We start from the raw sequence: 121,896 nt of genomic DNA on the forward strand, positions 1-121,896 counted from the left end.
TGTGACCTCTTTCTTTTTCTCTCTCTATTTCTCCTCTCACCTTTTGCCCATGTACTTCCTCATTGAGAGAGGCAACAAATGGGGGAGAAAGCAAGAAAACAGACAGAAACTTAACTTAACCCCAGGCAAGAACGTCAATATTGGAAAATTCTGATTCTTGATTGATATTCTTCTTGATATCTGTGCAGGGCAATTACGGTATGGAGGTTATGGAAAGATTGTTGAAATGGCAAATAAAATACAGTTAAGGTATGGTGAGGGCTATGCAACTATAACACTTTGATGGAGGAAAGATGGCATTTATGGTTAATTAAATGCAGATCTGTGACAGGGTTGTGAATTCCATTGCCCATCCATTGCCCTGACATACACACTTATTTTCTGCCTCAATACATACAGGATATGTTCATTCCTGGTTTGATACTAAATGTTGGTTTTGGTTGTAAATCTTTAGGTGCAGAATCAGCTAACATGAATGTCACGTAACCTTCTCAGAGCCCTTGAGCCTCACTCAAACATGACTTGAGTCAGTTCCGTCTGTAAATAAAGTTGTGCTCTATACTAATGCAGCCATTGTTTTTGCCTGTGGAAAAAAATCTATGGAAAAAAATGGCAGTTTTTAACAATCTTATGATTATATATTGGCAAAACTGCTCACCATGAGTATGCAGTCAGAAAGGACATCTAATTATGGTGGCCCATTTAAGATTTTTTCTCTGTCAGAAATTAAAGAAATTATGGACAGCCTCATTATATTTTTACTGCCTTATGACATAAAAAAGAAGCCTCAGAGCAGGAGGAATCATGCCAGAACTACAAACTCTCTGTTGACACCTCTTCTGCTGGCCTCTGCTTGACTGCACTGGGGAATCACAGCCTCATAGAACAGCTTGCCATATGTTTCACTCAGCAGACATGAGCAATCTGTACTTAAAATGAGCCTTAGGTATTCTGATTTGAAAACTGTGACTGACTCCATTTACATAAGTGCTCTTAATTAGGTGCTAAACTGAGGAAAGCTGCGGCTGTCAAGCTTTTGCGCGTGGTAGTAATTAGCGCAGGAAATACAGCCTTAAATCCCTCTAAATGCTCTGGATAAATGTGTCATCTAAATGGCTAAAATTTAAAGATGTCATTTCATGCATCATGCAAACAAATAAAATTCCACCTTGTTTTGAAAACCATTCTCATCTTTCATTGAGGATGTCACAGAGGACAATTTGCAGCCTTTGGGAGTTGCAAAGGCTTTTTCACCAGTCTCTCATCTTCAGCAAGTCTGTTGTGTTCCAGTGTTTACCACAAAACAAATGTCAACAGAAAGTTTTGAAATTTCAAAGTAGTTTGATTTACATTAAACTTCACTCTGTCATTTTTGCAGAATTGCTTTGAATCCTTCGAAAAAGTACCCCCATTTCCCATGTTCGACATTTTTGTGGTGATGCTACTTCTTTGTTGGTGCAGTTAAACAGCCTCAATAAAAATGTCCACATTGATTCAGCAGACGGGTCTCAGCGCCTCAGCCTTCGGTATCAGAGAGCTTGCTTGCGTAGGCCTGTGTGGGTGGTCCAGCTGTTCTGTCATAGAGGCTGACTTGTTCTGCAGGGGTGACGATGTCATCACGGGTGCGTCTGCGTCGAGTCTACACACACATCACACACTCTTAAGGGCTGAAGGTTAGGATGCAGGTGGGGGGGTGATTTATGAACACTTTCAATCTGTTCCAGAGAAGTTTTTCTCTCAAAGTTTTTCACAGTGAAAAGCATCAGTCCAACCGCCATCAGTGACCGTCGTGCAGTCAAGCTTGCGATGCACATTATTCATCTTTCACTCTGTGTTCATGAGAAAGAGGAGCACCAAACCAGAACTTAACCACAGGGCTCTTTGGTCGGACTTTAAATTGAGCAGAAGATTCTGTTATGCAAATATTTTGTGATGCTGAAGTGAAGCTTTAACGAGAAGCCTGCAGAGCTTTGCTTTGCCTGGCTGTGTGTTGTCTCCGAGGCTAAAAACAGAGTCAGGGAGGATGGGAGAAATCAAGACGACAGCAGATGTGGCCGAGCATCCCTGTAGGAGGGTTGGTTGCACAGAACATGACTGGATAGATTGGGCATTCCCGCTAAAATCAATATTTTCAAGCTGTCATTGGGAGAACGGTAACTGACGAATATTTGATTACGTTGTTGAGAGTTAGTGAGGGGAAACGCCAGGAAAGGATTCTAGCAGCTGCTGAACTTTCAAACTTTCTAAGTGTCCTGAATAAGGAACAGCCTGGTCTCATGACATTTGGAGAAATGAGTAAAGGGTTTTAAAATGCAAACAACAAGCTCCCAGCATGTTTTCCCGGTTACAGGGAACGAGGAATAAGAAACACTGTTAGTGTAAGTTTGTCAGTACAAGTGAAAAGTAAAGGTGAGAAAGTGACAGTGTGCAGATAGAGAGACATTTACCTTCGGATGACCTGGGTGCATTGAACAGTTCATGATAAAGTTTCCATGGGGAGGAAAGTTATCCGGCCTGGTTTCCAGAACCAACTGCAGAACTACAGGTTACACATTTTGTCAACAACATAATTTTATGCCACAACATATCGTTCAATATTAAAGCAACCACAAATCAAGAAAAGTCTGAATCACATCCAGAAAAAATGAAAAAAAAACAGAATTTTTATTTTATGAGTGTTAATGCAATGTCTAATGAACTGAGAAAAATCACCAGATTCAGCTTATTCCTAGTTAAATTATAAGATTCTACTGGTGATTGCATTTTGTTTCCATTATCATGTTTTTGTTTCCATTGAATCAGACGTATTTAGCCACCAAATTGACGTAGAATTGCCACGTAGTTTTTTAATAGACTGTATAATAAATTGTGGATTGACTGTAACGTCACCCATTGGTTTGTGGACTCCAAAAGGGACCATATTTGGATGAGAGGGTGGAGCTGGGGAGGATACGCATTGCCACACCTCTCTCCTGATTGGATCTGACTAAGAACTAAGGACCTGCTGTGGTAGCAACAGTCAAGTAGATTCGCCCTAAAGCCTACACCGCTTTATTGTCTGCTTTACTCTAAATGGGACCATCATTTACTAAATTAACATTTTGCTATATTAATGAAGACTTGAAACTAGCGACTGAACCATTAGGACATTTTTGTGCTGAGGTAACAAATCAAGTGAGAAGTAGAGTCATTAGACCCCAAAGCTCCATCCACTTTTTATGTTTTCTATGATTTTTATCCTGTTCTATCTACTTCTCTGGTCCATTTTGTGGCTGTAATGCTAAATATAGTTTTTATCTTATCTTGACTCAATTTAGAGTGGTTTATGTCACACTTGTTTTGTGGCCCATGTACTTTATCTATGGTGGAAGAGTGTAATTTTGGCAGACAGACTGTAAAACAACAACTTCTTATCAAGTCACTTGTGTCTGTAATTTAGTCCTTGAAGAATATTTTGATCCTGCCAGTTTTGCTTAAATTCAAGTTTCATTTTTCTTGGTTTTAGTGCACCGAGCTCCCTTTTTCTCTTCTTTTTTAAGGCGCAGACAATATTTCTTAACATAACTTCTTACTTGTCATGACTTGATATGATGGATAGTTTTTGCAATTCAGCAGACGTGTTCATCTGCACTGAATCTGGTTACCATTTATTAAATGACCCGTCTGGTTGTTTTAAATTCTACAGTGGTGCGGCAGTAGCAGTGGGGTGAATCCAGTAAAGTGGAGCCAGTGTTTTGGTCGGAGGTTACGGTAAGAAGCTCTCTGAATTGCTGTCCAGTTATAGCTCAGCAAACCAGAATAACATGCTGCCCAAATACTCCAACACACACACACACACACACACACACACACACACACACATATACATACATAGAAAACACATGGTTAGCATCCTGAATAACAGCTATATACTTTTACACAAGAACCAATGCAGCTTTTTTACTCTCCCATTTTGGGGAACGGCAGCTGTGCCGTGGGCATCTTCACCACAGGGCGGTTGTTTGCAGAGACCAGTTTAGGCCTGTTTGTATCCCAGTCATCCCTCTGGGCCCCCGAATGGAATAACTCCCCGTCCTATTAATGTTCAACCTCACGAAACCTGGTCCGAGGTGCTCAATCCTGCCTCCTTTGAAAATAAAACTGAGAAGAAAAACAAACCTCGGAGATGAAAGTCTTTGATATTTCACTTTGAAATCATTGGTGAAGGCTCAGGCTGAGAGTTTCATTTAAGTTTTAGGGGGTAAATGATTTGAATCTGGTTTCATTCTGGCTATTTGTCCCCAACTCACAGACTTACTAACTGTACCTGAGAGCTGACTGTTAGAGAAGGAATCTATACAGGATTATTTTTAAGCTTAAATTCACCAGCAAATTTCCGTTGCCCAGCTGTAAAACTCGCAATTATACTCAGCTCTGTCCAACGGGGCATTCAAGGGTACACTTTTGTTTCAGCAAGTCCACAGAGAGGACTTTATTTGAGCATCTGAATTCACACATGTGCACATTTCTCTGAATTACAAAACATGCTCAGGCCTCTGAGTCCTCCCTCTGTTTTTTATTTTTATAGATATAAATACACACCCAGTTAGTCTGCAGTAAACCAGCTTTTATTGGGACATAAAACTTTTTTCCATCAACACCACGCAACTGCTGCTGCTGCACACAGGGCCATTTAGGAGGTTTATACTAAAATACCTCCACTCTGGCTCCAGAGGAATTTGTTCATCACAAATTCACTAGAATCACAGAATCACAATCTTCTCATTGTTTTCCTGACTTGCCGCTCTGTGCTTAAACTCTCCTGGAGCTCTCGCCTCACTTTCCCTGCACAGATTACGTATTTAACCTCTGAGAAGTGTGTCCTGAAGGAAAAGACTTGGAAAAAAAACAGAAGCTTGGCAAAGAATCAAGGCCTGTCAAACAAACAGTGGCATTGCTGAAGGCAAAACAAGGTGCGGCAATACCGGTGTTGGATTAGGATGAAATATAAATAGATCCAAGTTTAGATCTGATTGCTAAAAGTGGATCACATGGGAAAATGCCAAAAACATCTCACAATAGAAAACAGTAAAGAGGTTGTTTTATTTCCTCCAAGCAATAAATCTGCTGTAAGTCATGACCTCTAACTGACAATTCAAGGGTGTTTATTGGGGTTAGATTGGGAAACAGTTGCAAGAACATGTTATCGTTGTGATTAGTGGTGTAGTGCAGGGTATACACAGGTATATGGAGTATATCCACTTATTATTTCAGTCAGCACTGGGTATACCTACTTCTAAATCCCCTCTGATGTGCATCATTCAGTAGTGTTCTGCGAGGTTGAATTTATTTTCCTAGGAAAGCAAAGGCATGACATAGTTGTCCACTTTTCATACGTGGATAAGGAATACTTCACTCAAAACACAAATGTAGTTGTGTCACCCTGTAGCTTCTGAGCCAGCATTGATTCTTCTGTGGCTAATGTTAATTCCATAATGATTCTCACTGCCTGAAGTCAAGCAGCAGCTCAGTGACAATGTGCAAATAATTCTGGCCTATTTTTGGGAGAGCTGAATATGCAAGAGTGGGGTGTTTATCATTTGTTAGACGGGATGCTTTAAAAAAAAAAAAAAAAACCTGTACCCACTTCTTCAGGCACCTCTACACCGCTGGTTGTGATCATTTACTCATCATGGGGGGGGGGTTACTAAGGCAGTGAAAACAGTTGTATTATGTCTTCTGTGGTTCTGGAAGAGTTTTATCAGTATGTACAAATATATAACACACATCCTGATTTACCAACAGACACAGTGGACTTTAAAAGACTTAAGATTACCATGAAGGGAGGAGCTACTGAAAAGACTGGGAAGTGTAGGATCCAGTGTCTTTTTGAGCTTGACACAAGTACAAGTCAGGATATCTCAACCTCTGCTGCATCACTCTTTTTTAAACCCTGTTTGAAACCTGTTGGGTTTGGTTCAAATGAAATCTGGTGCGTTTGCCCGTTTGGCTTGTTTTATTAGGCTGATGTGTGGGTCATTTGAGTTCATTTGAACCATTTGGAACTGACCAAGGGAAAAAATTATACATTATTGGCTTTTGGTTCTGGTCCAGTTCATGTTCACTCTGGCTTTTTACAACCAAGAGGAGTAAAGTTGAAGTCATATGGACTGACAGGTAACTCAGTGACTGACCAGTTTTGGCTACTGTCATCTTTCATCATCAGTGTCATGCAGGCCTGTCCAATGAATGAGCAGTCAGTTAGTCAGTCAGTCTTTTCTGTTTGTTTGTAAAAGGTCAGTGTGAATGTGAGACAGACCTGAACTAAACTACTGTATCATAGTTTCCTTGGTCCCGACCAAATTAACTGAAATACTGATGTGAAAGCACACTAAATCAGCTACAAGGGTTTCCAAAATGCTTTGCAGTATATAAAAAAGGCTAAATCAGTCAATACTACGTAGCCTAAGGATGATTCCATTTGAAAAAATATTTATGCCTGTAAGGCCTAGAGTGTAGTGAGTAGGTGCCACTTTTTTCACATGATGGATAAAAACATTTCATAAGTATGCACTAAGTAGTTAATGTAATGTAATAACCAGTGGTTAGTGGTCATCATGAGCATGTAATGACCAAAAGATCAGGAGATCTTTGCAGAAATGGATCTAAAACACGCTATATAAATATTCTACACAGGCAAGTGGGTGTTTTTCCATTTTCCATTACGGATATTTTCAGACATTTAGCTGTCGCTCTTGATTTTCATTGACCGCTGAAGAAAAATAAACTTCCATTCTTACAGTAGCAGAAGCTGGTATTGCTAAGGAGGTCAGAATTCCCAACAATAACCCTCTGATCTTTAGGATAACAGCTAACAAATACTCCTGTGTTTCTACATTGATAATGGACTACGTAAGTGTTTTCAGCAGTCTGAAGAGCGGTTTGTAGTAGACGGTACTATAGTGTTACCACTGAATTGTTCATTTGGCACCATTAGTGAGGATCTGCATTATGAGTCACACAGTGTGTGAATCATGTTTGCCATTTCGAGGGATTATCTAAGATTGGTACATGAAATGTTGTGTTTCTCACTTCTTTTCTGCCTCTGTCCTTTGTTTTGTTCTTTCCTTCACTCCCCCTCCCCTTTTCTAGATTGCTTTTTTTCCCCTTTTGTTTCCTTGTAACTCTCCTCCCCCTTTCTATACGCCCTATATTCCCCTTGCTTCCTTCTTCTCATCTCGCCTTTTTCCTCACCCTACTCTCCCACTCTTTTCCTCACCCCTCCTTTCCCTCTCTTTCACGTCTCCCAAGTCCTCCTCTCCCCTCCCATCTTCCTCCACCATCCTGCTGTGGCAGCTTTTGGGGATGAGGAGGTGAGGGGGAGATATTTTTTGCAGTGCCAGACAGACATAATAAAAAATAAAACCGGAGGGGTGGGAAGGAAAATCTATTAAAGGGACTTATTCACATCTAATGTTGCAAATATTGCTTTTGGGATCCCTGAATAACATCGTCATAATCCAGGAACAAAACATCGGCCAAAGACACAAAGTTTAGCGAGCAGGAAACAAGAGGAGGCATTTTTACTGCTGAGGCTCATCCACAGTTTCAATGAGTTTGCTGTCTGAAATAAGGAATAAACAGTTGATTTATGCATGCAAAATCCCCAAATAAAAAACATTTAAAGTATACCATCATTATGTGTCTGGTGGTATTTCTTGTATTGCCTTGGACGTAAAATCACCTCCAGCTTAAAATTACAGGTTTGTTCTGGAATAGGCATCACCTTAATACTTTCAAGTTATTTGTACACTTAACAGAAATAAAAACATAAAAGTAAATGCTTATGTACTTAAACTGAAATCTCAAAATAAACATTAACAGAATATATTAATGAATAAATTGGAATAAAGGAAAACAATAAAAAAAAGTATATATATATATATATATATATAAAACACTATAAGAAAACAGCCATGCTAGCAGCTCTGTCATACTCTACTTAGGCACATCAGTATAATTCATCCTGAATGTGTGCACAAAATATCATGCAAATTCACCCAATAGTTGTTGAGACATTTGACTCAGAACCAAGAGGCACACTACAAGCATGGCTAAGAATAGTTATAAAACGAGTAAATAGTATGATCATGTACAGGGAGCTTTCTTTTATCTATTTTATCTCTCTTGTCACATCATGTATCTTGTTTTTCTGTTGTCATTGAGATTTTTTTATTTAAGGCAGCTGTTTTTGCTGTAGGTATTTTGTGATTAATTTTAGCGATGACATGTTTCATCATCACCTGGGGGTGGGTCTACTGATTAAATATCTTTTTATGTGTGTTTTTTTTAGCATTGCACTTGCTGTAACATATGACTCCACATGTGCCTTCATTTTACATTTTACCTTGAGTACAGTGTATTAAGCTCTTTGTATTCCCCTGGCTGTGTGAAGGCGGTGACAGTGCCGGTGGTGGCCACCGAGGTGACAGGATTTTACTTTGTCTCGCTCAGCCTACTGTCTGGCACCGTGTGTTAATCGCCTAGACGCCACTCTAATGGTTTAACAATAATAACGGACCTGTTTAATAGAAATGAATTACCGTCATTATACAGTGAGGACCTGCCACTGACTCAGACGGAGGGGGTAAGCAGAACGCTGGAGCTCTCACTTCTCACTTCTCGCCTCTGCAGTAAAGTGATAAGTGAGGCTGTCAGAAGACCTGCCTCCAAAGACAGGCAGCTGTCAGGTAAAAAAAGCATGTAAGTGTAAGTTGCTGTTATGCCACTTTTCCACTTATTTACCAGGCCGATCTGTGCACCAATCAAAATGTTAGTTATATGTTCTGATAAGTAAAGTTACCATTGAGTCACTAATGGGGAAGTTGTCTCCAGTTCAGAACAGGGCATTAAGTTAACATCACTTTATCAATAGAAACGAAATATTACTTTTACGAGCTGCATACAAAAACACTTTAAGTCTGATTTTCAGCATATCTAACTCTGCATACTTATACAGGACCATTAGGTGGTTACTTAAAAGTTTCCGTTGTTCATAACGGACAAAGTCAGCCATTTTACTGCGGATGCCCTGGGTGGGAAAACATCCTATAACTTAAAGGAACAGCTTGACATTTTGGGTCATGTGTATGTTAATTAATTCCTTTTTGCCAAGAGCTGGTCAGAAGATTAATATGCTCATATCTGTACGATACAAAATCTACCCTCTAAAGGTCATTAAAGGTTAAATCTCATTTGTATAGAAATAAGTGGTATCAATCTTCACATCTAACTAAGAAAGTGAATGAACATTTTTCCAAATAAACTATTACTTAAAATGCATCCGGTCGATAATCACACCTTTCCCACTTTTGATTGTCTGAACATAAAGGAAGGTAGAATTAACGCTAATAAAATGGTAGAAATGATATGATTAAAGGGTAAGTTGTGCAAGTTGTAAACAAAGGGCAAAATTATACAAATGAAAATCACAAAAATAAAATTAGACTCCAGTTAAAAGACTACAACTCTGCACTTGAATCCTGTGAAACCCAAGCCACCAGGAAGAGCACATCGGTTAAACCACTAGCATGATTTAGCTTCACATTTCAAATTATCCAGAATATTTTAAGTTAGAAAAGCTTCAGTTCAGGCAGAAGTTATGTAATTACAGTATTAAAACCTTAGATCTACCAACCGACCAACTATAACAAAGCTATAAGCAGAAATGTTTAAATCAGAACGAGTCAAAAAGAAAAAAGCACTTTATTCATTCTTAAAAAAGAAGCACTTTAGCAGGTAAATGTTGTAGTCTGACAGCAGCGTGCTACTGACGGATGGTTAACAATGACTGGAAACTCTCCAGTTCTTTCCTCTAAGAAGCAGTAAGCGGGTTCGCATGCCTGCCTGTTTATGGCATGCCACCCAGCCAAAGAGGCATTGTTTTATTGTTGCTTTACACAATGTGAGTTGTTAAGCCTGAAAATGAACTCAGATTGTATCAACAGCATCTGGTTTTGGTTCACTTTCTGAGATTGCTTCTAATGGGGAAGAATGCATCTACCAGTCTCAACAGACTACCACTGAAGAGCTTAAAATGTGTCTGCAGAAGAGCTGCGGTTAAATCTGTTCATGAGAGTCTTTTTTTAAGTTGGATATATGCAAGACATTTAGAGGAAAATATTCTTCAGATTCCAGTTTGAAAAATTCTCAACATATTTTTACCATACCATATTTTATGGTCAGTTTGTGCTTGCAGTTCTTTTTTAATTTGTTTATATTTAATAAAGCTCCTCACATCCACCTACTTACACTTGTATTAAGCATTCAGCCAAAAGCACTCTGGGCCTGCTGATGTCTGAAAAACAAGAGGATCAAATTTCGCCATACATGTCATTTGAGTAAAACTAAGATGATCTGAGCTGTAATGTAGTCATTGTTGTGTTCATATACTCCCACACATCTCTAAAATACTTTCTCTTGTCAAAAGCTGAAAGCAGATGGAAACACACTGTAAACGACTGATTCAAACCCATCGCTTTCTCTGCTTTAAATCCGAGACTTGTCTGATGTGATAAAGTTATATATGTGAACAAGATTCTATGCAGCCGAGCCTCTTTAAGTAACAGGGTTGACTGATTTTATTTTTTGTCATCTCTCAGGTATGTATCTAGGTTGTCGGAACAGGTTTGTGCTCTAGTGCTTGGCAGCTCGGCTCTCTCCACTCAGCTGCTGGAGATTAATGAGCTGTCAGCGGCGAGGGAGGCATTAAAAGACAGCCTTCCCCTGGTCAGAAAAGATAATTACTGTTGATCACTAGTGCTGTAAGAGTAATAACTGTCTGCCTGTCTCTCTGCTCATCTGTCTCTGTCTACCTGACTACGTGCTTGCCAACATTTCTCCCTACCTGTGCCTGTTTAGCTGTCTACCTGCCTGGATGCATGCAGGAATGTTAATGGATAGACCTTATTAAAATCCATTATTTCTGATTTCCCCATCATTTATGATTATGCGTAACACAACTTCACTGATAGTTTTCACTTAGAGGAAACATGATCTCACACGGTTTATTCCTAGAGATAGGTGGAAATGTACTGCAAAGTATCAAAATTGTATCAAAACAACAAGTACAAACACTGGGATGTTTCAGTTATATGCAAATAATTAAAGGAAATTAATCAATACACAAACATAAATCTTGTAACTCAGTAAACAGAGACAGAAAGGCAGTTTCAGACTCAGGCTTAGGTTCACGCTCAGGCTTAGACAGGTTCAGACTCAGGCTTAGACAGAGAGAAATGTGAAGTTCAGGATTAGACAGCGAGACAGATTCAAGCTCAGGTTAAGAGAGTCAGGTTGAAGCTCAGGCAGCAGAGCCGTTTCAAGCTCTGACAGGAGAGAGACACAGACTCAGGTTCAGACAGAGACAGTTTCAGGCTCGGGCTCAGGCTCAGGCTTGGGCAGAGGGACAAGTTTTGAGTTTAGGCTCAGACAGAGAGGCAAGCTCATGCTCAGACAAAATGACTTGGTTCTGGCTTAGATTCAATTGGAGTAACAGGTTGAAGCTTAAGCTCAAAGAAAGATTCAGGATGAGGCTCTGGCAATGATAGCTCTAGACTTAGACTAAGATAGAGAGAAAGAATCAGGCTCAAGAACAGAACACGATTACAGGTGGCCACAGAGGCAGGTACATCAAATCAAGCAAACAAATCCAGAGGGTCTTGTTGGCAAAAAGAAGTCCAAAAGGTAACAGGTAAACAGGTACAGATAATGACTGGAACACTGCAGCAGTTTGTCAAAATAGACAGCGCCCACTGGACTTTTCACCACAGCTAACGGTGAACAACATGATCAATAAAGGTCGGAAATGTGTGTTGAAAAGTTTACAATGCATAAAAATATCTCCAGTCTTAGAAAGCTTTCCGGTGTATTGCAAGTTATATAATAAGGACGTCTACAGAGCACTGCGGCTCTGCCATTTATCAAAGCTGAGTTTGCACAAAAGCAACAGAGAGCCTGTTTAAACCTTCAGGAAGCCTTCAGTCACAAAGACTTTGTTCACAATCTAAAGCTTCTCAGGAGAAAAACACGCTCAGAGCTCCCACACTGTTCTGCAACACTGGTGCTGTATATTATCTGATGTAGCCTAAGAGCTGTATTCATTACTGATCCATACTGTAAACCACAGTGTGACAACACCCGCTGCAGACAAATTGGTTGCTTATTGAAAGTGTCAAGTCATCTATCTTAAAACTGGCTTCAGTTAGGACTGAAAAATTCTCCTTCCTAAGTGTTCAGGTCTTTGTTTAATGCGGGTCAGTGAAATAAGGACGGTTTCATTTGGAGTAGTTCCTGACTGTCCTGGTTTGATCTTTGGCTTTTTCTGTTCATGTCTTTCCTCTCAGGTAATGGCAGTGTGTTCCCTGTTCTGCTCAGAAATATCAATGTAACAAGTACACGATAGAAAGACTGAAAGAGCTTATGTGGGAGCTGTATTCATTTTCTGAACAATTGATATGTCAGGCCGGCACGTCAAAATGTGAAGCGATAAATACAGCTTTTTTTTCTTGAGCTCTTGTAAGTCTCTAGATAGCACAAAATCTTATTTGTTCATATCGTTTGTAAAACTAGACCTGTGCAGGACTCTGATATCAGTATTTCCTTCTATTCTGGCCCGTCCACAGTACATACAGTAACTTTACTGTCGGCTCTGCTACATTAGAACTGTTACTTTCCATATATTAACCCATATGAATCATAGCACTGACGGTGAAATTAAGGCCTCAGAGTAATGACTTCCCTTCATGTGGCTCCTTTAGAGCCGGCCCTTGGTGCACACACAGATGCAGTTACTTCAATAGTCACATACTTTTCATGTGGTGCAAGCTTCCTCGGTTTGATTTTCTTCATCTTTCAATTGGACTGTTATGAATGCCTTAAAAATGAAGTTTGTGTGGCCGCTGACCTCAAGGACTTTCTGTTGATACAAAGAAATTATTTTATGTGATAAAATGTGGATCACAACCAGACAAAGCCCTCCAGGCTTGACAATAGCCCTGATTACATTCATTATGTTGATATGAATAGGTGGCCTTAGCTAAAATGTCAATGTATTGTTGGAAAAACAGCAAAGTAACAGCAAAGCTTTACCTGCTGTGAAGGCTGTGCGATTCTGATCCAAATACATCATGAATAAACATGAAATGAAGCAAAATCTCCATTTTATGTTGCGTCCTTTTCCCTCACTGAGGCTGCCTTCCCAATCCCCTCGTCCTCCTCTTGTAAGGATGCACAACGCATAGAAGTGTCAACTCTATATTCAAAGCTCCTTTAATGATTCGCTACATTTTCAAAACGTGAGAGTGACAGATGGAGGACGTGAGCTGAAGACATACCTCTGCTGGCATCTGTTTTTTTTTTCTTCTATTTACATTGTAGTGCTACGATTCACTGCACACCTGACATGCCTTATTGATATTATATTGTCTGAAAAGAGATCATGACAAAGACTTTTTAGAGTGACGTGCTTTGAACTTTTAAGAGTGTTTTTATTGCACAGTCTACAGGCTTTAGTTTTCAGCAGGTACCTGCTACCTGCTCTATGGACAAAGGAACAATTTAATAACAGAAAACAGAACAATTTTAAATTTAAATGTCAAAAAATCTGAACCAGTAGAAGGGCTTCAAGGCAATCAGGTGTTCTTTTTTTTATAGCAACTCATAATAAAAGAAAATTTACAGTATTGCATTTATGATTAAGTTAAAGCAACTTATGTTGGGTAGGAACAATGGTCATTAATACGCACATAACTGCCAGGGGCATGGACAGGTTTCAGTCTGTTTAGTATTTACACAAGCTAAAAATTTAGCATTATTATCACACAGTATATTGAGGAATGTTTTCAGAGCAATGCATTCTGTATTCCATCTTCTTCGTATGTTGTGCAATTTTTTCACATTCATATTTCCAGCACTGTTTTCCCAGTATGCTATCTATCACCTGAAATGAATTGCAGCAAACCTCCCAGGTGTAGCTGTAACAAGGTGAGGAGCATTCGTGTTTACATTGAAGCAACCCATCAAAATTTCCTGTCAGGATCTTAAGTGGACAACAGTTGCCAAACATCACGTAAAGTCAAAATGACAGAAATCTAGAAACCTTCAGTATGTACCAGGAACATTTTTTCATCCCACTCTCTCTGTGACCTCACAGTATTTCTTTTGAACAGCAGGTCATCAGTTCAACACATGCCTCTGAAATTGGCTGCCGGCACCATCCTGCATTATTAACTTTGTGGTTGGAAGCAATATGCCGCCTCGCCAGGAGAAGCCGTGGCTGACTGGGAGATCCTCAGCTGCTGGAGTCATATACAAACATTAGTTCCTCTAATTAAGGGTGGCAACGAAAGTGCAGAGTAATTAGTCACCGGGAGGGTCTGGGAGAGGCGTTTATGCAGCTACTCCCCGGGCCAACAAAGATGGGAAAGATCTGAAGCTGCAGAGCTCCAGAAAGGCACAGTTACTTCAGAGCAATATTTGCTCCATATCGTCTTCCATAAATGCCAATATATGCTTTGTGAATTAAACATTTTCCCTCCCCCCACTTCTTTGTTTTGGCAATTAAATTAGTTCAAGTCTTGGAAATGAAAACTAATTACCCACAGTGATTAATCTGAGCACAGAATCAAAGAGCATCAGAGAATCGTTTGCCTGCCAACAACAAACACAAACAGGGGTTCTATTGATTTCTGATGACTTAAAGGCTCTTGACCCACCTCAGATTTCTGAAGTTGATAATAGCTCACCAGCAGAACCAGATATTTTAGGGAGCCTCTGCTACTGGTGCTGCTGCCGCCAACTCCTCATGCATGTGCAAGCAACAAATTTGGCTTCTTGAAATTCTCCCAGAGAAATTACTTGTTGCAGGCGTTTGCAGCAATGAGACGTGGGTATGTGTGGCTTACAGGGTGTTGTCTGGGTGTGTATATGAGTGGCAGCGACGTGCAGTTTCACTACTACTTCTGTAGTGTTATATTGTTTGGGGTTTAAAAAAAAAAGAAACAGCCACTGCCGAAGGACTTGGCGTCCCATTGCTTTTAAGTGCAACAGGCACGGACTTGCAGAGTATGTAATTACTAATGTCAACTCTCTTAACAGCAAGCATTTTATTTAAGTGTTTTTTTGTCTAATGTGGTTCTGATTAGTGCTCAAAATGGGTGTAAAGGGGTTTTGGGATACCAGGATTTACAGACGCAATTAAAAATAAGTGATCTGTGATGGGATTTGCTCACCTGAAAGGCCCTAATACAGCTGTCAGCCAACACCCTTCTCCCTCCTTCATTTTCACATTCACATTCCAACCTGTTTAATAAAACAAGGTACAGTTAAATCTGATCCAGTGTTCTGGGAATTACAGACCGTTTCATACCCAAATAAGGCTTCCAGTAAAAAGTATGACTGACTGCACACACAAACCTGTGAACGTAGTTCTGTAAGGATCCTCAAAATGAGCAGAGCTGATCCACTAACTTTCTAAAACCTGAATGACCAAAATGTTTTTCAAAAAAGAAATGAAGCCAAATATTCATACAAATAGATCCTGCATGCACTTTAGGGCAGTCATGTTTTACAAAAATCAAGTTAAAAAAATGGCTGCCTTGCTCGGGTGGCACACTAACGTTAGTCTGCAGATTCATCTCGTGGTCTTTCTTAGCGGACTGAGTTTGCTCAGTTGTCACGGAGATTAGTTTTCATTAGATGGCCTATGGTCATATATGAAACCATGTACAACAAATACAAACAGTAGCTGTGGTCATACGTGTAAAGGTTTAGCTTTAAAAGAGGAAATTAGTCAGGTTCAAGACTCGTGCCTTTCAAAGCAAACATACTTTTACCTGATGGAGAAGGTCAACAAAGATCAGAGATTAGTCAGTGCTTATTTTAGAAATTCCAAACTAAACTGAACTAAAGTCAGCATAACTAAACTATGGAGCCAGTGGACAGAGAGTCTTAAACACCACCGCTACATGTGCAGAAAACCCATCAGAGGTTACCGCGCTTCACTGCTCTGTTAATTATTTCTCACTGGTGGTATTTCACACCTGCCGGGGAATGTCGGCGCAGGCCCGGCAGCCAGCAGCTGAGCCGGAGCATGATTGATATGTGTGGTTATTTCACTCTGTCCCTTCGCCCAAAGGCGTGGCTACACAATGAGTTTCTTCTTCTTCTGCTGTCTCCCTCGTGTGTTGCTGCTATTCTTCTCCGCGATCATGCCGGCACACCTTGAATGCAGGGAGGGAAGGTGGATCGGTGGATTGATGTATGTTTGAGTGTGTGCTTGCATGATTCAGCGGCGCACTACATGCACACACACAAGCCGCAGATGACCCAGCTGACACATACTCACAGTGTTATTGATTTTACCTCTTAAGTCCACTTCAGTCTTGAATGGGGGTGCAGGTGAAGACGAGGAGGCTAGTTAAACAACGATTATTAATCTATGAGACGAATCAGCCAGAATGTAGCCCAGGAACGCTGGCTCCAACCCAATATGTGGCTCAGAGCCAACATTAGGATCATATTCTTGATGTTTTGTCTTGTTTAAAGCCGACTAGCGGCAGCCTTGTAGGGAAAAAACTGTATTTAAAAATAAATGTACTTGTCTGCAAAGAAAAACTGTGATAAAACCTCTGTATGTCTCAGATGTTTTGGAACTTGTTGAAGGATTCTAAAGTCTGAATACTAACGATGGAAAAGCTCTTGAACTCTTGATATCTTTGTCAGCTGTTTCTCGTTAACACTAATGCCCTGCATGGCAAGTATTGTCATGAAATGCTGGGAGAGAGTTGGTAGAAATCAAGCAGACCATTCAAGTCTGATAACAAAAAGGCCAAGACGAAAGCAGTACAAAACAAAGGGAGCATAGTGGCAGATATGAGGCTGGCAAGTGTTAATAACGTGTTAAAAATTGTGTGCAAATGAAACTGTATAGTAAAGTGCATGAAAACAAGGGGAACAATTTCTATATATTATCTATTATATATTTCATATACACATTATATGCATCTTAATATAAAATATGCATGTGAAATATATATATATTACACAAACTGGATCAAAAACCTCTTGCTGCAGTATAAAGAGATGAGAAGCAATGTAAAGAACATTAAGTTACATATCTACCCATGCAAGGTCAGGTACAGATACTTTCTTTTCCAATGGCCTATTCAACATATGTTTGTTTTCCATCCCAATATAACAGTTACAGAGGGTTGGCTTTGCCACAATAGCTTTAAGGGGATTACATCACATGAAAAAGTGATGTCACCACATTACCTCTATTGTATGTTGTGGCCTTGCAATATACTATAAATTGTACTTTTCTGCAGCCACTCCTAGTCTTTGTGATCTTTATACTACTAACCTGCTCCCTTGTCTGCACAATAACCCACAACACAGTGATCTATTCAGTAAGCTATATTGTGAAGTGCTTGGGGCACAAATATCCCGAGCAGGTTAGACAAGCATTATATTGAACACGTTCAGACTGCAGGCAAAAGTGGCCCAAATCCACTTCCATACGTGGACCAAGGTCTGATTTTTTTCAATGCAGCCGCAGTGTGAACAACCAAAGCGGATTTGATGCTACTTTTACGTCAATCTACATCGACATTTGTCACAATTATGTGCCAGCGAGTTAATAATAAGTTAATAATAATAAGTAATTTGCAGCCATAACCCCGCAAAAGGCCAAAATAGCCAATTTGGCTCTCTTTCTCTTCATTCTTCTCCTCCTCAGCACCTGCTCATTAATGTTACAGCTGCCATTAGACAAACATTTTGAAATAAAACCAAAATGCTTACTTCCTTCATAATCTCCCTAACTCCCTAACTAGTGCAACAGTGTGCTGCGTCTGATGTCATTGTTATTGTTCTTTTGCATGCGGGTCAGTTTGAAACCGCAAACAGTTCACACTGGAATCTGATATAGGCCACTTTTTAAAAGGTAATGTGGACAGCCAAACAAAAAAGCAAATCTGAGCAAAAAATCCAAATTGAGCATTAAGACTTGCGGTGTGAACGTGGTCTCTGTGACCTCAAGGAGAACGTCTGACAGAGAAAGGTGAGTAATGCAACTCTACTGCCAACTGCTTTTGATTAAGGCTTGTTAGCACCTAAACAGCAGAGGCTGGTTGTGCTGAGCAGATACCAGAGCTCTTGTTCCGTTTCATACTAAATAGAACATAGTATGCACAATTTACTGCTCTGTATAATGTAGAAATTAATACATATTTGCTATCAAGAAATGATCCAAGATATAAATCTCTATGAATGTTAATCAAACTCCGCTTCTGAACACTACTGCCAACTAATCAAACAGAAAGTAAAATGTTTGTCCACAGATTTTAAAGTAAACATTTTGGGAAACACACTTATTTGCTTTAAATTCTGACATTGATAGGAAAACATTTGATTAAACAAATGAGATACAATATGCTGGTATAAATTGTGTTTATAGGTGAGTTTTTTAACATTGGCATAAGTCAAGCTAGCTGTTTTTAATTTCTATGCTAAGCTAGGCTAATCACCTCTTGGTGCCAGCTCCATACAAAGATCGATTGTTTAATTAAAACAAACGATAAATCAGAAATAGAATCAATAATTAATTGCATGCTTCTCCAAATCCTGTTAGAGTAGGTACGTGTGGAAATGGGACACAGCTCAAGTGTGAATGTGCATTAAGTGGATGAATATGAAGCAGTTTGTTTCGGAAAAGGAGCGTGCATGCCCAGCACCCCCTGCCTGGATGAATGCTGGGTAAATAAAGGTAGAGGAGAAGAAAGACAGGTTAAAGATGAAGCACAGCTTCAGATTCAGACCGGGGTCTATCTTTGAACAGCAGTAGTCAAACGGTCTGATAAATCCACCAGGATTGAAACATAATACTTGTGGGGTTTAGAGGGGAATGGACTGACTGACATTAACACCCCTTCCTCAAAGATCCTTTTTGTCTTAAGCGTTCAGTGGTGGACAGGGCAGAGCTAACAGGCTGCTCCTAGTGCTTAGCCAAGCAGTTGTGAAAACACACGGACCCCGGCGCCAGGGATCTCGCTGCGCCTTTTTGACCAAAACCGAGAAGCTCTGGCTGAGACGGAGGGGCTCGGAGGGGGCAGTGGGGAGACGAGAGTGAAGATGAGGGGGTGGAAATGGAGGAAGATTATTGTCCAAGGCTTTAATCGGGTTTCTGAGGCAAGGCTCAGCGCATTTAAAGGGGGAGGTCTGGAGTCAAGTAATACTCGGCTCGTCTGGAGTGTGGAACTCCTGTCAAAACAAACTATCGTGAGAATGCAAGGCCCGGCTATTGGAGGGTACAGGGGAGGGGGAAAAAGGCAACCCACAAGACCAGCAGAGGTAGTTTATATGAAATAACAGCTCACTGGAGAATTCATTTGAAATGGTCAGTTTTGGCCAGATTAAAACATGTGGAGTTATACTCTAAAATAACCTATTACTCAGGATGGAAATGTATGGAAAAGTACATAATCTACATCTACAGTGCCAATAAAACGTATCCATCCCTGCTTGAAAGTTTTTTATACTTCAATAGATAAAGAACCTTGAATGTGAAAGTCACAGACATTAGCCTAAGAAGTGATCTGATATTTATTCCAAATAAGAAATACTTGTTTGTACTGTTTGCATTAGTCAGTATTTAGATGCATCTTTGGCAGCAGTAACAACCTTGAGTCTGTGGATGTGTCTCTATCATATGTGGATACTGCAAAGCTGCTCAAGCTTTAACTTTATATATCCTTTTGTACAGTACAGTATTGGATTTAAAATTATTGCCAAGTTACTGCTGCTCAATTTGGTGATTTCTTTCTTTTTTTTTTTTTGGTTGATTTGTTTTTTAGCTGGATTTTATCAAAAACATGACTGATCCCAAGTTGGGCTGAAAAAATGTATGATTTCTTTTCAAATGTTTGCTATTTTCTCATGAACTAATGTACTCTCTCTCTTGAATTGTAAAAACACGCCCATGTATCCCACGATTCTCTCAGATCACTATGTGTATTTTGATGCAGATCCATATCCAGCTGCTGATTAAGAAAAACTTTTCAAAACACTCTCCTTTATTAAAAAAAAGCAAGATTAGAGGATTGGACTGTCTTAGTGGAGGTATGCGCTCTCTGAGTGCTTTTTAGATTCTGTTGTTTTACAGGTGTATTATGTGTGAATGAGATTTATACAGGCTGCTGTTAGTGTTACCAGATGTTTATATGAAATATTAGTTTACAGAATTAAATAAGGCAAACTAAGAGAAACAGGAGGCTTTTATATCAGAATTTGTTCTGTATCTAAAGCACTCTGCAGCTAGTGTTGTTCATGCTGAAGTGCTCTCAAAGCTCTTTCTATTACTGTGGGTTATTTGCGGTCTTCTATTTTGGATGCGACCTATTTAAGAGTGATGTGTGTGTTTATGCAGCCCTTTCGCCCCCACAGAAACACTCAGGTTACTATGCTGCAGTAATTACGCTCCCTGCTTTTAGCTGTCATAACACAAAATGTTTAGGCTCGGGGAAAACAGGCTAGGTTGTCACACTGTACAAAACCGCTAACCAGACATAGTAACCCGTGTTTAACTGCAGCGGCCGGCTGGGCTGCAATATAGCTGCGCTGACAGCAGGAGGGAGCATAAAAGTGGGCAAACGTCCACTCATGCCTGACAATAAAAGGAGAGAAAGGGGAGGAAGGTTATATATATATATATATATATATATACGGAGACGGAAAAGATGGAGGAAGAGAAGGAGGGGTGGACTGACTGACTTTGAACTTGCTCTCAAAGAATGCTTTTGAACATTGTTTATCACTTTTTAGATTTTTAGAGGCAGAGAAAGGCAGTCAGACTCAAAAGCAGATAAAGATGAGTAGACACCCAGACTAAAGGAGACAGAGACAGAAGAAAGAAGAGAGAACTACCAGGAGCAAGCTGAGAAGCACCAGTCCTGATCACTGTGAGCTCCTGTCCAGCTGCAGCCTCCTTTATCCAGCTCTTACAAGCCAGGTCCACTGAGGTGTTATTACTTTGTCGGGCTGTTTGCAGATGATGGATGATCCTCGGGACGTTGTTGGTTCTGACCTAGCTTTAAATCAATTTTGTGTCCCTTCTGTGCACAAATAAATCTTTAAATATACAACAAAAATGGAAATGCAGTGAGTTTCTTAACTTAGACTTTATTGAAAAATACAAATCAATTTCTACTTTGTTAAAAAGGTTTTGAGAGGCAGGTTCAGACAAGAAGAGATTTTAGGCTACAATTTGAACTTCCTTCTGTACATTTTCCAGGCATACAACCTCTTTAACGTCGTGTTTTAGAAACAAAGGCGGAAGTGGCATGATGTTGTCAGACCACATAAGCTCATAACCCATGATGGGTCAGCAAAGTAGCGAACTTGATGTGGGAGAACACTGTTCATGCACTGTCCTTGTCTCCAACCAACATGAACTGGGGAGTATTTATTTTTTGAAAGAAGAGCAAAGAATGGCACTGAAGGCTTTTTCTCAATGGAAAAGATACTTTTTCTCTTTGACTACATTATTTGTTGATCTGTTGATAGACAGATGGTCCATCCAATCACCTTCCAAGTATTTTTGTGTATCTGTCAGGTTATCAAGATGGGCCAAGTTTTTTAGCATGTCTCTTCATGGTTAAAGTAAAATTATACCTACTTAACTTTTATGCTGATTTTCAGTGAAAGGGAGATCAAGAGTTAACCAGTAAAATGGCACTGGTCTGTGACTGATGTCTGTTGTGACACTTTTGTTCAAGTCCGGCCTGTCCTGCTAGACAACCAGAAAAATCAGATATGACAGAAAAAGATCATAAAGATAGCTTGTCACCTTGCACCTAAGATGTTTTAATATAAATTACTGAGGTTTGGATAAAAAAGTGCTAACAAACAAATGTAATTTCTTTAAACTTTCTTGGAGTCAACTATTGAGTGAATGTAAATATACATAAAAGCTTCCTACACAAATGTCTGTTAAACAATGCCTCACTTTAAAGAATCACCCTTCCTGCTGACTTGTTTACAGGTTTTATCAGACCTCAGAGGCAGCAGAGTGAAGAATCCAAGACGTAGTGTTAAGCGGAGGTGGATAACAGCTCAGTACTCGGACCGGATATGTGACAGTCTTTAGATTCTTTTTGTGTTGAATACCTGTCTTTCAGCCCCGGGAGACAAGCTGCTACCTTCAAAACACCCACTCAACGTGCATTGAAGTCACTGCACAGCAAACACAGAGAGAGTTTGTGCATGTCGGAGATAACTTCCCAACTTGTGGAGGAAATGACCTGATTTGTGCTACGATATTTCTCTGCACATGTGCGAACATCTGGAGACTGGTGTGTGATCAGACTATTCAGATAGATAAATGCATTATTAGAATGATTGTTTTTTTTTTTTAAGTTATTATTTTGGCCTTTATTCAATAGAGACAGCTGAAGATAGACAGGAAAGGTGGGTAGAGAGAGTGGTGGTGACACGCAGCAAAAGGCCACAGGTCGGATTCGAACCCTGGGCCGCTGCAGTAACCCCGTACGTGGGTCGCCAGCTCTACCGACTGAGCAAACCAGGCGCCCATTGCAATGATTGTTTAAACAATAGTGCTAAAGCAGCCCACAACAAAGCATTAAAATTATTATTATAGTGCTAATTTCAGTTTGAGAAACAAGTGAGCTTCATTAGTTGATTATAAAAACTGTCTCATTAAAGCAATCATGATGATAATACTCAAAATCAATTTCTCAGACTCTCGGCATTCCCAAGGGTAATGGTGTGATTAACGATCGCGGATAACCTTAATTGGAAATAAACACAGAAAAAACACGTAAAGATGTTTGTGTTGCATTGTGGATGAGGTTCAGTGGGATGGCAGTTGGTGGTTACCTTGGAAACAGCAGAGGGTGGTCCTTTAACAGGGTGGATATTGGGCTTTAATGCACTTAGAAAAGACAAGAGGAAAGATAATAAGTGTGCAGTTTACAGCAGTAGAGTCTTGCTTGGTGTCTATGCATTCTACTTCTTGATATTTTTGCGATCACTGTATCATCATGCACTGAAACAACCAGCTGCAGTTTCGTTTGCATTCTAAGTATTTTTGGCTGTTCTAGCTGTTGGGATGACTCAAAGCTGGCTGGTACAATCTATTAAATTAAATTAAGTAAAGTTTGGGAATGTGCCATAGAAAATTAAACAAATATTGAACATAGGAGATCCTACAGGATACTGTAGAAGCTAAATATGAAGCTGGAGCCAGCAACCTATTATCTTAGGTTGCTGGCTTATCTAGCATAAAGGTGAAAAATGTATGTGGCTTTCTGCCAAACAGGAAGTTTTTGTTTGTATCTGTAATCTTAGAGGCAAAGGACAAAAGGGATTCTAAAAACTGAAATAATAATCTTGTCATTTACTGACATTACAAAGTTCAAAGTTTGAACTTAGAGAACTTCAGTGGAACAAGTAGACATAAAATGATGAACTGTGGCAAACAATCTCAATAATAAACACATATCCTAACAAACATAATTGTATCATCAAAATTATGACCATCACATTTACATATTTAGACTTAGTTTAAGTCAGTTCTTGTAAATAATCTGTGATTCATAGAATCACGGGGTGTTGAGGTGTAAAAGTTCAAACCATCAACCAACTGTCCATACAGATCACAACTGCAGCCCTGCTGCTTTTCATCTTCATCCAAAAAATGCATAATGTATAACATTGATTTCCATCAGGCTTTGAAGGTTGTACATAAAAGGTTATGTGTTACATAAATGCAGCACCAAAACTGGTTTTTAAGGGAATTTGTCTTCTTATTGCTCCATGCTGCCGTAATCATTATAGTGTAGGATCATTATTGGGGTGTGGTCCCTGCTGGCCTAATTCTATTGTCTCTTGAATCGAGTGTCCTTAATGTCATAAAAACAGAAGAATACACTTGTTAGGACTTTGGGGTATTTCCATGGAATTATTGTGACTATACAAAGCTTCCCAAGGATTAATGCACCTCTAATGAAGCCAGTGAAATGTGGTAAGTAAGGATACTAAAGATGAGGGCTACATTTAAATCTCCATTGTCTCCAAGTTTGAGTTCATGGTAAAAGAAATTAAGCAAAACTTACGTTAAGTTCTATTGGTGTTTAATGTTACATATTAATTACAGAAACATGTAAAACGTACACAAAGGTTTGCCAAAACTGAGCCAAAATCTGTTTGTTATTGGCAGTTTATCCATCATTCACAATATGGTTCTGTTAGTGCCTCAACACGAGACCTTTAACTAACCCTTTACAGAAAAGGATGTAACCATAGACAGGTAATGTATGGGAGAAATGTAAATCATTTGATAAATTAAGCCCAACAGGTCACCCTAGGTCTATTTATCACCACCTAACAACAGTGAACACTAATTCAAGCATTATCCGGCTCATAGAAGTGTTTACCTTCGATGCTGTGAACTCATTGTGTCCGTACTTACCTGAGAACTGAACTGAGGGAAAATACTTCACAGTAACTCAGTCTGTCTTTGATTGGCAGGTGAATGAAAGGCAAAAACACCACGGAGATTAGCTCTTAGCAACAAAACAACAAGAATAAAACACTGTGCCATGAAAGCAGTTACCATGTAATCTGTGTGGTTGTGGCATTATGAATACATTAATGACATTACATATGCATGTATTCACATTGAATTGAATGAGCAAGAGGCCCTAAGATGTTTATTTATATATTTTATTATCTGTTAAGTGTCATATTAAAAGTTTGAAGATATTCATTCTCACTCCACCAATCATTTATTTTTAATTTTTAAGACAGGTTTGAAAAAAGGTGGATCAGAGGTGGATCTTCTCCAAGTTGGTAGCTGCACACACTTTCCCACAAGTTATCCCATAAAGAGGAGAATGTGCCTAATCCCGTGCAGAGTTATGACATATGGTCAGTGGCTTAAGTGATCTGGGGCCATCTTAAGATGTAAGTGGAATGCTATTCCCGAAGGGGAGAGGGAAGGTAAATAAAGGAGACAATGCTGAGCAGATATGGGAAAATATTGACACGACTGACCTCAGTGCTCAACTGATTAAGGCCGGTAACATCTCACAGCTGTTTACCTGACAGCTACCACTGTGATTTAGAAAAAAAAGGGAGCTCTATTCCAAAATCATCTGGACATATTTTAGGGGGGGAAAATAATCATCATTCAGTCATAATAGTAGAGGATCTAGTCATAAGAACCAGGGATTTCATTTGTAATGCTTCATTTTAAAGGTTGCTGTAATTCTGGGTCGTTCTGTGCCAGTAGTTAATACATTTTGAAGATGCCCCACACAGAGAAAGAGAATGCCACTGCCTAATTTAGTAAGATTGACTGTATTACCCAAAAGTTTTGTTGAGTAAGGTCACTTCTGTGCCATTAAAGAGCCACTGTGAGGTTTTGACCACTAGAGGCACTAAAGAGCAATTTTATGATCATATTGTTTGAATCATTTGTGCCTGACATTTGTGTGTTAGTGACATGATGTACATTTCTGTACAACTGTTGAGGGTGACGTTGGTAATAATTCACCGTAAATGGCAACAGTGCAGCAATTTAAGAAGAAGAAGAAGAAGAAGAAGAAGAAGGAGACAGCAAGCTCATGTAAACAGAGCATGTTTTAAAATGTAAAAGCCTTAGAAATTACTGCTCAATGAAAAGTTAAACATAAAAACTATACTGACATCATCTCTCAGGTCTTTGGCATCTTTTCGGTTTATTAAAGCATCACACACTGTGCTGGTTGATGCCATAATAAATAATACATTGTCAAACCTGGTCAAATGACGTTATTTCTTGGCCTGGAGTTCAAATCTTGAGCTCCCGCTGCCTCTTTCACCTGTGAATGTGCAAAGATGCCGAGTGAAATTTTGCATCAAAACTCATTACAAGAAGAAGTGAAAAGTCTGAAAGCTCACAGGGGAATGGCTTGTACTTGACTGGTAAAGTACAGTCTCCTCCAAGTCTCCACAGGCAATACCAACAAATCAGAACATATGGGAATGGCAAATAAATAGCAGCTCCTGGGTAATTCTCCTCAGGTGGACTCCACTGGTATGGTAATCAATATCATTCTCACTTTTCCAGTCTCACCAAAACTAGTTTTAGACAAAGTGATGAATGTATGAGGACTTCAGTGAATGGAACCTATCTTCACATCCAGTACGTTCAATTCTTGTTTGTGAAAAACAACCACTATTATGTATTGCATGCGTTTCTCTCCTGACCTCACAGCCCACATGATTACTGAGCTCCTGCACCCATCAATACGGATCAATACTCAATAACTCCTCTGCTTGTTTTGGCTTGAGGAAAGGACAAAGTACACGGAGGAAATGTGGATAATAAATATTGCGATCCGCAAAAACTATTAAATAAATATGGATCAAATACACACACATTCAAGTGTTCTAAAATAAGAAAATACATTTATCATGACTGATAGAATGTGGGAAAAAAATGACAGTAGTTAGATAATTTCTCACAATTTCAATGCACTTATACTAACTATTTACACTTTAACTATTATAATTATCTATATAAGATAAGATTATTTTATTTAAGAAGGATTTTTGAAAATGGTGTCACTACATTAGAAATACATTTCCTTTTTTCACTGACAGCTCTTTTGCTAAACAACTAATCAATAAAGATCTCAATCTTTTGTTCATTAACAATAATTGGCCTAGTTAAGTATTTAGGCTACCTTTACTTAATGTGATGCTAGTTCTACTTTTTTGCCAATAGATGTGATAAAACTGTGGTGTTTTCAATGTAAATCAAACCTATGCATTTTTCATCTCTCTGTTTGGCCATTTGTGGTTTTGTGTCTTGCTTTTTTACCCTCTAGCTCGCTGACTGCACCTTGTTTCTCAGACTGAGTGCAGTAATGGGTCTGCATTGTACCTCAGCAGAGTTTGACTTGGAATTTGTCATCATCTGAATGAAGACAAATGACAAACTGTGACTAAAACAGCCTGGAGCGTTGCCCCCTTCTCTTCTCTTCAGACATCATCATGTGCGTGCTGCAGATGTGACTACACCAAGACTGTAAAAAACCATCGGGGAAATTTAAGGGGTTTGAGCTCTTTAAGGCTGGAGAAGAGCACAAACTCAGCTGCACTGCGGTTTTAAAAGAGACGTCTCTAATTGACAACTTGCCCCTCCTCAGTGTTTCAGACGGCATCTTGTTGAGGGTTCTTCTCCGTTACGCCTGTTTTCTCTGCTGGCCTGGGATTGATAACAAAACCCCCTCTTTAAAACACTCCACATCCCCCCCCTCATTTAAACACACACACACACACACACACACACACACACACACACACACACAACACACACACACACTTGGTTTCACTTGCCTGCACGCAGCATGACACACAGGCACCAAAACACCCACATGCAGCCCTGTTCAGCTTGCATGCATCATATTAATAAAAAAGAACACACACACACACATTTTATCTCTCGTACGTGCACAAACACACACACACCACTCAGTCACTCACTTGCAGGGAGGGAGGAGTCAGCGCTAAAAGACTTGTAATTTGTGTTTTGCCAACAAAGGCTGGCTAATCCTGCAGAGGGCTTTGTCGCAGCTGCTATTGTGTGTTTGTGTGGTGTGTGTAAGTGAGAGAGGGGGAGAGAGGGGGGGAGACAGAGACAGAGAGAGGTTGAGGAAAGAAAAATGTGAGTGAGAGAGAAAGAGAAAACACAAGAAAAAGAGGGCAGAGGAAGAAGAGAAAACTGAGCTTGATTGCTGTTGAGTCTTTTTTTTTAAATCTGTGTGTGCGTGTGTGTGTGTCACTCTTTGTCCCAGCTGTGTGTGCATATCTGTGGGGGGTGGGAGTGTGTATTTGTCGCCTCCCCCTCCTGCAGTTTTCTGCATGACAGAGTTCATTTCAGCCCATCTCCTTCTTCTTCCCATGGCCACTCCTCCACAGCCAGGCTCAGACCTCTGCTCTTCAGGCGGCCTGTGGTGCCGAAGGGTCGCGAGGGTCACGGGGGACAGAAGGGGAGGGCCGCAACGCTTGTTGGAGTCGTTTAGCTTAAGACGGAGATGATCTCTCTGATATCTGCCAGGGGGTCTCGGCCGAGTCGAAATAAAGTCACCAATGTGTGACAGGTGGAAAGAGAGCAAGCTAATAGCTTTGGAGCTGCGAGGGCTTTTTCTCCTCCACCCTCCCACCCATCCTGCCCCATTCACAGACTAAAAGAAACCACTGAATCAGACTTACCTTCCAGTGACAAACAGAGAGGCAAACCAGCGGGAGGCTAATCAGAATTAGGCAAATTCATCAGCTGTCACAAAGTATCTCCAAAGGGGAAAACGCAGGTATCACAGGGCTTATTTGCCTTTTATGCTCAGCTCCAGAAAATTTCATTGTGTCAGATCTTTTTGTAAGAATTTGCTGACGGGTCTCTGTGTTCGATCCAGTGGCCTCAGGGAAGCAACTGACATGCAGTCTGCACATTTTGCTCTTTTTAGAGAGCTCTGCAGTGGAGAGGTGCTGAGCTGCTCTTGGCAAATTCCCCCCATCTGAGAGCAGAGATCATAATCTGCATGTGGAGTTCAGTGTTTGTGTGCTGATACCATGTGACAGAGCACGCAGGTGCAACTGTGGGCATGTGCAAGCAAACAGATGTGCAAAATACAATTTCAACACTGTAGCACATTCACTGCTGGGGGTAGACAGCAGTTGTGTTTATCACTTAGCTGGGATGTAGCAATAAATGGACATGTGGGTAGACTATGACCGATCAATGAACGCTGTGTTTGTTGCTGCTTGTCACTGTTTTAAACTTGTTACAAAAACATTTTGCATGAGATGTTTTTGTTTCTTGGTTGGATTCTATACTACACAAACAACTACTGAAAAAAAACAGAAACTTTAAAACATACATCTAATGGAAAATATAAAAATAAAGAATAAAATACTCAAGTTACTGATCAAATTAAATAAATGCATAAAAACGTATGACCATGAGAACGTGGAGGTGTCTTGTTTCTTGTTTGGACTCTAAAGCAGATGCATTAGCATGAAAATGTTCTTGTACAAGAGACAAAATACATGTTTACCTAAAATGGACCTGAGCTGACAACCTCTCTGTTACCAAAACTACTCTTTATTAAGCTGACCTATCAGGGCTTCCCGAGCTTCAACAGCTCTCACATAGACAATAAATACATTTACGTATTTAATACATCAGCTGTTTTTAAAATCAAAAACATAAAAAGGTTGGCTACATGCAATGGAACAGCGCAAAGGAGGTCTGGATTAAGACCAGTCAACCACAAAAAAAAAACCTAAAAACCACAAATACCCTTCAGCTAAGACAAAACACTTGCTAAACACTGTGAATACCTCACTGACAGGGAACGTTTACTATCAGTTGTGTAACATCTCATAAGGACAGCTTGTTTCACCATAAAGCTTCACTTTCACCATTAACGCAGCCAGCTCACATCAGATATTTCTCTGCCTTTATGTGACAGATCGGGGCCAGCTGAAGTGAAGTGATGATTGATTAACGCTGTGACATACCTGCCGTCTGCCAACAACACTCCCTCGCAGGCCTGCTCACTGCAGAGGACAGGAACGCAGGTAAAACCACCTCCCAGCACTCCTCTTCTATATGCATACACAGGACTTTGATTTCATGTGTGCCTTCCCTTGTTAACACATCAGTGACAAAAGAAGATCAGTAACATCTTGCATCTGTTTGAACAGATTGCCTACAAAGCCAAGACGAAGTCACTCAGTTAGTGAATGAGACAGTCTCATAAAATCGTGTGAAATTTTAAAAAACAGATCATATGTTATGTAACTTGATTACCTTTCACCACCACAGAATGGATTATTATGCAATGGCACAAATGAAAAAGTTTTTATCGTCACAAAAATGGTTGCTAGATAGTTACGTTTATTCGAGTGTAATTTTAATGTCAATGACACAATATGATCTGTGTCTGGTTCAAAGGTTTTTACGCTTCCACATTTTAGTGACTATTTTTCAACATGTCGCAGGTTTAATAACTGCAGACCTGCCGCATGAAATACAGTCATCAAGTCCTCTCACTGAAAAGACACAGGTTGTCTATTTGTTCCTTTCAGAACAATCCAGATGACCGTTTTGGGTTGGTATAACAACAACATGCCACTTATGGTAGTTTTAAGGGATAGAACAAATGACCATGCTGTTGTTTTTCTGGTAAGGACTTGAGTTGTCCAAACTAATATAGAAACTAGAAACTAGAAGAGCTCTCCATCTTCAAACCCCTGCTTTATTGGTGCTGGTTCCAATGGATATTTATAGCCACAAAAGACACTTTTTAGGACCCTAACCCTAATAGCAAATTAAGCTAGAAAACCTTTTTGTTGTTCAGCGATTACTTTAAGGTGTACTGCGGGTGTACTTTATTGTGTTCTGAAATTTCCAATTGCTTTTTATGATTTGAGTTCTAAGCTTATTCCTTGAAAATAGGAACATTTCATACAAATACTTTCATTTTGTGTCCGGCATTTCTTTTTCTTTTCACACCCATTTTCACCTGTTTGGAAAAAGGTCAAGCATGGAGGTCAATGACAAACAGTAGCATGGAAGCAGGTGATACAGTACATACTCACTGACAACTGATTTTCATGTTTAAACAGTGATTAAGGAATTAGCGCAGAACAAAACATACGCCATGCACACCTGTTTGGACAGCGATGAATTAACAGGGCCTTGTGTTCGTTCACTGTAGATGAGATTACATCTAGTTTGATTGGCAGATTTTAAATCAAGTCTCTATGAAGTCACTCTTCGTGGTGCTCTGTGTGCTGCTTTCACCCAAGCTTTACGAACAGGTCTAACTGGCCGTGTGAGTCTCTCCTCAACCTCTCCTCCCACGCCTCTTGCAATCCAGCGGACGAGCCCGGCAGTTCTGCGCGGAGAAATGAGAAACCCGGGGCAGAGATCCGCCTCCCACACAGTCATTAAAACAGCCACATGCGGCAGAGACAGAAAGAGAGGAAAAATATCTCACACTTGTCAGATGAAGGCAATGTATAATGTGTTCATGTGATAAGAACTGGCAGCAGTTGAAAGGGCACCACACTGCAGCACAACTGAATCATGTGGGAGAAAGCGGCACCACTGTATTCGCCAATAGCCTGTATTGTTTCCATTTTTAACCGTTCTTACATCACCACACACACACACACACAAACCCCGCCCACCCGCCCACCTGTTCCATCACCTCTGGTTACACTGCTGCAGCTTAGTCGACGTGTGAGTGCTGACCTACACACACACACACACACACACACACACCCACACACATACAGATGCATATTCTCCTGCTCTCCAAAACACATCCCCTCTCTTTCTTTCTTTCAAACCCTCGGTTGTAGCAGCAGCTTTTTGATGTTGGTAAGACACTGAGGGAGTGGTTATGAAAAAAATAGCAGGCTAAAAATAGCCTTTCGTTGAGAAGCGGGCAGAAAATAGCCTTTCATCTGTCTTTGCAGCACGTCTTCCTTTGCTCTCTTCTTCCTTGACAGACACGGAGAAGGAAATCCTGAGCTGAAAACATGCATGATAATTGATTATTAGTATCGGCTGAAATAGGGAATAGGTTGATATCGGGCAGAATGACACTTTCTCCTTTGAGAGAAAACGCCCAGCAAGATGTTTCTCCTGCTCTTCTTTTCTATCTGTCAGTTGGACCACAAAGTAGTAAAGCTTTAATGGTCCGTTGTATGTCTTTTATCTATTAGAAACATCATGTGTCGAACCTTGAGCCAATTGCACCCAAACACTGTCAGTAGTAGTTTTTGTGTAGGATCATTATCAAACTAGAAAGCAAATCTGTCAAAAAAAAGTTTATAGTAGATGACATGATGTTCGAACTGTAACAAAAATAGAGTATACAGAGCATCACTTGTGATGTTGTCTGGAAAAGCCTTTGGCAGTTTGTTATTTGCTGAAGTTATGAAATTACAGTAAACGCTAAAGTAGCACAAGATGAAGTAAACTGTGATACAAAGTGACATAATGTACTTTCTGGGCTCTTTTTTTAACAGATTCTTAAGGCAGTGTCAGCCAAATCCTATCCTGGATCCAGACCTCTGACTCGCTGCCCAAACCTTTGATTTACTGTTATCAGCTATTCAGATATCTATATATTGTGCTCATTGACAATTAACCAAAAAGAGTTTTGTAGGCAGGATTAAGAATGAAAAAAATAAAGATGAAAATTGCCACAAATATGGTGACAAGCACTGATGAGATCAAAGCAGCTGTACGGGTCTGGTAAGTGGAGTTAGAGAGATACCTATTCTTATATTAGCACTTTTCTTTCATTTCTGTGAAAAGCGTAACCTAGCCCTACCAACTGTTACTGAAATACTATTTGTGGAGGAGATACATTGACTGATTAGAGGCAAAGCAAAATAACTCCCAAAGAGAAATCAGCTAACGCAAGGCTGATTGAGGGAAATGAGACAAAATAGCAATTAAGTCTGATCAGGCTGCTAAAGTTCAGCATGTAAATGACAGGAAGTGCTACATTTGTACCAAAACTGTGTTAGGGAATTTGGTTTTAATTGGTAATTCCACACTCAATTAAATGACATGTTCTATGAAAAAATGTACATACCACTTCTCATGATTTCACCCTTCTTTGTGTTATGAATCTATACATTCGGATGCATTTACAGCCCAAATATCAGGTTTTATTTGGTCGATTTCGATATGAATTATAAAATCATAACCTTATACAATTACATCTTTCTACAGAATAGTAGTAGGCAGATCTTTGAAGACTTGAGATGTGTTTGCATTGGATTCTGGTCCATTTTGGAAGCATTTTCCTCACTGTTGGTGTGGAAATGGTCTGTGTGCCTCTTCCACCATGGATTCCTCCTTCTGTTATTGCTAAATGTAGGCGCGAAATTGCCCTCGCTCTTTGACTCAGAGGCACTGACACCAAACCTGACGATTACCATTTTTCTCTCTAGCTCAGTTGTAGCTGCGCCCAAATATGTCACCATGACATAAATTCAATCATGTCGGACGAGTTATAATAAATATACATCACCAAACATCACCAAGCTGCTGATGTGTTTCCTGACTCCTCTTTTTTAACCACATGAGGTTTTTCACATAATACTTGTACCAGTCAAGTTTATCTTTCTCTTTAATGGCACTTTCCTGTAGCTTATCTTCCTCGCCGCAGGGCCTCCACCTCTCTGCTCCACTTCTCTGTCATTGTATCAGCAGTAGCCTCAGGTGAATGCACTACCCAGATGCCTGTGTGTCATTACCAATGTAGCGCGGATGTAGTGTGATCAGAGCGCCGGCAAGATAAAACTCCGACGCTCTGATAATGTGAGAGAGGAGCAGCTGACCCACTAAGAGGAGGAGAGACAGCTGAGTTTATGTAACCTCAACAGAAGAGCTTGTATACTGTTTTGGCTCCGTGCCTGCTCACCGCAATGTGCTCAATGTATGTTTGTATAGTGAAATGTATAGTCTGCCGTCTGCTGTGTGTCTTGGACTGTCCTTTGGAACTGAACACGAAGCTCTGCTGTCCCCTGGAAGAAAAACTCCAATTAGTCACTTCGGTAAAAGTTACATTAACACAGTGGAAAAAATACTCCATGAAACAAAATGTACTTGTGTATCCAAAGTGGTACAGATACATCAGGCGAGTAACAAACAAGAGAAATGAAAGGACTGAAGGACAAGAAATAAAAAGACATAATAGGAGCAAATAAAAGAAAGGAAAAGAATGGCAGCTGAACAGATGAAAGAAAGGTAAAAGAGGAAAGGAAAGCAGGGAAGAAAGAAAGAATAAGAAGGAAGGGCCCAAAGAAAGCAGTGAAGGAGGAAGAAAAGTGTGGTATGCAGGAATAATAGAGGGAAAGATGAGAGGATATAGGGAAAAAAGGGAGGAAAGACATGAAAGACTGAGGGATATAGGGAGGTAAATAATTAAAAATGTGCAGTAAGATGTAAGGAAGGTAGAAAAGAAAGAAAAAAGTAAACAAGCGCAAGAATAGAAGGAATGAAATCAGGAAAAAATAGGGGATATGAGGAGGAAGTAAAGAATGAGAGAAGGATGACAGAGCGGAAGAGGGAAAAGGGAAGAAGGAAGGCTATAACAAAGAAGGAAACTAAGGAGGTAAATCAAATCAAATAAGCTGTAAGGAAGGAACAAAGGAAAGAAATGACAAAAGGTGACAGATGAAAGGCTAGAAGGAACAAATATGGAAAGAAGGAAGAACAGAGAGAAAGAAATGTTACAAGCTTATCTGAACCTGACATCTCAGTTAACAAGTAAAATGAGTCTAACTGTGATTATGAGGTGATTCAGTTAGTTTAACTCACATTAGTTCCATTGCATTGTGATGTATTTTGAACAGACTGTGTGAGCGGTGAGAAAGAAAGAAAGGAAAAAGGCCACATTTCGCTCTAATCCAAGCGCAGATCAGTGTCTCCAACCTCTCCACCTTGATTCAATAAAGTTCAATAAAGCTTTTTTTTCCCTTTTCACACTGTCTGGCTGGCAGCGAGGCAGTCGGCCAACTCTTCCAGCCTCCCTACAGCTGATACGCAGCAGGCTGAGGTCCGCATTTTTTTAGATATTTTTTTTCTTCTACCCGCCGCTTCTTGCCAAGTACTCGCAGCTGCCTATTTAACCAAGATATCACTTGACGTTCAGGTCGAACGATTAGATAACGCTGCTTTGTTTGATCAGACTGAAGTGTTTAGGCCTGTGCTGGAGTCAAAGAAATGTTGCATGGGAAGCAACATCTACCCAAAACTGTTGCCTCTTTTATCTGATTCTGCTTTTTGTTTCTTTTCTCATTTCTACAAATGTTTCTTATTTTATGCTGCTATGCAAACACTGGAAGAAACTCTCAAAGCCAGACATTTATCTCACTCTCTGGCCTCACAAGGGGCGCTCCCTCGTGTCTGATTTTGTTGAGAGTTAGTTTAAACATGAATGCATTGGTGTGGTGTAGCGCTTCTGTTGTTTATCCCTTGTAAACAGCAGATTTTCAATGAGTTCTCTGGAAAGAGATTGCAGGTTGGTAGAAAATGAGAGAGTTGATTTTTGACTCTTAGAGTTTTTTTTTTTTTTTGGGTGAGTGCAAATGCAAACACAGCTGAGGGCTTGTTTTGTTTGCTCTGTTGACTTTTAGTTTTACACCTCAGCTCATAATCAGAGCAGAAGGGAGGTAAAGCCGAAGCTGGAAATGGAGACAGATGGAGTGTGCCAAAGCTCGGACATAGAACAACCAGCCTCTGTGTGCATGGACAACAGAGACAAGATTTAGCATCTCAGGGCTTTTTGTGCCAGACTATCCTTCAATAGCTCCAAATAATCTTTAACGGACTTCTTTTAATGTACTTGGAGGACCACATCAGTGGGTTTTTTCTGCATCAGGAGGATTCAATCCCTCAAATTCAGATGGTGCAAATCAAGTTTTTTAGAAAGATTCACAACCCTGCAACAGGAGCCCCAATACACTCTTTTGTCATGCTGCAAAAAAGTTTGATTTTGTCTATACAGGGATAAACTTTGCAAAACTTGTGAAACATTTTCTGTAGCCTATTCTTAACTGTAACTGTCTTTTCATAAATTCTGCATTAAAATATACACATCAGCATCAGCAGTAATGCAGAAACATACATTTTCTTGCCTTCCTTACACTGAATTCTACCCTGGGATTTTTTTTTCCAGTTTGTCCTGATATGCTATCGCCATTTGTGATTACTGTGTTTATTATTTAATATGTAATACTCAAAAATCTAGTGTAAAGTGTATCTAGAGTAATCACCGCTACATCCGCTTCAAATGTACACAAGCACCAGCAGCCTCCAGCTTGATTAGCCACTGAAATACCCAGAATGCAACATGACATGACAACAATTACCAAGTAAATGGCCACATGTTGGAGTCGAACCCACAGCCTCTGCAGCAAGGACTCAGCCTTGGTACATGTAGTATCAGTTCTACCAGGTGAGCTACCAAGGCGCCTTGACAGGTTTATCTTATAGACATTAATTTCTGTTATTTTAGCTCTGTCTATTAGAAATTTTAATACGTTTTACGTGCTGGTGAATGACTCTACAGTACCCATGAGCCTCTGCCTTTTCTATGCAGAAGAAGATGGACACTCTTATTAGTACAGTAAGCACATTCGCTTTATTGTTGGAACTGGACACAAAACGTCAGACCATCCAAAACACAAATGGACTGACTGACCAAACCTAGTCTTTAGGTTCCACCAGTCATTAGTGAAGAATGCAGCAGAATTCTAAGCTCCTGATTGGTTGATTCTTGGAAGACTTGTACTCTTGAATTTTTTTATTTATTTATTAAAGAATCTGATATTTTCTTATTCAGTTTGATTTAATGAGGAGAGTTTCATGGCCATCAAAGCTTTGGAAGTTCTTCAAGCCTGGACACTCAAAATGACTCCTCAAACTTAATAGGCTACATAACTATGTGGACAGAGACCCGGTAAGTGGAATGGTTAAAAGTTTCTTAATGAATCCCCAGTTATAAATTTGGATACGAACCACATTCAGAACTGGTTTTCCGATACCCAATCAAATCTCCAGCCATACAGTGTGTGAACAGAACTGACATCTCACATTAAATACATACAGTCAGTTTCAGTTCCCCCCAGGACCACAGTCTTCTTTTTGAGCTTTGAGCACAGTGATCCAGTTGTGCCTGAGTGATTTACTCTCTCAGTCTTTAGATGTATTTCTCTGAGCAAACACTGAGGAGCACAGAGTCAAGCTGTCAAACTGGTTTGCGCCCTCACCAACAAGCCCTCCTCTCTCACAGCGAGGAAAACGTCAAGCCCCAGCGCGGAAATGACTCGCAGCTCGGTGGTCTTCAAGAGAAGCGGAATGGGAGCAACTGTGCCAAACAGACAGACCGGCTCACTTCTTTACACTCTCCTCCAAAAGGCTTCCATTTCTGAGGCCATTACACCCAGCAGAGACGGAGAGACAACACAAACAGTGTGCTGGAACCCTGCAGAGCCACAGCAGAGCGCTCGGCTCACCTCACATCATGCTTCAAAGCTGCTGATCTCATTTCGTTTTTTAGGTGTGGGAGCTCCTTGCAATTTGTGGTTACATAGGAGTCACTGCACATGCCCTCTGATCGACTGCATCTCTGTGCTCTGTGCTCTGAGGGTGTCGTTGCACACATCAAATGCTTGCTTGTGAATGAGCCCATAGATGCTTATGTGCATAAAAAGACTGGAAAAAAATCTACTACTACAAACAAGCAAAATATTCACTTATGTGGGAAAGAGGTGGCGGTATCAGGCTGAAATAACTGCCACTGGGGTAAAGAGAAAAACTAGATAAGATTTCCGGTAACAGGCATAAAAATCAGTAAAACAACTGTTGCTAGATGATTGAAGTATTTGTGTCCTTCAGACTATTCCTTCAGAACATCAATGACTAATCAATGAAGTAAAAGTAAACGGTTATTCACAGGAAGTTTTTATGCTTGAGTTAAAATGTTAATAAAAGAAATATCTTCTCTCTTTTATCGTCCTAACACAGTAATAATGTAATTACAACACCAAATTGCCCGTTTTACTGTGTCTGTCCACTGCAAACAATCTCCCTCTTATTAAGTAATTTGTCGGTAAATGAGTTGTTCTGGTCTTCTTCTTTCAAAGTTCTTTCTTTCTTGATTCCAGGGCAGCAAATTGCATTAGGACCCGATCAGTGGGGCATCAAAGTTTCAGACAAATCAATTTACTTTAATTGAATCCCAGCGTTCAGTGGATTCGCTCTCAAAGCCTTTCCTTACAGTTAAACTTTGATGAACGTTGACTCTGCAATTTGTGCTGTTGACCAATTAAAAACCCATCCTGACAGTGCTCACCTCCGAGGGAACAGAAAGCCCCTAGAATCCATGATTAAGGAGGTTTAGGAGGTTATAGCGTTGTTGCACCATCCAATTTGACATAAGAATTGCTTCAAAAAATCGATGTGGTGTGGTTGGCATATGTTTTTTTTCATACCTGTATGGAGCTGTGGTTCCCAGCATTTTTGTTCAGTGTCCACTTGCAGCCCCTCGTCGTTGTTGCAGATGTCTGTGAGCTGTGAGCCGCTCTGAGAGAGAGATTTTTCCCTCTAAACTTTCTTGTTTCATTTATCACAATATTGTTTTCCAACCAGAAAAGATCAAATTTGAACACAGGATGTCTCTTTCTACATCACATTTATATAAGTTGCATACAGGACGAACTTCCAAAACTCTTTGTGATGCCACCATTCATGCCCCGCAATGTCACACTGTGCACATACATCCTCCTGCACAGTGAAACTCAAACCAACGGTAAGAATGAGAAGAAAAACATTTTTTAGTGGAGGGGGACTGTAATCATCTCACGACCCCTCCAATTCATCTTGTGACCCATTGGAGGGGTCCTGACCCCCATGATGGGAACCACTGCCTGGCTTACAGTATGTTTGAGTGTGGCAGCACCCGAGACAAACTGCGACAGTTGTTGTGTATCTGGGTCGGCCGCACAGAGCAGAGAACAGCATCTAGTCGAGTGTGAAGTGGCCTCGGTGATCAACTCCCTCCCTTTGTGCTGCATCTTTGTCCGGCCAGAGTCACTCGTGTTAATGATTAGTCCTGCTGCTTTTGTCCACCTCTCACAGACAAAGCCAGTGCGAGTCAATTGGTTGTTGCCCACACAGGCAACATGCAACACGCACCAAGCTCACAGAGAAAACAGTCACTGCTACCAGCTTTCACGGGATTATCAGTGAAAATACACACCCTGATAACAATGTTCCAAATAAACTGCTGGGCAGGAGAGGTTTTTAAATTCATCGCAGCTTAGTAATCAAACTGAACTCTGAGGCCTTCTTGTTGTTGTTTAATTTTTAACTCCATTTTAAATGAAAAGGCCTCACCTTTCATCTCCCGCTGATCTGTTCCCTGGGGGATGAGGAATGTAAGTGGAGGGGATGGTGTGTGTGTGTGTGTGTGTGTGTGTGTGTGTGTGTGTGTGTGTGTGTGTTTGTGTGTGTTCATTAGATGTTAGGGTGTTGCGGGGGTGCAGGGAGGAGTTTTGTTTTTCCTACTAACATGACCAGTTGTGGAGAGCTGAGGAGTGTGTGTGTTGTGTGTGTGTGTGTGTGTGTGTGTGTGTGTGTGTGTGTGTGTGAAGAGGAGGTCATTTGGTCAGCTTGCCCATCAGTACTCGAGCTGTCTGACTGAGCATTCTCACCATCTGTATGACCTCTCCTCCTGACCGACTGGCTTTTGTTCCCGAGCTCGCCTCCCTCCCAGCGTCGTTTCTCACAGAGAACTGTAGCCCAAAGGGTCACCGAGCCCGGCCTTCATCATCAGTCGGCTCTCCTCTTCTTCACTTGCTTTAATGAGAACGGCTTGTTGTTTTTCTCGTTTGACTTTCCCATGAGGTTGAGCACTGAAGCACCTGTATGTAGTAGGATATTTCTGAAGGAATTTGCCATTGTTGTAACACCACACAGAGGATGATTTAGTTTAGCAGAGCTCGGATCGCTTTGACAAAATCTGTTTTCATTTAAACATTAAAGGGTCTTTTTCTTTTGTTTGGGGTCAGAAAAGTCACATTTAATTTACTTAGTAAAAAATAAAACATAAGTACTTTTTTATAGGCTTTGTAAATTTAGTGTATTGTCATTATGATTCAGTTTTGAGCCATTTTGTTGATTAAATACCAAATATGTGGCATAGATGTAGAAAATGCAACCATAGAACCAGTTTTTTTCCAAATTTGTCTCAGCTGTAATTAGACTGAGGCCCAGAGGAAAAAGGGCAAGAAAAGAGGAAACTATGTGAAGCCTATAGCATAGTAGCTTTCACATGTTGTTAAGTTTATATGGAACTGTAAATATAATTTTACATATTGCAAATACCATTCAAGTCAACATACAAGTAGTAATTACTATTGGAAATCTGGCAATTTTCTAAAAAGATATATCTGACTTGCTGGAAAGAATATGTAAATGTCTTGTCAGTACATGGAAAGTAAATCATTTAATGGAACTAAACTTGTTTGCCATAGGTTTCACCATAAACACTGATGATTATGAATCGTAGTGTCCAGAGGTTCCCAACCTAGGGGCCAAGAACCCCCTTAAGGCTTGCAATAAAAATCCAAGGGGTTGCAAGATGATTACTTGGGTACAAAAGAAAGAAAGAAAGAAAATCTAAATAAAATAAAAATTCCGCTGCACAAATTAGGCTTACTTTTCTTTAATATTTACTTTTTGCTTGTGAAATACTGAATCATTTTAGCTCTTCAGGCCTCTTAAAAATTATTCAAATGAAAGTTTGCTCACACTTCATAAACGTATACGAGGCATGACGTGGCTTTCGTATTAAGGGGTCATGAATAAATAAGGTTGGGAAGGACTGTTTCAGTCTATAAAATAGGTCTAAAAATAGTGAAATATACCCATCACAAGTTCCAAGAGGCAAAGGTGATGTATTTGTTTTGTCTGACCAACAAACAGTTTAAAATCCTATCTATCTGATGATGTTTCTCCTTTCTGTTATTTATGACGTGTTGACGTAGATTGTCACAGATCACAGTGAAGAGCTCACCTCTGCGGGACAAACACAGATGGATGACAGCGGCACACTCCATCCGGCCTCCTCACAGTCGCTTAGCAGAGGGCCGCTCCGCTTTATGGCGTCATAAAGTTGCCTTCTCAAAACACAGTTTAAGAGATGACGGTAATTGGCGTGTTGTTTAAAAGCAGCCTCGAGTGCAATCACCTCTGTCCTGACAGCAGTAATTAGCCCAAAGGCTGCAGTATATGGCGGATTAAATGGGTAGTTAATGGTAATTTACTGTTCACTGAGCACACTTTAGGGCTGACTGGTCAAACATTGGTTTGAGCTGGTTGCAATCTGCTAATGACGGAAAGGCAATTCTGCATGAAAAATGACACAATTTACACGTTACCAGTGTTTAACATGTAACAATTAAGTAGTGAAATGGCTGAATGCAAGTGTTACAGTAAGATAACACGAAACCAAACAAAGGGAAGATTTGCAGCATTTAATAAAACAGGACCAGTAAATCTTGCATCAAACAAGGTAAAACATCACTACAAGACATTAAATAAGGTTAAACCATATGAGAATAACAAAATGGTAACATCTTTACCAACTGGATAACTTCACTGGAATAATTTAACCAAAAAGTAGCACCACACAGAGTTTTTTAAATGTTTAAACTCTCCACTTGGACCCATTAGCTCATATTTTATTCAGAAGTATTAAAAGCAGAGTTGATTTTATTCTTAAAATGTCCAAATTTCTGTATAGGCCTACTCGGAAAGAGAATTCCAGATTTGTCAGATCCAGGTCCCAAAACCTCTGAGCCAAAACCTCTGGTTACTTCTTTTAATTGTCTGTTAAAAATCTATCTGGGGAGATAAGCAGGGGTTTCACAAGAGAGTTCAAAAACAGCTCTCACACACAAAATGATCTCTAATCCCTGACATGTTCCAGGGCCCCTGTGCAGCTCTGGGCCCCCCTGATTCTTTCTGGATTTTATCCTCTAATGGCGCCCCTGGAGATAACTGAATTCTCTGGTCACAGTGAACGATCTCTAGACATTCACTGTCACTGTGGCATCACAGTATTAAACTCCACAGTGTGACATAATGGTAAATGTAGTTCCCAAAGACCACCTAGAGCTCCCTTCAAGTCCCCCAAACCCAACATTGACCACCACGGACTGTAAAGTGCACATACAGCAAGCTCTGGACTCTGCAATAGTGTCTGGCTTCATTGAGTTTTAGTTAAAGAAGAGGTGGGAGGCGTTTGGATCAAGCGCCGCTTGCTGCCTCCAGCGGTCCCGGAGGGGCGGCGCGCCGAAATCTGATCTTCCCCTGCTGCTGCTGTTTGTCCCGGCGGTGCGCAGCCCAGCGGACACACACACACACACACACACACACACACACACACACACACACACACACACAGTCTCGTACACTGAAATGCATCTGAAGGCTCAGCCTTCAAAATAAAAGTCTTTGTGCGGTTGTGATTCCTTTGATGGCTTAATTATGATCCACCTGAATTACTGCTTGCTGTATGTACTTAACAGATTTTCTTTTATTTACTCATACAATTATGTCATGTTTCTTATTTGTTTATTTTATCATTATTTCTTGGCACATTTTAAAACAACTGAATGCCAAGAATTTGTTTTCAATATATATATATTAAAGTTTTCATAAACACCGTAATACAAGTAACAAAAAACAGGGAAGCAAATTATATAGGAAATTATGTAAAATTAAAAATACATATTTCAATTCAACCATTGACAGTATGAATTCAACACATGATTTAAAGGCAGACCCTGTCGTTTATTTAACTCCAACCTATGCATTCCTTTCCATTCTATATTACTGAAAAACAACTGAACCTCTTCAAATGATAAAACATGGCCTTTACATACCATACGTCGTTTTAAGGCATATTCAAATTCAGATACATGATGCGCTTGATTAAACGTTCAGTAAAGCATTGCGTCACTGGTTTATCCCCCAAGGTTTTATTTTGAAGGTACAGACAGGAACTCTCCCTGTCTCCTAACCGGTCTCTTTTGACGTGAGCACGGTGCAGCTCCTACTTCACAGGCAGCCGGCGGAGGAGAGCCACCAGTCCGAGTTGGTTGATCCGAGGCGACGAAACTCACCGACTGGCATCCGCGCTGGAGAGGATCGAGGAGTCGCGTTCAGTGCGCCCAGTCCGCCTCCTCCACGCTGCCCCACGCACGACAGGATGAACGCAGTCTGGAGGTTTGGACACTTTGGACCGCAGCGCGCAGTGGGAAACAGGATTTAGTGGAGAAGTTGGCTTTCTGAGCGGCGGTGCCCGAGCCGAGGACTCTCACTGTCAGGTCGTGAGGTGGATTTCAGACTTTTTTTCCCCCCACTGTCGCCTAACTGCTCCCTGAGAAGCGAGGACTAACGGATTTAAAAGTAGACTAGTCTCTGTGGGTTTTATGAAGTTTACTGGAGAATAACGGCTGTTTTTTCTTCTGAATGCTTGGTGACATCTGAAGTCTGAGATTTGCTGTCAAAACGGGATACTTTGTGTAAGTATCCTATTACTACTACTACTACTACTACTACTACTATTATTATTATTATTATTATTATTATTATTATCATTATGATTATCATCTACGAACAACTTTGCAGCCTCTGAGTTATGAGAGAAATAGCTTCACTTCCTTGTAGATGTGAGTCAGACAGGTTGAGCTCTCCAGTCTTCCAGCGTTAAGTAGCCGTGTTGTACTGAAGAGTGTGTGTGAAGCGTGGAGCTGCGGGACCAGCCCAAACGGTCGCGCCACCGCACAGGTGCCGTGGAGGGAACGGCTCCTCTGTCTGTCTGTGCGCAATCGGCGCGTCTCCGCCGGTGTCAGCGGAGTAATGGACGCGTTCTGCGCGTATTTGGTTTGGAGAAAGCGGGCATATGTCTCTGTTTCTCAGCTTGTTAATGCTGGCTGCACTGCGTGTGGCGCAGGTTAGAGATATTACGTACGCTGCAAGGGTGAAAATGACATTTTCTTCCCCTGGAACTGGTAATTGATTGAGCACACGTTCCCTGGTTTTCCATGGAAATCAACTTGCTTAAAGTATTTTCTCATAATCAAAAGTCATTCCTAACGCAGTGACCCGCCTCATGCTGTCCAGTTTTAAAATATTGACACTTTGGTTTCCAGAAATCTCCTGGAATGGTGGAAAATATGTGAAACCCAGTGGCGGCGTCTTAAGAAAAAGCAGATGTATGAATTATGAAATTACGCACGTTCATGTGTCCACCAGGATGGGTTGTGGATGCCCATTAGATGCGCCTAATCTGAGTTCGGTTTCCATTTACCATCAATCAGACGTTTCCATGTGTCATTTCACTGTCAAAAAGTAAAATATCGACTTTCATCGCCATCCTATGCTCGTTAGGATGAACACGCCTTTTCTCCTCACTGCAACAGTGACGTCTTCTCTGGTTGGGAACAGAAATCTGAATTACACATCAGCCTCTTTCACAGAGCCGCGCTCCCTAATGCCTCTGATCATCTCTGAAGTTTCTCCAGAAAGCAGCAGATTTCTTTCCCCCCCCCCTCCCTCTGAATGAACGAACCGTGCGGTTGTCTCCCCTCAGTACCAGATCAGTCATCCCCTCTTCAAACACATGCGCTGCAATGGGATTCAGATGGTGATTTTGGCCACTCAGCTCAGTTTTGACTCCCACCATGTCAAGTCATCACCGGAGAAAATGACCGGATTATGGCATCCTACGAGAGAGGGTCTGAAATGAGATTTGGGACTTGTATTGCATTAGCCTATTAAATTTCAGAGCCATAAAACAAGCGTGCGCGTGATAATAGTTGGGCTAATGCTGCAAATTAATTGTATCTATTGACCCGAGAAATAACGCATGCCAGTTTGCAGCGTTTTCAATCAGAGGCGAGCCTCAGACACATTCGGTTCCAAATGAGACTCTGATTGCCTCTTTTCATTAACGAAATTGGCCTGAGACCATCCCTCTGCGTGGGGTTTGGGGTCCCTTTTTTCTTTATTCTTTTATAAGGAGGAGAATAGTACATTAATTGGCTCCGACTTGTCTAATTTGAGAAGAAAAGCTGGTGTTTTTCATGCACAAACAGTAATTCACAGTCATATTCCAAAATTAAAAACTTGATGTGTTGCAGGAGTAAGTTTATTTGGCCTTTTTTTTCTTTTAGCATATATACATCTTATTATATGTTTGCAGGACTCCTGTCTTTTGGAATATGTCTCTGGGACTACAATTGTAAACTTTATTGGGGTTGGTTTTTAGTATTTTATAGCTGAACAGCCCTATATTTCCTTAGGAACTCATACCTAACATTCAGAAGAAAGTTAACAGTGGCACTATAGTACTTAATGGTATTCCCTTTTCCCCTCACCTTCACTATAATATCCCTGTAAGCTCTTAGAACGTGTCTGAGGCAGTTAAAGTTTATATTGACTGTAGTTTTTTAACATTTCAATTTCCCATGGTATCTGCTGTAATGTAGCAATAAAGTCTCAAAGAGAGTTATCTATGTCTTAAGCACTTGGTCAACCTATTTTTCTTCAGTTTACACATGTGGCCTCATAGTATTTCTTGAGAGACTAAAGTGTCCTTCTGTATCTTCTGTTTCATGCTAAGGACAAATGTGTGGACAGGTTTTATTTTCTTTAACTCGTGCGGTTTAAGACGTTTTAACCCCTCCCGGTGTCAGCCCGAGGTGAGCCGAGTCCACAGCCTGCAGCGCTTTACACCTGGAGTCGCCTCTGACAGCTTTAAAACGCGGAGTCTCTCTGCCTCTCTCCGCTGATCAATATCTCTTCTCACCTGAGGGTGCGTTTGAGTGTTCTTTGAAAAGAGGGTGGTGTCATGAAGGCAGGGAGCAGGAGTAGTGAGGGGACAAGGGAGAGGGAGACATGGTGAGGAGCAGAGAGAAAGGAATAAATGGGAAGAATTCAATAAAAAGGAGTTGAAGAAGAAAGAGTCACTGATACTGAAGATTATCCACTTGAGTGTCTGTCTGTCTTCCTCTCCACTACCCATCTGCCCTCTGCCCGGCTGCTGTTTGCACTTGTGCTCTCCCAAAAACCTCTAATCCCCTTTGCCCAAAATGACAAAGTCGATCCGGCCCCGGCTGTTGATTCTCCGGCTTAATTATTAAAGATTACTGACACTCAAGAGAGGTGTGACTAGCATGTGATCGCCTGGCATTGATCCTCACCAAGGGGAGCAGGGATGACAAGGATTTGAACCCCGGTTAAAACATTTTTCTGCCTCCGAGCTATTACAATGTGAAGATAGTTCTGCATGATTAATGTTCATGTATTATTCACCGCGGTGGTTTGTGTTTTCCTTTCATGCTTAAAGAAAATATTAGCATGAAAACACTTTGGAGGCTTTGAACTCCTCGCTGGGTCTCTGGGATCCATACCGCCTCCTTTCTTCTCTGCTTCTTGAGGTTGTTAAGTGAAATCCAAGTGTTTTTAGTTGGCTGTGAAGAGTTCATTTCTAATGTTCCACGTGTCCACTTTGTAAAAAGTCCTTACTTGATTTTCATCACTCAATTTTTTTTTTAAAAATGAGGATATAAGGTTAATATTTTGTCAAGTAACTACATATACTGCCTGCTGCTCTTACACTGGATTTAATTTGCTCCAGTTTCATGCTATCAGTCATGTTGCAACACTTGGCTGCTCCTCAAATCCAAGGATTCACTTTGTGCACGAGGTAGTCTTAACTATTACCTGTCACCAAATTAGTCTGCGGCTGGTATTGTTTTCTGGTTTCTTCTCACATGTCACATGTAATGCTGCTTGTCTAAACAGATCTGCACGTTGACATGATCCATCTCCGAAGCTTTGCCAGCCCTCGAAGTGAAGTGCCCGTGTAAAAAGCTGAGATTTTTTTTTTCACATGTGTGTCTGTGCCTGCCAGAGAAAACAAAAAGTTTCCAATCGGAGAGGCCTGCAATCAGCTACCTCCACGCCTGGAGAGCGAAGGCCTTATCGTACTGTATAAACAAACTGCAGCAGCATGTAGGCGTCTTGTGTAAGAAGACGGTGAGGATGGGCTGAGAGAGGAGAAGAAGAGTGTATAGAGAACATGAAAGGCTGCAGTATGTTGGAGCAGGAAAGGTGCGGTGGCAGTGTTTAGATTAAACTGTGTGTGTGTGTGTGTGTGTGTGTGTGTGTGTGTGTGTCTGTGCTGCTTTATCTACCCATGTGTGTCTTGTGAAGTTCCCCCAGTTGGTGTTTTCTGTGTTGAGGAGTGATAATGTGCAAACAGAGCCTTGTAGAGCCGGCCTGGGCTTCAGTTTGTGCTGAGCAAGGAGTGGGTCACAGGTCCTCTGAGAGAAAGAAAAACAGTACTGTTAAGACTTAAGACAACACAACCTTTCTCTGGACTGTGTGTGTGTACAATACACCTCTGTGTGTGCAAGCAAAGCCCACTCTGAGATGTTTGCGTGTGTGTTCGCTAAAACCTGTGTGGGTGTTTTTGTCGGGGTGGACGTCTCACAGCCAAGGCTATTCTGAAGCTGGACAGAGCTGCTTAAGTTTAAACCAGCGTGTGTGTGTGTGTGTGTGTGTGTGTGTGTGTGTGTGTGTGTGTGTGTGTGTGTGTGTGTGTGTGTGCGCGCATGTGGGGGGTTTTGTGCTTTGCTTTTCTGGGCACCTCGCTCAGAGCTTTCTCCGCGAACCTCTGTGCATTCCAGCTTCTCCCTGCTTAAGCAAACAGAGAGCAGAGCACTCCGCCGTCGCTCGCCGTAGCCGTCACGCACTCTCCTCCTCCTCCTCCTCCTCCTCCTCCTCCTCCTCCTCGTCCTCCTCCTCCTGTGAGCCGTCGGGCACGTTGGGCAACTGATACTGTAGACTTCGGCATTCCTCATCCTGCAGGAAGATTAGTGAATCCGTGTCAATCGGTTGATAAACCATGCAGAAGAGTTTCTCAAGCAGAAAAGAGTCCCGTGGAAAGAATGACAGGCTGTTTAGGTCTGAAATGATGTGATTTCTCTCTCTCCTCAACTAAGCAGAGTTCATTGATTGGTTAATGAACTTGTGCTAGGGCTGGGGGTATCATAATAAAGGTTTCTTGAGCTGTTCCTACATTAGAGCTCCTATGCATCCCTCTTAATGATCAGGTGCTCTGAGAACGTTTCTGAGAAAAACTGCGAAGAAGGATTTCCACCCTAATCCTTGAAATCTGTGTGGAATGTCAGGTCAAAATATTGCAGCATGTGTGCAGACCCCAAGGCGCTTCTTTGTGCTGTGTTCAATTTGAAGTCCTATTTTTCATATTCCAGAGTTTGTTTTTCTCCCTGATTGCATGTTCTGCCTTCTTCAAATCTGTTTCTGAATCTCATGAGGAACATCCAGCCTTCTCTCTACCATTCAGCTCCAACTGATTTTTTCTTTTCCCTCCCATTTGTTGTTGTTTTCTAGGTCAGTGGCAGGGAGTTGTTGGATTGTTTCTTGCGGCGTCGGAGGCCGCCCTTCTGCTGGACAGCATGCGAACGGAGGATGTTGTCTGAGTCTGAGTCGGGCCTTGCTGCTCTACGTCTCACCCCGTCGTGCAGAGGAATGACGGCTCTGTGGTGCTCACTCTGGCTTTCCTTCCTCCTGCCTCTCTGCGTCGCTCCAGCCAGGCTGCCCACTGCTCAGCCCACAGGTACGATACAATATCAAAAAACCTGCTGATACCACTGCTGAATCAACACTGGTAACTGTCTTTAAGGAAACCCATAAAACCCGAACATTTTGCAATATTTTGAGGCAATTTGACTCACTTTCAGAACAAAAAACATGTGTTCATGAAGGCATTATGGCTGTTATACTACATAGGTCCATAAGAATTAAACACATGATGAAATATGAAGGATCACACAGTTTCACATGTTCTAATTGTTTGGTATTAGTTGTTAAAACATGAGTTGATTAATTGATAAATCAATCATTTGTCATTTATCAAGAAAAAAAGCCAAATATTGACTGGTTCCTGCTTCTGAAATGTGAAGAGCTGCTGCTTTTCTCTGCTGTATATCACTGTGGTTTGAATATCTTCTGGTTTTGGACAGTTAGACAGACAGAACAAGCATCTTTGTGGTGAGAAAAGAAAACTTAAAGCGACACTTTTCTTGCAGCACAAATACAAAAGCTCAGATTGTGTCTCTTGTTGCCTTCACACTAAAATAAGCCTGAAAGGGTGCTTGTCCAAAAACAAGAAAGACAGCGTTTAGCTGCTCATACACATTCGCTTCTCCTTCCTTGCTTCATTTTCTGTGCTAATATGACATCTGCTTAGAACCATGTTCAGTTTTCTGTGTGTTCATCACTTCAAATAGGGGCATTTCAAAAGGAACATTTATTGTTTATACGAATGTGGTGGAGTCTCTTTTTTTATGAGGAAGATTTAATTGGACTCTTCTCGGTTCGCTGAGCTTAGCGCGATTTTCCCTCTTTGTTCTGGAGGCAGAGAAATACCCAAAGATCAATCCAAAGTAAACGTCGACTGTGTTTGCTTTAATCTCTCCATATTGCGCAAAAAAACTAACACAGCGCAGTAATCTTTTCTGAGGCGTTAGCCAAGTGTTGTTTTTTTTTTCTCCCCCCTCCCTTTTTCTTTTTATGTGAGAGTTATTTAAAACGAGTCTTTGACACAGTTTACACAGTACAGTGCATTAATAAAGACGAGGAGCCGGGCACGCTTTCTGGAGATGACCCAGAGTCTTATACAAGCTGAGATACCCAATGTGTGTTTGTGGGTGTGGGTGTGTGTGTTTGTGGGTGTGTGTATGTAAGAACATAGACATCAGTTTTTTTTAATTTGTGCATGTGTTTGTAGTTTTCTACCCGAACAACTGAGCTCAGATCAGAGAAGTAGACTCACAGTCTACTAGACGTAAGTCACAAAAATGAGGACTTAACTACCCGAGGAGCATTAAACATTCTTGTCTCAAGTTTTGACCTGAAAAACTCCTTGAATGGAGCTTGTATGTTACAGTTTTAGGCCTCTGCATTAACAGCTTTGGAAGAAAAGTTTTCAGATGCCATGTAATCTTAAGCAAAAAGTCTTTCAAAAGGTTAAAAAATAACTCTGCGTCGGGCTGATCTGACAGCCTCCTACCTGTGTGTGAATTCCACTCTTCATAGCCAAAAGATCCCTCTCCTCTCCTCTTTCTGCCCCCCTTGCCCTCTCTCATGTAAAACCCCAATGTTACAATAGACGTGTTGTGATTCTGTCCGCCTGATTTCCTTCCCTGCTGGGAGCCATCACAGCCTATCATGCTTGGCACAGTCCAAAAGGCAGAGTGTGTTTTTTTAAACCCCCTCAGGGTGGCGGGTGCTCAGGCTGTGATCTCCACGTACCTGCACGATATGAAGACAGAAGAAAATCTAGCCAGGGCACATCTCTGAAGAGGATATTGTTTCAAGTTGCTAATGTTTGTCATGTTCGGGGGTGAAGATTAATTTGATGTGAGGTGCATGCCGGTCAGGTGAAAATACGCAATATGTGAAGCCATGTTTCCATCAGAGACGTTTCCTGTTGGGATAGAAAGTTGTTTCTGCTCAGTATGATGCTGAAAATCTAATTTGAAAGGTGGGTTACACTCATTTATTGTCCTCTTCATTCAGTGTCATCCACCGCTGATGTGACAGAGGTTCCTTAATCACCACAGATACAGAAAAACAGTCTGGAAAACCTGCATTTAAAAGTTGTTTCCTTGGTATGCCCCAAAGAAAGTAAAGAGTTTTGCATGCCCAAGTAGCTGTTCATTTGGGTCTTAATGGAGAGTTTTGATGTCCCATATTGTCTAGATGTTATTTCTGAGTTTTGTTTCATCCTGATAACAGTAAATATCTGATGTTTCTCATCATGCAAGTGAAGCTATAAGCCCTTCAATCACATGAGAGATGCTGTTTAATAAAGTAAACACTACTCAGTGAGAACTCTTCAACATTATGCACATGCAGAAAGGAATTTATTAATTTCAATATATAACAATGGCCTGCGCACTGAGTGACATGTTCAGAAGAAAGCGTGTGTCATCATTTGCAGAAATGATTGGCCATAGGGCGATGTGCTGAGAGAGAGTGCAGGGGTCAAAGGTAAAATCCTATGAGAAGCTACTCTTCTCTATAAACACACAACCTATTGCACCTTTGAATGAAAATATTAAGGAAATTGGTACTTTTATAAACTTTTATACCTTCAGGTTTCAGGATTTTCATATTGTCAGGTCACTTGTAGGAATTCTCCAAATTGAGAATATTAATAAAAATAATAAAGATTTAAAAATATTATCTTTAAATCATGCAATCTTAAAGACCGTATATTGAATCTCATTGTCAGACATGGTCAGAAGTGAAAAAGGTGCCTTACAGGATCCACTGTATCCTCTTGATGTTCTTGTATTTTCCTATATAATACAGTAAGGAGGTAAAGAAAGCTGTTAAGCTTACATACAGCAGCCTCCGTGCCTGGTAGGCATCTCCGGCCTGCGTCTCGTCTCCCCCGCGGCCTCCTGGCCTCCAGCCGCGTTCCCCACGTCCACAGATGGACGAGCAGTAGGGATAAAATGACTGTCGTTTACTGGCAGATGGCACAATTTCCCCTCAGCCACCACAGCGCTGGGCTGCAAAGTTGTCACTTAGGTTTGTGTTTTCTGTGTGTAATGCTCTGTGTTTGTATGTGTGTGTGTGTGTAACTGAGTGGGGAAGGGGGGGGGGGGTGTGGATTAATGTGTTTGTCTGTGCCAGGGTCAGAAATGAGCAGGCGCCATAGACAAAAATGTCCTTGAAAGTTTATAGCACGTCCGTAAATACAAATTAAAAGTAATTGGGCTGCAATTTGGACCGCCTTATTAATATTTCAAAAGTGTTGCTTGATTTTGTTGAGCTGTCGCAGATTAATATACGACCCCTGTGAGCCACCGTAGGTATGTTTTTGGGAAGACAAAATAGCTTTCTATCGAAGAAAAACTGCTTTTATTGATCAGAAATCAATACATCATGCTTGATAAGCTGATAAGTAATGGTGTATAATAACATACCAAGAAAATTAGATCTCTCAGAATGCCACATAAACAGATCACTTAATAATTTAAATGCCCAAATAAAACAGAACTACTCTACTACTAAAATGCTCTCTGTATGACGTAAGGGGACACTGTGGTCTGTGCTGTGTGTGTGTGTGTGTGTGTGTGTGTGTGTGTGTGTGTGTGTGTGTGTGTGTGTGTCTGTCAAGTGTAATTCCTTGTTTCCATTAAGTCCACCATAATGTTGTCTCAGAGCACGGCACTGTTTATTTCTCCAAAGGCTGGTGGCATTTCCAAATGTTGCAGGGGGAAAAAAAATGTTTGAGGGGCCAAGTTGACGCGGTGTGAGAGACTGATGACAAAGAGCAGAGGCTGTGTGTGTGTGTGTGTGTTTGTGTGTGTGTGTTTGTGTGTGTGTGTGTGTGTTATTCTTCTCCCCTCTGTATTTACTGACCACACAGACTCCCCGCCGGTGCCCCCGTGGAGCTCGGATGAAATATGTGGCTCCTCTGCTCCGACATTTTCTGTGAAACGACAGACATATAAACTCAACACATTCAGTTTTGCCATTGCTTCTGTGTGTGTGTGTGTGTGTGTGTGTGTGTGTGTGTGTGTGTGTGTGTGTGTGTGACAAAGCAGACCTACGTGGAGTCTGCAGTTAAGTGAATGTTATGTCTGTACGAGCAGAGGCGGATTATGAAAGGGAGGCAGTAAAAGAAGATGAAAAGAGAGAAACATAAAAATTAAAGGATAGCAGAGAGTCTCTGTGTGTGTGTGTGTGTGTGTGTGTGTGTGTGTGTGTGTGTGTGTGTGTGTGTGTGTGTAGGGGGTTTCAGTGTGGGTGTGTGTCGTCGTCAGTATGCCCTTCAACCAGAGAAGAAAGCTAATATGTGTGTCATGACAGAAAACGACAGGGTGTGTGTGGGTGTGGGTGTGGGGGTTGTGTGAGGTCTCTGACCCCCTGCCTCCCCCCCTGGCAAGGACTGTAAATGTCAGCAGGGGTTGTTTGGGTCGTTAGGAGACTCGTTAAAACCACGCCATCCGCAGATTTACGCTCAGGCTCTACAATTCACACACACACACACACACACACACACACACACACACACACACACACACACACACAAACACACACAGTGTCACTCTCTCTCTCTCCTTGTTTCTTTTTCTCTGCCATATTTCATCCCTACCACTCTCTCCTCTCCCCCTCTCCCCAACACTCACAGTTGTCTTTTGAAAACCTCTCCTCTGCTCTGTAAGTCTTTGATAGTGGCAGCATTGTCCTGAAGGCAGTGTGTGTGTGTGTGTGTGTGTGTGTGTGTGCGTGTGTGCGTGTGTGTGTATACTATAGTCCAGCATATATTGTGTTCAGCCAGCAGCTTCAGTGAAAACATACTGCATTTACAGCTGTCTTTGGGCTCAACTGTTAAAGAATACACTCCTCAGAAAGTTCTCCCTCATACTAATGGAAGCACTTTGGATTAACTGTATGGTTCCCTTTTAACCAGGATGTGTGTGAATCTGTTCCATGGTTTGTTTTTGTCAGCCAAAGTCCCACTCTGAACCCTCTTGTCACCAAGCGTCCATCTTCTCTGCTCAAATGCTTTTCTTGTCATTCTAAATTACCCTTCTGGTCTCCTTAGTACACCAGAGTGCCCCTCTGGTCTGCTTACCTGCCCCTTTGGAAAGTCCATCAACCCTCTCTTGTCGGGCCACATTTCCCTCTAGTCCATCCAAGTGCACTTCTGATCAGCCAGATGCCTCTCTAGTCTGTGCCAGTGACACTGTGGCCTGTCCAAGTGGCCTTCTAGTCGGCGTGAGGGCCTTTGCAGTCCACCAAGTGCTCCTTATAGTCCGCCTCTTGCCCCTCTAGTCTGTTCAAAGAGCCCTCTGGTCCGCCCAAGTTTCCCAAGTGCCCCCACGGCCAACCATGTCAGCTGAAACTCAGCCATCTCAGAAAGCTACTTTCTTGTACAAGGATCAAGCCTCAACTAAGGACCTATTTCAGTATATTTCTCCATCATTATTTAGTTTTAATTAAGAACTATGCTGAATACCTGTCTGATCTAACTTCTATAGTACTGAAAATACCTGGGCCAATTTCTGATGTTCAATTGAATTTCAGTGTTTTATAACCAGATGGATGCTGAGGTAGAACAAACTGCACTGTGACTGTTGTCTAAATTCACTAATGCAACAAACAGATGGACAGTATAGTCACTTCTTTTAACTTCGGGGTGAATTACAGAAGCCTGAGCAGCAGGGAAGAGTCAGACTTTCCACTGTGCTGACTGGTTCAATGTCCAGTTTGACTCAGCAGGTCAGCTGTCTGGATGACTACTTGCTTTTTATTTTGTTGCACCTATTTTTATCTCTTTTATAAGGGAGACCTGGCCAAGACATTAAAAAGGTTACAGACAACAACAATAACCACAAGAAAAAACAATATATAATTTAACGTGTAAAGGATATTTAAAATACCTGCGCACAGTGACAAGTACAGATCAATTCATTCACCAATGTATTTATAAGAGCTTTAGAACATGGCAGAGAGACCATTTCTCTTAGTTTCAAGTCTTTTTGAAGGTTGTTCCAAGTGAGGGGAGCAGAGCACATCAAAGCTTTCTTCCCCTGTTCCGTCCATACACTCGGAACAGACAACAAGACCCGATCTTGTGATCTTGAACAATAAAGTCAAATTCAGGTTCTTTCTTTCTTGTTTTTTTCCTAAAAGTGAGGTATGACAAGACACTGTAGGTGACTGGAATCACTGCTGCTGATCTGTAAAGATTTCGGGCTTTGCACATATTTATGTCAGAAGTTAATGAACAGTAACATTCATCACAAATACCGAACAGGCCTTTTCCCACCTGGACACGGTTCTGCTGATTGCCTTTTCTCCTCCTGAAGTTCAACATGTTTTTTCCCCCTGAAGAGATACCTCAGCTCTACCTCTGCAGCGTGCATTTATAGAAAGGTTATTTTCTCGAGTATGATGGTAGTGTAATCTTCTGCGGGGCACTCAACATCACTACCCTTTAATCATCCTATTATGTAAATGAGCAGTGCTCCATGTGTGGGCTTTACATGACTCCCTGAAAATTGGAAACGTTTATCACAACTTAAGCGTAAAGTTACTCCGAGCGGCTTCTCCTCTTCTGCAGCAACACTTTGGCTTTCTGAGTCTCTGCATGAATGTTCATTTCCCTGGCAACATTATCAAGAAATCTTTTGGCAAGTGTGTGAAGCGTTCAGGCCAAATACTGTAAGCTTTGGAGAATGACGATTCGTTGAACAATGGCTGTTCTATCCTCAGTCCATCAGGCACTTAATCCAGTAGACACTTTAGACACTTAGTTGGATGGGAATTAAACATTGAACACCACTCAGAGTCCCATTTACCAAGAGATCATTGTGGGACGCTTCTCCTGGACTCCTGTAAGACAATTCAACATCAAAACTCCTATAAAAATGTATGTATATAGCAACCTGTAGAAGAACCTGTCTAAATTCACACAATGATAGAGTTTTTTAACATGATACAGTAAATTATGTATTTTCAATAACATCTGAACTCTACTTTGTGTTGTCTGGTCTTTCTAAGCACATTATGTATTAGGGAGATTTTCATTAAGCACTTGCTGAGTATTACTGTCTAGACGCTGTCTTTTTCCAAGGATAACACACAGTTGAGCACAAGTGGAAAAAGCCTGTTGCTTAGCAAAATGTTATTAAAGGTTTTCATATCAGATCACAGACTGAAGTGAAAATGGTCAGCTCAAATCAGACTAAATTGTGAAACAAAAAGTGCCTCATATTTCAGGACCAGGGCTGGGAATTGAACCTCAATACTTTTTTGGTACTGGCTAAAATTCAGTACGTCTGAGGAACTGAACCAAAACAATGAGCTGAAACACACTAAAACGCTGTGTAGAGCTAATTGGGGTCTTCAAACAATGACCCTTTTCACATAGGTAGTCATTTAATTCATTGTTAGTTTAAAAATATTGATTGTAGCAGCTTTAAAGTCAGGCACTGCTGCTGGTACTACAGCCATATTGGCAGTAGTACAACATATTAATCAATACGCAGCTACTTTCTTATGGCTTTATTTATAGATTGAATAAAGTAGCCTCATTTAGATATCCACTGTCACTGTTATCTCTTCTTCTGTAGTCATACAGTGTAAAATATCCCAGAAGCCATCAGACTTTCTCGGGTTTAGGTTAAACGTACACCTTGGCGAGCCTTCACCCTGTATGGAGACAATTAGCAGACAGCTGTAGATCAGTAGGTCAGTGTCAGCCAGCGGCCTTCATACGAACCTTGTCTGCAGGCCAAAGCTATGTATGTATTAATACACCTCATTAATGCCCTTTGAAACCCTCTCTGCATGTCACATAATGAATTATGGATGAAAATACAGACCTGTCTGTGTGTTCTGCTCACGTCTAACCCCTGCCACCTTTTCCGCAGTGGGATTTTTTTTTTTAGTCCTTCATGTCTCTTTTCTTTTCACTTTCTCTCCCTTTCGGCACACACATACACACACTGACATTATGTGACACCCACACAAACACACTTCAAGCCTTAAATCTCTCCCTTTTTGGCACGTTTTCAGATGGCCATCAGTTTCTGAGCCCTTTGATGGCTGCCTGTCCTGCCAGTTTCAGCCTTATGATGTCTTTGCAGCACGTACACACACACACACACTCTATGTTGCACACACACCTGTACATGTCCTCTGCTCTACCTCTGGCTGCGGTTCAGGGCGGTTCTTATCCCACTGGCTGACAGCGCCGTTGACATACGGCGGGTTTTTAATTACAAAGCTCCCCTTAAGGAAATTGTTGAGATACTTAACAGATAAGGCAGACATGGAGGGGAACAAAGAGGCTCGTCGTGTCGTATCAGGAGGACTGTTTTTGGAGGGCGCAGGGAGGGGGGAGTTGGGAGTTAGTCAGCTGGAGCTGCAGTTTAAACTGACAAAATATTACTGCGCTGTGAAGTGACTGCTTGATGGTGTTTTACTGAAAGTTATGTGCCTCCTTTCATCCTATTCACTTTCTCTCTCACTGTTTTTCTCTCTCTCTCTCTCTCTCTCTCTCTCTCTCTCTCTCTCTCTCTCTCTGACACCTGGATTTATGGCTACCATTGGAATAATTGCATAATTTTGAATTGTTATGATGGATAGCAATTGCAAAATGGAGCCAATATACACTGTCCTCATGCATGTATAAACATGTTTGTGTGTGTGTGTGTGTGTGTGTGTGAGAGAGAGAGAGAGAGAGAGAGAGAGAGAGGCTGTGTGTGTGTCCCTGCTTTGAGCCAACCCCATTGGAAGAGTGTATTTTGTTGCTGGCAGAGGCAAACAGATGGCAGGTTGTGTGCCGAGCTGTAAGCAGTCCAACACACACACACACACACACACACACACACACACACACACACACACACACACACACACAAAGTGAGAGAGAGAGAGACAGTCCAGGCTTGATCTGTCCCACCCATCACTCACCCCCTTGACTCCCCCTCTACATCCCAAATGGCTCTTCAACCACACACACACATACACACACAAACACACACACAGTCTTCTGCTTGTTTCTGTTCCTTTGTTGCTGTTGTATTTGATGTTTTATCCCTATTACACATGTTACTTGTATTTGTCCAACTGTTGTCCTGTTTCAGTTTTGTTGGTTCTCCTCAGACAGACATTAGCACCACATGAAAAAACAGCTCAATTTATTTAAATGAGACCACAGAGACTTGACAGAGAGGGGGTGTGAGCACAGCGGGCTCCAGAGAAAACAAAACACAGGGCCGTCCGGCAAAAAAAAATTTGAACCCCGGCTCAACTTTTATCCGACAAGCTTCCTCGGTGGCTGATTTCAACTGTTTGCCAGACGATTGTCGGGACTCCAATGATCCTGTTCTCACCGATACCTCAGTCTGAATACTCTCCTATTGTGCTAGCTCACCTGCATATCCCTGATCTGCGGCAAAAAACCAGAACACCTGGGGGAAACCCACGCTGCTAGGAAGGTGCTACAAAAACATGCAGAAACTCCACCTAGGCCACCATTTCTGCTCTTCTCCACGCACTCTTTCTCTCTGTCTCCCTCTCTGACCACTAACCAGAAGCAGAGCTGTCCTGTCTGGCTCTGCTGCACCCCATTTACATTTCTGTGAATGGAAACAGAGAGCCAACAGACAGTGTTCAATGTTGTGTGTGTGTGTGTGTGTGTGTGTGTGTGTGTGTGTGTGTGTGTGGGTGGGGGGTGTCTTGGAGAGACGCAGTGAGTGTGTAGGGGCATGTGTTCCCTCCTTGCCTGTGAGTGTGTCTCTTTCATCTTCTTCCTCGCTCTGTCTTCCTCTTCCTACCTCCCCTCCTCTCTCTCTCTCTCTCTCTCTCTCTCTCTCTCTCTCTCTCTCTCTCTCACACACTCTCTCTTCCCTTTTTTTTCTCCTCTCTCCTTCCTTGTGGTCACACTCACACATCTGCGCTCCCCGTCCCTTCATTCCGCCTCCTCCTCCTCCTCCTCCTCCATCCTTCCTCTTCTTCTTTGTGTCTGCCAGGACAAATTCAAATTAGCTTTATTGGTTTGACCATAATTAAGTACAGGATTGCCAAAGCGTTATACAAGGTTTTTAGTGCAAGTGTAATAATTCCTTTCCTTCTACTCTTCATCCTCTCTCTCTCTCTCTCTCTCTCTCTCTCTCTCTCTCTCTCTCTCTCTCTCTCTCAGCTGGTTAATCCATCAGCTTTGCTCACCTCCTTCGTTCAAAAGGGTCCAGGGTCTCTACTCGCACCCTCACATGCGCTTCTGTTTAAAGCCCCCCCACATCCAGGGCAGCTGACACATCTAATATTGAAACCAAACTCGGCTTCTATCCCTCCCACGTCTCCCCTCCTCACCCCCTCTCTCCCCTTATGTTATTTTGCCAGCAGAGCTAAAATAATAAACCCTTGTACCGTCTGAGCGTAATGGAAGTTCTTTTTCTCTCTGGAAAGAAGAGAAAGAGAGACTTCGGTGTTGTTCTGGCTAACAGCAGAGCAGTGACAGTCGAGCTGACTCAAGTTTTTTCAGAATAACCCAGATTTGAATTTCTTTTCAAAATTCCCATAAAATGTTATTTTTAAGTGCGGCATATCTGGTAATTGGCTGCATTTTTTTCTCATGGGACAACTTTCTCCTCATCACTAGCGCAGTGTATGGCGGTTTATCTGCTGTGTATCGCCGCAAAGTCAGAATTGGAAAACAGTAGATTATTTTTAGTTGTGTAATCACCTCGGTTTTTATTTGCTTATCCAGGGAAGAGCTCTACTTTCGAGTTCTTAAGCATCACTCGGTCGCAGACTGCTTAAACGATCACGATATCATCTTTTAACCTTTATCAACCTCGACTGCTCACGAGGAGAAGCTGCAACAACACTGATGAAAGACCTGAACCCCTCTTACGGTAGTTTCTGACACCCTGCTGATACAGTGGCCTCTAGCTGACATAAACTATAAAGTCAGACTTCCACAACAGAGAGCACAGATACATCTGATAAAGATGTACCACACAACAAAGCTAAATGCTGGAAGACTTTTTAGTTTTTGTTGGCTGAAAGGTTTTGCAGTGTTTATTTTGTTTTGATTTATTCATCATGATTCAGTTATATAAATACAGCATGAGGAGGTATAAACTTCTCAGATGTGAAGGTTTGCTGATTTTATCTCTTTTATATCATTGTAAGTTCAATTGTTTTGGTTTTGGGGTTGTTTGTCGGACAAAAAAAATGTTATTTTTCACATTTTATAGAATAAATTATCAACCCAGTAGCCCAATGGTTCAGGTGCATATACCCCTGTTGCATGTCATGCCCGCTTCTATCTCTCTCCCCTTATTTCCCGTCTGCCTCTGTACTATCAACTACCATAAAAACAAATAATCAATAGATCAATTGATAATCAAAATAATCATTAGTGTCAACTAGAATCGCCTTCAGTGTCTCACAAAAATACTCGTATTCCTGTTGCCCAGTTCAACCGCAGCCCTGATCCGTCGGCCAATGAGCTGCTTCTCTGGAGCAGTTGGAAGTCAAGTACGAGCGTTTTGCTCAGTGGCACGTTGGCGCCGGCTGAATAGGAAAGCAATTGAACATTTTCATGTGTGAAGCACTATACTGTTGCATTGTCCTCCTTAGGAAACACCATTGACTCTTTAATGAATGGCAAAGCAGGACTGTAGGCCACAGTGGAGTGAGGCGCATACAGCCGCAGTCACCCTGGTTACTGAAGTGGTTACCATAGATACGTCGGGCTGTCCGGGTACCTGCAGGGCACGGCTAACCAGTTAGCAATGCTAACACTGCCTCTTGAGATGCATTAGCATTTTTACCATTTACAGAGGAATATGAAACAAACACTGGAAAGCAGATGTTTCATTTTTTTAGTTATTTTGTATGAACCCTGCCTTCAGCCGGCTATTGTACAGTGTTCGGGCTGTGTTCGTATAGATGTCTGGTATAGATGTCTCAAGACAACTGTGCTCCAGTTGTTCTTTCTCCCAAACAGAGGCTCCTCTCTGTGGCCTGTTTGTGCTGTAAGTGAAGGCAGATCCTGGAGGGAAGCAGGAGGGAGGGATGATGGGATTAGAGGCTTTCCTGCTCTCGTCCTGCTCTCATAAGCAAACACACTTAACACAGAGTTTCGCCATGTTCAGATAGAGACATAGGAGAGTCTATTATTGTGTGTCTGCTCTTCAACACATTCCTGGTTTTCCTCATCAGTAAGTTTGATAGGTCAGGGGGAAAAATATGAAAGTAAAATGGAAGAAGATAGGAGAAGAGTTTGGCGGATGGTTGCTCAGTAGCAGGCCGGTACGGGACAGGAAGCTCTGGAAGTGCTTGTGGGTGCTCCTGGTGATCAGAAGCACATGGCAGCTAAGACCAACAGCAGGTTTCACGTAGAGAGGTAACAACCAGGCTGAGAGAGACGGACCCACACAGTCCCACCGCACTAATAAACAGCATCATAAACTGAGCAGTAAACGCCTTTATGTCCTGCTGATCCCTACCCAGGGACCGCCCCCCCCACCCAAATCTCCCCACCCACACCTGCTTCCACCTTCAGACCTTTGTAGGATCAAACGTTTTTAATAGTTTAAAACTGATTTTGGAAAACCTGCCAGACTGAGGGGAATTTAATAATTCACAGGAGTGAAAATGACCCCGAATGCAACGATTAGAAACTTTGTTATGTTATATTCAGTTATTTATTCAGCTATATGTTATAAACATTTTCTCCCTACATGAAGATCTAAATGCTCCACACTGAAAAGTATTGGACTCTTGAATTAAAAGTGAATTTATAGGCCTAAAAGACGTCTCATTTAAATATACTGAGTCTAAAAGTACTGGAATTAGCCTGTAAAATACCTTTCATTTAATTGTTTAGGTTTCTAAAATCCCCCACAATATACAAAGGACATAACCTTCTGCTTAGGTTTTACACACCTCCAGGAGTGGACTGGCCGCTTCACACTTCTGCATGTTTCTGGAGCTGCTATTGTTTATTTAAAGTGAAGACAACATGTAGAGTCTTAGTAATGCTTGACGGATTCATTAACAAAGTCCAGATGAGGTTTTAACTTTCAGTTCAAAGCCTCTCCACTGTTAACTTCTCTGAAACGTAAAGTCAGTGTGAGAGAGTGTAAACACGATTACTGTGGGTACTTTCTTATAGGATGAATGCACAGCGCTGCTGTCTAGGTTTGCAGCGTTGCTACGGGGACGCCTTGATGCAAAACAATCCAGGCTTTAGTCTTGTTTTGCATATATGAGTGTGTGTGTGTGTGTGTGTGTGTGTGTGTGTGTGTGTGTGTGTGTGTGTGTGTCCAAAAGACCAGTGTGCCTTTACATCGATCACACTCTATGACAGTGATGTCTTTGTCACCTCTCACACATACACATCCCAGCTGGAGAGTATCAAAAGTTGTGTGTCAGGGTGGGTGTGGGTGAGTGGGGAGGGGTACACTTGCCACACTGAGAGGTCAGGACAGGGGTCAGGGTCAGCGGAGGTCAAAGTTTAACGTTTCAATCAGGCGTCTCCTCGTGCTGTGTCAGTGTGGTCAGAGATGGTTTCCATCAGCTGTTTCTTATCTTTGGGCTTTTGGAAGAAGACACATTCAGACTCACTTTGAACTTTTAAAAACACTCGATTCTTTGTAATTAACTCTGATAATTTGGGGTTTAAATGTCCCCTAAAATATTTTTATACCATCTCTTCCTTTGATATCCCTTGTATTTGGCCATTGCAGGCAATGTTGCAAATGGACGAGGGGGCTATCATTTTATGATGATACTTTGATTCTTATTATTTTAAACCACCAGATGAGCCAAAGAAAACAGACATTCCCATCCAGTTATCTTATCTGTAAACAGTTTCTGATAGAATAAACTACATATTACAATATATGTAAATATTGCAATGTAAAATTACATATACTGGGGAGATTTTATATAACCCTTTAAGAAAAAAGTTATCTCAGTTTACGTAGGACCATGTAATGCCATTAAAACATCAACTTTTGGAGATACAAGATTTGTACATCCACTTTTAAAAACAACAGATTTTCACCTGAACTTGCTGCTGCCACAATAGACTCCTATTCGTCTTAGGTTTTGCAGCTAATTCTCCAAATCTAGCACAAACGTTTCCCCCAATTTCTGCTTTTTTGTCTTTTTCTTATCACTTCCCTGATTCAGCAGGGCTCTCAGGATGCAGCAGTGCTGACCAAGCATCAGTTTTCCCTCCAAAATCTGTGTGAAGTCATGTGGTTTTCCCAGAGTAACCTTAAATCAATAAACTGCACAGCTGACTCCCAAAATATCACCTCTCTTCTCTTTCTTTAGAGAAACTTAAGTATATAGACAACACGCTGCCCAAAAAACAAGGCTTGATGTCCAAATTCTGAGATCCAAAAAGCCGCCTTGTAATCGGATTGGTTCCTCCATGTTTGTAAGGGAAGTGTAATTATGTTGTATAGTAGCCCCACACACACTTCGCAGACATCCTGGCTTTTGTGGGCCGAGCTTCTTACACTTGTCTGTTGAATTGAAACTAGGCCAGTTCGTCTTTGGAATGACAATTACCGTGGACCAAACCCAGGCCCTATTCTGAGGCTGGAGGGATGGAGGGCAGGTGGGGGTGATGATGAGGGTATGAAAGGAGCAAAGACGATTGGGCGCTGCCAAGATGCTCTGGACGTACAGTAGCTTCCGATGCTCGTTAGCGCAGCCGAGCGAAGGGCCGTGCACTGAGGGCCGGGGGGAGGGGGCCAGAGGAGGCAGGGAGGGAGGGGTCGAGGCTGGCACAGGCAGGGGCGGGATGTTTAGAGGCAACGTCTATCTTTAACTTGATTTTAGGGGCTCTTTTGATAAAGTGCGGCTCAGCTCGGTGAAGAATAGAGGCAACAAGCTGGGGAAAACCCTCCCTCCCCCGTCTCTCCTCTTTTCTCCTCTCCTCCTTGATCTCCGCCGAGCCATCCCTCTTTTCTCTCCATCTCCTCCTGGCAGGCTTCTCTGCAACGGTGTGAGGTTGTCAGGCTGGCCCAGATTAAGGGCATTGTCCAGAGGTATTTACATCCGGCCAAACCATATTAAACAGAGATTAGGGGTTTTCACTGCACATTGCAAAAAAGGAAAAAAAAAAAAAAATGTGGTGGGGGGTTAAAAAAAAAAAAGAGGGAGCTTTTCCAGGACGAGAAGGATTTACAATTGGCATAGCTGTGAAATGGAGGAAGAGAAATGTGCTCTTTATGGAGAGGGGTGGGAAGGGTGATGGTTGGTGGTGGTTTTGGTGGGGTGGGGGCTCCACAGATCCTGTTTGAAGGTCATGTGATGCTGGCTTGTCTGAGGGGGTGTTGAGTGTGCCAAACGGTTGGCAGCCGGTCCAGTTTTTCAGCATAGGAAGCAGAAGTAAAAGAATCTGTTGGCGGGACACAGCGAGCAGACGGGCTGCTGTGGAGGACATCGCGCTCTGAAACAGCCTGTCTGTCTGCGTGTCTCTAACTCTTCAGGAAATGGCTTTAAAAGATCATCTCTATTTATTACAACTTTATTTTTTTCTGTTTATTTTATGTATAACTTAACTTAAGTATACTAAGTTAAGTGCGAAGGAATGACGGGGCAAGAAACAGGAGCAGCAGTCAGTCAGTCTTTAAACAAACTCCCCAGTTGGCCAAACTTATTTCAATATGACAACTAAGGGGAAATGGTAGAATTATGACCCCAACTGTGCGTTCTGTGTCCAGATTCAACCTTTCCCTCTCTTACTTGCCATAGTCTTGTTCACACAGTTTCCCTGAGGGATTACTACAAATGTTTCAGGTGTGCTCACTTTCCATTTTACCTCAAAGTAGAGTAGAAGGTTGCTACTTAGCTGTTAGCTTGTGTAAAGTGAGACTTTGTAACATTGGAGGGAAAAAATAACACATTCCTCCTCTTATTTATTGAAGTAATAATTTCTAAGCAATAAATACACTACTTAGGTCCGGTCTAACCATTAGCTTAAAGTGGCTAATGTGAGCCAGCTTTAGATAGATGTTTGGATGAGTTTGATATGTTTATGACTCTTAAGCATAAAAGTTCATTATTTTTCAGTTGCCTTTTCTGTGCTAATACATTACATTTAAAGATTAAACATCCACATACATTAACAATAAGTGGCCGCTGTTCAGCAAAACTTACAAAGGCTCATTTTAGAACTGTGTTTGTTGCCCCATGTGGATTTTGTTGAAGTCAAGTTGCCGTGTTCCCAGATGTCGGGCGCTACTTTGGTGTGGACACAAATATATTATAATAACCAATAACAAGAATAATAGGAGACCAGAATTATCTCTTGAGGTCAACATGCATGCAATTCTTTTTCTCTGTGTAGTACTGCACAGAGACACATTTTGATTCTTATGAGCTGTTTTCACTGCAGAAATACACACAGATGAAATCTACTCACATGTGTACAAGCGTACTGTACACACACACACACACACACACATGCACACCAACTGGCCGTAAGTGATCACAGAAATGTGGAAAGAATTTGCTCTCCCTGTTAAAAAAAGAGAGTCCGGTCTTTTTCAGTAGTAGAAGCAAACAACTAATTACCTGCAATAAAAAAGGCCATTTATCGCTGAATTGTTGCCACTGGCTTGGGAGCAGCTCACTCCGCAGATGTTGGAAACATGGCCTTGTATTATTAGCTCAGTGTAGTGAAGACGAGGGGGGGGAAAAAAGGAAGCTTGATAAAGATGAATGTCTCCCAAGGCCATCTGGAATCCATCACTTTCAAAAGCATTTTAAACACAGATATGGTTTAAAAAGGTATGTGTTGCTCCTTTTCCACCGGTCTCAATAAAAGTACATGTTAAGCCCCCCTAAAGAAAGAGTCTTGTAATCTTCGACTGTTTATTATCCTTCTTGCCGGCCTGCTTGAACCTGCAGGGAGCAGGTATCTTTATGCAAAGCAGCCCTGCAGGACAAGAAGACGTCATCCTAAAACAGAGAGAGACTGCATAGACTGGATATCTGTTAATATGTAAGACCCACAGGTTTAGATATGAAACTCTGAATTTCTTTCCTCCAGAGCAGAAAATGAATTCATCAAACTGCCAACACAGTGATGCTTTGATTTAGTTGTTTACTGACAGATGTGACATTCAGAAACACATCAGGAAACATCATGCACACACTCAGACACAAAACAGTCGTTTAGGCAACAATTTAAGGAGCAAGTCTGTTCACAAATGTCTCATTTTAATGTTAATGTGGAGTCGATATTTCACTTTTTTACCTGCTGCGCATTCAGATCCTGGTGGCAAAAGCTTAGACTGTAAATGTTAACAAAGCTGAAAATTGGGTTGGCAAATTCAGCAGGTACAGATTTGTTCTTGAAGAAAAAGAAAGCAAAAAATGTTTAATCTTCATCTGTATGCCAACCTGCATCAAGATACATTTAACAGATTGGTTCATTCAAATAAGAGTTCATTAGACAAAAAATAATAGTCTTAAATCTTGCAATATTGAGAAAAAAATCTTGAATCTGCACCGAAAGCTTACTGCTTCTTGGCCCATGGCTTTATTTTCCCCTAAATCTAATTGAAATCATAACTTTTAGAAAAGTCCTACTAAAAAAGTTCTACACAATGAAGTGCAAAGCGTCAAACTTTACTGCTTGTAAAGAAGAAAGAAAAAGACCTTTCAATTCTGGAAATAAATTGAAAATAAGAATTAAAATAAGAGCTCTATTAACCTCCTACAGACCGTCAGTCTGTGTTGTAAAGCAATAAAACCCATATGGCCCCTTTAAGATGTCAGACTAAAAAGTTGGATAAACTGGATTTAAGTGCCTTTACTGAGCTAAACGTAATCCGTGTTGCCTCCTGTGACCTGATACGACAGCAGCCATGGCGACAGCTCCTTGGTCTGGTCTATACTTCTTCCTGTTCCTCCAGGATCCCTCACTCAGTCCCTCAGTGTGTGTGTGTGTGTGTGTGTGTGTGTGTGTGTGTGTGTGTGTGTGTGTTTGTGTGTGTGTGTGTGTGTGTGTGTGTGTGTGTGTGTGTGTGTGTTAGAGAGGCAGGCGTGGAAAGGCTTCCCACATAAAGAGGCCTTTTTATCCCTAGGGCCGCAGCCTGCCCGCCGGCCCCTGGAGAAGTTTGTAGAGGATAAATAAACCTCTTCAGACGCACAGAAAAGATGGAGTCTGTAAGCGGCACGTTAACGGACGCAGTATCTCAAAGAGAGACTTTATATTATTCTGAAGGGCTATTTGTTATGATATTGAGCCGAGAGGGTAAGAAGGGCCAGGAGGGCAGGGGCCTCTTGATTTATGGAGTGACCGTCCAGCTTGTACTGCGTGCACACACACACACACACACACAGTTCCTCGTTTACAATCACAGATACATACATACACACATATCAGAAACCCACATTCACATTTACACACACTCTCAAAGAGCACATATCACACATTGCTTCCAGCTGGCCCCAGGTTCCGGCGAGAGTGCTCCCACCCCCTTCAAATACACACACACACACACACACACACACCAGGCAGCCGATAGCTCACACATGCCGCACCGGACGAGAAAACAGCGGGAACGTCTAGATGTTGATACGAGACTGGACGGCACCAGAATGCTGCAGCTGAGCTTTCATTTATCTGCTTTGTCAGAATCACTTCAGGTCTTATTTATTCATGAGGCGCTTTTATATCAAACAGGTTTGTCATGGTGGTTCACAGAGAACAAAGAACTCTGAAAGACAAAGCCTTTGAATTAGTGCTTTTAATCACACAGAGACAAATATGAAGAGGAATTTCTCTTTGTGGCATCAGTGCAGTCAAAATGGCACACAGTCGTCTTCTGCTGTATTCATGATATATTTCCTGTACGGCTAGACCAATATATGAGGCCATTGTTGGGCATTGTTTCATATCTTACGTCATATTGTCCAAAATGCAGATTCTTCTCTGACCACAACCACATCAACAACATCAGTGGTTGTTTCATGTGATTTGTGTGATGGTCTGAATGTTGTTGTGACTGGCTTGGAAAGGGTTTTTTAATTTAAAGATGAACATTGGTAAATGTTATGGCAACTTGATACCATCCTTGCTAGTCAAAACCCACTTGCTGCTGAAACCCTGATTGAATAATGAGCCTACTTGAGAAAATTCCTTCAGCATTCTTAGCAAAAAGGAGTCAAATTAGACAGATTGCAGATGGAAAAATATTTAAAATCATTGTGTATGTGACAACAACAGCACAGAATCCACATGTTCTTTGTCATTTACTGCTGTGTGACTTGTTGTGACGTTAGAAAGAAAATATGCAAAGTTTGAGAGCTCTAACTGTGACTTGAGCGTTACAAAATATTGAAAGAAATCCAGATCCCAACTCTCAGTCTTAAGTGAGTTTACGGCCCCTTCAAAAAAATCAGGTTACAACATGCTTACATGCATCGTAGTAACCTGGTTAAAATACTCATTCAAGAGCAGAGATTTTGGTGACAATGCTGTCAAAATGCAAGTACAGACCCCTCCTGTAGTCAGTTTGAGTCTTTCCAGGACTCTGGCTCATTAAGCCTCACTGTCAGATGCACAGAACCACAAGAGACAAACTGGCTTAGTTTGATTTCAACCTACTTTCTGTTGCTTGGATTTTTTTTTTTAACCTTAACTCACATGCAGAGGAAGGTGACTGAGTAATGTCTATTCATTCAGTTCCACACATTCCCACCACAGGAGCTGCTCAGTAGAACACAGTCCTCCACAGCTGGACACACATCAGCAAGAATTTTCTCTTCAGGAATTTAAGGTGCTCACTTACTAATTAGGAATCTTTGCATATTTCTCTGTGGCACCCTTACATGAGCACATTTCAAAGAACTGTCTCTTTGTCAGTGTGATCAAACCTGTGAACATACATTACAGGACGTTCACTTGAAAGGTACAACAAGGCTGCTTCAGTCTCTACTAAAGCTCAGTGGCCGGTAGATCTGTCCTGCAACGTTGTGCAGTGGCACAAAGTGAAGCCTTTCAAACTGAATCCACCTTTATTCAAAGCAGCTCTATTTTTTCACATCCAAATCTGCATTTCAAAGTGCTGGATCTGAAGCAGAAACAGATATTTTGTCAGTGACGGTGACCAAAGAAAGGGGGCTTTGCTTCTTGTGTGACACCTGAGAAATTGAGTTTTTTTAATGTATGAGGAATATATCTTTGTTTTGTTTTGTTATTTCGGTAAATTGCATTTGTTTAGCCTCTGGCAGTGTAAACATCCAGGCGGTGCACAGACGTTCCTCCTATCTTTTCCCCCTGGATCAAAGCAAAAGTATTCCTTTTGCAACAGGGTCACACAAATGCATTGCTTTGCCTCACTATTAGCAAATCCTAATTAAAAAAGCTGTAATGTCTATATTTTCCTCCAAAAATGCCACAGTATGCTTTAAATACATGTAAAAAAAAAATATATAAAGAGGATAATTATAGACTTATGCAAAGAAGGCTACTTTTGTGCCAAATATTGCACTTAAAAAAAGGTCACTCTAATCAAGAATGTAATTACTTTTTTCATTCAATATACTGGTTGTTATTAAATGGTCAGTTCACTAAAAGTACAAAAAAAAGTAATAAAGGCAAATATTTCAAAACATACCATTAGGTGTAAGTGAGAAAATATGTTTTTGTAATTCAGGGGAACTAGCCCTTTAAGCAGGAAAAATTTGCCTAATACAAAGAACCAGTTCAAGCCGAGCCTCGGTGCTGCTGCTGCTCATTCAGAGCTGCCAGAGGAGGTTGTGCTCGAGTGCTCGGGCTCCATAAAGCCCAAGTGAGCTATGAGTCTCTGGAGATTATTATATCTACCCCCATAAAGCCCAATTCCCCATGTTTAAGACCTGAAGATATTCTAAGACCTATTTTCTCCTTTTCTTTCACAGAGGTCATGTAAGTAATACACAAAGGTAGGGAGCCATTCATGCTGGGCTTGAATTTATGCTCTGTGCACCTTCGCCTCAGTGTTTTTCTTCTACTGAATGGGCTTTTTTACTTTTAAAAAAAAAAAGTGTTGTAAATATTGTTGTCAAAGCCAGAGAACTGCACAGCCGCATTAAGAACATTACTGTGTTAACATCTCCAGTACTTTTAATGGGCGTAATAAGACTGGGAAACAATGCACAACTCATATATTCACTTCACTTTATTTAGACCTACAGTACAGAGAAAAGAAAGCAAGCAAGTCTGAAGTATTCAAGGCTGAGGTATAACAGGCTTGTATCTTAAATTTGGGAGATATTACTTTTTCTACAGTACATTTCTGAGGAAAATATTGTGTTTTTTACTTTTTTTATTTAATGACTGTAGTTACTGGGTCACTGCATGTTCAGGTTTTATATTCAAGATGATATAAACTCATAAAATATTCCAATAAGCTCTGATTTGGAGATTTAGACATCAAAACATATATTTAGACGTACAGGCTAAATTTGAATGAAAACCTTTTGAGTTCTAAGAGGATTTATTTGTCTTTAATGGATAGTACAGAGACAACAGCTGGCTTGAACCGGGGCGTTGTGGTTATATGTGGTCTGCACCTTAACTTCTCGGCCACCAGAACGACCCTTTGATAACTGTTGAAAGAATTTAACCTGTAGAAGTGCTACAACTGATCTGAAAGAGATCTCAAAGGTTTCATTTAATTTTGAACCTCCAATTTTTTTGTATTTTCATCACTAATACATTAATGGCATGTATTGATTGGTTAGTCACAATGAGTATTCTTTGTAATGGAGTATTTTTCTATTATTACCTTCATTTAAAAGATCTGAGTACCACCTCTGTAGTCTGATTTTGGAGGACTGACGAAATGCAGACTTATTTCAAAGGGTCCCTGGTAGCGTTACCTGCTGGTTCTCTCACATAAACAGCACCTCTGTCTGTCTGTGAGGGTGCGTTCGTCTCCTTGGCTCGCGTTCGTCCGCACCAGCAGCTTGCCTCACGTTGAAAGAGCCCCATCTATAATTTAGAGCACCTATTATGTATTCCCCGTGAAGATTGTCTTGTCTGGGCTGCTCCTCATTTCAACCTTGCCTCTCAACTTCAATTTCCTAATCTCAGTTCAAGGCTGTCTGTGAGAGGGCCGCGTTCACGTCCGCTGCTTGTCAGCGAGCCTCTGTAAGGCCGCTGCCCTTTCAGCGGGTCAAAAGTGGGTGTATTTGCCATCATAAATCACGCTCTTAACACACCTCATTCAGTCTTTCCCATGGGTGGGTGTGCATTTGTGTGTGCAAACAAGTGTGTGTTGTGTACTCTGTTGCCCAAGCAGCTCATTCAGACTTCCACAGCGGTTGTTTGTGCTACACGCCTGCATATGTGAAAGTATGCTTGTGTCTGTGTGCTTATAAGTGTCCTTATGTTTGTGTACATCGTGGCGTTGCCTTGAATGGTTGCCAGAGCGACCAGAGGGTGCATGAGGTCGTCTTTTTTGTCTCTCCCCGATGGCGATGACGTGTAATTTAGGTCTGGAAGAGAAGACACCTCTTGATGGAAAGATGAGCGGATACACAAGGGGGCCCTCTGTTTATTTATCCAGAGAAATGTCCCTCCATCTCTCCTGCATCGTCCGTGGAGGCCGGCATCCTTAGTGAAGCTAGTAAACATGTTGATTTTTCCCTGGCTCTAACTAGGCTGGCACATGGAGCTCCTGGAGTAAATGAGCTGGTGTTTGACAGGGAGGGGTGGAGAGGAGAAGGAGGAGGAGGTGCATTTCCACACAGCCCAGATCTGTCTCCTTCTTCATGCTGGAATAAAAAGTTTTCTGACTTCCAGAGGCAGATTAACTGATAGCTCGCCAGCGGGTCAGCAGTTAATTCTGCATCACTGCCTCTTTGTTTCAGAAGGAGGAGGGGGGGTCTTTTCTTATACTGAGAAAACTCAATGACTGAGTGTGCTTCGTAATTACACTGTGGAAAAAGGAAGGTGTTTATAATAAATCTTAAACCCTTAATTATTAGAATTCTACAATATACCTGTGGGGAGAAATGTGATTCTGGTTTTACAGGTACAACAAAATTTGAAAAGAAGGACCAGAGAATATTTGGCATTTTTACTTGATAAAGGATAACTAGAATTTACCAAATAACTCCCTTGAGCCATTTGTAAATGTAAGCTATTGTTACATTATGGATTTGTGTTACGTTAAAAAGAAGAACACAGTTTCTCATAACCATCTGTGTCCTCTTTTTGCGTGCAGACTCTGTGTCCAGCGAGACAGCCTTCCTGGAGGACTATGTTCTGGGCATGGGGGACACCCTGGAAATGTCATGTGACCTGGAAGACCACTCAGAGCCCGTTGTCTGGTTCAAAGATGGCGCTGGGCTGGTGCCTAGCAACCGGACGAGGCTGGGCCAGAGGATGTTGCGCATCATCAACGTGTCGTACGAGGACTCGGGCGTCTACTCGTGCCGGCTCGCCCACAGCAACACGCTGCTCAGCAACTACACCATCCGGGTGACAGGTGAGAGCAGCAAAGGGGTGATTTTAAAGCTTTAGTCCTTGCAGCCAGAGGGAAGTATGGGTAAAATATCCTGATTAAAATAATAAAACCTTGGACAGGAGGTTGGAATCGGTCATTACGTTAGACATGTGATTATTTAATTGTTTAGAGGGAACAACAGACAGTCATTCTTTAGCTCACAGTTACTATCCAAACTACTGCCAATACCTGTGATGAGGCATTACATTTGAATATTGATTTATTCTAAGAGTTCACAAGCTTATAAAGTTGGGAAACACAAGTTTGTCCTGCCTGGTGCCTGCAGATTATAGCACATAATAGTTACAATATCGAGATTTCCAACAATGCCAAAGTCACTAGTTCCTGTACAGCTATACAGGTTTACACCAGAGAAGTATTTAGTGCACAATAGACTAGAAAAGACCATTCTGAAGCTTAAAATACTTTGTTGCATACTGTCAGACTGAGCTACAACTATAGTAAAACTTTTCCTGGTACTTCCAGGTAATACAAATTTGATACAAGTCATCACATAAAGGATGTTTCAATTTAAGTACTGATGAGTAACTCAATAAATACATGTAGCCATGTTTCCATGCAATGTGGAAAAATGTGTAAGAGATATTAATCAGTGGCATAAGATATAAAACCAATAAAATATACACATTTCTTAAGATACTTGAGTCACTAGTGGAGCTCCAATGGAAACAGACATTTGGCTGCACCCTGTGGAGCGCTCAGAAAATCAACCTCCTTCAGTTTGTCTTCCCGTCTGACAGACATCTGAGGATCAAAGTATGAATAAACACAGTCCAACAGTTGCAGAAGTGATGTCTCGACATGACAGCTTCTCATAACGGTTCATAGAAAAACAATGAAAACTTAGCTCAGGAGGAAAGTTCTATTATTTTCTCCTCCTGTTCGGTTTCAGCTCTCCGTTAGCTGCCTGCCAAGCTGCACACACACACACACACACACACACACAGCGTCACACCGGCACAGACTTTCACCGGCTAACACGCAGCCAAGTTTCACACAGATGCACAGTCAAAGGTGAAATTCATTATCGTATGAGGGAATGAGTAACGTCTTAAACAAGTGTGTGATGCAAACAGAGCTCTAATAGGAATGTAGGATGGGAGGAGGTGAGGGGGGTAACGGGTGGGTGGGTGGTGTGGTGGGGGGGGTCAGAAGGCAGCGTGCAGTAGCTTAAAAGTCTGGCGGCTTTTTCCCGTAAAACTCATGGACACCAGCTGAGCCTGTTATTGACAACTAATTAGAAAGCAATTAGCTCGAAACATTTCATCATTGAAAACAGATGGGGTGGCAAGAACTGAGAGAGTTCACTCCCTCTGAACTCACCCCCCCGCCACCTCCTCACACGCACGCACGCACGCACACACACACACACACACAGATGCATGTGTTTGGCTGCAAGCCGGGGAGAAAATGGCCTTTTCCAGAACTGATCAGAGATGGACAGCTTCTCCTCCTGGACCCACATATCATCTCCACACTGCAGGAGGACACATGCAAACACTCTCCCCACATCACTGACTTAAAAAGGATGAATAAGTCCATCTTTCCAAGTCATGTTCAGCTTTAAAATCAGAAGCGCCATCCCATTGAGATGAAATAACTGCATTTGCTTTCAACTCAGCATGTTTCGGGAGAAAAACCACACAGGAAGCGAATTCATCGCAGCCCATTGTCAGATATTTGATGTCATTCTCATACTCAGTACATGTTTAAATTACGTGTGAAGTCAGACTTTTTACAATATCCTGTTCTTCCCCCTTGTACCTCCACTTCTCCTCCCTCTACTCTAAACACACAGTCTCAGCTCCATGTAAAACACACATGGACTATTGTGTTTTTCCTCAAATATTTGAGAAAGGTGTCAGATATTTAGGAGTGGTATCAGATTTAGCACCTGGACGGCGTCCAGACAGCGGAGAGTGGCCAACTCATATTGTACACACACCCAGTACACGTTGGAAGTAAGGGGCTGTAATGTGAGGGGATGAAAGTAGTTATCTGCAATATGAAATGTATGCATATATATATAGGTTTTGTATATACAACATAAATATCGAGATGGCTATGAGAGAATTGCCTGTGGACAAAAACTAGTGAAATATGTTGTGTATGCCTGGTTGTAGTTGTAGCAAAAGCAAACAGTGCGCTAAGATAATTGCTTCCAAATTTACTGGGACCGATTTAAACTGTCTTGGCTCCAGTCTGTGCTGCACCACTTGACTGGAGAATCCATAGTTTCAAGTTGAGTCTGGTTTTCGACTATTCTTACTATTTTACTCAACAAAATGAACCTTATTAAATTGATCAAAGTCGAGCCACAGGTTCCCCAGTTCCATCATATTAGCTGAATCATATATTTTGAGACTAAAACAGGGGAACATGTTGAATTTATAAAGCTTGAATGTTCATTATTGATCTGAATAAAAAAGAAAATGTAGGCCTAGTACAAAATCCATTAATTGGAACTATTCTGGAGCTTTCAGTCACATCTTAAGTACTGTAACTGTGCGCTCTTGCCAGTTTTTAGTGTAGTTGATGGTTGTCATTGAAATATTGAGTGTATTCCTTTATGTATTCATGTTAAACAATGTCTAATGGACATAAATTGGTTGGCTAAAATGTTAACAAACGTGAATAACCATCTTTTAATTTCTCTTAGATTGGTGTGAAATCAGATTGTTTTATTCCATTAGCGTCTAAAGGTTGGCAATAACCTTTTTGGCCCAGACTAAAATGCTTAATTAATAACATTCCCATCTGCTATAACTGTAGCCTCCTCATTTGTGCTAATTAGCAAATGTTAGCATGCCAAAACACCAAACATTATGAGCATTATACCTACTAAACATCAGCATGTTGGCATTGCCATTGCAGCCTCACAGAGCTGCTAACATGGACTCTTTCCTCTGGTTTCACTAGTTTCAGTGATCACTCGCTCACAGTATTCTATTGTAAAGTTTATTTTGACAACCACAATAGTTTTCTTTGAAAAAGGTTGGTGTTATTTTTACAATGATGGAGCTCATCCAGACTGTAATGTGACTCCAACTAACTTCTTTCTGCTGAGCTGCACCACAATGGAGTGGAGTCGTGGACTGAGGTGTGAAATAATAGAAACTAAAACCTGCTAGTCAGGAGTTTCGGGAGCAGTTTGAGCTCACCGGGGTTGTTGAGCTAACAGCTGGCTCTCATTAACCAGACCTGTGGAGCTGAACCAGAAAACGTCGAGGTCAGATCGAAAATAATTACAACGCCGCCGTGAAAATGTGTGACACAGCGAATCCAAACAGTCCTATCTGTGGCTGGAGAATAATTAGATGTCATCTGACACGCTAACCATTAGAGTTAGTGTGTGTTGCAAAGATAGATAGAGTTGTTTTTGTATGTGTGTCCGCACATGTGAACACACACACACACACACACACACACACACACACACAAGCGAGTCGCAGCAGTGCTAATGACCCTCTCATTTTTTAACGTCTGTGGAAATGTTTTTGTTGTAATATCTGAGCGAGCCGCCACGCTACAGAGAACTGTAGACTCATTCATGAGTTTCTCAATGAGCAGAGTCAGTTTTAATATGCATACGTGTGTGTCTGTGTGTGTGTGTGTGTGTGTGTATTTGTGTAATTATACTTGTTTGAACACACACCATTTAATCTCCACTGGGCATTTAACATGCACACAATTCCAGCTTTGTTATTTTCCCTCTTTATTTGCCTCTTGTCTTCCACAAAATAAATTCCCGGCCACAAGCTTTCCAGATGTAGTTTTTGTTTTATCTGATGGTTAACGTAGTTCAAGTAGTTCAAGAATAAGGGCATTTTATGAACATGTACAAGTTGTCGGTTGAACCTTGAGCGCAGATGCAAAGTAAGATTTGTCCACCATTTTGTCATCTAAATGTTAATTCCATTCTGTCGTATTTTCTTTTAAGATTCTCTGTCGTCTGGTGATGATGAAGATTATGACGAAGATCCAGAAGATGCAGGTAATGGAAATGGTGAATTCTTAATTTCTATTTTTTGACTGCATTTTTCTTGAGTTAAGCAATGTTGTTTGGTGTCATTTTGGAGCCTTTTACTGCTTACAAATCTCACGATAAACAACCTTGTATGAAACTGTGTGAAATTAGTGATCCTACTAAGTCAATAACCTGAAAAGCAAAATAACTCAAAGTTAGAAAAATGAAGTGAAGGGGACACAAATGGAAACAGGAAACATTTTTCATATTTAACAATAATCTTTACCCCAAACTACCAAAATGCTTTTTCACCAACCCTAACTCGGAATATGCCTAAAGGTGGCTTGTGTTTCCATTTGTTCAAAGCATCAAAAGAAAGTTTATGACAGCTCAAAATTCAATTTACACCGAAATTCTGAACATGTCAAAATAAAAAAAAGCACACAATCATTAACCATTTCTAAGAACAAAGCAACCTCCAGCTGTTTTGTCACCTAGCAACAGTATTCTTAGCTCTTAAACGCTGAGCATTAATGTGTTCTCAAATTCGCATGTCAAAAATACAACCTGAGGTCCATGAAGGCAGCGTGAACTACGTTGTTAGGCTTAATGTGCAGCACCTGCCACACAGACTGCTGAATGACCCTGGGGGAGGGGCTGCTGTGAATGCGTTGGAGCTTTGTTTAAATGTTGGATTGTTAGATTTTTCAGATTCGTTACAACTTTATTTCCCTTTGGTTGTGAAAGGATAGATTTTAAGTTAAGTCAGTAATAAAACTGATTTTATCCCTATACTTATAAGAAAAGCTTGATATGGATAAATTCACTTAACTAATCAAAACCATAACTGAACTGCAATTGTTTTCTTTACTTAAAATTTCAGATTACTCAGATTATTTTTATTGGCTTTTATTGGAGACCATGAATTCTGAGTATGAAGTATATACAGCAGTATGCAATACAAGTTACTTATAGGTAAAACATTCCTCAAAAAGGAACCTCATTTATATGTAACTTTGTTTTATCTCAATAACTTCAACAGAGGTGGATGGTTTAAATAGTATGCTGTCAGTACTTTTCCCAAACAAAACATGATACTTGCCTCGAGACATCAAAGGTTTTACAACCTCTTGATCAAGTCTCTATATCTTCCAGTTACTTTAGGGACTCTGGTGTTGCTAATGCTGAATTATTAGCCAACCTCATTACCTGATGAACAGTAACAGTGTTTGCTGTTGTCACGCAGCGCTTTTGTGGAGCAGAAACGATCTCTTCAGGTTATTCATCTCAACAGTTATTCTGCATTTTAGAATTTGGACTAATTTCAAACATGTCATCGTGATGAAAGATTTTGTCTGCAGGAGCAACAAGAATCGCTTTGAAAGGGAGTTTTATTGGCAATTACATGACCTTCATTGGATTTATGCTACTGATTAGAGTTTTATATCTGTAATTGGGATTATACGGCTTTTATAAGCGCTCACTGTCTTGCTGTGCTCACATTAAAGCTTCTCCCCAGAGCACTAAACTAAATGCCACTATCGCACAGATCAAAAGCCTGTGGTTCTCCGGTGGGTAACACTCCTTCTCAGCGCTCTGTTGTGATGTGAGCTGCTTTGGCACTCAGAGACTTGCGGAGTTCAGGTGCAGGTGAACAAAGAACGATGAGGGATGGCTTCTGCTGGCTGCGTGCGCTTTACACGCTCTGTTCTGTCAGTTAGCATGACTCCAGGGAGACAGAAAGCGTCTCCACCCCTCGGCGGGCTCTCGACCAGCCAGACGCCACACTGTGCTGCCTTTGTTGTACCGTACGGTGGGAGACAGCGGAAGGTGAGGCGCAAACAGTCAGAGACAGCCGAAAAAAACAAGAGGAGTGAAATGATGGAAATATGGCGAGAGAGGAAGAGATGATGGGATTGAGGTGAAGGGAAGGAGACGATAGAGAGCCTGATGCAGAAACTGAGAAGCCTGCAGAAAGAGATGGATGGATCGATTTAAGATCTATTCAAAACATTGCATTGAATACTTGGTTCACATTAGTTCAAAGAAGAAGGACTTGATGAGACGAGTCTACTTCTTGACATCGGACTTCAGCTGTCAGTGAAAAGCTAGAAAAACGTGCCAGCAGTGTCAAGCGGTCCATCATGTCTTGAACTGAATCCCAGTCCACCTTAACTGCTCGACAAAATTGGTGCCAGAAGCGAAATATGGAACTGTTTCGGTGACGCAGCGACAGGCAGACGCCCAACTGAAATCAAAGCCTGTCGCATACAAAGCTCCAACCAAATCAAGCGTCATCACACTCGACTTAAAATGAAATGCTGAGACAGTGACAGTGGCTCACACTGCGGTCGCTGAAACAGCCCAAATGCCACATGGTCACCATTAATGTTTCACCCAATCTATTGTCATCAAACTACAATCATTACATGGTGACAGAGAGTGACAAGATGGACTGGCGGCCAAAAAAGAGCCAATGGTGTCCTCTCGTCACAGCATTGTTTTCATCCCCAATCTCTCTCTCCCCTAATTTCCTTTCATCTCTGTACTATCAAAATAAAATATCTAAAAATGCAAGCTTTTAGTAAAGACATCATGTCAAAAAAATAAATAAAAAATGCATTCCATATAAGTTGTCGGGGTTCTGTTGATGTCGGAATTGTGAAAGGTTGTGGGGAGCTGCTGCTTTCCCCTTTCTCTGCGTTTTTTTTTTTTTTTTTAATGTGAAGGATTTCTTCACCGTTAGGAGACAGGAAATAAATCTGTATTTTAATGAGGCAGTTGTGGCTGATGGCAGCATGCAAATGGAGCTCTGAGGAAGACAGACTGTCAAAAACAAGTAACAACTGTTAAGTCCCAACAACTGTAAAGCTGGAGCTTGAAAAAACAATCCAGTTATAGATCTAGTAATCTGAAATTAGAAAAAAAAATTATTTTGTTATTGTAGCACTCCATATACTCGAGCACTCACCATTTAATGAACACAGGAGTGTCTGGTAATATTCTTTGTCTTGGTCCTATCACTTTCAATATGTAATCCCTGCTCATTTCGGATGTTTGAGGATTAAGAATGTAATCTAGCTTCATATTCATACAGTACTGCCTTTTTATTTGAGGCATTTAGCTGATGCTCTTATCCAGAGAGATTACAGAAGAAAGCAGTAGAATAAGCTTTGGGAGTAACACTGCAGAAAGCTTCCTGTTGCTGTCTTTGTACTGAAAGTCGCTGTGGATAATCTTAACACCTGCAATGTATAACCTGAATGTGTTTGAACGCACAGTTTGGAAAGCCTGGAGTGTTTTCTAAACAGGCCGAAGTGGCAGCGGCAGCAGCAGCTTACTGCAGACATCCTGAATGCCAGTAAATAGCCTCAGACTGCCAGACTTAATCTCTGGATGTAAGTCTACCTCATGACATACGAGGCTCCGATTTCCTGGCCAAAAGGAGAAGGATTAGCCCAGAAACGTTAAACCCCTATCGCTGCTTAATGTCCGCTAAGCCACCGCTAATTAGCCGGCTGTAGCAGGAAGGAGCCATGTGATGAGCCACACAGCCAGACGGAGAGTCCCTGTCGGTGAGCGGAAGAACGTCCAACCGCAGAGAGGGCGATAATAGAGATGTGGAGACGGTAAGAGTGTCAGGCCATTAATGAGGGAGAGGGGATAGAAAACATTCAGCTGATTGACAGCGAGACAGAGAAGATTGCAGAGTGAGAGAAGAGAAGAGATGGCACAAGAAAGAGAAGATTTGAGGAGTTGAGTCACTCTGAGCTGTCGCTGTAGCTGCCAGTTGAAATGATGCTGCTGGCCACAGCTGACTGTCCTCAGAGGAGAGACAGACAGAGAGAAAGACACACAGACAAGCTGCTGCAGTCATGAGCTCATTCGCTCCCAGCCTCCAGAACTCGCTCAGCTGTCTCCAAAGGCCTTCTGGGAAAAGAGAGAAGATAGACGCTGCCCAGCAGCCACAGTAATTCCTGTGGAGACGACGCTGCGCACAAATGATATTATCGACCAATTTCTGAGAGTGACACCAATTTGTGTTTCATTTTTATTCAAAAAGATAGACAGCTATACAGTTACCTCTGTATCTATTAGCTACAATGAGAGAGCAGGTGAAGGTTCAGCAGGCCTTCACACACACACTGTTATTGACCAAACTGTGAATTTGACAATACTTTTCTGAAGGGAACCTCATGGGTTGCAGAAAAATCCACAAAGTCATTTTAAATTATGTGAGTTAAATGATAAATAATAATCTCCAAACAAAAGGGGAACAAAAAAAAACATCATAAATATTCACATTAATTGGATTACACAAAATATGCAAAATAAACAGTATATCCAATATTTGGAAAAGGAAGATGACGGATTGCTCTTCATACTCAAACGTACATTAGAAGATGTATCTGGTGCTCTTGGAAACAAACAAAAAGGCAGTAGGCACTCCAAAAAAAAGCCACGAGAAAGGAATAAATTAAAAAGCCTTTATTGTAATGGCCACTTCAGTAAAAAAAAAGCCAACATGTCTGACCACTGGAGGTCTTCATCAGGGCTTTAAACAAACAAATCCTCAGAGGAGCATTTCACCATTCAGTCATCACGGACGATTACCAACAAAGAGTGAATGCCTCGTCCTAATAGAAAATATTTCACCTGTCTTGACTTATGATTGTCCAGTACTTCTTCCCCTTTGACCTCTCAGAATATGTTTGAAAATGGCAAAACCTGCTAGCAAGATGAAGAAGAAAAGGTCACGCCTCACACGATGAATATGAGTTATTGAAGTGAGCATTTTTTGCAGTGTGGAAAGCCATGTACACACCCAGAGCCTGTGTAAAGTGAAAGGGCAGCGTGTGTGTGTGTGTTGGGGGGGGGAGGAATGTTAACAGAGCCTAATCTGTGCTGTGCTGTGCTCCTGAGCTATGCAGCCTCCTTGTTTACCCTGGCAGGAGAGCAGAGAGCCGGACACCGGGCCACGCAACGCTGCTCCGCGGCCGCCATTCCTCCGACTCTGTTTGCCTTGAGTCCCTGCAGGCCCTCCGGGGCAGCGTGTCTTCAAAGAGTGCCAGTGTAATCTGTAATGAAATCTGCCTGTGTGCTTGCAGGCGTCAGCGAGGGCAAATTATACAATTACACAATTAGACCCCCCCTCCTCCTTTTCCCTAGATCGGTGTCTGAGCGCTGTAGGGCCTTGTGCCGTGGCGATCTGCACCGCAGTGTGTCTTGCTCCAGCTAATTGCTGTTGCACTGAAGTTGGGCTGATGGAGAGCTGCAGGCACGCTCCCCCGACCCGCAACACAGAGCAAAGAGTCAGAGGAAAAGTGAACAGAGAGCTGCAGGGTTTGTGAGTGTGATTTCATGTGTGTGGAATACTCGTAACGGCAATGTTTAGTCCAAATACAAAGAAAATGTAACTCAGCACTCAGACAGTGCATACCCCTGCCAAGGCTGCCCAGTCCTCTAAACCTGTTATTTCAATAACTGTAAGTATTCAGAAAATTTTAATCTGGATCTGCATCAAAATACACACAGTGGCAGACAGTCATACATATGCCAGATTTTTTCTTCCTTTGAGTAAGTGCAGTAGTTCATGAGAAAATATCAAAAATCTTTTTTTAAATAAAAAGCCCTATCTTGCAAAAAAAGAAATCATTAGAAAAATTCCTGGATGCCTACCAAAAAGTAATCATTTCTGTTTTGGCCTATGGCTGAAGTAGCAGCAGGTGTGCAGAATGCGTCTATGGAAATGTGAAATATATAACCTGACTTTTGTATGTGTATATATATACTGGTAGCTGCAATAGAATACCGTACTGCCCAGTGAACTAGTGAATGTATGAGTATCTGTGCGTGTGAATGAGATATAACTCCTCCCGCTGACTGACCTCTCCCTGTCGGAGTTTAGTGATTTCTGTTACGGAGTCTGTTATCGAACGCTAACCAAACAAACAGCACAACAGGATTACAGTCGAGTATTTTTAGGCTCCCAGAGAGATCCCCCTCCTCGGTTAACCTCTGCTGCTGACAGGTGGAGCTGAGAGGAGATGTTATGGTAAACCAGTTTCCACTACAGTAAGTGCATATCCACTCAGGGCAGGGTTATCTGCAGAGCCCCCCTCCCGTCCCCGTCCCTGCAGGGTTTGAGGAGTATCTGCTCTGGTCCCCTCCGACTCCCTCCTAGAAAATCCCACTCCCCTCCGCTGAGGAAATACCATCCAGCCAATTAGACACGGGATGGGATTCCTGTGTGTTGTTGAGCATACAGAGTGGGACTCCACAGTAAATCAAAAACAAGCTGAAATCCAAATATCGACTGCTGTTTCTGATTGGGAAAATGCAGTTTTTACTTCTTATGACGGTGCCTGAGCCTCTTCAAGTGAGCTGTTGAGAATCCACAGAGCCAACAAATCACATTTGTCTCATTTCTGGATCAGAAAGAAACTCAGTGTGTTATTTTACATATAATACTACCAAATAAAATGACTCAAAAGAAGGAAATCACCTCTAGATAATAATCTATTTTTACTTGGAATAAACATCTCTTTATTTAAGCACAGCACTCATTGCTCAAACTCACTCTGAATTTCTAAAAATGTCAGGCAATGGAAGGAGGTGATGGTGTTTGTGGTGTGGAATGAGTAGAAGACGAACAGAATGGAAGAAACTTCACAGAAAATCGGAGGAAGAAGACGTCACTGCACTGCCCACTCAGTTTGACTGACAGGTGATCTTGTGCAGAAACACAGCAGTTAGCACTTAGCCGCTAAAGGTCAGCGAATAAACCAATGCTCAGTGTGTTCTTGGGACGAAACCATGGAGACGAGGCGAGGACCCCGGCACGTGCTGAATCCACACAGACGTCTATTCTGGGTTAAAAACTGAAGGATCATCAGCAGCAGGAAGGTGTTTTCAGGCCCAGATGAGTTCAGGAGCAGCAGCAGCAGGAGGAGGAGGAGGAAGAGGAGGGAGGGAGGGAGGGAGGGAGAGAGGACCACACATCGGGAGAGAGACTGTTTAAAAACTCAATGTGTGTTTCTCTTTGACCGAGTGTGTGTGTGTGTGTGTATGTGTGTGTGTGTGTGTGGGGCTGATTACGATGCCAAGAAAACAATGTGTTCAGACTCCTTGGAGGGTTGTCCCACGCTGCGCCGAGTGTCGCTCCAAATACGCCGAGACAGAGGAGACACAGAGAGAGAGAAGTAATGAAATCTAACAGACATTTCCCTTTTAAGGTGGAGGCAGCTTGTGTGTGCGTGTGGTTGCACGTGGGGAGCGTTTGTCTTAGCGAGCTGGGGAGTCTAACTCAAGCAGGGAGCAGTGTTCAGCTGCTCCATTAGAGTTTGTAAACACACGCAAACACACACAGACTTCATAGTCTGTTCAATAGAGTGAAGTAACGTTCAGTTTGTTTGCTTTCTAAGAAGATACGTCTGTGTCTTTCATCACCGAATCTCCCTCTCGGTCTGGTTGTAATTACTCTGTGAAGCTGGAGCCAAAGTTTGATGGCAGCAGCCAAAGAGATGTGTGTCAGAAATATATCAGAAGACCCCAGACATTATGATAAACAGTCACACACACGTGTTGGATCAGAGACAATCACAGATAGGTGATATTTGAATGTCTCTTGGTGACATCTCACCTGGGTCGCCCCGATGAGATAGAAACCCGCCCATGTGCTGCTGGAGGGTAAGACCCGGGTCTGATAGCACCCACACATAAACACACACACACACACACACACACACACACACACACACACACAAACACGGACATTGAGATGGTAATTAGCTCCTCTCTCTCCTCCTGCTTTTAGAAAAGTAAAAGAGACATCTGATGACCGGTCAGCCACCTCCCCAGCCTTTGTCCCGGGAAACACACTCACACACAGACCTATAAAGGGAGTGAGCGAGCCATGCCTCAGTGCTCTCACCCTCCACACCCACACAGCGGGAACAATAGGCCTCTCTGACTGGCTACACTGTCTTTGTCCACCGTCTTCTCAATACAACTCAATAAATCGCCCTGACAGGTTTCCAAACTCTCAGGATCGGACGATTCAAATGAACTCCTGCATTGTTATTGGGGAAAGAAGATGATGAGCGTTGTTTGGTCCTCGTGACGCTTCACGCACCCATTTTGTGTTCTTTCAACATCCGTCAAACTGTGTTTTACACAGTTAACACATCTTGAACTTAACTGTGTCTCTTGGGACAGAAGGGTTGGGCTTGACGAGAGAAAAGATGGGTGCAGGTACTGTGTGTTGTTTATCAGTGCGGTGAGGGAAGACCTCCAGCGAAAACCACAGCCTCACATCTGTTCTGGCAAAATACATAACTCGTACAAGATGGACCAATTTGGAGACAGAGCAGAAGAGCAAGTTCTCCCGTCTGTGCCATCTTTTAGCAATTACAAAAACATGCAACAATGAATTCCTGGAGGGTCTTTCCCAAAAAATTCTATGATCTAAGAATACACCAGAAAATGGAAAACTAGGGATGATCTGTTAGGATAAGAAAGTGGTTCATCTTGGCAGAGCAAGTCAATCCCCAAAGACCTCAAAACAAAAATCTTCAAGTGTCAGGTTTTGACCTGGTAATAACACAATGATTTGGTCCCAGCTACATAAAAAACACTATTAACTATCACAAGGGTAGAATTATAAATTATGTGCCATTTTAATGGTCAGGATTGAGACCTGAAAAGTTTGCATCTAAGTTGCAGTTTGCTTATAAAGACTTTTGACTTGACTTGGATTTGCGACTGGACGTCTTGACTGACTCAGTGCTTGAGAGTTATTTCAAGTAACTTGACTTGAGACACTTCAGCACTGGATACAACTGTCCATTAAATGTTATATACAAATACAGTGTGTTTTGTTTTGGAGAAGAAGTTTTCCATGACTGACGCAACACCCTGTTTTGTGTTTCACCAACAGAGGCTCCATACTGGACCAGGCCTGAACGGATGGACAAGAAACTCTTGGCCGTTCCAGCCGCCAACACCGTGAAGTTCCGCTGTGCCGCGGCTGGAAACCCAACGCCGAGCATCCACTGGCTGAAGAACGGCAAAGAGTTCAAGGGAGAGCAGAGGATGGGAGGAATCAAGGTGAGAGGACTTCAAACATGTTAACACCTAAAGGTTACAGGAGGGGGTCTGTGATTTAAAGATTCGAATCCTTAACCAGCTCCAAAAAGATCTGCCTGGAAGAGGTGATGCTCTGCCCTTCTTGAGCTACCCTTAAAGTGCTTTTTAGCAAGGCATCTTAATCCCCTGCTATTCCAGTGGAGCTGCTGTGTGTCCATCAGTAGATCTGTGTGAGTGTTGGGATGCTCCCTGGTGTGAATTTCTATAACTGGAAGAGTGTGAAGCAGAGTGTTGAAAGAGCGCTCATGCTCGGTGAATCTACTCCCGGTAAATAAAGGTCAGAAAAACTCGCCGTAGGCCTGGATGCCCCCAGCAGTACTCGGGCCACTCCAAGCTGACTGAAATAAATTTAGAGGGTCGAACTGCTGTGCTGAAAACAGAGTGGTACACAGATACATGCATGCTCGCGTGATAGCTCAGTGTTGACAGTAATGCAGTGCAGCAAACAGCTGCTGTACTCAGTTTTGTCATCGGATTCACTCTAAACACTGAGCTCTCATGTGGAATGGCACTGCTTAAAGTAACAGGGCTTGGTTTACTTTTGTGTTCCTTTAATGGCCCTGAGCTGTAGGATTAAAAGACAAAGTCAGTGTGGTAAGAAGATCGGAATTCAAACAGTCAAAATGTGTGTTTTGGTACAAAATAAACTCAAACCTAATGACATAGAAATCCTAAAGTTTTACCCTGAGATGTAACTTCTTCCACGATCATTCTGTGCTGTGTCTTATTCGCCTCCTCTCTCAGTCCTCACACTGCCTTAATGAGGTTCACACACTTTAAGTGCAAAATATTGGTCCCGTTCTTATTTTCAAAATTGTTTTTTTGATGATGAACTTACCTTAGCAGGGCACTTTACTTTAAAAGTGACCGCATTCCAATTTAGTTATTTCCAATTTAAAGCAAGTTTCCTGTAACCACTCTAAAAAGAAGTGTGATTTTTTTTAAATATAAAAAAGTCTGATCTGTTTCTCTCACTGTACTTAAGGCCAGTACTTCTGCTTCTTCATGTAGCTCTGCTTCAGTGAGAAAGAATCTTATAAAACACAAAAGAGTAAGCAAAATGTAATATTAAGGAAGAAGACTAGGGTCAAAACATAAATAATTGAGGCTAACAGGGATGGAAAAGTTTATTGTAGTCTTCACTTTAAAGCGAGTCTGTGTTACTTTTTGATAAAGTTACTTTTTGATTGATTGTTGCTGAATGATAAAACCTTCAGTAGCACAAGAAGAAAGGAGTCATTCAGTTAGTACTGACTTGTTAATTTCCATTATAAAGCAAAGTAATTTTTTCTGTCAAAAGTTACACAATCTCCCTTTAATCGAAAGTTATGTTGCAGAATCTACAGCAAGAAAATAAGCAGAAAGGAGGCAAAGTGGCCATTTAAATTCCATCTTTAAATTGCATCTTCTAACTTGGGCAGAGTAAACATGTGCCAGGCTGGTAGTGAGGCAATGAGAGACACTTTCTCCCCAGCGGAGGCTTGGCATTTAAAGAGTTAAATGTAATGAGATCCTGCAGCTATTAACAGTTTACAAAGATCTCCAACATCTGCTCCCAGCAGACCAACAGCAGTTGTCTCCCTCCCTCTGTCCCCACTCTCTCACACACACATACACACAGATTCACACACACCTGTCACCAGCCCTCAGGACACTGGAGTGGCTCCCCGACAGCAACTTTAAGCGTCTTTGGTATGCATGAAGATTTGCTGATAATAAAGTTTGTGGCTGCACTTTTAGCAGCAAATTAATCCTAAACTGACCAGAGAGCGCTCTGATATTTATTTCATCTGTTCCCTAATCCCTAAGTGTCCCTTTTCTGTTAAACAACTCACCAAAGGCAAATTAAAGAGTGCAGTAGAGATGTTTTCGTGGTGACTGAGGCCGTATTAAGATATTAATGTCAGCCTAATCAGTGTAATGTCTCATGGTAGACTGAACCTGTGCAGTGCTTACCGATTAATTTATTTCCCTCTGCAGCAGAAGCCATTTTGTACACTGCCCTGCTTTAACACACACTCCTATGGGATGTTAAATGTATAATTAGAGAGTGATATGTATAGCTGACTATCCATAGTAAGCCTTTACAGCATATGTGAGGTCCGGTTGGCTTTGTTCTGTATTGTCAGTGTGAGCTGTGACACTGTAAGTTGTCAACAAGCCACCAAGACAAATTCCTGTACATTTTCCGCTCGGTATAGCTCAGCGGGTCGAGCTTGGCACCAACTAATACTGTGGGTGTAGTTCCCACTGTGGCCACCCATGCTCAAAGTGCAGGCACTATAAAAGTATTTAGGATGATAGTGTCCAACCATACAACATTTATGTCAACTTGATGTTTCAATCATGTTGAGATTTTTTTGACTTTTTATACAGTAACAACCTGAAAAAGCTAAGTTTTGGTTTTTAGTTGAGTTAGGTTCCAAAAGAATAACCTAAATCACAAAAAAGAAACCTTATCTTGGCATGCAGGACTTACCCTTTGAATTCACTCTTCAGTTAACTTGGCTTTATATAAGTTAAAGACTTTATGTCTTAAAATGTATCTGACGGAAAGACTGTGCTCTACTCACATCATTCTCCATTGTCAAGTTTAGTCTAGTTCTAATAAAGATGTTAAAAGGTGACTGAGGCCTTAATAGGACAATTCTTTTATTTCTCTTATCACGTAGCTCGCCCTCCGTACCTCCAGGCTCTGAGCTCTGTGAATTCCCATCAGCCAAATTGTGTATAATTTCTGTCCTTCCTTCTTATGATTTCAGTACATCATTTAACTGACGGTATCTCTTATCTGGAACAAGTGCAGCTCTACAGCTAGTTTAAATTCCTAGATCATATTGACCATTGACCATGGGGTGATCATATAAAAGAGAAATGGTAGAAAATTTGTAGTGTAAATGCTTTTAACACAACTCTCGTGTTTAAGCACATGTATGAATAAGTGAGTCTGATAGAGCTGTAATATTCAAGGTGGCAGTTATTGAGATGTTCCTTTCTGTGTCTTCATCAAGACATTATGACATGTCCCTCCCCTCCTCCCCCCTCTCTCCCTCCTGTCCCGGAGCTGTTTTAAGATCCAGTTAGCCGGTCACCATGTGGCCGCTGTTGGCCTTGAGGGGGGGTGAACGGAGAGGTCATCCTCTATAGAATCAGGGTGCTTGGTGACAGACAAGCCTGTGACACGGCCCGGCTTCAGGGGGGTCAGGGGTAACAGCTTCACCCCGTCCTGATGTCAAAACCTCTGCTGACCCCACCACCACCCTGCACACTGCAAAAAAAAAAATCTTAAAATGGTTAACATTTAACACAATTAAAACTGCCCACCATGATTCATTTTGCTCTGAAAGATATTTGCACTGATGATCAAGTCACATTATCTGCAGTTAAGTTGAGTGATGTGCCTAATACCATTATATTGTCACCTAGTTCTTAACATGGTTATCATTCAGATTCTCATTTTCCTCCTGCCATCCGTTCATTGTTGTTTGCATTTCCCAGAGATCATCTGTCAGTCAGACACTGTGAGAAGCACTGTGGTACCTTCTTTATTCCTCAAACACTTATGTACTTTGCCTCTTTTATCCTTGTCCTTTCAGTCATGATCATTTACTGGATTTTTTTTATAGTTTCAAACAACACTGAGAAGAAACCAGAAACTTTGAACTCACTTTATATGTTTCAGTCGGTAAACCTTCATCAGTTAAGATTCAGTCATCGAATCTTACACCCACCAGTATCCACCAGTATCAGCAGACAGCAGAAACACCTTTTGGCAACCATACAAATTAAGATCAATGAGCTCTTTCAGTTGTAAACAAAAGTAGTGCTTTAGAATTGTATTAAGTCTTAAACAAACTGGCTGAAGATTGAATCGTCATCGCGTAGTCTGACACAATGCAACAATCTGTTGTCAGGACATTTTTTGCAGTGTATTCAGTCTCACCGTGTCACAGCCCTCATCACCCCACCTCACATCTGCCCTGTGATGAGTTCATCTTGCAGGGTTAGGGGTAGATGGGTGGGTGTGGGGGGTAACCCTGAGTCCTGACAGCCTGACAATGGCCTTCTAAAGACTGTGTTCCTCAAACAGGGTCCTCAAGGTGAAGCTGTCTTCCTATCACATCCTTATTGAAATGACACGATCATTTTTGATTTGACAGCCGTGGTTAATTTCAGCTGAATGAATCGCGCCTGTGTCAGATTTTTAAGGTTTGGACGGGTGATGGGGGTGATTTTGTCACACGCCTCTCAAGGCCAGAAGCATGTATGTGACTGTAACTGACTTGTTAACTGATCCATGCTGATCAGCACAATGGAGTCCTCTCCACTCAGCACTGCATATCAGCAAGTTTGTCATTTACTCTGAGTGCCTTCAGATCTGCACTTGTGTGTGACAAAAAGTTACAGACTGAGGGGTCCATTAAGGTCCATTACCCGCCAACAAAAATACCTCCTGTCTTCACACTGGAGTGGTTGAAAGTGGCCTTCCTGAGGATGCACCGTGTTCTCCTTTGTTCTTTGAAGACTTCCATTTTAACAAGCTGTTTCATCTTCTATTCAGGCCTAAAATGACATTTATTTTTGTAAAATGTATATATATATATACATATGATATATATTCTAATCAGGTTCACGTCCTGCAAGAACTTACTAGAAATGTGACAAAAGCTTATAGGTACATCTATGCAGATTAGTTTTCTTGTTCCCACCATATACCTCAGTAAAAGTGGAGTCAGGAAGATTCTTTATGACAAGCAAAGTATCGCACCTATTTTAAAACTGAATAAATTGACTTTTTTTTATTGTTGCAAGAATGAGTAATTAATTCTGTGCCTCATTAATTATCACTCTTGAAAGCACAAATCAGACAAATCCTATGATTAACCATTCATACAGGCTCATATTGTTGTACACTAACATCTTCTCAGTATATTCTTTCCCATGAACACACTGGAGGTAATTCAGACATTCACGTCTATCTTACAAGCACTTTGTAAGTCTATTGAAATGCAACACAGAGAACTAAACGGTACGTTTGTTGAAACTAAATGAAACGGTAAATAGGATGTGTGGCTCATTGGTAAAATGGAAAATAAAATTCCAGCAGAGCGACGTGCCGGAGCATTGTGGGCCTTCCCAGACAACTGTGGCGCTCAGAGCCTGCTCCATTATGGAGGGGCAGGGCCTAAAGGTTAAAGTTCACCTCTCTATTGAGCCATCAGATGGAGGTGGGGAGAGATGGGCGTGTCACCAGCCTATTGAGCTGGCCTGAGTCTTTGACAGCCAAAGCCAATGCTGTTGTATGCTGCCACATATGGCGGAAGGGATTTTTTTGTGTTCATGCTAAACTGCGGCGGCACAAGTGAGACAAAAGTTGACAATGTAATTATTGTGGTTCATTCCGTCCAGGTCGCTCAGTGCTTAACTGATTTTTCAATCCCTGTTTTGACAGGTTTCCAAGGCAGGGTTCTTAAACTGGCTCCACACTGTTACTTTTTAAGACTTTAAGCACTTTAAATCCTTGTTTTTCCAATCCAGATTTTAACACAGCCTGGATTGTGAGTCTCTGTAGGCCGCTGAGGAATTTCTACACTTTTGTGTTTGATTGTTTTTGGACTCTTTTTAATTTTAGACTTGATACGGTCATTCACTTCTCTCCCCTGTCGTTTTACCCAAATAAACCATAGATATCAAAAGACAGATTATCCTGTTTATTTAGTTCTCTTACCCATTTCTGGCTCCTTTAAACTCTCATACTTCAATGTTACAGTCTTCTCCTCTGTGCTGATGCAAAGCCAAACTCAGGCAACCCAAAAACTTTGCCAGCTTTAATAGCAAGCCCTTAGGACCGCTTCTATCTGTTTCCGCTTTCTCTGTGGGTCAAATTAGACGGTAGCACAGATCCGGGCCACTGGTCTGCTCTGACACAGTCATAAATTCTGGTAACTGGCCCCGCTGGTTCTGACGGGGCTATTTTGCAAGGTGAAGACGGAGGGTTTGGACTATAAAGGGAGCCGAGCTTCCTGTGTTTTCTCAGACAACTGCTACACTGCAAAAAATTTCTATCTTTAAGAGTCATTTAAACTGGCAATGGAGTCGTGAATTCTTGTTTTGATTAAAATGAGAGAAAGAATCTGCCAGTAGGGTGAGGTAACCTCACTGTTTTCCATGGCAGACCCTGCAAGGCAAGCTAAAATATCTTAAAATAAGGCAGATAACTTTATGTGTCTCAAGATATTTCATGCACAAAAAGCTGAATTCAATACAAATCCCCACACTCTCTATTTCCCTTCTACGCAGAGACTCTATGTTGGTTTAATGTCTCCGTCAGATGCACACTTTTTGCAGTGTGAACCTCCCTGTCCATTCCCATGGCTTGTGCCCTTCTGTAGGTCCACAGCCAAAGCCCTAAAACCTTTAAAGCCTTGTATGACTCTAACGTAAGCTCCTTAATAATTTAATTCTGTTTGGAATCTGGCGTGATTGGAATGGATGGGATTATCACGTTTGGGGACTAATGCTGCAGGTTCAACAGGGGTTAGCCAGTGTAACATGGTAATAAAAGCAAGTGGCATGTATGGGGAAAATAATTAAATGTGCCAAGGAAAAGACACAGGGGAATTAAAGTAGAAATGTCACTCAAAGTTAATATACCACAAATTATTAACTGTGAGCGATTCAATTTGAGTGTATGTTGCATTTGGAAATTGCCTTTCTCAAATAGTCATTCACACTTTAAGCCGCTATTAGTGGTGGCAATTAAGTCCAGATTTAAAGTTTTAAAGCAAGAATGTAACTGAAGGTGGCCATTGTTCCCTCAAGTCACAGTTAGGATAACAGTTAATCAATACTGTTGATTAATAAATGCTTATGAATTCAACTTTTCGTTTTTTATGTAAAAAGTTACATAATCTCTTTCTAAATTAGATAAAAGAAATATTAGACACAAAGCATCATAAAATCACAGTATTATTTAGTTCTACCTACTTAGGAAAAGTACTTATTTTGAAGATTTCTTTCCCAACTTCCTTTAGAATAAAAAACAATTAAATAGTAAGATAATAAAATGTGTAAATATAAAACAAGATGAAAAGATGTCCAGTTTGGGGATTTATACTGTCAGATTAAGTTACAGGATTAAATGCCACTCCACAGATTGTGTCAAACATTCATGTTTTATTGAGCTGAAACTAAGCTGTGAGTGGCAACATGCAAGATTTCTTTGCCTTGACAGCAGCCACAATGTCCTGAGTGTAAAATCAGATACTGCGCAGTAAATACAGCTGTCAGATAAATAGTCAGGTCAAAAGTACAAGTCTCCATCAAGTAGCAGTACTTAAGAGGAACTTTTGATGCTGTAAAGTTTTATGAAAGGAAGATCTGAATGAAACCATAACTCTGATCACAGTCTCTTTCTGTTGGTGGTCTTGGCATCCCTAGCATCAACTTCAGCTCTTTTTTTTTTAATTTTACCACCTTTTAGCTTCCCTCCTCCATGCGTCTCCGTTTTTTCCCCCTCCTCTTCCTCTTCCTCCTCCTCCTCCTCCTCCTCCTCTCTGGGCTCAGCGACCACAGCAGAAGGCGTCACTCATCTGCTTATGAGAGCAGCCATTGACTTCAGTTTGACTCTTCGGCTCTGAGAGGGGTAGACGGGGTGGAGCCAGCCGTTCTGAAAAAGCATTTGCCAGCGTTGAGCTCGCTGCCTGGTCTATGTTACCATGCAACTGCAAAAAGCACACACAGGCATAATATTTACACTGTTACATTATTTTCCGCATGCGCCTCCAAGTGAGAGAGAGTCAAAGGAGTGTATACTGTAAGACAGAGGGAGAAGAGGGGAGGGGAGGAGAGTGTGTATCTACAAATATATATACATTCTGTGAAAGGCTGGCCCTCTTACTTAAGCGCGTGGGGTTAAACGTTTGTGCAAACACTCAGCCCTCTCTGGGTTGGCACATTTTCCTACGCAGGTGATGTTAAGTGTTCCACCCTGAAAAGCCTCTTTGTTGACATCATTCACTCCCGTCTTTAGTCATTCTGACCTCTTTCGGAGGCGTTCACTCCACGCTTGTCGCACAGAGCCGGCGTCTGCGGCGCATGTTTCCACTTAAGCTGCAGAGGTCGTCCCTCTTGGCCCGTGGAGACTCTGCCTATCGATGCGTAGCAGGTTCTCTGTTCTCGCCTCGCTGTGCTGGGCTGCTCACGCTGCCTTTTGAGCAGCTTCTGAATCTGTCAAGTTAGTATCTGTCTGCCTGCTGCCATCCAGCCACACCTGGTTTGAATTACTACACAAAATTTACTCTTCGACTCTCCAGGGATTGATTGCTCTTGACTGGCACAGTGGAACCAATTTCAGAGGTGCAAAACAAAATCTCTCTCCTGCTCTCAGTGCAGACAGAGAGAAGGAATTGCTTTTAAGAGACTTTACTGAGCTCTCTCTTATAAAAATAATCCCATATGAAATGTTCTGTAAATCATTATTTCAATTAGTTTAACTGATTGCTCACACATTTGGGGCTTTGTGGCATTCTGGTTTTAATACTCTTGCCATCATTGTTTAGCAATTTCTTAAGCAATCTTGCATCTTGAGAATTATCAAGTGTGTCCCATCTCATTTATTCTTGTCATCTTATTCAGTGTAAAAACATTTCTCATAAAATATGATCCAAAGTCTGCACCAGATACCCAATCCGACTGCACGCAGAACTGGACCCCATCAACCACATGCACTAATCACGTCTGTTCTGCATCCACCAGCATGCAATTAACAAAAGTGGGTTAAAGTTGTATTACCATTTTAAATGTTTGTTCAAAGGGGTTTGCACCTCAGTAAACATGCGCTGCACACAGCACGCTCTTGTTTACCAACCTGGCCGCTCTGTGATGTTTTATACCAAAGGATATCAAAGGAGGGAGTGAGGGAAGAGATCTGACGCTGGAGAGGATGGTTTTCTCCGGACAGAGTGCCCATTTGTGAAAATAGGAGGATTTTTTTTGTGTTAGTGATGGTGTCATTCTTCTCTGTTTTAGCTTTGGTTTGGAAAATGTTCCTGTATTTGTCTTGTAAAGGATGAGTCCTGAGACATATTCATAAACTTGACTTGATACTGTATGTTATCAGACGTGGAAAGGATGTCGATCATCCCTGCAAACATGACACCAAACCCCCCCTTGAGATTTCTTGAGATTTAGATGTGTTGTAATGACATATCCTAACTATTCTTTCCCTCTTCCTCCCCCCCCTCCCCCCCAGCTGAGACACCAGCAGTGGAGTCTGGTGATGGAGAGCGCCGTGCCATCAGACCGGGGAAACTACACCTGCGTGGTGCAGAACAAGTACGGCGCCATCACCCACACCTACCAGCTGGATGTGCTAGGTAAACAACACGGAAACATTTACTTTCATTTCTGCTTCTGTGTAAACAACGAATAAATTAACATGCACAAGTGGTTTAAAAAACCCACGAGAGTTGATGATGGAGGAAAGATTTTTTTTTTTAAAGAACCTTACATCTACATTTCCTGCAGCACATCATTCCCATGAAGGACTTGCGCTAATGACTCCATGCTTTCTGTCTCAGAGCGTTCCCCTCACAGGCCCATCCTCCAGGCAGGTCTGCCAGCCAATCAGACGGTGGTGGTGGGCAGCGATGTGGAGTTCCACTGTAAGGTTTACAGTGACGCCCAGCCGCACATTCAGTGGCTGAAACACATTGAGGTCAACGGCAGCCGCTACGGGCCTGATGGCGTTCCCTATGTCAACATCCTGAAGGTGGGTCTGCGGCCTGATGCTCTAATGAGTCCGAGTCTGCCGGGAGTAGATTTCAGCCTATGATAATTTCACTCGTAATTAATCTCTCCTAAATGTCTTGTTTAATGAGTTTTTACAGTAGGAAGGTCTGCAGGGCCCGCAGGCTCCTTTCAGTGCAGCGTATAATTGACGAGCTCAGCCCTCGAACACTACACCTTCATTATGGGAAAGAAAAGCTTCACCTGCACTTTCCTACGTACTGCAGCGTATCGAAATATATGCTCATTAACCAAATTATATCACTGTGAATCACAGTCCAGGTCTCTGTTCTGTTTGACACCTGCAGTGCTTCAGCTTTGACAGAACGTAAAGAGATTATGCATTTTGGGACTTAATTCTAGTGTTGGCCTGATCTGGTGGAAGTGGATTAAATTAAATTAATTTGTAATTAAAGGTGGATTTTTGGTTTTCCTTCAAGGTGTTCCAGTTCTCTTGCTGTGAAGCCCCCACCATAGTGTAGGATTTTACCCACTGATTGCCATAGCATTACCACAACAACAGGTGGATGTGTCTTTAATGTGTTAATATAGACTGACAATGGGAAGGTTTGCATTGATAACTTGATTGCAAAAAGGGATCCAAATGTATCAAATTCCCGACATTATGAACTTCTTACCAACATAAATGCATTCATATTGTTGTAAAAATGTCTATAAACTGACAATAGTTACAACAACCAGTGGGATTTAACCAGCAAAACAAACAAACAAACAAACAAACCTGAGAGAGGAAGTACATGCATGGTTACATTTATCATCACTGAGGTAAATCTGATCATTTGCTTCATCAAGGTCATATTTTTCCAGCCTTATTGCAAAAGTTACTTGTAGCTACTGAAAATCAATGTTTCAGTCACTTTGTGATAGATTGACAGCAGCCACAAGGAGAAAGTTTTTCTTGCTGCATCATAAAATCCATATATTTGAAAATGATTACTGAGCTTTTTTTCCATTTTGCTTTATGTTGTTTTCACTATCAACAATCTCTGCATGAAGGAGAAAACACAAGCTGTTCTCATCATATGGTATCTCCATAGCCCTGATGTGTACGTTCTTCCCAGACCTTTACTTACTGGATGTCTGAGCAAATAATAGACAAAAACAAATAGCTTAATTCTTTCAGAGATAAGAAAAAGGGCAGATAAAGGAATGAAAATGCCAGAAGACAAAACAAACAAACAAAAACAGAAATATATGAGATAGTAGCACCCTGGCAAACACATAAATCAACCTTAAAGGTCATATATTGTACATTCTGAGGCCATACCTGCTTCACTAGTAGTCCAACTTTGATAAAACTTGCTGAATGAAAGCAAGTAACATGCAAGCCTGTGAAAGAGTGTGTCTACCTGCCTTGCATCTCCAGGTATATGTGTATTAATGTCTTTTATTCTGATATGTGTTTTTGGCTCAGATGAATTGCGTGCGGGTTGTTTGTCTGCAGCCTTTATGGTTGCTTGGATGCTGCATCTTGTAGCTCTTTAAAAAGACCTTTCTCAATCACAAGCGCTGCCTCGTGAAATAAAGGTTAAGTAAGCGCAGCGGGGAAGGCGTCAGATAGTCTTAGGAGGGTTTGCTCCTGTTAAAGAGCAACTCCTGGAGGTGTCATCGCCTCCCCAGGCAGTGTTGATGTTCAAGAATAGAGTAGAAAGCATTCCTCACCATTGAGGACAACACCCTGAACCCGCTGTGAGGCGTGTTTTTTTTTTTTTTTTTTTGGAGAGAAGAGAGGAAGACTCCCATAGAAAAAAACCAAGAAGGCCTTTTGCTTTCTTATTTGGCCTCTCCCTTTTCTTTTTTCTGCCTCTAGAGAGAGCGAGGGAATAAAACAAACATCTGGTTTGGACTAAGTTAACTGCCGTGGTGGCGGCAACGCAGGGAGAGAGACGGGCTCTGTTAACCGCCGCTGCCGTCAGATGTGCTGCGTCGCGTGGTTTGAGGAGGAGGAGAGAGGAAAGAGGGAAGAGGCACCCAAAAGACCCATGGAAAAAATGAGTGGAGGGAACACAAGGAAGGGCAAAGTCAGCAGGGAGAGAGAATGTGTGACAGAGTGGTGGGTAAAGATGGAGGGCGAGAGACTCAGAGAATGAGTGGGAGGGGGGGTGAGAGAGAAATTGAAACAAGAGAAGAGAGAGAGAGACAGAAATTGTGTGTGAGAGAGAGAGAGAGAGAAAGAGAAAGAGTGACAGGAGACAGAAAAAGAACCCATATTCAGACGTGGAATCTCTAACACTGTCATCTATTTCTCGAAGTGATGGATTTGAGGCTTTCAAACTTAGTTCTACTTTATTCAGCAATGAGTTGGAAAATGATGAAGGTAGGAGAGTGTCCTCAGGCTCTTGGGCAATATTCTGCATCAATGATGGATTATTTTGCAACTGAAGCCTTAATTAATAACCTTCATGAGGAACGCTCATCACCCCAGCTTCTCACTGATGGTCCTGTAACAAGTTTTCTAATCATATTTTAATCATTTATTAGCTGGAGAATAGAATGTATTTATACTGTGAACAGATGGGATTTAGGGGGAAACTGATGATTATTGATGATTTTACTAGGATTTATGAGGAAAAAAAAAAACACTAAATATGATATGACATTAGAAGAACCCTGACAACTTAAAGGAATAGTTTGAAATAACTTTATTCACTTTCTTGCCAAGAGCCAGAAGATTGAAACCACTCTCATATCTCTACAGTATACGTGAAGCTACAGCTACTTAGCTTAGCTTGGCCTAACAACTTAACTAATTAAATGTTGAACTGATCCTTTAAACTTGGCTCATCATTGACAGTTTTTCATGATTTATTAACCTGCCTGAAACAGCCATTAAACTTTATTGTCTTGGTGCATAAGAAGTGATAATTAAATGGCAAATTTATGACAGTGTTCTAAGAAGACAGAACAAGACGTCCATTTAATATCTCTCTGTTTATTTAACCTCTTACGTGTTGTGGCCTTCACATTAATGTCACAGCATTTGACTTGATCTGAGTTGGAAACGTTTCTGGATCTGATTGCCATCGCGATTTTTATGGCATGGTGACTCAAACATGAGGCCGATACGTAAAAATTCCATTTAAGAAACAAGGTGCATGTCTGGAAGTGGATCTGAAGTGAGAGAAAGAGGTGGTGACACAGTTAGAAAAAGGAGTAAGATGAAGGAGGGAGAGACAGAGAGGAAGAAGAAGAGAAAGAGGAGGAGAAAGACAGGCCAACAGAAAGAGAGAGGTTTGGGGGGGGGGGCTGTCAGCCCAGACCGCGGCTCCACGCTCTATTTTCGACTACCACATAATTGAAACAGTATTTTCTGAGATGTGTGTGTGCCTCTCTCTCTCTCTCTCTCTCTCTCTCTCTCTCTCTCTCTCTCTCTCTCTCTCTCTCTCCCTCTCTGGCCCCACCACAGTTCATTCAGACTCTGCGACATCTCATGTGTGGCATATACTGCAGGAGTTAAATACAGCTGTGGGTGGGAGGAGGGGGTCATGCAAGATTTTTTTGAGAAATGCCTGAATCGCTCTTTTGATGCCTGGAAAAAGAGTTAACGATGAGCGACTCGCCCCGGCGTGGGGAGGGAGAGGGAGGCGTCTGAAGCCGAGCCCTGGATGTTCATTAAGCAACCATAAAACATGATATGTTTTCTCCTTTATGTGCTTTGCCCGTTAAATTATTCATCGGCAGTTTCTCTGCTGGAGAGCCCGTCACAACCAATGTGTGTATGAGCAAGTGTCAGCGTGTTTGTGCATGTAGCGCGCACACTTTGAGGAGATTGGCATACTGTAATGCCTTTCATCTACCAATAGACAGCTTGTGTTACTATGCAATGTATGGTGTGTATGTGTGTGTGTGTGTGTTTGTGATCTTACAGGTTTGATGTTGTAATGCTTTTAATCTCACAAATAGACAACCTGCTTCACTATGCATGTTGTGTGTGTGTGTGTGTGTGTGTGTGTGTGTGTGTGTGTGTGTGTGTGTGTGTGTGTGTGTGTGTGTGTGTGTGTGTGTGTCCAGGTTTACATATACATTAGCAGTAAGCCTACAGTATGTAAAACTAGTTTTGTAGTAAAAGTACAGCAATCGTATTATACTTAATAGAATAATTTGATATGTCAGGAAACACACTTATTCAGGTTAGATAAGAATTCAATTTGATGACACTTTTGACCAATAATTATAAAGTGAAACTGGCAGACAACAAAAGAAAGCTCATATGTAACTTAAATTAAAGTTAAATTTGACTGGTACCCAAGCAGATATCAAGGCAGCAAAATACAGTAAATTCTAACTAGCAATATATATAATTTCCCTTTTGAACTGTGAAATAATGAAAGTATAAAAATAAGAAAGTACCTCGCCTGCTTGCAGTATATTTGAGTGTGTTTGTTCTACAGGGTTTGCATATATCTACATGTGTTCTTGCAGGAATTTGCTGTAAAGGGCCTCACTGTGCCTCTCGATTTTCCCTTCACAGAGTGTTGTCAGTATACACACTGAGGCCCATAGTAAGTTGAATCTGTCCAACGTGACAGAGACAGACGCTGGGAAGTACTGGTGTCGCGCCTCAAACTTTGTAGGCAAGTCGGAAAACGCTTTCTGGCTTAAGGTACACAAACCAGGTAAATCCTGAGCTCCCAGCGACTTCACCACATTTAATCCTCTGCTGTGTCTCCTCCTCTCTGCGGGGCTGCTCTTGGTTGTGGGTTCGATTGTCTCTGTGGCTTGCTAATAGGACAAACACGCACACACACACACACACACACACACACACACACATATTCCTGGGCTGGGATCTGAGTTTAAATGCTCACATTCTATTAGCTAGTAGCTATCATCCATTTTAACATCCAGTGCCACTTTGTCTTCCTCCCCGATCAATAACAAACACAATATCACACCTTTAATTACTGCAATAACTTCAAAAGCATCGCCCTTGCTCCCCTACAAACACACACACACACACACACACACACACACACACACATATATAAAAGCCCACGTAACCCCCACCAACCGAACCATGCTGCACACACACAGACGAGTATTGATTTCCCTGGGAGTGCATTCTCCAGCTGTATTAATGCACTTTTATATGAAAGCAAGCAGCAAGACTCTGATTCATGACTGCGTCTGTATGTCACTGTTCATTACTGAGGCCTGGGGAATGAGAGTCCCTGACCCCACCCCCTGCCAAGCCACATCAGACGGTGGGTTTAAAACAGACTCCCCCACTGGTCATCACACCAACCATTAGTCTAAGGGGGAAAGCCGACTTCAATGATGCCCTTTTTTGAGTAATTTCAAGGTTATTTATACATTACCATGCTGAATCTTTAGGGTATTTCCAAGTATTATAAAACTTGTCTTTCTAATACTGAATGTACGTTGCAACGGTTAAAAATATATCTTGTATCAGTAAACTAAAAGTCATCAACAAACAACCAGGATACAAGATCTTTGCAAACCGATTTGTATTTATTTTGAAAAAGCAATGGACCCAGGATTTGATCCTTGAGGCACCCCTAGAACAAAAACGTCAAGAACAAAAGTGGCTTTCTTTCAAATATACAGCTAAAAAAAAAACATTTCATAACATCCTAAATTTCCAGAGGTCGAAAAAGAAACAAAATTCTTGTTGTGCACATTTGATGTTGCCGGTATACCCGCAAGGCGCCATCATATCGATGATAGACTAGGCCTACGGTGAAGAGATCTGCTTTGCTTTGGTGTCAGGTAAACTTTACGCTGGTTTAATTTAAGCCCATGTGTTGTAGCAGCAACTGAGAGAAAACTCCAACCCTGTCAAAAAAAACAGCACTGCAAGAAATGACATCTTATCAAGTAATTTGTGTCTTTTACTGAGCTCTAAAACTCTTGTTTCTAAAACGAGATGTTGCTGTAACAATGTTCCAACTTCTATTTAGTATAATTCAACTTGTTTCAGGAATTTTTTACATGTGAGTGCCAGTATCTTGAAAGATGATAATAAAGATTGCTATATTTGAATCAAGAAAATTAATTTTAGCTAATTCTATTGGAAGCTGCTTTAAATATTCATATTTCAACGCTTTTCACTTGTTTTAAGACTTTCAGGACTAAAAATGACCTGATAAGAAGGAGACTTTTGCAGTGTGAAAAGTTTCTGGGCTGTTGTGGTTTTAGATTGAACCAGCAAGCTTCTTTCGCAGTGGGGTGAAGGTGCTGCTTGGGTGTTTTCAGGTGTTGGTGGCGGTGCTGTCAGCAGAAGAAAAGAACAGCACTGCTGACTCCTTCAAATCCTCACTCCTGTCCTTTCCTCCAGGGTGTATTTGGTGTTTCCTCTAAGAAGCTTTGGGCTCACAATATCTCTTCTCTCTCTCTCTCTCTCTCTCTCTCTCTCTCTCTCTCATTCCTCCCTCCACCATCTCATCCCCCTTTCATCCTCCACAGACGGCTGGTATTAACACTACAGATAAGGAGCTAGAGGTTCTCTTCTTGACCAATGTGTCTTTTGAGGATGCGGGCGAGTACACTTGTCTGGCAGGGAACTCTATCGGCTTTGCTTACCACTCTGCCTGGCTGACGGTGCTTCCAGGTATATTCCTCTTCTCTCTGTGGGTCTTTGGACTCTTGTCGTCCATTTCTTCCACCTCAAATGTTTTAAACTCCATGGGACTATGATTGCAACTGTACTTTTCTTGACAATTTCATGTTTTGCTCTGTAGCATTTTCAAACCTAATTATCGTACATTATCGTAGGTTGGTGCTTGTTAACACGTTTTAAGTGCACTGCAACTGTGTCATCACCCTTTTAATTTGACTAACCGAACATGCAATCCAGCCTCCATTGAAAGACGCTTTTTAATCAGAGCAGATCGTCTGTTTAAATGTCTCAAGGCTACGAAGCAATTTAAAGACATTTCTGTGTTCAACACAATAATTACCTCCCTGGGGAGAAGCATATCACAGGTGAAATTACCTGCTTCAGGATAAAACTACATTCTGATCTATTTCTGTTTTGATCTGCTTTCTAGAAACTATTTGGGTGAAATGTGCTACTGAGCAAAGCAAAATGTCTTTTAAATTATTAAGAAAACATATTTTTAAGTATAACAATTACTATTATTATGATGATATGTTGTCATCTCGTGTGTACTTTGACTGACCTCCAGTGTTTGTGACCCCCTCCTCCCAAAGCAGTGAGCCCGGAGAAGGAGGACTACTACGCCGACATACTCATCTATGTGACAGGCTGCGTACTTTTCATCCTTGCCGTGGTCATCGTCGTCCTTTGCCGCATGAGGATGACCACGCAGAAGACGCTGCCCACACCGCCTGTGCAAAAGCTATCAAAGTTCCCCCTCAAGAGACAGGTAACAGAAAGTAGATACAAGATTCGTATAAGCATGTTTCCCTCTTTTTCTCTCTCCCTGTCTGTTCAGCTTTTAGCGCACGCATTAAGCAATAACTTCAGCATGGTCCAACGTGATGCAGATGATTTTACCACAAAACGGTAACATCTTCTGAAACTTGGGTAAAGTCATAAAAGATCTCAAATCAAGACATATCAGGAACTTGTTAAATACGTTCATTGCATCAGATGCTTTTTTAAGTTGTTGTTTCTCAAGCTGAACTGAGGCAGGATTTAGATTATTTTGAAAAACAACCTCAACAGTCAAGGAGGGAGTCACATTATTAACTCAAGGAAGCACCATGAATTAGTTATGGAGAGTCATGGAAAAACAGTGTAATTTCTCTGCATCAGTGCCACAATGAGAAACCTGCAGCGGGGGTTGTATTTGTAATATCTGTCTCTTCCAGCTCTATAACTTTGAAAGAAGAATTGCACGCAGGTTAGGACTCACGCTAGCTAAGAGTATAGATAAATAGAGAGGGTTATTGGATGTATGTCTGTCTGTCGTGGATCTCTCTCTGTCTTGCTGTTCTGATGACGCTTTGCGGACGCTGGAAGGCATCACACTGGTGACATGTGTTCACATTTATCTTGGAGCAGATTCAGCTCAGGGATATTTATGCCCTCCTGTGACTGTCAGTGTTAGTTTTAGATTTCACTCTCTGTGTAACGCACACTCGCCCCTCAACTGTTTGGAGAGAAACATAAAGTGGAGCAGCTGCATCGCCACCGCCTGCAGCCTGCAGAACTCTTCACGTCATCGCGTCTCAGGGCTGCATTCAAGACAAGCCTCAGTCAAGTCCAAGTCAAATCCAAGACCAAAGTTCAAACAGAATACAGACCAGGACAACATAGTCCTATTTGACTGGGCAATACACTGTAAAGTCTCACGGATTATAGGAATAATTTGACATACTGGTAAATATGAAGCTGGAGCCAGGAGATAGTTAGCTGAGCGTCAAGACTGGAAACAGCCAGCCTGGCTCTGTCATAAAGGAACAAAATCCACCAACCAGCCCCTCAAAAGCTCACTAATAAATGCAGTTAAATTAGTTCTCAAACCAGCTCTTTCCCCCTCGACAAGAAAGCAAATAAGCATATTTCCCAAAATGTCAAACTATTCCTTTAAGGGGGTTGTGTAAGGATGAGCAGAGATGTAGCTCTAAGCTGAACCACCGTACACGGAAAGCATCAAAGTTTCAGGCCTATTCAGTACACAAGTTTTTACAGTTTGAAATCCCTCGACTGTTGTATAACTCAAACATATAAAAAAAAATGAAAAAAGGCTTTCACCTTTCTCTGTTTTTGTCGGAACATTTTTCAAAAACATTTTAAAGGTGTGGAACAGATCTGGAAACGTGGTAGACAGACATTACTTGAGCAGGTTGTAATTTGATATAGATTATCACTTGATTCTATATCTAAAGGCACGTTTTGCAACTAAAGAAATCCATTTAACTTGTAGTCTAAGTGATAGTTTGAGTGGTAGGAATGAGCATTGGCTTTGCGAAATTGTTCAGGGGGGTCGCGCTCTCTAGACAGGCAGGGAAAAAACATCCATCAGTGGCTCGACCAGGGACTTGTCTGAGTCAAAACAGGAACAAGAATCAGACATGTTGAAGAAGGGAAAAAAGCTTTCTGAAGACCAGGCCAGAGTACCTTTGCTTTTGCAGGCTTTCCCTCTCCACACTAATTAGTTTGCCCTCGTCTTCTTGTGTATTCACTCGCTTCACTCTCATCAAAAGACTTCTATCTGAGCTTCTATTTCTTTTCTTATTATTCCCCTGTCTTATATAATCTTCAGTAAACTATCAGGGAATGCAGTTTGTCTCTCATTCTTTTGGTTTTTTGCAATATTGGTGATACAGAATGACTTGCACTGTGGTTGCAAAGATCATCTGAAATGCAGATGAGTGAAGCACTTTGGTAGCCGAATGGTTACCACACATGTCATCTCTCCCCACGTTTCCTGTCTGCCTCTTAGCACTCAAACTGTCCATTAAAGGCAAAAATTCTCCCCAAAAAATAATCTTTAAAATGTAGATGAGTTATCCATCCCGCCCCACCCTGCTGGACTCCCACTGTGTACAGAACACAGCCGCTGTGTGGTGGTTCTGTGTGAGCTCCAGCTTTCCAGCTTCATAATTGAAGGGTTGTGCTCCTCAAAATGCAAAAAGATGCATTTTAGAAAAGCTTGAAAGTCATAATTCAGTTCTTGGAAAACAAACAGATGACTCTTTAAAACCAAATCTGGCATTCAGCTTGTAAAATGATGTATTTTTTCTAATTACATAAAATCGGTCTTGTTAGGTTATGTCAGGTATAAACCTCATCTTTCAAAAGATGCTCTAATTGTAGCCTCTAAATCTTTTCTATTCTGCTACCCTCAAATAAATGCTCTTATAAGGCAGTGCAGGGAAAGATCTTATTGCATTTTTCTGTAATCTTTGCTTAGTTTTTGTAAAGCTAATCTCCTGGTTCTCTCCTTTCTTTTTCATAACTCTGAGTAAATCTCCTATAAACCCCTGGCATGTTCTATCAGATATTACTTTTCATGCCTCTGAAATTGTGGTCGGGGCTGTTTTTTAAGCTTTACCGCGTATTCTCATTTTCCTACAGTCGAGAAGTTGAGGAGGGAAGTCTGGTAAGTGGACATGTTTGTTTCAGGACCCCACCTGAAGGGGCTGAGCTGGCAGACCCTTGACACAAACAGATTGATCAAAAGCAGGGCCGGAGCCATCAGCTCCCCCACAGCAGTCAGATAAATGGTGGGAGGACGTGGAGCCCGTGGGCTCAGCGGCAGGACTGCTGGTCTGGGAATGGAGCTTGTTGATGGATAGAGACGTCCATCCCACCTCACCACATGCTCGCCCACCTCTGCATCCTCCTTCATTTATCTTTGTTACTGCCTGCCTCCTCCTGTGCACAGCCACAGGCCGGCTGTTTGTAAAAGTCACCACTGGTGTCAGAAGTCAGGCTATTTTTCAGAGAAAGTCTGAGCTGCTGAAAGAGCTCCAACATTGGTCCTGAAATGCGTGATGTTTGCAGCCTGTCGCTGCCAAAAAGCTTCATATCTTTACAACTTATTCAATCATTTATTCATTCATTTATACATCAAGAAGTTCAAACAAAGCTTAACGGGTGGCCGTTTTAAATTATTATTCAAAAATGTTCTCCTGTGAAGTTTCCAGTTGACAGTTTATATTAGATACTATATTAATTATATATTATATTAGAGCTTAAACATTTTGAGCATCCTACGATGAAATGTTTGTTTTAATTATGTTTACAATTTTAGTTGCTGGGTTATTGGCCTTGTCCTTGATATTTAAAAGCAATTAGACTCTTTAAATAGTTAATTTAACAAGCTAATGACTATGAATTTCTTTCAAGCAGTTTTCATGAAACAATTTTGACTTGAAAAAGATCATTAAAAAACACGTTTTAATATAAAATTTAAAATCATAATATGATTACTGCCAATTAAATCTCCCCCTTATGAATTCATATTTAAGATGTTCTTTCTGTGAATTCTAACATAATATTCGGTTCATGAGTTAAGATATTCTCTGCTGGGTCAAAGGTCATGTTAGGGTTTCTTTCTTCCCTCTGTCTCAAAGTTTAAACACATCATGTCACCCTTTTCAGAGTCTATAACATTTTGTTTTTGCACCCAAGCAGGTGTCCTTGGATTCCAACTCCTCCATGAACTCCAACACCCCATTGGTCAGGATCGCCCGCCTGTCATCAAGCGACGGACCGATGCTCGCCAACGTCTCAGAGCTGGAACTGCCCTCCGACCCCAAATGGGAGTTTCCTCGAACACGGTAAGAAACTCTGAAAAATAGTTCATTTAAAATAGTCCTCTATTTCCAGATTCATTACTGCTGTTTAAATGCCAGTCAGACGGAAAACATGGTGGTCTGTGGCTTTTTTTCACACTGCCAAGCAACATATTTCAGAACTGACAGATACTGCGCTGTTGTCCTCGTACTGCTATGTGCTGTGAAAACATGTGAGCCGTCAGTACATCAAGGTCACCATGACACCTTTCTCCATGCTTATTGTACTTGGCAGTCAATTCAGTCTCATTCAGAAGTGTAGAGAGAAATTAAAAATCAGCCTTTAACACTGCCTGCAGCAAAAATCCATGCTCTAAGATCGTCTTGCTTTTGTTTCAGGCTAACTCTGGGCAAACCTTTGGGCGAAGGCTGCTTCGGTCAGGTAGTGATGGCCGAGGCCGTCGGCATCGACAAGGAAAAGCCCAACAAGCCTCTCACTGTTGCTGTGAAAATGCTGAAAGGTTAGTGATTGTTGTGGCTGCAATCCAGGAATTAATACACGACCTTGAGAGTGACTGCGATGGTGCTGTGCTCTGTGATTTCCTGAAGGAAATCAGCAGCGTTGTGTGTCTCCTTTTCACATGCATCCCCTTTCACTGTAAACATAATAATGTATCTAGTTTGTCTGGTCTCGTATCTCCCATATGCTCCAACTGCAGTCTTTGTTCTCCCCCGCATTTATCTGTATTTTTGTCCTTTGCAACTATCTGTTTAGTGATTCATTCATTCCATTCTCTTTTTGTTTGTCTCAGATGACGCCACAGATAAAGACTTATCCGACCTGGTGTCAGAGATGGAGATGATGAAGATGATTGGAAAACACAAAAACATTATCAACCTGCTCGGAGCGTGCACGCAGGACGGTGAGGCCACAGCGCACTACGGAGGAGATGATTAGCACAATAATTAACTGTGTTCTTGAAGTGACTTTGTGCTCTGTGTTGCACGCAGGTCCTCTGTACGTCCTGGTGGAATACGCCTCTAAAGGCAACCTGAGGGAGTACCTGCGGGCGCGGCGGCCGCCAGGAATGGACTACTCCTTCGACACCTGTAAAATCCCTGACGAGCAGCTCACCTTCAAAGACCTGGTGTCTTGCGCCTACCAGGTCGCCCGAGGCATGGAGTACCTCGCCTCTCAGAAGGTCAGCCGCCATGACGCTGTGACGCTGATGCTGAAATGCAAATACAGTTTGATTTAACTGAGCCATTGTGTGTGGATGTATGCATGTTTTGGAGGAACTGTCCTCATAGCTTCAGCTTTAACTTAATTATTATCCTGAAGGAAATAAAAAGACAAGGAAAATCTTAACTACTTAAGAATGCTTTGGCCAGGACTTACCTTTCTAAACTTTCTAAGAAAATAAGGAAATTAGAAAGGCTTTTTGGAGCATGTTAGAGAAGGCCAACAAACTGTCAGTTAAATGTATTATATATAATTTAATATCATTTTAAAGAGCATTTTCTTTCAACCATGTGTGACCAGAACTGATCTTTGCAGCGTTTAAGTTATTACTTAAGGTTTATGGACAGAATTATAATTAGGAATCAAAATCAGTTTTAAGGTTAGTTACTGGTTTTGAATAAGTTTCAGGGTTGGAACGAGGTTGCAGGATTGGGGTCAATATTCAGAATGTAAGGGCGAGTAATACAGTCTGACAATGGTAGATGAAAGTTGTCAGTGTGTGTGTACGTGTCTGTGCAATCCGTTGTGTCGATGCATGTTTGATGTGTTTGTACTTCCTCCCCCAGTGTATCCACAGAGACTTGGCAGCCAGGAACGTCCTTGTGACGGAGGACAACATTATGAAGATCGCCGACTTCGGTCTCGCAAGAGACGTGCACAATATAGACTACTACAAAAAGACCACAAACGTGAGTCTCATTCCATCATCTTAAATAGTTCCAATAGTATCGGCTGATCATTTTAGGCTTTAACTTGCATAAACAGAGAGCAGGATCATTACATCTATACCATAGCTCTTAGAGGGAAAGTTGTAACTTAATTTTCCCCATTTGAAAATTAGATTTTTTCTTCCAGTGTCGCCGTCACTTCATGGAAGGAAAGTGAGATCAAACACTTGATAAGTAAATAAATTATACAAGATTCTCCAGCTTACAAAATCGATTATGAGATAGAATACTACTGATGCTGATTTTGTAAAAATGCTTTGAGGACTCTGACCTTTCAGAAGGTTTTTACACAGACGAAACAAACATTAGTCATATGAATTTGATGTTCAAGCAGGTAGAGGCATCAAGCGTTCAGTTTACAAAGAACAGCTCAAAGAGATCAGAAAATTGTGTTCAAGGCCAGGAAAGACAGCATACATTGTGATATTAACCAAGAAATTGGAAGATATTCATGCTCATATCAAAATATCAATATGACGAATTTCCCTTGAATGTTTAATAGATTTTTCTGGCACTAATGAAACCTTTAGAGGCACATTTGTAGAGTTTGGAGTGAAGATTATAAAAACTTTATACCTGCTAAATGAATGTGACTGAGATTGTTAAGATGAGAAGTTCAAGGTCTCAGGACAGTCATGACAGGATGAGGCCAAACTCTGCATGCCTGTATGGGTCCATGTTTTGATGTCTGCTCTGTACAGAATGGTTCTGCTGACCCAAGCGGTTCTGTTGTGCCTCTATTGTTACAGGGTCGTCTGCCCGTGAAATGGATGGCTCCGGAGGCCCTGTTCGACCGGGTCTACACGCACCAGAGCGACGTGTAAGTTTGCACAAACCAACCGTCACATGCCCACTGTGCACTCATGTGGGGCTGCTGTACACCGGAGGAATCCGGGTGTTGAAATATCGTGACCGAGCGTGTTAGCATCAAAAGCTGAGTTTGTGCGTGTGAATATGGAATCATAGCGTTCCCTCTCCAAATATCTCCCGCTCGCTGTCATCTGCGTTTGCTTGATAATCCTGAGCTTCTTGTGTATAAGCGGCTCTGCATTCCTCGCCGCGTTTGTTCTTTAATCTCCCAACACGACATCAGAGAGAGACAGAAACACAACGGAGCTCCAACATCATACTGTTGTTTTATCAGCGTAAATCCAACCTGCCCCAGACCAGAAGGAGATAAGAGGGTCAGTGTATTTAACACAAGGTGTTCCCCTCAGGGAGTTTTTCCACAACGATTCAAAGGTATCAGGGGAGACAAACACACCCTCTACGACCTCTGATTGCTCCTGTGTTGGCTGTGATCAGGACAAGAAAGGCGAGTTTAGGCGAGGAGGTCACAAAGTCAATCTGTCTTGCGGTAGCTGAACCCCCCACCTCCCTAAACTGCTCCTCGCCTTTCACCCCCCCAAGTCGGCTGTAGCCAGACGCTGTGTCCCCAGCACAGCCATCCAAGCCAAACACAGGCCCCTGTCAACACTGGCTCGCCGTGTGATTACACTAGACTGGGAACGGGCCGAGAGGAGAATCAGCCTGCTCTGTTATTTCAGCAGGTCTGGATTACAGAGTCAATCCTCCCGCCAAACCTCCTCCTCCCTTTATACAGTAGTCGCTCTGCAGCCAGTTTACTCTCACATGCCCCGGGAGACTTTGACTTTTGACCTGTGATGGTTTTTACTGAAATATGTTACGCTGAAACAGACGGGGGGACAATTAAAACACATTAAAACAGATCTGTCACACACTCACAGTCAGACAACAAGCTAACAGCGAGAAAGGGCTGAATTTAAGGAAACTTTTGCGTGCAGCAGCTCACATGGCACAGTTGGCATTGCAGTTCACGCAGCTTTCCAAACGTTTATAGCTCTGAAGGCAGAACTGGCCGTGAGAACACTCAGGGAGCCCTTTTTGTAGGATCTTTACACTGTCCATTCACAGCTTTTTTGTGCAAACAGTGTGCCTACAAGTAATTTGCTTCATCACGTTGTGATTCCAAGTGAAATTTTGACCTGAATTCCCTTTTTTCATTTACTTTTAGTGATTCAGTGCAATATAGACCTCTAAATTCTTCAGCCAGTGCTTTTATCCCACCACCAATATCATGGAGGTGAGGATTTTATTTTGAACAGCTTCAGAGGTGTCAATCTATAAAAGCAGCAGAGAGCAAACCTCACTGCAACCTTCAGTGCGACACGCTGACCCGTTAAAAGCACCCAAAGTGGATAAGGTGTTGGCCAAAAACCAGGTGGTGTGTAAAAATATGCAGCATAAGACGAGAGCTTTTGGCATTGACTCATTCACAGAAACGATTTAAAACGATAGAAAAACCGCCACAGAAAATAAATGGATCACTTTCCAGTAGAACAACAGATCTTGATGCTGGTAAGCTTGTAATGTCATTTTACATTGTGGACTAATACAACCAGAGATATTACAGGATTGGCTTCCTATTATCATTTTGCCTGCCGATAACTAATACAGCTGATACGATTGAATACGAGATTGAAGCTACAGAGGGAAGTTGTTGCTTGGATGCCATCATTTGTTGCTAGTGGAGAGCTGTGATAATTAGTCAATTAATTGATTGGTTGTCAGCTATTAGATTAATCACACAATAACAATACGTGTCCAAATTCTCTGATATTCTTTGGTTTCTTAAGACAGCTATGAGATACGTTTGCAGATGTTTCCTTGGGCTTTTGTGGACCAAACAACATTTTATCGAGAAAACGATCGACAGATTAATCGATCATGAAATTAACGGTTAGTTGCCGTAACAGACTAGATGGTGTTGCTGTGGTGTTTTTTCATGTGAGTGAAGAAATCCAGTTGTCTTTCTTCTTGTAGGTAATGTTCTGCCTGATCATCAAGGGAGACTTTTGATATGGGAGGATGGGTATTTAGGGGGTTTTAGTGGGGAGTTTTTGTCTTTTATGTTGTTCTAGACGCAGTTGTAGATGCAGCTTTTGACCAGCAGCTTCAACCCGCAAACATCAGCATTGAACGATATTCTACCCTATATCAATCTCCCATCACGGTGTTGTTGGCCTTCATTCTCATTCTTAGACTGTCAGCTCTCATTGCTGCTGGTGCCAATGGAAAATAAGTGTTTACATCTTGATTGCCTCCTTATATTAGCCCCCTAATAGCTTGTGAAAATTCATCCCCGATGACTAGCACTGAATATTAACAGCCTGAGTGTGCGGCTACTCGTTCTTCTCGTAGTCCCTGGGATGGTCCTGAACCCATCCTGACCCTGCAGACCTGATGTGTTCACATCCAGAACACAGTAATGATAATGAGTTCAGTCGTCTGGCCAGTTACATCTGTCTTCAGTTTCTGTTTCCCCTTTTCTGCGTCTGAATATAGATGTTTCTCTTTCACCACAGTCTCCTTTCACTGTTTGCACAGAGGACTAGCCGGCTCGGCCAGTAGCGGCTGTTTTCAAGCCTCTGGACCGGAGCATGGATAATTAGATTAAGCCCGCTGAGCGCCGCAGTGGGAGGAGGGGTCTGATTCTGATTCACTGGACGAATGGCCGAACAATAAGGCACTGGGTTAATAGACCGCCATTATCTGATTACCTTCCCTCATTTAGCCATTTAGGAATAATGCAGCAGTAAACTCGAGCCCCTACCACAGACACAGAAAGAAAAAAGAGATTCCCGCTCACTTTAGATCAGGGCCTGGAGGTATTTTTGCTACCCAAGCTGAATTATATGCCACATCCGCACAAATGTGGATAAACTTGAAGTTTGTTATGTGTCAGAAGATTTCTCCCACCCTATTTTCAGTTTGCAGTTAAAACTGAACCATCAGAACAATTTAAACATGATTCAATTTCTTTTATTAGGTATGCCTAATCCCTTTTGAGCTTGACCAAATCAAGGTACTTAAAAATAGATCACATGATAGCCATACATGGTTGTTGTTTGGTTTGTTTTACATCCATGCTTAAATACAAGAATGCTGCTTTTATTAAAAGTTTGTCATTTGCAACACTTGGAACAAAGAAACACATTTATAATTATTTTTGCATTAAGAGTGGACACAGCTGTAACTCACTGGCCCGGTTTTCTAAGGATGCTCACAGGGACGTTTTTATTCATTTGATGACGCACAAGCAGGACACATAAATGCTTCCATGCTGCTTATATACTCTGATCTTTTCTCTTCAGTTGGTTTTGTCTCGATTATTTGGTTAAAAATGTTGATATTTAGCAATGATGCTAGTTACGTCTGTGCGAATTAGCCCTTAAAGATTGAGGCCGAAGAAGAAGTGCTCTATCCGCTCATGGACTGACGTAACCTGTTATATGAAAGATCTTCTAACTCACCTCTGTGTCTGTTAACAAAGCTTAATCTGTCCTCCATTTCTTTTCAATGACTTTGAGTCTTCATTCGTCTGGCTTGAGGGACGAGTTGTTGATTTTCACAGATATTGACTGACTGTCCCAGACAATAAGAATGTCAAATTGATTCTTAAATTGGGTGCAGTAAACATTATTGAAGATCAATATTCCTCCAACCAGATTGATTGGTTTATGTGGGGAACACAAGCCTCTTTCTGAACCTTGACTGCTTCAGGCCATGAATGCCGTTTGACCTCTAATCTGTATTCTTTGCATGTGTGTTCTTGTGTGTGTTCAGGTGGTCCTATGGGGTGTTGTTGTGGGAGATCTTCACCCTGGGAGGCTCGCCGTACCCAGGGATCCCAGTAGAGGAACTGTTTAAGCTGCTGAAGGAGGGACATCGGATGGACAAACCTGCCAACTGCACCCATGAACTGTAGGTGTCTTTATGAATTGAGTTTAATCGCCTCGTTTAAGGAGGCAGCTCAGTGGAGATAAACCTGATCTGAGGAGGAAAAGCATAGGAAGGAAGGAGATGTCCCCACAGCTTTAGCCAGGATTTTAGGCTTTTTTGATGTTATTATAGGCTGGTTTAACCAGTAGACTTGTAAAATGTGGTTCAAAGTCTTATTTTTTATGTAAATGACACCAAAAAAGTGAAGAAAGCTATATCAAAGCCCCTTATAATGAAGTTCATATTAAAGTTTATTACATAATATTAATTTTATGAATGAAATATGTTACCTATGACCACTTTTATTCAAAAACACACATATACACACAACCTTACTGGAGCTGAGGCCTAAATTTCAGCATTAAAGTTCACTAGTCACTGAAATGTGCACACAGTAACTGGTTGCAAAAAAATATAAAGGACATGACCTCAGTGTGTCCGTTAAATCAGATGTTTTGCATTCTGTATTAATATTCAGTGTTATATATTAGTAACAACGTTCTTAACAATGAGCATAGAAGTTATTGAACTGGAAATACCCAAAGTCTTTGAGGTTTAACAATTATTTATCATACAAAATCAGCAACTCATTTTTGTGGTCGTTGAGGACCTCCACTACTGTAAACTGTGGTGAAAAGTGTCTTATTGCTGCTGGAAACACAACAAATGAAAGTGAAAACTGGTAAAAACCAACAAGGATGAGTCTTTACTTTGCTTCAACCTTAATTACAGGCCATCACCATCCAGCTGCACATCAAGTAGACAAATACGAATCACTGGAAACAGTCCATCTAAGATCTGAGGATATTGGTTGTAGGGTATATTTAATTTTAATGGATAAAAAACACAGAGTGACTAAACTTTGATGTTGTCATTTCAGGTACATGATCATGAGGGAGTGCTGGCATGCCGTGCCGTCCCAGAGACCGACCTTCAGACAGCTGGTAGAAGATCACGACCGGGTTTTATCAATGACCTCCACCGATGTAAGTCTCCCTGCACAGCTTCTGCTCACTGCTAACATGGAAATCCCAAGAAGAACACAAAACTTTACCTTTAGTTTCACCTTAGACAACTGCGACTTTTCATTTCACAAATATTACTATATATATTTCTTTAAATAAACTCCTTCAGATTTGATTGGGCGGCTATAAAGTGGGCATGGCTCAGGGACTAAACCCACATTGTTAGATCAGATGTTGGAGCACGGAAGAGACATCGGTAAATACGAGGACGACCACATATTTTGGAAATGTGTGGAACGTTTTTGCTAACAAAAATCCAAACACATACATCCATACGATATCAGTTACCTAGCTAAAATGACAAACATGGTAACAGTACCAAATCATATTTGATTGGACAAATCAATCTTCAGGAAGAGAAAAGGGAAGGATCTGGATATAAAATCAAAACCCTAACTTAAGCATGCAGGATAAGAACATGGAGAATTTATTTTTTTCATTTCACTGTGTCTTTAAAATGTTGGTTATTTAGTGTTCTGTAGAACTTAATTACCACACTAAATATACAGTAAACTATATAATTCATCACTTGAGATTTGACTGTGTCACCCCAGTCTAACCTCTGGCGTCTCCCCCTGACAGGAGTACCTGGACCTGGCGGTGCCCTTCGAGCAGTACTCACCCACCTGTCAGGACTCCAACAGCACCTGCTCCTCGGGAGACGACTCGGTTTTCGCCCACGACCCGCTGCCTGACGAGCCCTGTCTTCCCAAACAGCTCCCCAGTAACGGGGTGATAAGGACATAAAACCTGAGCTGGGAGGGGCGGTTGGACTTTAACCTCCTCTCACAGTTTGTGACTAACAAAGACCTCTCAGTGACTCAAGCTCCTCAAGATATGGAAATCAAAACTCTGCATGCAATACTTCCACAGTGCTTCAGCTCTTTGATTCGTCTTAAACTCTTGGTTGAAATCCTCTTTCACTGAGTTTTCTTCCTCCTCCTCGTCCTCCTCCTCCTCCTCCTCGTCCCCCCCTCCTCCTCCCCAAGAGACTCTTGAAACATTGAAGGATTATTTTTTGCCGTCGAACCATGTTTGTGTTCTTCTTTTCAGAAATGAAATTATATTTTTGTACTCGGGCCAGTCTTTTGTTACGGACAATCTGTTGGGTGAAACCATTCCGTGCCTACTGGGATAAAACCTCCTGAGACTGGATAAAAAGACAAAAAGGATAAAAGAGGAGGGAATGAAGGGCATTGGTCAGGGACCGGTTGGCAATCCAGTAGGCGAGGACCTCAGATTTTTATCCTCTCGTCTGCACGGAGCCCTTGGATCGCGATAAGAGTTTGCGATCTTAAAGAAAATCCGTTGACAAGATACCAGCAAAGCCAGAATCAACACGATGATGGGACTCGTTCTTCCGAAGACTCAATAACTTGTCTCAGCTTTTACAGAAGACGTTCAAGAACAGAGAGGATAACATGAGCATATGACTGTGTTTTCTCATGAATTTGTACACCATCGACACGTTTTAGCATCCCGAAAAAAACAGTTTTGTGATAATCATGGAACAAATTCCTCATCAGATGTGAGGCGAAGTTTCAGGGCCATTCAGTTATTAATACAATAAGGTTTGGAGGTTGTTTTTTTTTATGTATCTAGAAAATGATTTATTGTAAATATATAAATGCAAATATGTATCATATTGCTGTCCTCAGCCATGTACTTAAAAGACAAAAAATTACATTTTTTAAAGTATTGTTTTAGGATGGAAGCATTGCAATCTAGAAGACACTGTCATGAAAGTGTAAATCATTTAATCATTTAAAGTGATACAGAAAAGGTTTATTTGAATAATTAACGTGTATATTTGTAAAGATATTTATAGACTTAACATGTGGTTCTTAAGTTCGAAAGGTCTAGTTTAGGATTTTAGTACTGTACGCAAAGATTTTTATTTCAATTTTTTTGTAACTTATTTTACAACAGACCTGCGATGTTATTTTTCACAACTGGCAGACTCCTCTGGTTTTTGATCCATCTTTTTTTGTTGTTTTTTTTGTTTACAGTTTAAAAAAATAAGAATGTATGACAGACGCAAAGATGATTTTTGAGAGCGAGTGTGATTCGGCCGCCAGGGGAGGACTCGTGAGTTCAAATTCGGGTTTGAAAAGTTGACGTTTGCAATATCAAAGCAACGGTTAACTCTTGCTGGGCAAGAAATGATGGCAGCGCTTCGAGATATGTACCAGAGAGGCCTTTTAGTATAACTTAAGTACTTAAAGACATATTGAACATCAACAACAACTAGCTGTGAATCATAAAAAGCCTTCAGAGAACCTCAGCAGCCTGTTTAAGTAAAAATCCACCTACTGATGCTGTTTCACTGTTCAGTCTGTGATGTTATAGATATCCAATGTAGTACCCCATATCCCTTAGTTAGAGAACAAGAGCTATTTCAGACGCAATTTCAGTGTTGAACTACATTTCCCAGAATACTTTCAAGCAATTAGAGAATGTGCTTGAACTCATTTCAGAACGAACGCATTCAGAAAAATGTGAAAACATGAAGAGAACTAGTGTTAGCAGCAGGTTTTTAAGAGCAAATGAACAACAACAAAAAAGAAAAGGGAACATTGTATTGCTTTCCCTGATCTTACTCTGCATTTAGCTGCAATGCATTTTGGGGTTTTGAGTCAAATAATAGTGCAGAATTTGTTCTCTTTTCCTCTTTAACACCGGATTTCTTCATGTGTGATAGTTGAACGTCAATGACTCAAGTCTAGAAAGAAGCTCTTGGTCCTTGATTCTGATTCTTAATTTACAAGAATAAATTAAACACACCAAATTACAAAGAAAAAAACAGAAATTCAAAGTATCTCGCCATTAGTTGGTATTTCTTGAACAGTGTCAAAGCCTTTCTAGGTGGATTTTTTTATACTTTTCTGACTGACGGCTTCAAACTCTGATATTGTAAAAAAAAAAAAAAAAAAGGTCACAGGGTCAATGCTAACAAGCTGTGTCGAGTGTCAAAGTGCCCTTGAGCAAGACACTGAGCACCAGTGTGCACACTCATGTATGAAAACATCAGCTTGAAGAAAGAAATGTAAAGCTGTTATGTCCTTTTGTGCTTGAGTGTTACTAAAAAACCTGCCCAGACATTTGAGATTTTATCGCTGCTCTATAGTATTAATACTGAAATGAAGGCATGCTGTGCGACTTACAGATCACACAGCCAAAAAGAGAAAGTATATATACAGTATATATATCGGTTTGTTAAAGGAGACTCTGAAGTCTGTGGTGGATCCTTCTTCAAACTTAAAAAAAGTGCCAAATTAGTCTTAAAAGTCTATTTCATCGAGTTCTCTAGGTCTCTGAACCAAATACTGCACTGTCGAATGTAGGCGGGCGGAGGCTACACATGCAGGGAAGGATCATGGGATTGCCAAATGGATATCTCCCCTTCTTTTTATGCTGTCGTCTCTCCAGCTGACCCCCCAAAAAAAGTGCAAGGGTTGAAATGTTTACAGTCTGTTTTTAGCAAAGTCACAAAAGGGAAAGCGATGTTCGAGTGGCATTGAAGGGTTCAGAAACATGATTCACTCGCTGCTAAATGGAAACAGGAGTAACACTTTACTGTGCAATGGCCTTGTTCCAGTGTGTGAACTGAATTTGTTTGTATTCACCCAACAAGACTGTGTCAGTACTTAACGAAATCTCCCCAATATTTAAAGTTCTTAAAAGAGTGGACATTTGTATTTAATTCCGTTGCTACACTGATTTTCTTTTAGCACCAAATTATTTACATTTTCATTGGTTTATGCACAGAAACAAGGTCTTTGTAAAGTGAAAGGTTACTCTGGGTTATTGTTATTTCTCATTTCAGTACAGTCTTGCAGTTTTGGCCCGAATCTATGAAGTGCCTGGAATAATTTAGCAAACAAAAAGGAGATTAATTGATTGATTTTGATCACATTTTGAATGTATAATCAGAAAAATAATAATTAAAAAGCAGTTCTCTTTAGAAACAGGCTATGTAAATATTAGCCACATTTTTTATTTCAAGTGAACAAGACAGACAAAAAAGGCACTTGTGTAAAGGTTGGATGGATCTAATGAAACGGATGGTGTTTTGTTTTATTTATTCTTCCATGCTGGGTAAAAGCTTTCCCTATGGTGAGAGTATTTTTATTCATAGCTATCTGCTTTTCAGTGTTGTTTTTCATTAAAGAGCCAGAAGATGATGATGATGATGATGTAGAGTAGTCATTTTACTAGATACTGATGCCCCCATCAGGCTTTGCTCCTGGCTTAATTTATCCTTTATTTTATTTTATTCAGATGCCCTCCCTGGCCTTTTTTTCTGTATCCTTGACAAGCTTTTTAGTCTGATGAATTTGACTCTGTGTTAAATCACCTTTTAAAAAAGTATGCGTTGTTTTTAACATGTGTCTTTGTTATGGAAGCAAATAAATCGTAACACTGGCTTCCGCCGATCAGCGGACTTAACAGCTCATAGAAGCAGTTAAGTCACTGAGTCTGTAGAGTCCATAAATCCCCTTGGAAATCATAAAAAAGATCCTTATAACTGCAGAACTTGAGAATCATCATGTTTTTAAGTTTTCTTCAGTATCAAAGTAATACCTAGTTGTCTGTTCATCCACGGCTACACTGCAAACAAGACCTCATAGCTAATTCGGCTTATTTTTTATTGTGCTAATTTGCACAAAAATAAATAATAAAAAGCAAGTAGCCCATATAGCGTTGGTTATATACAACTATTGAGGGCCCATTGTGCTGTTAAGTTTGTTTTTTATACACAAAGTATAGCTTGCTAACATTAGCAGTGATTCAACGTTACCAAAATTGGACATTTCGTTAGACAGCAGGACGGGATGAGCTCCTTTAAATTATGACGCCGCTTAAACAATATTGATCATCATGACAGATAAGAAATTCCTCGGGGAAACGCTGAATAGTATTTGTATCAGGAATATATCATTAACCCTAATGCAAAATGATTAGCATTGGCCATGAAAATCTGCGACAGATGTTAAAAACAACAAATCCTTTTTTTTAGAGTGAACATGTTTTCTTTGCTATTGAATGAATAAACACCACGGCCTCAGCAGGGAGGGACTCTTACTGTATGTACAGTCACACATCAGCCTTTAACCACCTGTCGTCTCCACTCTGACTGACTTATTTATTCTCTTTTCCGTTCGACAAAAAGAATATCAGGATTTGAAACTGGGAGGAGAAAAGGGTGAGACACACCTTTCCCGCCAGAGATATCAAAACGATACATAATCCACGCTGTTTGTTTGTTTGTTTGTTTATTTGATTTTACTTTTTACAGAATGGTTAGTTTTCACCAGGCTCTCCGTTTTCATCTTATCATGCAGTTCTAACCCGACGATGTTAGTCCAGATTAATTTATAGTTTGAGATATGCTTTTTACGTTGCTGATGTACATGAGTAGAGTTTTATGTAGCTGTGTGAGCTATTTTGTAAGAATTTTAGCGAGGAAGTGATTTTCGTATACGGTTGATTTTCCTTTCCGTGACGTCACGTTTCATTTTGCATTCCACATCAGGTTTTTTTTTTTTTTTTTACAACAATAGTGAGACAAAAATCATGTTTGTCGTTTGTTTTTTTCCCCACATAATTTATTTTTCCTCCCTTTGTATTCATGTTTCTAACATAGAAAGGTGGAACTAACCATTTGGCATTATGTGATTTTTTTTATTTTTAATTCATAGCTTGTTTGTTGCAATGTACCTGTTTTGATCATGATAAATCCTCTGTAACATTCCACCACAACAACCCCTCTGGGCAATCATCTCCCACTGGGATAAAACAACTATTTCTCAACTCTCTCTTTCTCTCTCCCCCTCTCTCTCTCTCTCTCTCTCTCTCTCTCTCTCTCTCTCTCTGTGCCTGACAAACTATGCTGTCAAAAAAGGTTTTCAATAAACATGTTATAATAGCGTTTGCTGTCGTTGCTGTGTCTGTCACTGAGGGCATAAATTTGGAAAAACAAACAGGTCCCGTGGCAAAAACAAGTCAAACAAACCCAAACAGACTTTGTGATTCATGGTGAAAAAACTCCGAAGTTTAGATGTTTATGTTAATGAAATGAAACTTAAAATGCCGCAGAATACACACGTCAGTGAATTTGTTTGCAGAGTGTCTCAGTTTGTTTTGTCTGAACTCTTTGTTGGTACAGTCGCAGATATCGGGGATTGTTTTCCTTTTCCACAAACTTAGCTAACTGTCGGTTGCACTGAACACAAACCAGCTTTGGACATGGACTGTAACAAGAGTCTGCAGCCATGCCAGCAGCTCTCCCAGGCTTTATTTGGGCACTAACATGACAACACTAAGCAGGTACAAGGTTCACATCTTAAAGCTTACAAGTGTGTTAACATATGCTAATTAGAACTACATTCAACGTGCAGCTGGGAATATTATTGGTTTTGAAGATATTTAGTTTGGACAAATTTCAATTATGACCTGAGTTAGTTATTACAACAAAACGTGACTTCAAGTGAGGGGATCAGGGGAGTTAGGAGTCATCCTCTGGGACCAGAACCAAGGTGTCGTCCCATGGCTTGGTCATATATAGCCTAGTATATATGAAATAAGTGTGGTCTACGTGCATGTAAACTAAAGACAGCTACATTGTGGCTCTTGAGGACACCGGAGCTCTATATCCTGAATAAAGAAGTGAGTTAAAGCCTGTATCTATGAACTGCATTGAACCTGGTGAATGGGGTGTTCACCCTCGGGCAACGAGCAGAGACTCCATTCGCTATTCGCCAAGAAACGCACAGCAGCACGTAACCTCCCCAAATCCATCAACTTCATTAGTACTTAGTTTTTTTCAAAAATGACATATGATGTATTAATTAGTCAGTTTTTGAGGTGCTGGTTGGCATATCTTTTTACTTTAGACAGAGCCAGGCTGGCTGATGTCCCTGTTAGTTCTGGTTTAATACGTAACACAGACCCAATAGTGGTACAAATCTTTTCATGACTGTGGACACTCTCCCTGCCTCGGTCTGCAATGTGGGAGTCAGTTTCTTTTTAAAAATCTAGAACGAATCTTTGAAGTAAATTTAATTCTTTCCGGGTTTTGTTCCCCTTTTTCTTCATGTTAAGTGGGTTCAAATAAAAGAAAGGCACTTCAAATCAACTTTTTATCATTTTCATTTGACTAGAAAGCGAATAACTGTATTTCCCCAAATGTCAAACTATTCTGCCGAGATGAGTTTAAATCATAACATCATCTATGTTTAAGTGTTTAAGTGGCTGCATATGCACACAAAGAACCAGTACAACGGGGCATCTGTATGTAAACTGTGGTTATTGCAGCACATTATCCGATTTCATCCTTACTATAATTAGATTACTTCATCAGATCTGATTACTTGTGTGTATGTGAACACAGGTTTGATTTCAGTGATTGTAGTTTTATAGTAGTTTGTTCCAGTATTGATATTTTAAATGTATATTTAAAATATAAAATGTAATGACATAAAGACATGCATGAAGGATGCTGTGAGGGAAAAGTAAAGTGGATGTAGACATCGGTAAACAAGCAATGAATCTAAATCAAAGTGGTATTCTCCTTTAAATTGCAGCAGGAAATGCAGGCGGCACAGATTTCTGCCCCCAGTTCCTGTTGATTCTGTCACACAGTGAACAAATTAGCCTCTCATAGCATCTTAACTGCTCTTTAATCACGGAAAGTCTTTGCCCCTCTGTCTTTGTTTGCTGAGTACAGTTCCACGCCCTCCCTTGCCGCCTTGCTGGCTGCAGCTCAGTAAACGGCTGGTAGGAGGGGAAGGAGCAAGCAGGCAGGCAGGCAGGGGAGGACGGGGGGTTTTTAGGGTTTTTTTTTTTTTTTTTTTTAGGGGGTACTGAAGCCACTCGGCCCGGGTGGGAGGGCAAAGCTGGACAGTGACAGAGGGAGAGAGAGGGGTCTATGTATTGAGGCTTTTGGCCCTCAGCCCGTCTCAAGTGCGTCCTGAGGGGAACATCCTGCCCCTCGTTGGAACTTCCTCGGCCGGCTGAAGTGGCCCATTCACGGAGGTCTTGTGAGGGGGGCTTGTTTTCGCTGCTAAATGGATGTTTCTGTTTCAGAGGTGTTTGCGCTGGTGGACGCTTTCCATTCCTCCCCCCTTCTCCTCCTCCTCCTTCTCCTCCTCCTCTCTCCTT

The 121,896-nt window shown here is 41.4% G+C and overlaps 1 protein-coding gene across 10 annotated transcripts; it reads left to right on the forward strand.

The window, feature by feature from the left end:
• Positions 1-42,764: 42,764 nt before the first annotated feature.
• Positions 42,765-119,667, forward strand: fgfr3 (fibroblast growth factor receptor 3). 10 transcript variants are annotated; one of them, XM_051389212.1, is made up of 18 exons: positions 42,765-43,233; positions 48,134-48,359; positions 71,536-71,799; positions 75,779-75,844; positions 84,744-84,913; positions 94,206-94,329; positions 94,534-94,724; positions 99,234-99,378; positions 101,936-102,117; positions 105,834-105,979; positions 106,334-106,455; positions 106,747-106,857; positions 106,946-107,136; positions 107,744-107,866; positions 108,655-108,725; positions 112,553-112,690; positions 113,589-113,694; positions 114,316-119,667. In XM_051389212.1, exons 2-18 carry the CDS (start codon positions 48,212-48,214, stop codon positions 114,478-114,480), a joined length of 2,463 nt encoding a protein of 820 aa, XP_051245172.1. In that variant the 5' UTR covers positions 42,765-43,233; positions 48,134-48,211; the 3' UTR covers positions 114,481-119,667. The 10 variants fall into 10 exon arrangements, with proteins under 10 accessions (XP_051245172.1, XP_051245183.1, XP_051245195.1 ...); XM_051389223.1 differs by having other exon boundaries at positions 101,939-102,117; XM_051389235.1 differs by having other exon boundaries at positions 101,939-102,111; positions 105,831-105,979.
• The last annotated feature ends 2,229 nt before the right edge of the window (positions 119,668-121,896 follow it).

This window comes from Dicentrarchus labrax, unplaced genomic scaffold (assembly GCF_905237075.1).
Source record: "Dicentrarchus labrax unplaced genomic scaffold, dlabrax2021, whole genome shotgun sequence".
NCBI classification, from domain to species: Eukaryota; Metazoa; Chordata; class Actinopteri; family Moronidae; genus Dicentrarchus; species Dicentrarchus labrax.

Bases quoted from the DNA above. Each gene is read 5' to 3' on its own strand.
- fgfr3 (XM_051389212.1), top strand. From the start codon at position 48,212: ATGTTGTCTGAGTCTGAGTCGGGCCTTGCTGCTCTACGTCTCACCCCG. The intron at 94,330-94,533 runs GTAAACAACACG...TTTCTGTCTCAG, and splicing joins CTACCAGCTGGATGTGCTAG to AGCGTTCCCCTCACAGGCCC. The intron at 106,858-106,945 runs GTGAGGCCACAG...TGTTGCACGCAG, and splicing joins CGGAGCGTGCACGCAGGACG to GTCCTCTGTACGTCCTGGTG.